The sequence below is a fragment of the Coregonus lavaretus genome (genome assembly GCF_964263955.1).
Source record: "Coregonus lavaretus genome assembly, chromosome: 14".
Classification (NCBI taxonomy): domain Eukaryota; kingdom Metazoa; phylum Chordata; class Actinopteri; order Salmoniformes; family Salmonidae; genus Coregonus; species Coregonus lavaretus.
In genome coordinates, this window is record NC_140001.1 from 29,035,948 (window position 1) to 29,160,739 (window position 124,792).

Genomic DNA, 124,792 nt, shown 5'->3' on the forward strand with positions numbered 1-124,792 from the left:
GAGAACAGTCTATGACTAGGGTGGCTGGAGTCTTTGACAATTTTGAGGGCCTTCCTCTGACACCGCCTGGTATAGAGGTCCTGGATGGCAGGAAGCTTGGCCCCAGTGATGTACTGGGCTGTACGCACTACCCTCTGTAGTGCCTTGCGGTCGGAGGCCAAGCAGTTGCCATACCAGGCGGTGATGCAACCAGTCAGGATGCTCTCGATGGTGCAGCTGTATAATTTTTTGAGGATCTGAGGACCCATGCCGAATCTTTTCAGTCTCCTGAGGGGGAATAGGCTTTGTCGTGCCCTCTTCACGACTGTCTTGGTGTGTTTGGACCATGATAGTTCGTTGGTGATGTGGACACCAAGGAACTTGAAGCTCTCAACCTGTTCCACTACAGCCCCGTCGATGAGAATGGGGGCGTGCTCAGTCCTTATTTTTTTCCTGTAGTCCACAATCATCTCCTTTGTCTTGGTCACGTTGAGGGAGAGGTTGTTATCCTGGCACCACACGGCCAGGTCTCTGACCTCCTCCCTATAGGCTGTCTCATCATTGTTGGTGATCAGGCCTACCACTGTTGTGTCGTCGGCAAACTTAATGATGGTATTGGAGTCGTGCCTGGCCATGCAGTCATGGGTGAACAGGGAGTACAGGAGGGGACTGAGCACGCACCCCTGATGGGCCCCCGTGTTGAGGATCAGTGTGGCAGATGTGTTGTTACCTACCCTTACCACCTGGGGGCGGCCCGTCAGGAAGTCCAGGATCCAGTTGCAGAGGGAGGTGTTTAGTCCCAGGATCCTTAGCTTAGTGATGAGCTTTGAGGGCACTATGGTGTTGAATGCTGAGCTGTAGTCAATGAATAGCATTCTCACGTAGGTGTTCCTCTTGTCCAGGTAGGAAAGGGCAGTGTGGAGTGCAATAGAGATTGCATCATCTGTGGATCTGTTGGGGCGGTATGCAAATTGGAGTGGGTCTAGGGTTTCTGGGATAATGGTGTTGATGTGAGCCATGACCAGCCTTTCAAAGCACTTCATGGCTACAGACGTCAGTGCTACGGGTCGGTAGTTATTTAGGCAGGTTATCTTAGTGTCCTTGGGCACGGGGACTATGGTGGTCTGCTTGACCTTCTTAAAAGTCTTACTCACATCGGCTACGGAGAGCGTGATCACATAGTCATCCGGAACAGCTGGTGCTCTCATGCATGCTTCAGTGTTGCTTGCCTCGAAGCGAGCATAGAAGTGGTTTAGCTCGTCTGGTAGGCTTGTGTCACTGGGAAGCTCGCGGCTGTGCTTCCCTTTGTAGTCTGTAATAGTTTTCAAGCCCTAAAACATCCGACGAGCGTCAGAGCTGGTGTAGTACAAGTACTATACTGAACAAAAAATATAAACGCAACATGCAACAATTTCAAAGATTGTACTGAGTTATAGTTCATATAAGGAAATCAGTTTATTGAAATAAATAAATGAGGCCCAAATCTATGGATTTCATAACTGGGCAAGGGCGCAGCCATGGGTGGGCCTAGTCCCACCCACTGGGGAGCCAGGCCCAGCCTCAGCACCCCCTCAGACGATCCCGGAGGTGAAGAAGCCAGATGTGGAGGTCCTGGGCTGGCGTGGTTACACGTGGTCTGCGGTTGTGAGGCCGGTTGGACGCACTGCCAAATTCTCTAAAACGGCTTATGGTAGAGAAATAAACATTCAATTATCTGGTAACAGCTCTGGTGGACATTCCTGCAGTCAGCATGCCAATTGCACGCTCCCTCGAAACTTGAGACATCTGTGGTATTGTGTTGTGTGACAAAACTGCACATTTAAAGTGGCCTTTTATTTTCCCCAGCACAAGGTGCACCTGTGTAATGATCATGCTGTTTAATCAGCTTCTTGATATGCCACACCTGTCAGGTGGATGGATTATCTTGGCAAAGGAGAAATGCTCACTAACAGGGATGTAAACGAATTTGTGCTCAACATTTGAGAGAAATAAGCTTTTTGTTGACATGGAACATTTATGGGATCTTTTATTTCAGCTCATGAAACATGGGACCAACACATTACATGTTGCGTTTATATTTTTGTTCAGTATATCTCGATTTCGCCTATCAGATAGGATTAAAGGCATAGAAATAGAATGAATCGAACGGGTGTCCCCATTCAAGTCAATTATTTGTCCGTTCTATTCATTATTTTTTTATGCATTTAGTCCTCTCTGATAGGCGAAATCCAGATAGACATAACTTTTGAAAAACTGGGCCAAAACACGACTGACACTAGTCAACCAAAATGGTTGCAACCATCACACTGAATACCTTGTCACTCCAAACCAAGCAGCTGAGAAGAAGCCATTGTGAGGCTTTGAAGTCGGCATTAGTGGCACTTTTTGGTAGATTGCTATATGACAATCAACATCAGTCTACACCTACCCAAGTGATGTTTGTTTCAATTAATTAATGTATTATCAACATTTTTATAATGAAACAAGTTGATAATTTATTATTCAAATCAAATCAAAGTTTATTGGTCACGTACAATACACAGATTTGCAGATGTTATCGCAGGTGCAGCGAATTGCTTGTGTTTCTAGCTCCAACAGTGCAGTAATACCTAGCAATACAAAACAATACACACATAATCCAAAAAGTAAAAAGAAAGAAATTAAGAAATATTAGAAAGAAATTAAGTTGATGCTACAACTGCTAAAACAACATCAGACCCCTACTTTTGCTAAAGTGTGTTTTTAAGTTGTAGTGGGACACTATTTTCTCATTAGAAATACATTAGTGACTTTGTAGAGACCTTAAAATAACACACTCTCTGTTTTCACAATTTTGTTACAATAACCTTGTACTACTAGATCCTCTCCATAACTTGGAAAATGTATTTAAAATGTATCGATACACAATACCCCATAATGACAAAGCGAAAAGCTTTTTTACATAAGTATTCAGACCCTTTGCTATGAGACTCGAAAATGAGTTCAGGTGAATCCTGTTTCCATTGATCATCCTTGAGATGTTTCTACAACTTGATTAGAGTCCACCTGTGGTAAATTCAATTGATTGGACATGATTTGGAAAGGCACACACCTGTCTATATAAGGTCCCACAGTTGACAGTGCATGTCAGAGCAAAAACAAAGCCATGAGGTCGAAGGAATTGTCTGTGGAGCTCTGAGACAGGAGTGTGTCAAGGCACAGATCTGGGGAAGGGTACCAAAACATTTCTACAGCATTGAATGTCCCCAAGAACACAGTGGCCTCCATCATTCTTAAATGGAAGAAGTTTGGAACCACCAAGACTCTTTCTAGAGCAGGCCGCCCGGCCAAACTGAGCAATCAGGGTAGAAGGGTCTTGGTCAGGGAGGTGACCAAGAACCCGATGGTCACTCTGACAGAGCTCCAGAGTTCCTCTGTGGAGATGGGAGAACCTTCCAGAAGGACAACCATCTCTAGAGCACTCCACCAATTAGGCCTTTATGGTAGAGTGGCCAGACGGAAGCCACTCCTCAGTATAAGGCACATGACAGCCCACTTGGAGTTTGCCAAAAGGCACCTAAAGGACTCTCAGACCATGAGAAACAAGATTCTCTGGTCTGATGAAACCAAGATTGAACTCTTTGGCCTGAATGCCAAGCGTCACGTCTGGAGGAAACCAGGCACCGCTCATCACCGGTCAATACCATCCCTACGGTGAAGCATGGTGGTGGCAGCATCATGCTGTGGGGATGTGTTTCAGCGGCAGGGACTGGGAGACTAGTCAGAATCGAGGCAAAGATTAACAGAGCCAAGTACAGAGAGATCCTAGATGAAAACCTGCTCCAGAGCGCTCAGGACCTCAGACTGGGGGCGAAGGGTCACCTTCCAACAGGACAACGACCCTAAGCACACAGCCAAAACAATACAGGAGTGGCTTCGGGACAAGTCTCTGAATGTCCTTGAGTGGCCCAGCCAGAGCCCGGACTTGAACCCGATCTAACGTCTCTGGAGAGACCTGAAAATAGCTGTGCAGCGACGCTCCCCATCCAACCTAACAGAGCATAAGAGGATCTGCAGAGAAGAATGGGAGAAACTCCCCAAATACAGGTGTGCCAAGCTTGTAGCGTCATACCCAAGAAGACGCAAGGCTTTTATCACTGCCAAAGGTGCTTCAACAAAGTACTGAGTAAAGGGTCTGAATACTAAAGTAAATGTAATATTTCCTTTTTTTTGTTTTGTTTATAAATTAGCAAAAATTTATAAAAACCTGTTTTTGCTTTGTCATTATGGGGTATTGTGCGTAGATTGATGAGAAAAACAACAACAATTTAATCAATTTTAGAATAAGGCTGTAACGTAACAATATGTGAAAAAGTCAAGGGGTCTGAATACTTTCCGAATGCACTGTATGTTAGCAGAAGTTCAATAGTATCATAAGGAGACATATACTTGGAATAAGGAGGATGAATGGAGGGAAAAACAGAGGCGGAGGAGGTCGAAGAGAGTGAGGGAGGTAGAGGGTGAGCTTGAATCGGTTGAAGATGGCAGAAAAAAGGATGGAAGTGAATGAGGGCGAATTATCGGAGGTGGTAGATCTGGTGAAGATCTCGGAGCCCGAGGCTTGCACCGATGGTCAGGATAAAGATGAGTCTGTGACGGTAGGACTGAAAGTGGGTAAGCTCTGGCCATCGTCTTTCAGCTCTAAAAGTGGATTTCTAATGGTGTGGGCGTTTAAGCTGTCCCAGTTTATATGATGTCCCACTCTTTTCAATTTCACCATATATTGAAATCTAAAACCTCAAGATCTCTTTGTTCCTGGGTATTACTGATAATGGATTTCCTTAGATAGTGAGGCTTGTTCCTCGAAATAAAATTATCAAGAATATTTTCTAAATCCTTTACAAGTCAAGCGATAATGAGACATAATCCACTGAAAAGGTTTGAGTTGAGTGTTTACACAGGCAGCCCAATTCTGATATATTGTTTCCACTAATTGGTCTTTTGACCAAACACAAAATATCTTTTCAGGTCAGTGCTTTTTCAGAGCTGATCTGATTTGTTAAAATACCATTTAGTGAAAAAAATTGGGCTGCCTGTGTGAAAGCAGCCTTTAAGACTGTGACGTTGGATGAGGGGCAGGGCTTCATCAGATCATGCTAATGATTTATATATACTTGATGACTGATAGGGGGCGCTGTGTTGAAGCCCCCGCGCCTCCATCTTGGCACTCACTCACCAATGTAAAACATATTTTGGAAGCTATAGAAATGCATACTTCTAAATTATAATATGTGAACTAAACATACAAATTAAACATGAAAACATATATAAAAACATTTTCCCTAAAGTATAATTACAAACTACTAATGTTACTGTCCCTCCCCCCCCCAAAAAGAAAGAAATACATGTAATTTTGTACATGAAACATTTAATTTAAATACTGTAGAATTTCATTCATTCTTATGGAGGACTGCGCCTACTAGGGGGACGCTTCAAAGCCTGTCAATGGCCAATACATAGCATCAGCAATCCAGGGATTATATACATAATTGCATCACACTCACGCTCGACTCAGACCAAATTTTAACCCTAATTTTAACCACACTGCTAACCGTTAATTTTTACTTTGTGGCTGTGATAACTAGTGGAAACCCCACAACGAGGGCATCGCTAGGAAACTACGGCACGTGTGGGCGGGTTCACGATTATTTTTTGGGGTGTAACCCTGATGGTACATAAGCAGGTTGAATTACAATTTCTAGGTCTATGTTGCGGTGGGTTCGCTGAGGTGTAATAAGAACGGGTGGGTTACCGTGAGTTTAGTGCATATTATCCTGCATGTGAATTGAGAGTAAATCAGGGCATTAGTTGTGATATGTCAGGCAGTCATCGAATGAGGTGTCACCTGATGCCTACAGTAAGATAGCACACGTCGAAGGCTAAAGCTAGTACTAGCAATATCATTGTGTTTCATAAGGAAATTTAGTTGTCGGGATTGTCTGTAGCCTATTTGGCTTAGACATTTTAGTCGTGCGCCTATTATACATTTCCTGCTATAGGCTTTGTTCATAATATTCAGTATTATCCTACTGATTTATTCTGATATAAAGGTTATGTCTTGTCACATTTAGCTTATTAATTAATGTGTAAATTCGACTAATATTATATGTTAGTAAGTGGCATAATAGCCCATAAAAACGTAATTGAAATTATTGGTGAGAGTTAGACTACTACACTTTAAAATGGAAGTGGGGTCCGAAAAGACATCATCCACCACCAAACTATCCATTCGCCATGGGGTCTTCAAAGAGGAGACTGATATTGCTCTGAAAGCACCCTTATACGTAGATGCTATGTTACCAAAGAAAGTGGAGCACGCGAAAGCAGAAAGAGCCACCTGGGGTCGCCGCCTTGAGTTCGTCCTCGCGTCGGTGGGGTACGCGGTGGGACTTGGGAACGTGTGGCGCTTTCCATACCTCTGCTACAGGAGCGGTGGAGGTAAGCATGTGTATGTGGAAGTATTAAAGCAGAATGCAGGAATATTTTTTCGGTTTGTTTAATTTAGAAACCAGTCTAATTATTGAACCATATTTGGCACATGTCATACATTCTCTTCAGCTGAGCATGGTCACATGAAGTTTGCAATTCTGTATGCAACAACAACAAAAAAAGTTTTATTGCAACATACACAGGATAGGTGCAGTGAAATGTGTTGTTTTACAGGGTCAGCCATAGTAGTATAGAACCCCTGCAGCAAATTAGGATTAAGTGCCTTGCTCAAGGGCACATCAACAGACTTTTCACTTTGTAGGCTCGGGTATTCAAACCAGTGACCTTTCGGTTACTGGACCAACACTCTAACAGCTAGGCTACCTGCCGCCAGTTATGAGCCACCTGTGATGTAGCCTACATAAACTTTATGAGCCACTTGTGATGTATGTGCCTTTTGGTTGAACAATAGCCTCACTAATTAAAAACAGAGAAATGTTTTCACAATGCAATAACAGGGTTGCTTTCAGAATAAAGATAATGTGTTAATTGATGTTGGATGTTTGTTTCTAGATGAAGATGTATGACGTTTTTCTTACTTGCTGATTTAATCTTACTTGCATGCCTTTATAGAATAGGATTGAGCTAAACTAAGCCATATGGATACTGTTTTTAATAAAAAGTTGAAATCCAAGTGGAACTCAATGATTCTGTCTGCCCAATCCTCTGAAATACACCTCAAAGTAAGACTTTCAGGTTGAGATTAACGTTAAGATGTTATGAATATGAATTGGACTTCTTGAAGGAGCCAGGAGCCACAGGTTTTGCATGATTTGTTTAAAGGCCCAATGGAGCAGTTTAAAACAAATCTCAATATCAAATCATTTATGGGCAACAATGAAGTACCTTACTGTGATTTATTTTTTAATTAAAATTGTAAAAAAGAAACATAGCTTCTTAGCAAAGGGCAATTTCACAAGCAAGAATTTTGCTAGGACTGTCTGGGAGTGGTCTGAGTGGGGAGGGGAAAACTGAAAACTAGCTGTTATTGGCAGAGGTTTGGAACTCTTGTTCTTATTGGTATATTAACGAATGAACTGCCAGAGGCAGGCCAAAACTCCATCCCACCAAAACAGGTTGACATTTCAGGCAGTCTTTTAGAACAGCTCTTACACTATAATGATATTATTATCATTTTCACAGTATTATTCAAACCACATAGGTGGAAATATATATAAAACATAGGAAAATCACGTTTTTGACTGCACTGGGCCTTTAATGTTGCATCATCATCATGACTGTATTGCCTTGGCTTACATCTGGCACAGTTGAGATCTAGCTGAGATCTAGGCATGTGTAGAATGACTCAGCAAAACATCAAAGACCTTCCCAAACAACAGACACTGATGATTATGTGTTCTGTTGTATTTCCTCGTTACTAGTTTACTTCCTCTCCTGCTTTGCCACGGACCTCACTGTATAACAGAAATGTGCTAACTTGACAGATACCATCACACTGGTTTGCTCAGGCACTTAGAAGGCACTACATTCATCTGGCATTCATTCACATCTCAAATTTATGTAGCGGACATAAATTGGACTTATGCTCTTGAGGGGGAATTGCCTCTTGGTCTAATGGTCAAGATGTATGTTTCTCCTGTGAGGGACCAGGATTCAGATCCTGTCTGTGACAACTACAATGAGGGGCCTGTAACTCATTCCCTCACCCGAGAGCTTAAAACAAGTATACTGAAGGACATTTCTAGTCCAAGTTTAGGGAAGTAAGACTGTCTGTCTTGGTTTTATTTTAGTAAGACACACCATGTGTTGCCTATTCATCCTCCTTGGTGTTAAGCTAGCTGTCATGGTAATTACCATATATGACTGTTTCCTGGGCTAGCAGTCCAGACCTCTATCCAGTTACTGAAGGAGGGTGGGTCAGCTCTGTAAACAGAGATGCTGTGTTAGTGGTAGTAGTAGACAATGGTTGGTGATGGTGCACTGCATGGGTCGAGTTTCAATTGAATTGAACCAACATTGAGAGTTCATCGTTTCATGTATTTGAGTGCTAGAAAATAAACAGGTGTACATTTGTCAATGCTCTTAAGTTTTTACTCTAATCTGATGTGCTTTCTAACCTGGTCCTTTATGTCTTCTCTAAACCAATGATCACTACTGGGTAGGGCTGGGAATTGCCAGGGACCTCACGATACGATATTATCACGATACTTAGGTGCAGGTATGATTATGTATTGGGATTTTCACGATTCTATATGTATTGAGATTTGATATTGCGACTTGATGTTCCAAACACATTGTTCACTATATATCTGCAGCAGAAAGACGAGAGCATGAGATCAGTCAGGGAAATAAGTGCTGAAAAAATGTTGGCTCACTATTTAAAAATAAAATGGAGAACAAGCTATAGGATGAAAAATACCAGAGTTTTGGCACAAGTATAGCAGACTAGCGCCAGCTAACGCTACCTACAGTAGCAAAAACAAAAATCGATAATTGGAGTCAAATATCAATATTATATCATCCAAACATAATATTGCGATATATAACTATATCGACTCTCCCCTTCCCCCATCACTACTATTGGGTCACTTTTCTAACTAGCACTTGTTGAACAGATCCATGGCACTGCTGTACAGGACACCCCCAGCAGCGCCTGCAAGCCGGAGGGCCCACGAGCTCTGGGGGCCCATGCGGTTGTCATCGATGTCTATTTTTTACATTGTAGAATAATAGTGAAGACATCAAAACTATGAAATAACACATATGGAATCATGTAGTAACCAAAAAAGTGTTAAACAAATCAAAATATATGTTATATTTGAGATTCTTCAAAGTAGCCACCCTTTGCCTTGATGACAGCTTTGCACACTATTGGCATTCTCTCAACCAGATTCATGAGGTAGTCACCTGGAATGCATTTTAATTAACAGGTGTACCTTGTTAAAAGTTAATTTGTGGAATTTCTTTCTTTCTTAATGCGTTTGAGCCAATCAGTTGTGTTGTGACAATTTCAAGAACTTTGAAAGTTTCTTCAAGTGCAGTTGCAAAAACCATCAAGCTCCGATGAAACTGGCTCTCATGAGGACCGCCACAGGAAAGGAAGACCCAGAGTTACCTCTGCTGTAGAGGATAAGTTCATTAGAGTTACCAGCCTCAGAAATTGCAGCCCAAATAAATGCTTCCCAGAGTTAAAGTAACAGACACATCTCAACATCAACTGTTCAGAGGAGACTGCGTGAATCAGGCCTTCATGGTCGAATTGCTGCAAAGAAACCACTACAAAAGGACACCAATAAGAAGAAGAGACTTGCTTGGGCCAAGAAACACGAGCAATGGACATTAGACTGGTGGAAATCTGTCCTTTGGTCTGGAGTCCAAATTAGAGATTTTTGGTTCCAACCGCTGTGTCTTTTGTGAGACGCAGTGTAGGTGAACGGATGATCTCTGCATGTGTAGTTCCCACCGTGAAGCATGGAGGAGGAGGTGTGATGGTGTGGGGGTGCTTTGCTAGTGACACTGTCAGTGATTTATTTTGAATTCAAGGCACACTTAACCAGCATGGTAACCACAGCATTCTGCAGCGATACGCCGTCTCATCTGGTTTGGGCTTAGTGGGACAATCATTTTGTTTTTCAACAGGACAGTGACCCAACATACCGCCACCTCTATTTGACCAAGAAGGAGCGTGATGGAGTGCTGCATCAGATGACCTGGCCTCCGCAATCCCCCGACCTCAACCCAATTGAGATGGTTTGGGATGAGTTGGACTGCAGAGTGAAGGAAAAGCAGCCAACAAGTGCTTAGATATGTGGGAACTCCTTCAAGACTGTTGGAAAAGCATCCCAGGTGAAGCTGGTTGAGAGAATGCCAAGAGTGTGTAAAGCTGTCATCAAGGCAAAGGGTGGCTACTTTGAAGAATCTAAAATCTAAAATATATTTTGATTTGTTTAAAAACTTTTTTGGTTACTAGATGATTCCATATATGTCATTTCATAGTTTTGATGTCTTCACTATTATTCTACAATGTAAAAAATAGTTAAAAATAAAGAAAAACCCTTGAATGAGTAGGTGTGTCCAAACCTTTGACTGATACTGTACATGGAAGTTAAGTGTTTGTTTCTTGGGCCTCAGGCCTTGAAAAATACAAAATTAAACTGATTGAAAGTATAAGGGGCTATCAGTGAACAAATGCTGTGGTCAGGGCTACGACGGCACAAGTGCAATGAGTGGAGCTTACTCAGGTGTTCAAAAGCACATATCAGACCGAGAGCCTAATGCTTCTTAACTAGTTATTGATGAGTTTTAGTTTAGAAAACGATCTCTCCGCAGAAGCAACAGCTACAGGGAAGGTAAAAACAGCTTGATTGCCGTTGCAACATCAGGGAAACTGGGCATAAGATTGGTGCTTCAAGTACAGCAGTTCTGCACCATCTTTAATTGAGCCTCTCACTCCTTAATTACCGGCTTCAGCACATTACGGAAAGAGATGAACTATATACGAAGCTCTGGGGACAGGTCGTCTGGATACTGGACAGCCAATAAATTGTCAGATGCAAACTGATTCTCATCTTTAGCGGACAACTGGTCTTGAGGGCTTGAACAAAAAAAAGTGGTTTGCGATTTTGTTCATACTGGTGAACTGGTGTTTGAGTTGTGTGGTTGCAATATCAACAGTCCGTTATCTCTGGTATACAGTGCATTCAGAAAGTATTCAGACACCTTGACTTCTTCCACATTTTGTTACGTTACAGCCTTATTCTAAAATGGATTACATTGTTTTTTCCCCTTCATCAATCTACTCACAGTACCCCATAATGACAAAGCAAAAACTGGTTTTTAGAAATGTTTGCAAATGTATTAAAAATAAAAAACGGAAATATCACATTTACATACACTACCGTTCAAAAGTTTGGGGTCACTTAGAAATGTCCTTGTTTTCGAAAGAAAAGCAAAATAAAATTATCTTGCTGATTCTCCAGATACTCAACTAGTCTCAAGAAGGCCAGTTTTATTGCTTCTTTAATCAGCACAACAGTTTTCAGCTGTGCTAACATAATTGCAAAAGGGTTTTCTAATGATCAATTAGCCTTTTAAAATGATAAACTTGGATTAGCAAACACAACGTGCCATTGGAACACAGGACTGATGGTTGCTGATAATGGGCCTCTGTACGCCTATGTAGATATTCCATTAAAAATCTGCCGTTTCCAGCTACAATAGCCATTTACAACATTAACAATGTCTACACTGTATTTCTGATCAATTTGATGTTATTTTAATGTCATTTCTAAGTGACCCCAAACTTTTGAATGGTAGTGTAAGTATTCAGACTCTTTACTCAGAACTTTGTTGAAGCACCTTTGGCAGCAATTTACAGCCTCTAGCCTTCTTGGGTATGACGCTACAAGCTTGGCACACCTGTATTTGGGGAGTTTCTCCCATCTTCTCTGCAGATCCTCTCAAGCTCTGTCAGATTGGATGGGGAGCGTCGCTGCACAGCTATTTTCAGGTCTCTCCAGAGATGTTCGATCGGGTTCAAGTCCGGGCTCTGGCTGGGGCTCTCAAGGACATTCAGAGACTTGTCCCGAAGCCACTCCTGCGTTGTCTTGGCTGTGTGCTTAGGGTCGTTGTCCTGTTGGAAGGAGAACCTTCGCCCCAGTCTGAGGTCGTCTCTCTGTACTTTGCTCCGTTCATCTTTCCCTCGATCCTGACTAGTCTCACAGTCCCTGCAACTGAAAAACATCCCCACAGCATGATGCTACCACCACCATGCTTCACCGTAAGGATGGTGCCAGGTTTCCTCCAGACGTGACACTTGGCATTCAGGCCAAAGAGTTCAATCTTGGTTTCGTCAGACCAGAGAATTTTGTTTCTCATGGTCAGAGTCCTTTAGGTGCCTTTTGGCAAACTCCAAGCGGGCTGTCATGTGCCTTTTTTAGTGAGGAGTGGCTTCCGTCCGGCCACTCTACCATAAAGGCCTGATTGGTGGAGGGCTGCAGAGATGGTTGTCCTTCTGGAAGTTTCTCCCATCTCCACAGAGGAACTCTAGAGCTCTGTCACCTCCCTGACCAAGGCCGTTCTCCCCCGATTGCTCAGTTTGGCCAGGCGGCCAGCTCTAGGAAGAATCTTGGTGGTTCCAAACTTCTTCCATTTAAGAATGATGGAGGCCACTGTGTTCTTGGGGACCTTCAATGCTGCAGAAATGTTTTGGTACCCTTCCCCAGATCTGTGCCTCACTACAATCCTGTCTCCGAGCTCTACGGACAATTCCTTCTACCTCATGGCTTGGTTTTTGCTCTGATATGCACTTAACTGTGGGACCTTATATAGACAGGTGTGTGCCTTTCCAAATCTCATAGCAAAGGGTCTGTATACTTATGTAAATAAGGTATTTCAGTGTGTGTTTTTTTTATACATTTGCAAAAACTTCTAAACCTGTTTTCACTTTGTCATTATGGGGTATTGTGTGTAGATTGAGGGAAAACAATCATTTAATCTATTTTAGAATAAGGCTGTAAAGTTACGAAAAGGGAAGGGATCTTAATACTTTCCAAATGCACAGTATCTTGGCATGCATTATTCATGACTAAGTTTAAGTTGTGTGCAGCACAATGGACCTACAGGCCGTAGTGAAAACATTTGCACACAAAAAAGGAGGACTTCAGGAGACCAGGGGAGTCTCTCATGTTGGATATAATTTGATTTAATTGAATTTACCTTGAATATTGCAGCCCATTTGTCTAGGCTATTAGCCAGACAAAATCCGCTGAGTTCAACAAATGAATTTATCCTCAAGCCGACTACTTTTTTTTCCTCATTGTTTGGCAATGTGATGTCATTTTTATATAAAAAAGTGTATAAATAGCAGCTAACTACCATATATAGCTATAGATAGTACACTGCAGAATGAAACAATCCCCAGGAAGCTAGTGTTTTGAGGGTGGACTGACTGTATTATTTGGCATTAATAGACTGGTTTTACGCACAACAACTTTCTATCCAAGCTGGGAGAGAGTGCGAGGACAGCTCATGTCATGCAGGTTAAGGTAGCATATACAGGACAGTTTTATATATATAAAAAACATCTGTTGGTAGCCGATTAGTATGTTGTTGCATCAAACATTTATTTTACATTCCGCAAAGTTTGAATTTCCAACGTACATTATTGCCACCAGCCAGCAATGTGCGACACCGTGTATAGCTTTGTGAAATGTTAGGCTTAACAAACTCCGACCTTGCGGGGGTCCAGAGAAACTGCAAATAAAACAAGTTTAAGTTTAATTTTGAAAACTCCTTGTGTTACTAATCTATTTGGCTCCATATCTCCCTTCGTTTAGGTGCCTTTCTCATTCCTTACTTTCTCATGCTGTTTCTGTGTGGCATCCCCCTGCTCTTCATGGAGTTTGCTATTGGGCAGTACACCCGTCTGGGACCAGTGCATGCTCTAGCCAAAATCTGCCCCTTGTTCAAAGGTGAGTGATATCCACAGGCCTATGGTTCCCAAGGCCTCACACATGTTTAGCCTTTATCCACCATTTTCTGTTGGTTTTAGTCAACCTGGAACAGTCCAGCAAAGAGGCAATGATGATTTAATGAGTGCATATGTACAGTAGGCCTACTTGGCACAGGTAAAGGGATTAACACGTGGAGGCTTAGGTTGCTACTTTGTTCAAAAGGGGAAGGGTTTAATAAACTGTCTGTTATCAGGTTCCGGTGTTACTCGACAATGTAATTTGACTCGAAATTGGCTTTAAACAATAGGCTACATCTTTGTTGACATGTTATCAAATATTTAGACTTTACACATGAATAGCCGATTGGGTTTATACTAAGTGTTCACAGAATAAAATAATAGAAAGATTTATGCAATTAACTGCCACTCATAAGTATTTACACTATACCACCCATGCAATAATTACACACCATTACTTTCACCCTCAAGAGTTCTTCACTAAATAACTTTTTTTCAAAAACAAGGTGTACCCTGTTTAGCTTTCATTTAAGGGCTCCTTCCCACATGTTAGAGACTCCTGCCCATGTGCTACAAGTTATAAAAGGAATGGCCCTTGTACAAACATAGTCCTTTAGAAATAAGATGTTTCTTAAAAGGTGTGCTTGTTCACAGTATTTCAGGTCATCTGTCACAAGTTCAGTTTCATACCTACTGTTCATGGGTAACACTTTATGAGTCATACATAAACTATCCAGTACACATAGTGTATGATGGATTATTTTTAAATGAACTATTTAAAAACGTCTTTATTAGTATGGACAAAGCCAAAATCATTGTTGTAAATTGTTATGGAGGTTTATCACACGTCATCATATGTTATACGTTTTATTTTGTGTTAATGTTGATCTGAAAATATTATTTATGCCACTAGAAATTAAACATTACCAATAATGTACATAGTAATATGTAACAGACCCATCCTTATAGACAAACTAAGGGCTGTGTTGCTAACGTGCAGAGAATTGTGATGGATTGTATCGAGTAATTCTTTAAAGTTTATTTTGGTTAGATTAGCATGGTTTGCATCTGTTATGTTCTGTAGTGAATAATAATAAAAAGTAAAGGAGCTGATACTTTTCATTCATAAAATCATATTCCTTCTCTTAACCTCAGGTTCTTTGTTTTATGTTTCAGGCCCCTCTGAAAAGAACAGGTGCAAATGCTTAGTAATACAGAGTAAAATTCACATTTGTGAGATTTCCAAATGTTTTATCCGTGACAATTAACTGTTGGCCAGTCTTCTTTCCATCCAGTTAAATAGTACACTGACACGATGTTTGCCCATTTTGGCTTCACTTCACAGTGAAAGGCGTGATCCTATGATGTGGGCCTAATTAGTTAAAAAGGAAACCTGTCGTGTGTGTGTGTGTATTTATGCCCAGTTTGGTTTGGTATTATAAGGTGACGTGTTGATAAACAGGAATCCAAGTACACAGGTTAAAAAACATAGAATGAACCTGCCCACTGGGCACAAACTGGTTGAATCAACGTTGTTTCGATGTAATTTGTCAATGTATTGTGACGTGTAATCCACATGGAAAATACATTGGATTTGAAAAAAGTAATTAACTATTTTGAGGGTGAAATTTTAACCACAGGATTATGTCATCATTGTAGTCAAGTTTCTACAAAGACAAACCTTGTATAAAATATGTTGAATTTGTACCTTTAAAACAATGTCAAATCTTCAACGTTATATCCGCTATCAAAAAAAAACTATAGGCTGGGTAGCACCTCCTACTGGAGAATTGATTTGTTTACAGCTACTCTCTGGTCTCACATCCGGGTTTTAACAAGGCCCAGCCATGATATTTTTCACTGACTATTACCAATGTGCTATTTTGAGAATGATTGTTGTGAAATCTCCACATATGAGGTATTGTATGTAGGCCAGTGACCCCAAAAATCAAAGTTCCATCTGTGCCTCTGACAGTCTGCCTTGAATCGAATGTATTAATTATTAATTTGTAGACAAAATGGAATTCATGTCTCCAGCTCAACCAAACATCAATGTTAAAAAATCGGACTAAAATACATCAAACTTTATTTGTTTAAAGTGCATTTAAAGTTTGATTTAGATTTAGTCCTATTTTTTTAACTTTGATTTTTGGTTGACGTGAATCCAACATATCAGTTATTCATTTGTAGACTAACTGGAATTAAAGCCAGACTAAATCAGTGGCACAGATGGAACTATCCAAGCAGAAGATAAATCTCCTTCAAATGTTGATATTTGGTTGCATTGACGACCAAACCCAATAAATAGCCTATTAGCTTATCGACAAGTTAAGAAATTATATGTTAAATTCACATCTCCAACTCAACCAAATATACAAGTTAAAAAATGGGATTAAGCCAGTGACTCCATTAAATGTTAATATTTGTTTGTGTTGTCAACCAAACACAATTCAATATTGTTTTTGTAATACAGTAAATAGCCTAAAGTTAAGGCTATCTTAATGTAACACTCAACCTTAAAATTAGTAACACATCCATGGCCACATTTTGAGTTTACTGTAACTATACATTTCTTCTTATGTAATCATATAAAGCGTACATGTTACATTTTACATTTACATTTTAGTCATTTAGCAGACGCTCTTATCCAGAGCGACTTACAGTTAGTGAATACATATTTTTTTTATACTGGCCCCCCGTGGGAATCGAACCCACAACCCTGGCGTTGCAAACGCCATGCTCTATCAACTGAGCTACATCCCTGCCGGCCATTCCCTCCCCTACCCTGGACGACGCTGGGCCAATTGTGCGCCGCCCATGAGTCTCCCGGTCGCGGCCGGCTTCAACATAGCATGCATAGATTGTTTTAGGTCTGGGGAGATGCACCATGTACTTTTAATGTAATCTCAACTGCGATCCAGATAATTTGGTTCTGCTATTAGATAACACATTAATCTGTTGTATAAATAAACAAAATATCTTACGTTGTATTCCCAGTTGAACCTTGTTGTGCTTTTTAAATGGTTGAAAGCGCATTGATAGATAGTTGGGTGACAACTAAACACAAAATCTGACATAGTTTTTCCATTGGAAATTGGTTGTGCGTCTTAGATGGTTGAAAGCATAGTGATAACACATTGGAAATTCAACTAACTTTTGGCTGTCTTTTTGAGTGGGTTAATATAGGTTGTAATCTCATTTATCAACGTCTCAACCAAATACAGTGGGGGGAAAAAAGTATTTAGTCAGCCACCAATTGTGCAAGTTCTCCCACTTAAAAAGATGAGAGAGGCCTGTAATTTTCATCATAGGTACACGTCAACTATGACAGAGAAATTGAGGAAAAAAAATCCAGAAAATCACATTGTAGGATTTTTTATGAATTTATTTGCAAATTATGGTGGAAAATAAGTATTTGGTCACCTACAAACAAGCAAGATTTCTGGCTCTCACAGACCTGTAACTTCTTCTTTAAGAGGCTCCTCTGTCCTCCACTCGTTACCTGTATTAATGGCACCTGTTTGAACTTGTTATCAGTATAAAAGACACCTGTCCACAACCTCAGTCACACTCCAATGACTGATCCGTGTAAAGGAAAGAATGAATGGGGCCATGTATCGTGAGATTTTGAGTGAAAACCTCCTTCCATCAGCAAGGGCATTGAAGATGAAACGTGGCTTGGTCTTTCAGCATGACAATGATCCCAAACACACCGCCCGGGCAACGAAGGAGTGGCTTCGTAAGAAGCATTTCAAGGTCCTGGAATGGCCTAGCCAGTCTCCAGATCTCAACCCCATAGAAAATCTTTGGAGGGAGTTGAAAGTCCGTGTTGCCCAGCGACAGCCCCAAAACATCACTGCTCTAGAGGAGATCTGCATGGAGGAATGGGCCAAAATACCAGCAACAGTGTGTGAAAACCTTGTGAAGACTTACAGAAAACGTTTGACCTGTGTCATTGCCAACAAAGGGTATATAACAAAGTATTGAGAAACTTTTGTTATTGACCAAATACTTATTTTCCACCATAATTTGCAAATAAATTCATTAATCATCCTACAATGTGATTTTCTGGGGGAAAAAATCCTCATTTTGTCTGTCATAGTTGACGTGTACCTATGATGAAAATTACAGGCCTCTCTCATCTTTTTAAGTGGGAGAACTTGCACAATTGGTGGCTGACTAAATACTTTTTTCCCCCACTGTATTACCCAATTATCCACTTTGAAATGATGTGGTGTGCCCAGTGGGTTGTCCTTAAATTCAGGTCAAGAAGTTGGAATGCAAGTTAATGTTTGATATATCAACAGTACATTTTATGGCATTGGCATCAGTATCATCAATTATTAGAACAATGTCAAAAGAAGTAACAACAATGCAGTGGTTTTCTTCTTAGAGGGTTAAGTGGTTTAAACATGTTGCACGAAGGACCACTTGAAAGCAGTTTGCTGTTTAGGGTGACAATGTACAAACAAATAAGACCAGCCACAAATTGTTTATTAACAGTGAATAATAATTTAGCACAACATTTTCAGATTATACTGTAGTTCCACTTCACTTTAAACTATTTGTCATGATAGAATTTTGCTATGCCTGAAATGTCATGGTACCTTTTCTGATCATTCTGAATTGTTCATGCAGGTTTGAGACAAATTACATTATTCTGTTACCTTGACACATCCAGCATTATGTTATCCAACCTAATCTCTGAATGTGTAATTATAATCATGTTTTTATGAGCTGACATAAACTGTTATGAATGGGCATTACAGGTGCCTTGTTTTCCATATTTCTTACTTGCTTCATGGCAGATCATTGAAGTGGTGTTTTTATGTTCATAGTAGTTATTGTAGGGTGGCTTCTGTCAAAATATCTTTCACACCTCGTTGATTGATGAGGGGTGGGACTTCCGCCATGATTTATGAGGGGGGCGTGTCCAGAGGTAATCAAATTAGGTAATTAAATGGGAGAACCAAGTGGTTTCACCCATGGGGACATATTTGGGAGGTTGGTAATTATGTTAATTAAGACTCTATAAGTTAGAATGAATTAGGTTTGTGTGTGTGTTGTCTGTGATTAATGTCTGTTTATATCATATGACATAATGTCAGGTAGAACTTGACCCGGGAGTTGTGATTTATGACCACAGATGTCAAATCTGGGATTAGGGACTGATTTCTATAGAAGGATATTTGTACTCACAAAAAGATTGTTACACATATTAACATATATAACATTTAAAAAATATTATTAGATTAAATTTGTAAGATCATTGAAGATATCTTGCACATATTAATATAATTATATCCACTGATGCTGCTGACAACAGTTTTCAAGAAGTTACATTGGCCCTGTGTAGCTCAGTTGGTAGAGCATGGCGTTTGCGACGCCAGGGTTGTGGGTTTGATTCCCACGGGGGGCAAGTATGAAACATTTATGCACTCACTAACTGTAAGTCGCTCTGGATAAGAGTGTCTGCTAAATGACTAAAATGTAAAATGGGATGGAAAATGTCTGATGTTCAAAGACCTACACACGGGATACAGTAGATCACCCCCGTTGGTAGTTTGGTAAACTATATTTTCAGAGTAGTTTTCTCCTAACACTGACTATATACAGTATATTACATGACTCTCTTACAGACCTTCTCAAAGGCTCTCAATTTAGCATACGTACCTAATTGTTTGCTGATGGTTGATGGGCCTGAGTGGCGCAGTGGTCTAAGGCACTGCATCGCAGTGCTAACTGTGCCACTAGAGATCCTGGTTCGAATCCAGGCTCTGTCGCAGCCGGCCGCGACCGGGAGACTCATGGGCGGCGCACAATTGGCCCAGCGTCGTCCAGGGTAGGGGAGGGAATGGCCGGCAGGGATGTAGCTCAGTTGATAGAGCATGGCGTTTGCAACGCCAGGGTTGTGGGTTCGATTCCCACGGGGGGCCAGTATAAAAAAAAAAAAAATGTATTCACTAACTGTAAGTCGCTCTGGATAAGAGCGTCAGCTAAATGACTAAAATCTAATGGGCCCCCAAATTGTATTCAAACTGGTTGGGTATATTTAGGACCCAGTGTATTCACACTTAGCCCATTGGGCAATCAACAAGCAGTTGTCTGTACTTCACAGAGCCTCGGAAGTTAACAGAAAAGGAACACAGATGAAATGTTACTTATGAAACTGTTATTTATAAAACTGATATGATATACACATTGTATCAACAAAAAAAAGTTACATAGCGATATAGATTTTCCATCCCCATCACAAGTAAATTAAAATCTTCGCACATACTGTTGTTGCTCATGTGATATCTTGGCCTTGCTTTATCTTGGCCAGGTCGCAGTTGTAAATGAGAACTTGTTCTCAACTGGCTTACCTGGTTAAATAAAGGTTAAATAAAAAAAAATATATATATATATTTTTTTTTATTGCACATATGAAGTTAGGCTATTCTGTTTAACCCTCATACTACCGACTTGGTTCATTTTGTCCCCAGAGGCATATTTGTTTTATCATAGTCCAAAGGTAGTTTATTAAATTCTTCAAATGTGTCATGACTTTGCCAATCAACTCGTTCTTAACAAATATAAATCATTGTTTAGTGTTTCTGTATCAATGTGGACAAAAACAAATTCAAGTCCTTTTGGGGTCATTTTAACACCAACCAAAAACATAATTATGCCTATAATAATTTGATAAATAGGACCTTTATTTGAATCTAGGTTTCTCTGGAGACATATTAAGTTATACGTACCACCGGAGGGGGACCTTTATCGGTGATTTTGACCAGATAGACAGATCATACAGTTGAAGTTTACATACACTTAGGTTGGAGTCATTAAAACTTGTTTTTCAACCACTCCACAAATTTCTTGTTAACAAAATATAGTTTTGGCAAGTCGGTTAGGACATCTACTTTGTGCATGACACAAGTAATCTTTACAACAATTGTTTACAGACAGATTATTTCACTTATAATTCACTGTATCACAATTCCAGTGAGTCAGAAGTTTACATACACTAAGTTGACTGTGCCTTTTAAACAGCTTGGAAAATTCCAGAAAATGATGTCATGGATTTAGAAGCTTTTGATAGGCTAATTGACATCATTTGAGTCAATTGGAGGTGTACCTGTGGATGCATTTCAAGGCCTACCTTTAAACTCAGTGCTTCTTTGCTTGACATCATGGGAAAATCAAAAGAAATCAGCCAAGACCTCAGAGAATACATTGTAGACCTCCACAAGTCTGGTTCATCCTTGGGAGCAATTAAAAAATGCCTGAAGGTACCACGTTCATCTGTACAAACAATAGTACGCAAGTATAAACACCATGGGACCACGCATCCGTCATACCACTCAGGAAGGAGACGCGTTCTGTCTCCTAGATATGAACGTACTTTGGTGCGAAAAGTGCAAATCAATCCCAGAACAACAGCAAAGGACCTTGTGAAGATGCTGGAGGAAACAGGTACAAAAGTATCTATATCCACAGTAAAACAAGTCCTATATCGACATAACCTGAAAGGCCACTCAGCAAGGAAGTAGCCACTGCTCCAAAACCGCCATAAAAAAGCCAGACTACGGTTTGCAACTGCACATGGGGACAAATATTGTACTTTTTGGAGAAATGTCCTCTGGTCTGATGAAACAAAAATATAACTATTTGGCCATAATGACCATCGTTACGTTTGACCCAAGTTAAACAATTTAAAGGCAATGCTACCAAATACTAATTGAGTGTATGTAAACTTCTGACCCACTGGGAATGTGATGAAAGGAATAAAAGCTGAAATAAATCATTCTCTCTACAATTATTCTGACATTTCACATTCTTAAAATAAAGTGATGATCCTAACTGACCTAAGACAGGGAATTGTGAAAAACTGAGTTTAAATGTATTTGGCTAAGGTGTATGTAAACTTCCGACTTCAACTGTAGCTCCCCATGCACTCTCCTAAGATTGTACTTTTCTATACTATGTATCATATGACCGTGTACTAAATCGAAATTCTTACATATACGTCTAGTTCCAGTAAAAACAGCTAATTAAAGTCTGTTAGTACTATGAATAATTGGTAGAACTGTAATACAGAGAAACGCTACCCTTTGAATGTACACATAGTGGTGTATATTCTCAGAAAAATAGTTATTTTACCGGGAAATGTTATATAAATACCAGAATTCCTATAATATCCTCCAATATTCTATATGTGCAACTTGATATGGTATTTGGGTTGCTATAACATTTGGTCTAAAGTGACATTGAGGATTTGAGCATGCTTTTTGAAGCATTCTACTCTACCATTGGCCCTACAACTCCCATTGTTTCACTAGCAGCAATACTAATGCTGACTGAGGGTAAGTAAATAAAGCAAACTAGTTGGTTTTACCACATAAATATGACAGTTAATATTTACTTCAAAATTCTAAAAACTAAATAATACTTCAATCAAATGATGGTAAATCAGCTTTTTAGTACTAATGTGGATTGTAAGGGTTGGTGTGAGGTGTGACCCAGGTGCGGTGCAGGTTAGACAGTAGGCAGAGATTTACATTTTAGTTATTTAGCAGACGCTCTTATGAAACAAGGAACTTTACTGATGGTCCCGAAGCCAGGACACAAAATAACGGACTTTACACGAAAAATAAAGGCGGAACAAATAAGACTCCAAAAAACAGGCAGACAGCCAAAAATACGAAATACTAACTATGACTGAAATAATAAATCAACAGGGAGAACACTTCTCACGTACCTGTCCATACATCATCCACCCCCCTCGTAGCTGGTTTGCTGGAGGCGTAGCACCTCAGCACCCCCTCCAGATCCTGGTTGACGCGCTCCATCTGCCCGTTCGACTGGGGATGGATGCCGGAAGACAAGTTGACGGAGGCGCCGAGGCAGGTGGCGAACGCCTTCCAGAACCTGGAGGCGAACTGAGGGCCCCGATCCGACACCACATCTTGGGGCAGGCCATGGACCCGGAAAACATGCTGCACCACCAACTTAGCCGTCTCCCGGGCCGACGGGAGTTTGGGAAGGGGAATGAAGTGGGCAGCCTTCGAGAACCGGTTCACAACGACCAGGATGACTGTGTATCCATCAGAGGGGGGTAGGGCGGAAATGAAGTCCAGCGAGATGTGGGACCAGGGGCGCTTGGGGATAGGCAGGGGTCGGAGCAGCCCTGCCGCAGGCTGACGTGAGCTCTTTGTGCGCACGCACACCGGGCAAGCAGCCACGAAGGCGCGCGTATCCCCCTCAGCAGATGGTCACCAGAACCTCTTACGCAGGAACTCCAATCTCAGACGCTTTGGTACGTACGTCCTCCCCGATCTGACCAGCCTATCGATTCCCCACGAAACTGGGGCAGCAATCATGGCGTTGGGGACAATGGGATCATCCCTCTCTCCGGTGGGGACACTCCGGAGAGTCCACAATGAAAAACTGGATGTCCTCCCATAGCCCCCCCGCCACCCGGACACGCACGGGAACAGTGCGCCGGGTGATGAAGCCCGACCCCAACCACCAGCCGTCCAGGCCCATCACCGGAACCGGCTCAGAGAGGGATCCCACTGAACCCTTACGGGGAAAAAAAGTCTGGGAGTGTCTGGAGTTGGGGTTTCGGTTCCGGCTCGCTTGCACCCCTCCCGATACTAGCGAGCCCTCCCGTTTCCCGGCTTCTCCGGGCATGATTCGCAGTGGTGACCTGTCTGGCCGCAGTACAGGCAACGTCCCTGGCGCAGATGCCTCTGCCTCTCCATCCTGGACAAGTGCGCCGCACCCAGCTGCATAGCCTCCTCCTGAGGCGTCTCCTCCCTGAATCGGGGGAAAGCCTCCGGGCTGATAGGGGGACACGGAGGCGCGCCTTGCGTCATGCCTCTGTTGTGCGCCCTTTCACGACGCTGATTGTCTACCCGCACCGAGAGGTCAACGAGGCCGTCCAGTCGCCCAGGCAGCTCCCTGAAGGAGAGTTTGTCCTTCATCCCCTATGATAAACCCTGAGCGTAAAGGACGAGCAGGGCGGCAACACCTTGCGTAGCTCCCGGGTGAATAGGTAGCAATCGGAGCACGCCGGAGTTTGGCTCTCCCACTCCGCGGTAGCCCAGGAAAGGGCCCAACCCGTCAACAGAGTGATAATGTAGGCCGCCCTGCTCCGTCGGGAATGAGGAGGGTTGTAGGCTGAATATCAGGGAACACTGGGTGAGGAATTCCCTGCAGCCCTCTGGACGTCCGTCGTACCTCTCCGGAGGTGGTAGGCGGGGTTCCCGCGATGTCGCAGGCGAGACTGGAGACGCGGCTTCCGCTCCGCCGGATACCGGTGCTGGTCGGATGTCCACCCGGCTCTGCACGGCGATCGTCAGCTGGCGGAGATTCTCGTGATCTGCTGCAGGCTGCGGTCGTGCTGGTTCAGCATGGCTCCTTGCGTTTCCAATGCGCTATGATACTGTGCTGCCTCCGCTGGGTCCATAGTGGCTCAGTTTTCTGTAAGGGTTGGTGTGAGGTGCAGGTTAGACAGTAGGCAGTAGGCAGAGATGGTGAAACAAGGAACTTTACTGATGGTCCAAAATAACGGACTTTACACAAAAAAGAAAGGCGGAGCAAATAAGACCCCAAAAACAGGCGGCGCACAATTGGCCCAGCGTCGTCCAGGGTAGGGGAGGGAATGGCCGGCAGGGATGTATCTCAGTTGGTAGAGCATGGCGTTTGCAACGCCAGGGTTGTGGGTTCGATTCCCACGGGGCGCAAGTATGAAAAAATTAAAAAATTAAAAAATGTATGCACTCACTAACTGTAAGTCGCTCTGGATAAGAGCATCTGCTAAATGACAAAAAATGTAAAAAAATAAATAAAATAAAAACGAAATACTAACTATGACTGAAATAATAAATATACAGGGAGAACACTTCTCACGTACCTGTCCATACGTCCCGTGATCAGACACTGATTAGTACTGCTTGGCATAGTGAAACTAGCAGAGAAAATTGAGCAAGGGAACACAGGGAAGTGAGGGCATAAATACACAGGGGACACCAATAGGAAGATGATTAGTCTCGACTGTGAGTGAGGAAGTGCCTAAGGTTGTCGGAGGATGACACCTAGTGGGTCGATCCGGAACTGCGACCCCCTCCTGTAACAGTGGATTGCACTTTGGAAAAAAGCTGCACAATATTTAAGGGAAAATGTATATTTTTGTTTTACAGAATATGCACATTAACTGTAGTTTTGCTAAAATAACAGTCTGTTTTGTTTTTTATTTCAGATATTTATTATTTACGTCTAATGATGTTTTGATAAGAATTAAGTTGATAGTTTACTGTGATTGTTGCTTTTTCCAATAGTTTCTTCTTGGGGTCGAAATGACCCCAGTTGGTAATCCATGTATGTGACATATGTTGGTAGTATGAGGGTTCATTTTATTTGTACATTGTGAAAATGTTTGATAATTTTAGTATTTAAGTTGTATATTACCTTGTTAATGTACTACCACGTATCGCAAGTAGATTTGGAATAAACCCCAAAACATTGTATTTTTTAAATGTCTATCTAGCCAGCTAAGCCATTGAGAATAACAATAGACATTGAGAATAACAATTTAGTTTTTGAAGGTGATGTTAAAGAGTGAAGGTTCATGAATGTCAAAGATTTGTGAACAGGTGGGGGAATTTGAAATAGGTGGGATTAAAATTATATTTGCTAATAACGTTTTGGAAACCACTGTTCACACTATATGGATTGTAAACATGTCCAGACATTGAGAACCATTATATCATTGAGTTGTAACATCAAAGTGTGGGTAAGCAATGTATGACACTAGACTTCTGTAACCTCTTTGCCAATAACAACTCGCTTTCTGTTTTCAAAACAAACTGCAAATACATCCAACATGTTTGTAAAGTCACAAGCTTGATGTAGTCATTGCGTGTCAGGAACATGGGGCCGAAATACTAAACTTTTGGCTACAATGTAATACACTATAAGTGAATTTGTCCAAATACTTATGACATTTTCAAATGGGGATCTATCTAAAGTACATAATGTCTATTCATTTCTAAACTGTAAAATCGATATGTATGAAAATACCCTCAAATAAAAGGTGACATTCTGTATTGTCGCCTCATAAAACGTTTAATCCAAAATGCTGAAGTTTAGAACCAAATTAAAAGTTTTAGCTTCACTTACATAACCAAAACAAACTACAAATGCATCCAACAAGTTTGTAGAGTCACAATGTAGTCATTGCGTGTTAGGAATATAGGCCCAAATACTAAACTTTTGACAAAATGTAATACAATAAAAGTGAATTTGTCCAAATACTTATTTTCACGCTATTCTACATGTATAATCGGTGCGCACTCGGTTCACAAATTATGGCCCGGCACTCTGTTCATAGGTGCTAAGTATACTCGGCCAGCAAATGCTATTGGTGTGTCTGAGCCAAAAAAAAAATCTGATTTTCAGGTGCTCCTAAATTGTATGTTGTGCTCCTGACTTTTTAAAGTTGAGAGCACCAGTGTTACCAATGAATTTTTTTAATTAAGAGCCCTGAACACATGCTACAATCAAAATCCCATATCTACACAACACCCTGAGGCTAAGCGGTTATGATTTTTTCTAAAGAAATGGATTTGACATAATGAACACGTTACTTCATTGTATTGCTTTTACAAAACTAACCCCAATACTAACTATGTTCAGACGGTTAACTGGCATTCTTTTAAAATACTAAATAAGAAATCAAACGTTGTGCTATTTTCCTAAACCATACTTCGAAATAATGCAGTTGAACATTGTAATACCATACTTCATAATGTTATCTTACATTTTTATGTCAATTTTTATGTTAATATTGAACAATCAGATTAACTTCAGAGAGAACCAATTCTCAATATTCACCAGAGACAGTGATTCTAAACTTATAAGAAGTTGTAAACTCTTTATTATTTAGTTTTTTGAATTTTGAAATAAATATAACTTTTGTCATATTTATGTGGTAAAAACTACTGCCATTTAAAGGGGTGGTACACCAACATTTTGAATAAACTTAATTTTATTAACAAAGTGATTCATCCATTGATTCCGAGAGACAATGACCAAAAATATGGCTTAGTTTTCTATATTTACTTACCCTCAGCCAGCATTAGCATCACTGCTAGTGAAACAATGGGAGTGGTAGGGCCAATGGCAAGATACTTCAAAAAGCATGCTCAAATCCTCAACGTTACTTCAGACCAAATTTTATAGCAACCCAAATACCATATAAAGTTGCACATATAGAATATTGGAGGATATTATAGGAATTACCAAGTGTTCATAGCACTAATATACTTTTTATGAGCTGTTTTGACTGGAACTAAACGAATATGTAAGTGTTTTTTGTACACGGTCATATGATACATGGTATAGAAAAGTACAATCTTAGGAGAGTACATGGGGAGTTACAGATATATCTCTGCATATATATAGAACACAGTGGCAGGTCTCTCCAGAGATGTTCGATCGGGTTCAAGTCCGGGCTCTGACTGGGCCACTCAAGGACATTCAGAGACTTGTCCCGAAGCCACTCCTGCGTTGTCTTGGCTGTGTGCTTAGGGTCATTGTCCTGTTGGAAGGTGAACCTTCGCCCCAGTCTGAGGTCCTGAGCGCTCTGGAGCAGGTTTTCATCAAGGATCTCTCTGTACTTTTGTTCCGTTCATCTTTCCCTCGATCCTGACTAGTCTCCCAGTCCCCGCCGCTGAAAAACATCCCCACAGCATGATGCTGCCACCACCATGCTTCACCTCCAGACGTGACGCTTGGCATTCAGGCCAAAGAGTTCAGTCTTGGTTTCATAAGACCAGAGAATCTTGTTTCTCTTGGTCTGAGAGTCCTTTAGGTGCCTTTTGGAAAACTCCAAGTGGGCTGTCATGTGCCTTTTACTGAGGAGTGGCTTCCGTCTGGCCACTCTACCATAAAATCCTGATTGGTGGAGTGCTGCAGGGATGGTTGTCCTTCTGGAAGGTTCTCCCATCTCCCAAGAGGAACTCTGGAGCTCTGTCAGAGTGACAATCGGGTTCTTTGTCACCACCCTGATCAAGGCCCTTCTCCCCCGATTGCTCAGTTTGACCGGGCGGCCAGCTCTAGGACGAGTATAGGTGGTTCCAAACTTCTTCCATTTAAGAATGATGGAGGCCACTGTGTTCTTGGGGACCTTCAATGCTGCAGAAATGTTTTGGTACCCTTCCCCGGATCTGTGCCTCGACACAATCCTGTCTCAGAGCTCTACGGACAATTCCTTCGACCTCATGGCCTGCTCAACTGTGGGACCTTATATAGACAGGTGTGTGCCTTTCCAAATCATGTCCAATCAATTGAATTTACCACATGTGGACTCCAATCAAGTTTTAAAAACATCTCAAGGATGATCAATGGAAACAGGATGCACCTGAGCTCAAATTTGAGTCTCATAGCAAAGGGTCTGAATACTAATGTCAATAATGTATTTCAGTTTTTTTTTTACGTATAAATTAGCAAAAGTTTCTAAACTGATTTCACTTTGTCATTATGGGGTATTGTGTGTGTATATTGATGATGGGAAAAAGTAATTTAATCCATTTTAGAATAAGGCTGTAATGTAACAAAATGTGAAAAAGGGAAGGGGTCTGAATACTTTCCGAATGCACTGTATACTGTATATAGTCAGTGTTCGGGGAAGCTACTCTGAAAATATATAGTTTACCAAACTACCAATTTCTTCACACTGGAAGAAGTTAAGCTACACTAAAGCTAACCTTAAGAAAATGTAATTGACTTAACTAAAGTCAGTTTGAAAAAGTTGTTCACTACATCCAAACTACTTTGTGATAAATTATCATCTAAATCTGAAATGTCTTAGACTACAAATAGCAAGAACAGTTCAATATGGACTCAAATGAAAATTAGGCAGCTCTGATGCCGAAAGATAAAGGACATTTAATTCCTACTTCACACATTTTATTTTAGCAACAAAAAAAGTAGTGTGTAGTTTCAGTTGTTATCTACACCGATACATGGGGGGAAAAGTAATTAACTACTGAAAACACTATCAAGATTTGAATTTAGTTCAACTACCACCAAGCTACTGTAAACTGTATTTAAATTACTAGAATTAGTGTATGGGATGTAAAATAATCCTTAATTCAAGAAAACAGATGTATGGTGGATATAGTTGTGTGAGAGAGATCCTTTGTGACCTTAAATCTGATCTAATAATATTTTTTAATGTAATATGTTCATAGTACTTACAGGTATTTGTGTGTAAACATACCCTTATGCATTTTACATTTTGAGGTAACATTATTAATCAATTCTATGTGAACCCAGACTTTGAGGTTATCAACATTAGTACCATCCGACAACATCCACTTGAACATGTCACCCCCTTTCTCCCCATTTACATCTACCACCCAGACTCACAACCAGGCTACAGCTAGAAGTCCAGACACACCACCCCTTATTTACAAAGGGGTCTAGAGAGGGCCTGTCTTGTCTTAAGGTAACAGCGAATCCACAATGTTTATGCAGATTTAACCCTTCTCGGGGTGAGCTACTGTATCCCGTGAGTGAAAAGACCGTTCAGAAAAGTACCCCAACCTCCCCTATACCAATTTCTCCAACTTTTCACCCCACCTCTGTTGGGATAAGTGGTCTATTCACTTGTAGGTTAACAGGGAGCCCTGTAGGATTAAGACCTGTCAATTGGTCACTGGCAGGACTGAGTTCCTAACATAAGCTTCACTGACCACAATGGGAAAGATGTGATGATGTAGGTCTTTGCGTATCTGACATTTTCCGTCACCAATGTAACTTCTTGAAAACTGTTGTCTGTAGTATCAGTGGATATAATTATATTAATATTAATGAATTAATTATTCATATGTGCAAGAGACCTTCAATGATCTTACACATTTATTCTAATAATATTTTACATGTTACATGTGTTAATATGTGTAAGATAATCTTCTTGTAAGTGCAAACACCCTTCTATAGAAATAGTCTCTAATCACAGATTTCACATCTGCGGTCATAAATCAAGACTCCCGGGTCATGTTCTACCTGACATTACATCATATGATATAAACAGACATCAATCACACACAAACCTAATTCACCCTAATTTATAGAGTCTTAATTAACATAACTAAACCTAATTACCAACCCCCCAAATCAGTCCCCCACAAACCGGATGTTTACAATTATGGTTGAAACCACTTGATAATCTCATTTAATTACCTAATTTGATTACCCCTGGACATGCCCCCCTCATTTTGCTGGACTATGGTAATAGGAACACACATTATCCTGAGAACCGCCTGTGCCTGCTTGTTTAATCAATGATGTGTATTGTATTGAGTGTGATTTCATTAAATAAAACATCTGTCACAAAACCAAATGATTTCAGATGCTTTGTTGATGGCTGAGACCTTGTACAATTTACATTGTAGTGCCTGAATTAATTTCTCAAATTCTTTAGCCCATACTTTTCTGGAAGAGTTGTTTTGATCTACTCCGATACAGTGGGGGCTAAGAGCTGACACGTTAAATTACTGAAGGAGTGAAATGGAGTACATTCTGAACGTATAACAGTAGCCAATTCTAATATTAATTTGGAATCAAATATGGGTGATTCAGCATGTGTTCTTGATATCCACAAATTCACAACATTTGTATCAGAAAAAAACCCTGAAACAAATTCATTTTTGACATATCAAATTAGCTTATAGGATCAGTAGCTCCAAACAAATCCCTTCAAAGTCCTCAGTGTTTTACTTATCACATGAGAGATGAGAGCAAAGTATGTTCTATTTCTAGTGTCAACTGCAGGGCACTGCTTTCCATCTAAGTTAAAGATTTAAAACTTTCTGCCTGGATCTCGTTCCGCAGTCCAGTAGGGACACTGTTAGATAATAAAACTCTCACTATTTAGAGAGTTGAATATGTTTCAAATCATACTGAATAATTCTGATTGGTTAAATCCAAATGCCCTTGAACACCAAATGGCCTCTGACTCTGGTAGTCTGGAAGATTGCACTATTTTTGACTGTGGAATGTGTGGATCTACAGAACACTAGCATTCACCTAATGCTCCCTCAATGTACAAGAGCCCAGCCATCAACAGCCATTGATCATTTTGGGTTTGAATCAATAAGGTATTCTGTCACCTGTTCTAACTGAAGACTTTTTCTCCATAGTTTTTTATCTCCTCAAAGACAGAGATAGTCTACCCGGTCAAAACTTTTGGGTCCGTCCCTTGATTTATCGCTCATTTCAGCCTGGTAATGGCTCTGTGCTAAGCGAGGGCCAAAAGCAGGTAGTTCTTTCTGTATATATATTTTTAATGTATATTACTATACAACACATGGTAACTGATATTTCTGTCATCAGTTCTCCCACTTCTCCCCTGCTCAACCAACCCAATTTTCACTCTGGACTAATGTCCTACAGTATACTTACTTAGTAGTTTATGAATGTATCATCGTAAAATCCTCTACCCCATTCCTCTCCTGACCCAACATTGTATCTTTATCTGTGGGTTGTATTTGTAATGTAATTTGTCATTTTGTAATTCCATAGAGTAATATATAATTTTTCACTTCTGTGGTTGAGCTTGTCATACATTTGATCATACACCAAACTCATAATCTCACATTCTATACAACTATGTTTGATGGTTCATGGTTCTCTCCAGTTTCACAGCAGCTCAAACTGAGCTGACAGTTCTTCCTTTGCAAAATGCTTTATGTCTAAAAACCCTCTGGTTTGGGTGCACATGTTGTATTTTATTTGTTAGACCAAGATTTGCTTTGTTTTATTTATATTTCGAGCGGCCTCACTTGTACTGTATGTTTTGGCTGATTGTCTCCTTGATATCCTGGTGTCCCTGAGATGTGTCTTGTAATTCCTCAGAGGTTGGGGAATTGTGTGTGTGTGTGTGTGTGTGTATGTACATTGGGGGAAAAAAGTATTTAGTCAGCCACCAATTGTGCAAGTTCTCCCACTTAAAAAGATGAGAGAGGCCTGTAATTTTCATCATAGGTACACGTCAACTATGACAGACAAATTGAGAAAAAAAAATCCAGAAAATCACATTGTAGGATTTTTAATGAATTCATTTGCAAATTATGGTGGAAAATAAGTATTTGGCCACCTACAAACAAGCAAGATTTCTGGCTCTCACAGACCTGTAACTTCTTCTTTAAGAGGCTCCTCTGTCCTCCACTCGTTACCTGTATTAATGGCACCTGTTTGAACTTGTTATCAGTATAAAAGACACCTGTCCACAACCTCAAACAGTCACACTCCAAACTCCACTATGGCCAAGACCAAAGGACACCAGAAACAAAATTGTAGACCTGCACCAGGCTGGGAAGACTGAATCTGCAATAGGTAAGCAGCTTGGTTTGAAGAAATCAACTGTGGGAGCAATTATTAGGAAATGGAAGACATACAAGACCACTGATAATCTCCCTCGATCTGAGGCTCCACGCAAGATCTCACCCCGTGGGGTCAAAATGATCACAAGAACGGTGAGCAAAAATCCCAGAACCACACGGGGGGGGGGGGGGGAGAGAGCTGGGACCAAAGTAACAAAGCCTACCATCAGTAACACACTACGCCGCCAGGGACTCAAATCCTGCAGTGCCAGACGTGTCCCCCTGCTTAAGCCAGTACATGTCCAGGCCCGTCTGAAGTTTGCTAGAGTGCATTTGGATGATCCAGAAGAGGATTGGGAGAATGTCATATGGTCAGATGAAACCAAAATATAACTTTTTGGTAAAAACTCAACTCGTCGTGTTTGGAGGACAAAGAATGCTGAGTTGCATCCAAAGAACACCATACCTACTGTGAAGCATGGGGGTGGAAACATCATGCTTTGGGGCTGTTTTTCTGCAAAGGGACCAGGATGACTGATCCGTGTAAAGGAAAGAATGAATGGGGCCATGTATCGTGAGATTTTGAGTGAAAACCTCCTTCCATCAGCAAGGGCATTGAAGATGAAACGTGGCTGGGTCTTTCAGCATGACAATGATCCCAAACACACCGCCCGGGCAACGAAGGAGTGGCTTCGTAAGAATCATTTCAAGGTCCTGGAGTGGCCTAGCCAGTCTCCAGATCTCAACCCCATAGAACATCTTTGGAGGGAGTTGAAAGTCCGTGTTGCCCAGCGACAGCCCCAAAACATCACTGCTCTAGAGGAGATCTGCATGGAGGAATGGGCCAAAATACCAGCAACAGTATGTGAAAACCTTGTGAAGACTTACAGAAAACGTTTGACCTGTGTCATTGCCAACAAAGGGTATATAACAAAGTATTGAGAAACTTTTGTTATTGACCAAATACTTATTTTCCACCATAATTTGCAAATAAATTCATTAAAAATCCTACAATGTGATTTTCTGGATTTTTTTTCTCATTTTGTCTGACATAGTTGACGTGTACCTATGATGAAAATTACAGGCCTCTCATCTTTTTAAGTGGGAGAACTTGCACAATTGGTGGCTGACTAAATACTTTTTTTCTCCACTGTATGTGCATGGATTTATATAGACAAACAAAATCGTCATTTGTTGTGTTTAATGAGCAGAGCTTTGGAAGATTCAGCCTTTTTGCTTCGACATTGAACCTCGATCGCACAAAATAGGCCCTTCATACTTAGTTAATTATTTGAAAATGTAAATGGTGTAAGGTAGTGTCTACTCTTATTACTATGAAATGATTCATGGTGAACCAGTCCTTCGTCAGTCCAGTCCAGTCCAGTTCACCAGTCCTTTCAGACAGAATTGGTCTTCTAAGAAGGCTGACCAAAATCAGAATAATAGTAATAAATTAATCAATCTGAAGGTATGAATTATTTGAGAATAAATTGGAATTGGAGAATAACAAGACAAACACAAGTTATTTATACATTCAACAGACACTATATATACAAAAGTATGTGGACAACCCTTCAAATTAGTGGATTCGGCTATTTCAGCCACACCCGTTGCTGACAGATATATAAAATCTAGCACACAGCCATGCAATCTCCATAGACAAACACTGGCAGTAGAATGGCCTTACAAAAGAGCTCAGTGACTTTCAACGTGGCACCGTCATATGATGCCACCTTTCCAACAAGTCAGTTTGCCCTGCTACAGCTGCCCCGGTCAACTGTAAGTGCTGTTATTGTGAAGTGCGGCAGGTAGCTTAGTGGTTAAGAGCGTTGTGCCAGTAACCGAAAGGTCTCTGGTTCTAATCCCCGAGACGACTAGGTGAAAAATCTGTCGATGTGCCCTTGAGCAAGGCACTTAACCCTAATTGCTCCTGTAAGTCGCTCTGGATAAGAGCGTCTGCTAAATGACTAATTATATTATATTATTAATTATAAGTGGAAACGTCTAGGAGCAACAATGGCTCAGCTGCGAAGTGGTAGGCCACACAAGCTCACAGAACGGGACCGCCGAGTACTGAGGCAACACTCGCTGTTGCAACACTCGCTACGAGTTTCAAACTGCCTCTGGAAGCAATTTCACCACAAGAATGGCTCCATGGCTGAGCAGCAGCACACAAGCTGGAGTGGTGTAAAGCTCGCCGCCATTGTACTCTGGCGCAGTAGAAACGCGTTCTCTGGAGTGATGAATCACGCTTCACCATCTGGCAGTCCGACGGACGAATCTGGTTTTGGTGGATGCCAGGAGAACACTACCTGCCCCAATGCATAGTGCCGCTACAGCATACAATGACATTCTATACGATTCTGTGCTTCCTGCTTGTGGCAACAGTTTGGGGAAGGCCCTTTCCTGTTTCAGCATAACAATGCCCCCGTGCACAAAGCGAGGTCCATACAGAAATGGTTTGACGAGATCGGTGTGGAAGAACTTGACTTGCCTGCATAGAGCCCTGACCTCAACCCCATCGAACACCTTTGGGATGAATTAGAACACCGAATGCGAGCCAGGCCTAATCGCCCAACATCAGTGCCCAACCTCACTAATGCTCTTGTGACTGAATGGAAGCAAGTCCCCGCAGCAATGTTCCAATATCTAGTGGAAAGCCTTCCCAGAAGAGTGGAGGCTGTTATAGCAGCAAAGGGGGGACCAACTCCATATTAATGTCCATGATTTTAGAATGAGATGTTCGATGAGCAGCTGTCCTCATACTTTTGGTCATGTAGTGTATAATAACTCTAATCAAAATATTTGCAAACATAATTAGTGATCATGAAAAGGTAGTAAATAGAATGAAAGACAAGAAGCGAGACCTCAATATATCTGAATTAATATGTGATACACTGTCTGTGAACAGTCTGTCCTTGGCTCTGGTTAGGCCGCATGGAGGTGAACAAAGGAAAGATGGCAGTGTGTCCTCCTTTGTCCTGAGTTGAGGGGTTCCTTGGTGGTGGTTTCTTGCTCCTTTCCTCTGAGTTTGGATGGTCCCTCGTGGGCTGCTCCTTTGGGTTGTAGAGGCTGTGCTCTAAATTGTCTTCTCCTTCTTTCTTTGAAGAAGGTTAGCTTAAATGAAAACTCCTTCTGAGACTGTTTAGTGCATGGGCTCTTCCTTCCCAATTTCTGTACTGGATTACAGGTACTATTCCCTAAATGGTACTTTCCCTAATTTATCAGTTCACCAGTTCTTGCCATTTAAAGGCGAAGGACCAGGCCCTGTGGTCAGCCTACTGAAGATGGAGGTTCTTCTCCCTCATCGAGAAAGGTCCAGCAGGATAAGAGGCTAAAAGGGGGAGACAGCAGAGTCCTTTTGTAGTCCTGTGAGGTCACATGGTATCGTACCTAGGTGTGAAGTGCCACTTTGATGATCCTTTGTCTTAGAGAGAGAGAGAGCGCTTGGAGGAACTCAGTAGTCCATTACATTTCAACATTCTAGACAGACAGTAAAAGTATGTTCAACATATGACATTAAAACGACACATCACTACAATGGCGTATAAAGCATATAAATGCACATAAAAAATGCACTGTTAATTCAATCTGTTGGAACCCGTTCTTCTTAAACACAATCAGATAACCTATGGGCCTATTTTGTTGTTGGGAATGTCAGGTGAAATCACCATGACTTAGCAGTTTTACAGGTGCAGTAGCAGAATCTACACAGGGAAACAAATGGTTAACATTTGAATAATAGGTGTACGAGTAGCATTGCATCAGAAGAGCCTTTGTGTTTCTCAAATCGTAAACCCAGCCAATTTGTTTTCCTTGCTGGCAATATCAGCCCCAAATTTTACTCAGTTATTGCTTGACAAAATAATGATAACAGTAACTGAACATTTGGAGATCAACCCCTGATCCCTTACTTACAATTCACATTATTAATGTAACTTAAATCGCAGTACATAAAATTAAGAAATTCTTCAAATGTTACAATGTTTTGGACCACTCCCACTGAATTCTTCCTCGTCTGCAGTATAGCGGTGCTGGGTTGTTATTGAACACTGTAGATTAAACCCGTTTTGACAGGGAGAATGCAAACTCCATTACGCCACTCTGGGTGTGTTCGGTTGAGCCAATAAATAAGCGGTGTGCAGGGAAAGAGCGAACTCTGGGATGGATGACAAAAGAAGAGAGGATTATGGTGTACCACGTGTAGTAGTTCCAACTGATCCAGGAGATCAGTGGGGTTAGAGTGGGCTCCATCATTGTGTTGACATAGAGGTGTTTTCCAGCCCACCACTCCATATTGTCAGCAGCATTCCATAATTATTTCTCTGCTAACAATGCCAACATATTTTATTTTGTGAGACACCAAACTTGACTTAAGCTTACTCAAGATGGCACCATACTGGATGGCTGCCTTTTTGCAAGCTCCAACTGTCACGCCCTGACCTTAGAGATCCCTTTTATTCTCTATTTGGTTAGGTCAGGGTGTGATTTGGGTGGGCATTCTAGTTTTTCTATTTCTTTGTTGGCCGGGTATGGTTTCCAATCAGAGGCAGCTGTCTATCGTTGTCTCTGATTGGGGATCATACTTAGGCAGCCTTTTTCACACCTTAGTTTGTGGGATCTTGGTTTTGTGTAGGGGCTTTGTAGCCTGCAGTACTTTACGCTTGTGTGTATTTTGTTGTTTGGTCTGTGTTCATTTATTGAATTAAAATGTTCGCCTACCACGCTGCACCTTGGTCCGAGCCGTCAATCCACGAGCGTGACACCAACCCAACTTTGCCATTTATTTTTACTTTATTTTCACTAAATGTATCCGCTATAATTTCTTACAACCGACAAGAACTTTCAACATCAGATCTGCAGTTACGTACCTCAATTCCGACTTCGATTTCGACTCATCTGCCCTGGGCTATTTCTGTAATTCCGACCCAATTTTCGGGCTACCCAAGAGGAAACGCCGGCGTTACAGAGGCAAGAGACATCCTGGAGAGATTAAGGTGAAGGGAAAACCGGCCACCGCATCCCTGCATTTTCTACTGGCCAGTCACTTGATAATAAGTGGACTACAGGAAACGGTGGGGTGAGCACGCCCACATCCACCTCAGATCGCGGATTTGCTACCAATGGGACTCTAGAAACTGCAATATTCTCTGCTTTTCTGAAACATGGCTCTCGGACAAGATGGCTATGCAACTCGATGGATTCTCCACTAACCGTGCGGACAGGACACGTCTCCTTCACCACTAGGAGCGATAAAGCCCTAGACCACTGTTATTCTACCCACAAGCAAGCATACAAGGCCCTCCCTCGTCCGCCATTCGGCAAATCAGATCATGACTCCGTACTCCTGCTTTCTGTTTTACAAGCAGAAGCTCAAACAGGAAGTACCTGTGACTCGTTCCATTGAGAAATGGTCACCAGAATCAGAGGTTATGCTACAGGACTGCTTTGTTAGGGATGATTGGAATATGTTTCGAGACTCCGCAGATACAGTGGCTTGCGAAAGTATTCACCCCCCCTTGGCATTTTTCCTATTTTGTTACCTTACAACCTGGAATTAAAATTGAGGGGGTTTGTATAATTTGATTTACACAACATGCATACCACTTTGAAGATGCAAAATATGTTTTATTGTGAAACAAGAAATAAGACAAAAAAAAACAGAACTTGAGTGTGCATAACTATTCACCCTCCCAAAGTCAATACTTTGTAGAGCCACCTTTTTGGTGTTCTCGGGGTGATGAGAGGTGTTGGGTTTGCACCAGACATAGCGTTTTCCTTGATGGCCAAAAAGCTCAATTTTAGTCTCATCTGACCAGAGCACCTTCTTCCATATGTTTGGGGAGTCTCCCACATGCCTTTTGGCGAACACCAAACGTGTTTGCTTATTTTTTTCTTTAAGCAATGGCTTTTTTCTGGCCACTCTTCTGTAAAGCCCAGCTCTGTGGAGTGTACGGCTTAAAGTGGTCCTATGGACAGATACTCCAATCTCCGCTGTGGAGCTTTGCAGCTCCTTCAGGGTTATCTTTGGTCTCTTTGTTGCCTCTCTGATTAATGCCCTCCTCACAGAAGTGTGATTGACTTGGAGTTACATTGTGTTGTTTAAGTGTTCCCTTTATTTTTTTGAGCAGTGTATATATGTGTGTGTGTGTGTGTGTGTGTGTGTATATACACAGTGCAATGAAAAAGTATTTGCCCCCTTTCTAATTTTCTCTACTTTTGCATATTTGTGATACTGAATGTTATCAGATCTTCAACCAAAACCTAATATTAGATAAAGGGAACATAGTGAACAAATAATACAACAATTACATATTTATTTCATAAACAAAGTTATGCAACACCCAATTCCCCTGTGTTTAAAAGTAATTGCCCCCTTACACTCAATAACTGGTTGTGCCACCTTTAGCTGCAATGACTCCAACCAAATGCTTCCTGTAGTTGTTGATCAGTCTCTCACGTCGCTGTGGACAAATTTTGTCCCACTCTTCCATGCAGAACTGCTTTAACTCAGTGACGTGTGGGTTTTCAAGCATGAACTGCTCGTTTCTTGTCCTGCCACAACATCTCAATTGGGATTAGGTCTGGACTTTGACTACGCCATTCCAAAACTTCCAATTTGTTGCTTTTTAGCAATTTCCATGTAGACTTGATTGTGTGTTTTGGATCATTGTCTTGCTGCATGACCCAGCTGCGCTTCAGCTTCATCTCACAGATGGATGGTCTGACATTCTCCTGTATAATTCTCTGATACAGAGCAGAATTCATGGTTCCTTCTATTAAGGCAAGTCGTCCAGGTCCTGAGGCAGCAAAGCATCCCCAAACCATCACACCACCACCACCATGCTTGACCTTTGGTATGATGTTCTTACTGTGGAATGCAGTGTTTGGTTTTCGCCAGGCATAATGGGACCCATCTCGTCCAAAAAGTTGACTCAAGTTTGCCAAAAATCACCTGGATGATCATCAAGACTCTTGGAAGAACGTTCTATGGACAGATGATTCAAAAGTCTAACTTTTTGGACGACATGGTTCCAGTAATGCCTGGCGAAAACCAAACTCTGCATTCCACAGTAAGAACATCATACCAAAGGTCAAGCATGGTGGTGGTGGTGTGATGGTTTGGGGATGCTTTGCTGCCTCAGGACCTGGACGACTTGCCTTAATAGAAGGAACACACAACACACAATCAAGTCTACATGAAAATTGCTAAAAAGCAACAAATTGGAAGTTTTCGAATGGCCTAGTCAAAGTCCAGACCTAATCCCAATTGAGATGTTGTGGCAGGACTTGAAACGAGCAGTTAATGCTTGAAAACCCACACATCACTGAGTTAAAGCAGTTCTGCATGGAAGAGTGGGCCAAAATTCGTCCACAGCGACGTGAGAGACTGATCAACAACTACAGGAAGCATTTGGTTGGAGTCATTGCAGCTAAAGGTGGCACAACCAGTTATTGAGTGTAAGGGGGCAATTACTTTTTCACACAGGGGAATTGGGTGTTGCATAACTTTGTTTATGAAATAAATGAAAAAAATATGTAATTGTTGTGTTATTTGTTCACTTATGTTCCCTTTATCTAATATTAGGTTTTGGTTGAAGATCTGATAACATTCAGTATCACAAATAAGCAAAAGTAGAGAAAATTAGAAAGGGGGCAAATACTTTTTCATAGCACTGTGTATATATATATATATATATATATATATATATATATATATACAGTGGGGAGAACAAGTATTTGATACACTGCCGATTTTGCAGGTTTTCCTACTTACAAAGCATGTAGAGGTCTGTACTTTTTTATCATAGGTACACTTCAACTGTGAGAGACGGAATCGAAAACAAAAATCCAGAAAATCACATTGTTTGATTTTTAAGTAATTAATTTGCATTTCATTGCATGACATAAGTATTTGATCACCTACCAACCAGTAAGAATTCCGGTTCTCACAGACCTGTTAGTTTTTCTTTAAGAAGCCCTCCTGTTCACCACTCATTACCTGTATTAACTGCACCTGTTTCAACTCGTTACCTGTATAAAAGACACCTGTCCACACACTCAATCAAACAGACTCCAACCTCTCCACAATGGCCAAGACCAGAGAGCTGTGTAAGGACATCAGGGATAAAATTGTAGACCTGCACAAGGCTGGGATGGGCTACAGGACAATAGGCAAGCAGCTTGGTGAGAAGGCAACAACTGGAAGAAAATGGAAGAAGTTCAAGATGACGGTCAATCACCCTCGGTCTGGGGCTCCATGCGAGATATCACCTCGTGGGGCATCAATGATCATGAGGAAGGTGAGGGATCAGCCCAGAACTACACGGCAGGACCTGGTCAATGACCTGAAGAGAGCTGGGACCACAGTCTCAAAGAAAACCATTAGTAATACACTACGCCGTCATGGATTAAAATCCTGCAGCGCACGCAAGGTCCCCCTGCTCAAGCCAGCGCATGTCCAGGCCCATCTGAAGTTTGCCAATGACCATCTGGATGATCCAGAGGAGGAATGGGAGAAGGTCATGTGGTCTGATGAGACAAAAATTGAGCTTTTTGGTCTAAACTCCACTCGCCATGTTTGGAGGAAGAAGAAGGATGAGTACAACCCCAAGAACACCATCCCAACCGTGAAGCATGGAGGTGGAAACATCATTCTTTGGGATGCTTTTCTGCAAAGGGGACAGGACGACTGCACCGTATTGAGGGGAGGATGGATGGGGCCATGTATCGCGAGATCTTGGCCAACAACCTCCTTCCCTCAGTAAGAGCATTGAAGATGGGTTGTGGCTGGGTCTTCCAGCATGACAACGACCCGAAACACACAGCCAGGGCAACTAAGGAGTGGCTCCGTAAGAAGCATCTCAAGGTCCTGGAGTGGCCTAGCCAGTCTCCAGACCTGAACCCAATAGAAAATCTTTGGAGGGAGCTGAAAGTCTGTATTGCCCAGCAACAGCCCCGAAACCTGAAGGATCTGGAGAAGGTCTGTATGGAGGAGTGGGCCAAAATCCCTGCTGCAGTGTGCAAACCTGGTCAAGACCTACAGGAAACGTATGATCTCTGTAATTGCAAACAAAGGTTTCTGTACCAAATATTAAGTTCTGCTTTTCTGATGTATCAAATACTTATGTCATGCAATAAAATGCAAATTAATTACTTAAAAATCATACAATGTGATTTTCTTGATTTTTGTTTTAGATTCCGTCTCTCACAGTTGAAGTGTACCTATGATAAAAATTACAGACCTCTACATGCTTTGTAAGTAGGAAAACCTGCAAAATCGGCAGTGTATCAAATACTTGTTCTCCCCACTGTGTATATATATATATATATATATATATATATATATATATATATATATATATATATATATATATATATATATATATATATATATATATATATATATATATATATAGTCCTCTTGTTGAAGGACTGTGTTGCAAATTAAATCCCAACTCAATATATCCACAGATGCCAGAAGGCCTGGACAGGATGTCCACATATGACTCTTCTTCAGTTCCCACAAAATAGAGTGGAATTATTCTAAGTTAGGAACTGCTGGCCTATTTAGTTGTGACCCTGTTATGGCCAATGTTGCGTTCCCTTCCCACCTCTGGTTTTTATTGTTTTGAATGGGTCCTGTTACTGAACCTTTCAAAAAAAACATATTTGAGAAAGCTCTAAGGCAGGGGTGTCACTCATTCCATGTAGGGCTTAGTGTCTGCTGTTTTTTGGGGGTTTTCCTTTCAGTTAAGACCTAGACAACCAGGTGAGGGGAGTTCTTTACTAATTAGTGACCTCAATTAATAAAGTACAAGGGAGGAGCAAAAACCCGCAGACACTCAGCCCGCCGTGTAATAAATTTGTAACATGCTCTAAGGACTTATTGTTCTTGACCTTTGGCTTTCCTGGAAAGTGTTTGTTGGATTGCACACTCAGCGGGTCGGTAACAACCGGATGCTTCCGGTTTTAAGGGGAAATGGAAAAGAGCGCCTGTGACGTGACTTCAGCTTTTGGGAGACACTCCATCTTAACTCCTCCTCCACATTTACTGGATTGGTTGAACAGTGCAGAAGAGAACCTCCCCCGACAAAAAAGATAGAAACGCCGCTCAGGCATTTATTTTACGCCTGCTACATTAGGTTAGTTGAATTGTAGCCACATGCATGTCTAAAACCCTACCATAGCAGCTATTCATCTTTCTTGGAACCTCACACATGCTGGCTGGATGAATTTATCCTAGTACTACACTTTAACTGGAAGTGTACCTTCTTTGTCCAGTATCTTAAAAAATTAATTGTCCAGCGCTAATTGTTAATGGGAGCACTACCATTGTTTACCCAGGCCTACCTTTACAGATCCACATACAGTTCAGTACACTGCCGATGGAGGCCCATATACAAGAGACACCAGAGGAGAAAGTAGCTACTGCTGCTTGGCCATCACCACTGTAAGGTATCTTACTTTGTCCCCTTTGCCCTCCCTGTCGCTCTACAGGTGTGGGCATTGCCACAGTTGTCATCTCCTTTGTGCTCTGCACCTACTACAACGTTCTCATGAGCTGGGCGCTCTACTACTTCTTCAACTCATTCCGAGCCAACCTTCCCTGGCAGTCCTGCAACAACACCTGGAATGCTGTGGGTAACTGCTCCAGCGGTTTCCCTGGAAACGCCACCCACCTGCAATCAGCCAGTCAGCAGTACTTTGAGTAAGCACCGTCCAACTGGGCACAAACTGGTTGAATTGACATTGTTTCAATGTAATTTGTCAACGTATTGTGACGTGGAATCTGTTTAAAATACATTTGATTTGCAAAAAGTAATCAACGTTAACTGTTGTTTTGAGGGTGAAATTTCAACCACAGGATTAGGTCCTAATGGTAACCAATTTTCAACATTGACAAACCTTGTATTAAATATGTTGAATTTGTACCTTTGAAACAACGTCATATCTTCAAATGTATATCCACTATAAAAATAAAAAAACATTAGGCTGTGCAGCACCTCCTACTGAAGAGTTTATCTACAGCTATTAATTTGGTCGCCCATCTATGGTTTTAACCAAGCCCAGCCATGCTTAGCTTTTATATTTGTCACTGACTACTACCAATGTGCTATTGTGAGAATGATTATTGAGAGAACTCTTAATAACTAAATATATTCACTGTTGCTATCAAAGTCATTTCAGAACGGTAGGTTTAACAGAGCAAATGAAATGTTACCATACTTTATAATTCATATCACCAATTATATTATTTAGGCCTATATAGAATTTGCAAAGTCATCAGCAGCTATTGTTCAACTAAAAATAAACAATAAATATAGGCCTACGGTTTCAAGCTTTTGTTGATTTGAAATGTAATCTTCAAGTTAATCATTAATACGTCTTCATCTCAACCAACAATCTAAGTTAAAGAATAGGACTAAATCAAATCAAACTTTATTTAAAGTGCATTTAAAGGTTGATTTAGATTTTATCCTATTCTTAAACATCGATTTTTTGGTTGAGATGGAGACGTGATCCAACATATAAATTATTAATTTATAGACAAACTGGATATTGAATTGTGTTTAGTTGTCAACGCAACCAAATATCAACATTTGAAGGAGATGTATTTTCTGCTTGGATAGTTCCATCTGTGCCACTGAGTTAGTCTGGCTTTAATTCCAGTAAATCTAATTAAATCTAACTTTAAATGCACTTTAAATAACGTTTGATTTAATTTAGTCCTGTTCTTTAACTTGGATTATTGGTTGAGATGGAGACGTGAATCCAACATATAATTATTAACTTATAGACAAACTGGAATTTGTTGACAACCAAACACATTTCAATATCACTTTTGCCATACAGTAAATAGCCTATTAACTTGTTAACAAATTACATGTTGGATTTACATCTCCAACTAAACCAAAATTAAAAGTTAAAGAATAGGATTAAACCAGTGGCTGAGATGAAACTTTTCAAGCATTAGATATTCTTTAAATGTTAACATTTGGATTCATTGTCAACCAAACACAATTCAATAATATTTTTGTAATACAGTAAATATCCTAAAGTTAGGGCTAGCTTACAAACGAATGTAACAGTAGTTATTCAACCTTTAAATGAGTAACACATCCATGGCCACATTTTGAGGTTAGCCTAATGTAACTATAAATGTATATTTTATGTGATCATAGAAAGCGTGCATGTTCAAGATAGCATGCAAAGATAGCAGAATCTTGAACAGCATTGATCACTTGCACTATGTACTTTTAATTTAATTTCAACTGAAATCCAGGTCATTTGGTTGTGATAGTAGATGAAGCACAGTTATAACACATTGAGTTGTTGTATTAATACAAAATATCTGACTATATTGTATTCCCATTTGAACTTTGTTGTGCTTTTAAATGGTTGAAAGCGCAATGATAACACATTTAGATGATCACTAAACCAAAAATCAGACATTGTTTTTCCATTGGAATTTGGTTGTACTTTTAGATGGTTGAAAGCAGTAATAGCACATTGGGAATTCAACAAACTTCTGGCTGTCTTTTTGAGTTGGTTAATAAAGGTTGAACTCTCATTGGGAATCTTCATTTAATAAAATGTTTATTGACGTAGTGGTAGGGCATGAAAGTCGAGGGCATGGGTAGGGCTCAGGACTCTTGGTGTTATTGTTATAGCTTGTTTTATCGCAGAGGGTTTGTACTCTCTTTGGATAATCATATGGTGAGAAAAGTAATGAAAACCCCAAGCTGGATGTTAATTGAAGCAGGAGGACAGATTACTGTAAAGTCAGGGCTTTTGTGTTATTGAATGATAACAGTATGATAAGCTATGAAGGTTTCTTTAGCTTTGTTTCCCATCCTGACCCTTCCTTCCTCTCTCAGTCACAGGCTTCTGGAGATAACCAATGGTATTGAGGAGGCAGGAGGACTACGCTGGGAGCTGTTTGGCATCCTCATCCTGGCCTGGGTCATTGTCTACTTATGCATCTTCAAAGGCGTCAAATCCACTGGCAAGGTCAGAGTGCATTCTCTTCCCTCACAACAGCAGCTAGTTATTGTTAGTCCTCCTTAGAGCAGTACACTCTTTAAAAAAAAATGCTTTCTAGAACCTAAAAGGGTTCTTCGGCTGTTCCCATAGGATAACCCTTTGAATAACCCTTGTTGCTTCCAGGTAGAAGCATTTTGTTTCCAAGTAGAACCCTTTTGGGTTCCATATAGAACCCTTTCCACAGAGGGTGGACATCAAAAGTATGTGGACACCTGCTCGTTGAACTTCTTATTCCAAAATCATGGGCATTATGGAGTTGGTCCCCCCTTTGCTACTATAACCACCTCCACTCTTCTGGGAAGGCTTTCCACTAGACGTTGGAACATTGCTGCGGGGACTTGCTTCCATTCAGAGTCGGCATTCCAATTAATCCCAAAGGTGTTAGATGGGGTTGAGGTCAGGGCTCTGTGTAGGCTAGTAAAGTTCTTCCACACCGATCTCAACAAACCTTTTCTGGACCTCGCTTGTCATTGTTGAAACAGGAAAGGGCCTTCCCCAAACTGTTGCCACAACGTTGGAAGCACAGAATCGACTAGAATGTCATTGTATGCTGTAGCGTTAAGATTTCCCTTCACTGGAACTAAGGGGCCTAGCCTGAACCATGAAAAACAGCCCCAGACCATTATTCCTCCACCAAACTTTACAGTTGGCACTATGCATTGGCGCAGGTAGCATTCTCCTGGCATCCACCAAACCCAGATTCGTCCATCGGACTGCCAGATGTTGAAGCGTGATTCATCACTCCAGAGAACACGTTTCCTCTGCTCCAGAGTCCAATGGCGGCGAGCTTTACACCACTCCAGCCGACGCTTGGCATTGCGCATGGTGATCTTAGGCTTGTGTGCGGCTGCTCGGCCATGGAAACCCATTTCGTGAAGCTCCCAATGAAAAGTTATTGTGCTGACATTGCTTCCAAAGGCAGTTTGGAACTCGGTAGTGAGTGTTGCAACCGAAGACAGATGATTTTTACGCACCTAAGCACTCAGCGGTCTAGATCTGTGAGCTTGTGTGGCCTACCACTTCGCGGCTGAGCCGTTGTTGCTCCTAGACGTTTCCCCTTCACAATAACAGCACTTACAGTTGACCGGGGCAGTTCTAGCAGGGCAGAAATTTGACGAACTGACTTGTTGGAAAGGTGGCATCCTATGACGGTGCCACGTTGAAAGTCAGCTCTTCTGTGAGGCCATTCTACTGCCAATGTTTGTCTATGAAGATTGCATGGCTGTGTGCTCAATTTTATGCAACTGGCGTGACTGAAATGGCAGGTAGCTTAGTGGGTGGCAGGTAGCTTAGTGGGTAAGAGCGTTGTGCCAGTAACCGAAAGGTCGCTGGTTCTAATCCCCGGGCCGACTAGGTGAAAAATCTGTCGATGTGCCCTTAAGCAAGGCACTTAACCCTAAATGCTCCTGTAAGTCGCTCTGGATAAGAGCGTCTGCTAAATGACTAAAATGTAAATGAAATAGCCAAATCCACTAATTTGAAAGGGTGTCCACATACTTTTGTATATATAGTGTAGCTCTGACAAACATTCATATTCCACAAGGCATGCAACTAAAGGTCTCTTCAAAGTCCCTAAAGCTTTAAAAAACGAATAAAACAGCACATCACAGCACAACGCCTCTGACCTAAATAGCTGTAGCATCTCCTTCCCGAACACATCGGGTGTTTGGGTTAAAGTTATAGATAAGATGTGCCCTTGGCATCAGGATATCATGGCCTACTCAAAGAAAGCAATTGTAAGCAAAGCCTCAGTAGAGTAAGGACATCCTGCTTCATATGATCTGCTTAGCAAAGTTTTATTGAAGTGTATGAAAGTGTATTCTTATTTTGTGTGTGACTGGTGGATGCTGCTGGGTGTGAGTGTGGTGCAAAATGGAAATACAAAACACGTTTATGAGAACGTGAGGAAACTCCTTAATAGAACCGGAGGAAACTCCATAAGAGAACCGGAGGAAACTCCATAAGAGAACCGGAGGAAACTCCATAAGAGAACCGGAGGAAACTCCATAAGAGAACCAGAGGAAACTCCATAAGAGAACCAAAGGCTACGCGCACTATACCTTACCTACCTCTTTACGGGCGGTAGACTGCAAACCATTACACTTTACCTCAGTTAACCCTTTATGGGCAGTAGACTGTAACACAGCAAATGTTTGGTTTAGTTCATTTCTATGCACAAGACAGGGCGAAGGACGTAAGTGAACCCCATCTGATGATATGATGACTCTGTTTAATTTATTGAACGGAGTGGAGTGATGGATCTCTAAAAAGTTCACGTATGTAGCTAAGGAGAAGGATTAAATTGAAACTTAAGCTGCAGAAAACTACAACACGGTTGCTGAGGTGAAGGATTAAATTGAAGCCTTAGTGGGGAGGAAACTCCATCTGTAGCTCATTGCAATGAGCAGGGTGTGAAAGACTTCATAGAAGCACCAATCTGATGATGACTGTTCAATTTATTGAACATAGTGGAGTGATGGATCTCTTAAAAAGTCCACATACACTACCGGTCAAAAGTTTCAGAACACCTACTCATTCAAGGGTTCTTCTTTATTTTTACTATTTTCTATGCAATAACACATATGGAATCATGTAGTAACCAAAAATATTTTATATTTGAGATTCTTCAAGTAGCCACCCTTTGCCTTGATGACAGCTTTGCACACTCTTGGCATTCTCTCAACCAGCTTCATGAGGTAGTCACCTGGAATGCATTTAAATTAACAGGTGTGCCTTCTTAAAAGTTAATTTGTGGAATTTCTTTCCTTAATGCGTTTGAGCCAATCAGTTGTGTTGTGACAAGGTAGGGGGGGTATACAGAAGATAGCCCTATATGGTAAAAGACAAGTCCATATTATGGCAAGAACAGCTGAAATAAGCAAAAAGAAATGACAGTCCATCATTACTTTAAGACATGAAGGTCAGTCAATACGGAAAATTTCAAGGACTTTCAAAGTTTCTTCAAGTGCAGTCGCAAAAAAACATCAAGCGCTATGGGCCCCGTGTAGCTCAGTTTGTAGAGCATGGCGCTTGCAACGCCAGGGTTGTGGGTTCGATTCCCACGGGGGGCCAGTATGATTTTGTTTTTTAAAATAAAAAATGAATGCACTCACTAACTGTAAGTCGCTCTGTATAAGAGCGTCTGCTAAATGTCTAAAATTTAAAATGTAAATGATGAAACTGACTCTCATGAGGACCGCCACAGGAATGGAAGACCCAGAGTTACCTCTGCTGCAGAGGATACGTTCATTAGAGTTACCAGCCTCAGAAATTGCAGCCCAAATAAATGCTTCACAGAGTTCAAGTAACAGACACATCTCAACATCAAATGTTCAGAGGAGACTGCGTGAATCAGGCCTTCATGGTCGAATTGCTGCAAAGAAACCACTACTAAAGGACACCAATAAGAAGAAGAGACTTGCTTGGGCCAAGAAACATGAGCAATGGACATTAGACCGGTGGAAATTTGGAGATTTTTGGTTCCAACCGCAGTGTCTTTGTGAGACGCGGTGTGGGGGAACGGATGATCTCCGCATGTTTATTTCCCACTGTAAAGCATGGAGGAGGAGGTGTTATGGTATGGGGGTGCTTTGCTGGTGACACTGTCTGTGATTTATTTAGAATTCAAGGCACACTTAACCAGCATGGCTACCACTGCATTCTGCAGTGATACGCCATCCCATCAGGTTTGGGCTTAGTGGGACTATCATTTGTTTTTCAACAGGACAATGACCAAACACACCTGCAGGCTGTGTAAGGGCTATTTGATGAAGAAGAAGAGTGATTTGTTTAACACTTTTTTTGGTTACTACATGATTCCATATGTGTTATTTCATAGTTCTGATGTCTTCACTATTATTCTACAATGTAGAAAAAGTAAAAATAAAGAAAAACCTTTGAATGAGTAGGTGTTCTAAAACTTTTTACCGGTAGTGTATGTAGCTAAAATGAAGGATTAAATTGAAACTTTAGCTGGAGGAATCTCCTACAAGGTTGGTGAGGTGAGGTGAAGGATTGAATTGAAGCCTTAGCGGGGAGGAATCTCCATCTGTAGCTCATTTTTGAGCTGAATGGCATGGTTGCTAGGGTGAAAACTGTGGAGGAATTGGTGCATTTACATTATTTTCTATTACTTCTGTATGAGAAGACATAAATAGTCCTCAGTAACATCCATAGCCGCGGGAAGTAGGGGTGCTGAGGGTGCTGCAGCACCCCCTGATAAATCATAATGTATTTTTTCCACAACATTAGTGCACTGGGGCTTTATTACTCCTGTATGAGAAGACATAAATAGTCGTAAGCAGCGCGGGGAGAACAAATCCCCCCCCCCCAAAATGATGTAGTTCTGTACCTGTATATTAATGTTATGTATAATGTCATTTTATGTAGTTCTCTCCTTCAGCTGTAATTGTCTATTAATGTTATGTATTATGTCATCTTATATGTGTTGTGTGGAAGAGTAGCTGCAGCTTGGTTGTAGCTAATGGGGATCCTAATAAAATACCAAATAAATACAATACATTTAAACTAATAATATACTTACTGATTTTTTCTTCTCACTCTCTGTGCTTTAGGTTGTTTATTTCACAGCCACGTTCCCATACTTCATTCTGTTCGCCTTGCTCATCAACAATGTCCAGCTTCCCGGGGCCAAGAATGGGATGCGCTACTTCCTGAAGCCTAACTGGAGCAAGCTGCTTGAAGTTCAGGTCTGACATACTGTAGGAGAGGATCAATGAGGATTAAGGGGCGGTTTCCCAGACACAGATTAAGCCTACACTCTTATAAAAAAGGGTTATTCGGCTGTCCCCATAGGAGAACCCTTTTTGATTCCAGGTAGAGCCCTTTTTGGTTCCAGGTAGAACTCTTTTGGGTTCCATGTCGAGCCCTCTGTGGAAAGGGTTCTACATGGAACCAAAAAGGGTTCTTCAAAGGGTTCTCCTATGGGGACAGCCGAAGAACCCTTTTAGGTTCTAGATAGCACCTTTTTTTTCTAAGAGTGTAGTCTTGGACAAAAAATTATCTCCATTGAAAAAGCATTTTAGTCCAGGATTAGGTTTAATCTGTTCCTGGGAAACCACCTAGAAGTGTATTTGTGTTCTTGTTTTACAGAATGAGTAAAGAAGTTGTGTCCCTCTCTCACCTTTATCCACTCACCTCTGCCTTACTGCAGGTGTGGGTTAACGCTGCAGCCCAGGTATTCAACTCCATTGGAATAGGATTTGGCTCCATGATCTCCATGGCCAGTTACAACAAGTTCAACAACAACATCCTTAGGTTAGACATGCAGTCTCCTATACCAACCACTACAGTACCACTTTGTCTTTGCCATGATTGTCTGCAGATCCACAGTGTAAGTCTATAGTTCAAAAATAATAACTACCTCTCAGTAGTGGTGCGTGGCTAAAATCACTGGGGAAGCCAAGCTAGGGAAAAAAAAGCCATATTACAACCTATGTGTTGTAATAATTTTGTTGTTTGCTCTATAATCTGTCTTGCCACCGTGATATATAGGCCTAGGCTGAAACAATAAGAAGACACAATGGCAAAATAAATTCAACCACACCTTTGTTTCATCACAAAACCGTAGAGCAACATCCGTCCGGTGGAGTCCACAAAACAACCATATTGCATGTAGCAAATAACAAAGCATATTGCATGTAACAAATAGTTACGTGACCTGCAGCATGGTCAATCAAGTTAATGTTTCAGTAATTTTTGGACTACTAAACAACTATTGATTTAAAACACCGGAGCATTACCGCAAGTCGCAAAGAAAACAGGAGCTGCCTCAACTATTCCAGCACCATTTAGTCTAATACAGTGACAACTAAAAGATTCCAAAAACAATTTAGTCCATTCAATGTAAGCTAAATATCATGTGGCTGTCCATGGCACTGATTTGTGTGTGTGTGCGTAAGTAGAGAAAACATGTTGACTCAACCAACTTGTAGAGAAACGCCATGTCATCCTCCTCTCTCATGTTGCTGAAACGGTCTATGACTCTGTCATACAGTACACACTTTTAGTTTCTGTTGTCCTAAGCTACCTGGCTAAAATGCTTGCTCGCTAGCCTAGCTTCCTTTCATGACAACAATTATCCAGCTAGTTAACATTAGCCTACTACATCTAGCTACATATTGAACTTCCATCCTCTCAAGCCAGAGGCACAATGTATGAATTTAAGGTTGGATCAGAATCGCTGTTATAATCTTTGGCCAGTACGGAGAATTAAGTAAAACCACAAGTCCAAATCCCTATCTCCATCCATGGCTAATTTAGTAAAGGGCCAATTTTACCTAGCTAACTAACCACCGGAGGACAACAACACAATGTGATGCATCAATGTACGTTTTTTTTCTGTCAAATTACGTTTGGCTTGATGTGATGTGATTGGTGTGAAGCCAAATCCAAACTGGCTTCACTTGACACTTTTTTTATTTTTTTGGTGCGCCAGGACCATTTACAGTTGAGCTCACTCAGTTTAGCTCAACACTGATTGGCTATTATTGTATTAAAAAAAATATCAATGGAGGCCAAATGCTCGCTGGCTTCCCTTTCATTCAATGCTGTGGGCGGCAACAATATCATACTATTTTTGACCAGACGGCATCAGAAAAATGGGCTACACATACAGAGACGGGATCTGTTTCGCTCGCTCGGATGCTTTCACCGGTGAGATACATTCAGCCTCTTGTGAATTGAGGGAAAATTATGAAACGCAGAGAGACGAAAGATACATAATTTTATTTTTATTTTATATATATTTTTTTGTCGATTGTTGGGGGAAGCCTGATTTCCCTTGGCAACCATTAATACATCCCACTGCTGCCTCTCATGGTGACTAAGAGCAGTTAACTGTGTTTTCTCAATAAGGCCCACCATGTTTTGTACATCAACAGATCCGTCAATACATTCCCGATTTGTAACCTTAAAGATTTACCGAACTGTGCCATTGTACACTGTACTGCTGTTTCCCATGATTGGTATCAATAAATGTAAACACAAAAGATCCCTGTTTGAGCATGTAAAGTTATCAAGACTAAAACTCCTCCATACATTCTTCTAAGGGAGGCACTGCTGCTCCTCCTTTTAAAATGCATATCTAGTTCAAATCAGTGTTATTCTTTCTTATTTCTGTGAGAATAGCTAAATAGACATAGCATGTGCGACGAGGACGTTGTTTTGTGGACTAAAATGGTATTTCAGAATTGAGAAAACTATTAGCTTTGACGAAGGCGTAAAGCCTCAGTGGAACTGGTTGCTACACAAGTGCTTGGCTATTCCTCAGAAGCAACCAACCATGTTGCTTGTCCCTGGCCAGTTACTGTAGTTACTCACCACAGACTGTACTTCAAACCAAATGGCTAGTTTTAGCCCTCAGAGCTAAGTGTTCTCCTTAGTGATCCACTTAACTATGAGAAATCCCATCAGTCTGACTGTTGTGTTTGTTTTCTTGTCCTCCCCTAGGGACACGTTGATTGTCTCTTTAGCTAACTCAGCCACCAGTATCCTGGCTGGCTTTGTGATATTCTCAGCCATCGGCTACATGGCTCATATCCACAACCTCCCAGTGGACAACATCGCCACAGATGGTAAGTACTTCCTGTTTAAGTGGGACTTCTTTGATTGCTGTTCATCCATCTACTTCAGTGGAGGCTGCTCACAGGAGGAAGGGGAGGACCATCTTCCTCAGTGAATTTCATAAAAATAAATTTAAAACATAAAAAAAGTTATCATTTTTAGATAAAACTATACTAAATATAATCACATGTCACCAAATAATTGACTAAAACACACTATTTTGCAAAGAAGGTCTGCAGTAGCCTCCACAGCACTATTTAGGGTATCATCATGGTGTAGCCGGAGGACAGATAGCTTCCGTCATCCTCTGGGTACATTGACTTCAATACAAAACCTAGGAAGCTCATGGTTCTCACCCCCTTCCATAGACTTACACAGTAATTATGACAACTTCCGGAGGACGTCCTCCAACCTATCAGAGCTCTTTCAGCATGAACTGACATGTTGTCCACCCAATCAAAGGATCAGAGAATGAATCTAGTACTGAAAGCATAAGCTACAGCTAGCTAGCACGGCAGTGCATAAAATGTGGTGAGTAGTTGACTCAAAGAGAGAGAAAGACAATAGTTGAACAGTTTTGAACCAATTAATTTCTTCCAAAATAAAGGACAAGCAAGGGAGAAATAGAGGGAGAGAGGTGTGTCCAAACTTTTGACTGGTACTGTATATACAGTTGAAGTCGGAAGTTTACATACACTTAGGTTGGAGTCATTAAAACTTGTTTTTCAACCACTCCACACATTTCTTGATAACAAACTATAGTTTTGGCAAGTCGGTTAGGACATCTACTTTGTGCATGTCATTTTTCCAACAATTGTTTACAGACAGATTATTTCACTTATAATTCACTGTATCACAATTCCAATGGGTCAGAAGTTTACATACACTAAGTTGACTGTGCCTTTAAACAGCTTGGAAAATTCCAGAAAATGATGTCGTGGCTTTAGAAGCTTCTGATAGGCTAATTGACATCATTTGAGTCAATTGGCGGTGCACCTGTGGATGTATTTCAAGGCCTACCTTCAAACTCAGTGCCTCTTTGCTTGACATCATGGGAAAATCTAAGGAAATCAGCCAAGACCTCAGAAAAAAAGTCTGGTTCATCCTTGGGAGAAATTTCAAAATGTCTGAAGGGACCACGTTTATCTGTACAAACAATAGTACGCAAGTATAAACACCATGGGACCACGCAGCCGTCATACCACTCAGGAAGGAGACACGTTCTGTCTCCTAGAGATGAACGTACTTTGATGCGAAAAGTGCAAATCAATCCCAGAACAACAGCAAAGGACCTTGTGAAGATGCTGGAGGAAACAGGTACAAAAGTATCTATATCCACAGTAAAACGAGTCCTATATTGACATAACCTGAAAGGCCGCTCAGCAAGGAAGAAGCCACTGCTCCAAAACCGCCATAAAAAAGCCAGACTACGGTTTGCAACTACACATGGGGACAAAGATCTTACTTTTTGGAGAAATGTCCTCTGGTCTGATGAAACAAAAATAGAACTGTTTGGCCGTAATGACCATCGTTATGTTTGGAGGAAAAAGGGGGTTGCTTGCAAGCCGAAGAACACCATCCCAATTGTGAAGCACGGGGGTGGCAGCATCAAACTGTGGGGGTGCTTTACTGCAGGAGGGACTGGTGCACTTCACAAAATAGATGGCATCATGAGGAAGGAAAATGATGTGGATATATTGAAGCAACATCTCAAGACATCAGTCAGGAAGTTAAAGCTTGGCCGCAAATGGGTCTTCCAAATGGACAATGACCCCAAGCATACTTCCAAAGTTGTGGCAAAATGGCTTAAGGACAACAAAGTCAAGGTATTGGAGTGGCCATCACAAAGCCCTGACCTCAATCCTATAGAAAATGTGTGGGCAGAACTGAAAAGGCGTGTGCCAGCAAGGAGGCCTACAAACTTGGCTCAGTTACACCAGCTCTGTCAGGAGGAATGGGCCAAAATTCACCCAACTTATTGTGGGAAGCTTGTGAAAGGCTACCCGAAACGTTTGACCCAAGTTAAACAATTTATACCAAATACTAATTGAGTGTATGTAAACTTCTGACCCACTGGGAATGTGATGAAATAAATAAAAGCTGAAATAAATAATTCTCTCTACTATTATTCTGACATTTCACATTCTTCAAAGAAAGTGGTGATGCTAACTGACCTAAGACAGGGAATTTTTACTAGGATTAAATGTCAGGAATTGTGAAAAACTGAGTTTAAATGTATTTGGCTAAGGTATATGTAAACTTCCGACTTCAACTGTGTGTGGTATGTATGTATGTATGTATGTGTGTGTGTATGTATATATATATATATATATATATACAGTGGGGAGAACAAGTATTTGATACACTGCCGATTTTGCAGGTTTTCCTACTTACAAAGCATGTAGAGGTCTGTCATTTTTATCATAGATACACTTCAACTGTGAGAGACGGAATATAAAACAAAAATCCAGAAAATCACATTGTATGATTTTTAAGTAATTAATTTGCATTTTATTGCATGACATAAGTATTTGATACATCAGAAAAGCAGAACTTAATATTTGGTCCAGAAACCTTTGTTTGCAATTACAGAGATCATACGTTTCCTGTAGGTCTTGACCAGGTTTGCACACACTTCAGCAGGGATTTTGGCCCACTCCTCCATACAGACCTTCTCCAGATCCTTCAGGTTTCGGGGCTGTCGCTGGGCAATACGGACTTTCAGCTCCCTCCAAAGATAACTTATTTTAAAAAATTATAAAAAATAAATAACGGAAAAGTGGTGCGTGCATATGTATTCACCACCTTTGCTATGAAGCCCCTAAATAAGATCTGGTGCAACCAATTACCTTCAGAAGTCACATAATTAGTTAAATAAAGTCCACCTGTGTGCAATCTAAGTGTCACATGATATGTCACATGTTCTCAGTATGTATACACCTGTTCTGAAAGGCCCAGAGTCTGCAACACCACTAAGCAAGGGGCACCACCAAGAAAGTTGCACCATGAAGACCAAGGAGCTCTCCAAACAGGTCAGGGACAAAGTTGTGGAGATGTACAGATCAGGGTTGGGTTATAAGAAAATATCCGAAACTTTGAACATCCCACGGAGCACCATTAAATCCATTATTAAAAAATGGAAAGAATATGGCACCACAACAAACCTGCCAAGAGAGGGCCACCCACCAAAACTCACGGACCAGGCAAGGAGGGCATTAATCAGAGAGGCAACAAAGAGACCAAACATAACCCTGAAGGAGCTGCAAAGTTCCACAGCGGAGAATGGACTATCTGTCCATAGGACCACTTTAAGCCGTACACTCCACAGAGCTGGGCTTTACAGAAGAGTGGCCAGAAAAAAGCCATTGCTTACAGAAAAAAAAAAAACATGTTTGGTGTTCGCCAAAAGGCATGTGGGAGACTCCCCAAACATATGGAAGAAGGTACTCTGGTCAGATGAGACTAAAATTGAGCTTTTTGGCCATCAAGGAAAACGCTATGTCTGGCACAAACCCAACACCTCTCATCACCCCGAGAACACCATCCCCACAGTGAAGCATTTTTATGATGAAAAAAAGCACAAAAAAAATAAATAAAATTAACTGAAAAAAGAAAAAAAAAGACTAATTAATAAAAAGAAAACAGAATACTAAATAAGTTTTAAAAATACATAAAGAAAGGAAATAAACAAAAAATTGTAAAGTGGTTATACCACTGGCTATAAGGTGAATGCACCTATTTGTAAGTCGCTCTGGATATGAGCGTCTGCTAAATGACATAAATGTAAATGTGGTGGCAGCATCATGCTCTGGGGATATTTTTCATCGGCAGGGACTAGGAAACAGGTTAGAATTGAAGGAAATGATGGATGGCGCTAAATAGAGGGAAATTCTTCAGGGAAACCGGTTTCAGTCTTCCAGAGATTTGAGACTGGGACGGAGGTTCACCTTCCAGCAGGACAATGACCCTAAGCATACTGCTAAAGCAACACTCGAGTGGGGGGGGGGGGGGGTGAATAGTTATGCACGCTCAAGTTTTCCGTTTTTTTGTCTCATTTCTTGTTTGTTTCACCCCAAAAAATATTTTGCATCTTCAAAGGTAGGCATGTTGTGTAAATTAAATTATACAAACCCCCCCAAAATCAATTTTAATTATAGGTTGTAAGGCAACAAAATAGGAAAAATGCCAAGTGGGGGTGAATACTTTCCCAAGCCACTGTATTTGGGCTGCAATTTCTGAGGCTGGTAACTCTAATGAACTTATCAATGCAGCAGAGGTAACTCTGGGTCTTCCTTTCCTGTGGCAGTCCTCATGAGAGCCAGTTTCATCACAGCGCTTGATGGTTTTTGCGACTGCACTTGAAAAAACGTTCAAAGTTCTTGAAATTTTCCGGATTGACTGACCTTCATGTCTTAAAGTAATCATGGACTGTCATTTCTCTTTGCTTATTTGAGCTGTTCTTGCCATAATATGGACTTGGTCTTTTACCAAATAGGGCTATCTTCTCTTTACCACCCCTACCTTGTCACAACGCAACTGATTTGGCTCAAAAGCATTAAGAAGGAAAGAAATTCCAACAATTAACTTTTAACAAGGCACACCTGTTAATTGAAATGCATTCCAGGTGACTAGCTCATGAAGCTGGTTGAGAGAATGCCAAGAGTGTGAAAAGCTGTCATCAAGGCAAAGGGTGGCTACTTTGAAGAATCTCAAATGTAAAATATATTTCAGTTTGTTTAACACTTTTGGTTACTACATGATTCCATATGTGTTATTTCATAGTTTTGATGTATTCACTATTATTCTACAATGTAGAAAATAGTACAAAATAAAGAAAAACCCTAGAATGAGTAGGTGTGTCCAAACTTTTCACTTGTACTGTATATACATATATTTATATATATAAACAGTGCATTTGGAAATTATTCAGATCCCTTGTCTTTTTCCACAATTTGTTACGTTACAGCTTTATTCTAAAATTGATTAAATGTTTTTTTCCCTGATCAATCTACACAATACCCCAAAATGACAAAGCGAAAACAGTTTTTTAGAAATTGAAGCCCCTTTGGCAGCGATTACAGCCTCGAGTCTTCTTGGGTATGACGCTACAAGCTTGGCACACCTGTATTTGGGGAGTTTGTCCCATTCTTCTCTGCAGATCCTCTCAATCTCTTTCAGGTTGAATGGAGAGCGTCGCTGCTCAGCTATTTTCAGGTCTCTCCAGAGATGTTTGATCGGGTTCAAGTCCGGGCTCTGGCTGGGCCACTCAAGGACATTCAGAGACTTGTCCCGAAGCCACTCCTGCGTTGTCTTGGCTGTGTGCTTAGGGTCGTTGTCCTATTGGAAGGTGAACCTTCATCCCAGTCTGAGGTCCTGAGCACTCTGTGGCAGGTTTTCATCAAGGATCTCTCTGTACTTGGCTCTGTTCATCTTTCCCTCGATCCTGACTAGTCTCCCAGTCCCTACCGCTGAAAAACATCACCACAGCATGATGCTGCCACCACCATGCTTCACCGTAGGGATAGTGCCAGGTTTCCTCCAGACGTGACACTTGGCATTCAGGCCAAAGAGTTCAATCGGTTTCATCAGACCAGAGAATCTTGGTTCTCATGGTCTGAGAGTCCTTTAGGTACCTTTTGGCAAACACCAAGCGGGCTGTCATGTGCCTTTTTATTGAGGAGTGGCTTCCGTCTGGCCACCCTACCATAAAGGCCTGATTGGTGGAGTGCTGCAAAGACGGTTGTCCTTCTGGAATGTTCTCCCATCTCCACAGAGGAACTCTGGAGCTCTGTCAGAGTGACCACCGGGCGGCCAGCTCTAGGAAGAGTCTTGGTGGTTCCAAACTTCTTCAATTTAAGTATGATGGAGGCCACTGTGTTCTTGGGGACCTTCAATGCTGCAGAAGTTTTTTGGTACCCTTCACCATATCTGTGCCACGACACAATCCTGTCTCGGAGCTCTACGGACAATTCCTTCGACCTCATGGCTTGGTTTTTGCTCTGACATGCACTGTTAACTGTGGGATCTTATATAGAGAGGTGTGTGCCTTTCCAAATCATGTCCAATCAATTTAATTTACCACAGGTGGATTCCAATCAAGATGTAGAAACATCTCAAGGATGATCAATGGAAACAGGATGCACATTAGCTCAATTTCGAGTCTCATAGCAAAGGGTCTGAATACTTACGTAAATAAGGTATTTGTTTTTTATTTTCAATCAATTTGCAAACATTTCTAAAAACCTGCTTTCGCTTTGTCATTATGGGGTATTGTGTGTAGATTGATGAGGAAAAATGTGTATTCTTCAATTTAAGAATAAGGCTGTAACGTAACAAAATGTGGAAAAAGTGAAGGGTTCTGAATATTTTCCAAATGCACCGTAGAGAGGTAGATATATCTATTTGAAATGAATTGTGAATTAAACTTGGATTCGCTTAAGGTGAACTTCAGGTGAAACAGCAACACATGTGATTGTTCACACAGTGTAATTAGGACCTTTTGGAGAAAGTATAGTAGGGATTAACCAGTGTGCCTGCCAGACTCTGCTCAGGCTTGGCTCAGTCCCACATATGATCTCAGATACCGGCTTTGAAACACACAAGTGTGTCTCACTGCTGACTGACTGTTCTACACCGACTGACATCTGGTGGATGGCAATTCAAGAGCTTGGGACTATTAGGTTCTATCTGCAAAAAGAGGATTTTGAGATAATTGGCTTTTAAAGTTCCAAACCCTCACTGGTTTGAATGATGTCAGCAATTTTTGATCTTGTATTCTTTTGAACGTAACAACATACATTGGGCTATTTAGAGTACAATATAGGTAAAGAACATTGAATAGAACAAGGCTATGTCAACAACTTAATTTTGAAAAAAATGCAGAGAACCTTATAGTCCCAAGCTCTCAAATTATTGACTAGATAGTTTGTTCTGTGAGTGTGAGGTAATGGTGGTATACAGTCAGATGATAGTAATGGTGAGGTGTTCAGGACATTCTATATGATATGGCTCTGTTTCATTCCCTTCATGAATGTATGAAGAGCACTTCTGTGCTCTAACGTCTTTTGTTAGGTCAAATTACTGATGTGGTGAACTGCATGAATTATTGAAGTATTTTGAGGGTGGAAAAGGTGGCCCATGTACCTTGTTTTTTTATTGAATGCTTTGACTTCCTTGTTTAGGTTGAGAATAACCACTGGTGTCATTTATCTGTAAAATGTTCTCAACAAAGTACCATTCTATGGTATGTGTCTGTGCCACAGGTCCTGGCTTGGTGTTTGTGGTGTATCCAGAGGTCTTCTCCACTATGCCTCTGCCCCAGTTGTGGGCTCCTCTGTTCTTCTTCATGCTTCTCTGCCTGGGACTGGACAGCCAGGTTAGACACACACACAACATTGTAGCTCATGAACAATTACAATTCCTTTTTAATTTTATTTAGATTGATGGTAGGAGAGAGTGAGACAGAGGAGGGAAGAAAGGAAGTGTAGAAATGCCGGACCAGGGAATTGAACCCTGACCGCATGTGTACTCTGGAGTTGGGCGGCAGGTAGCTTAGTGGGTAAGAGCGCTGTGCCAGTAACCCGAAAGGTCGCTGGTTCTAATCCCTGAGCCGACTAGGTGAAAAATCTGTCGATGTGCCCTTAAGCAAGGCACTTAACCCTAATTGCTCCTGTAAGTTGCTCTGGATAAGAGTGTCTGCTAAATGACTAAAATGTAAAATGAGTTGGCAGTGTTACCACTCAACCAAACTCTGGTACAGGCTGTGCTTGTGCATTTTATTGTTTTGTTTTTTATAGCAAATATAGAACAGAATCCACAGGAAGCAATTCCACCTCTAAGCTAAATGGTTAGTAAGTTCATAGTTGAAATCCTGTAACAATGCCAGAGAGGGAGAGAGATATCAATGGACATTTGCTGTATTTACATTACCCAAAAACAGTCCCCAGTCTCAAACCCAGATCTCAGTGTAAATGTCCACTGTGCTGTACTGTGCCCTGCAGTTTGCCATGGTGGAGGTGGCGGTGACGTCCATAATAGACAGCTTCGGCCATAAGGTGCTGCGTGTCCTGAAGAGACAGGAGCTCATCGTTCTGGCCGTCTGTGTTATGGGCTTCCTTCTAGGCATTCCTCACATCACTAAGGTAAGGTAATCCTGTCAGATATAATTACTATTCATGGGGTAACCCCCACCCCTCCTTCTCTGACATAGACTGTATGCTCATGTTTGGACCTGTTTACAGTGGCTTCGGAAAGTATTCAGACCCCTTTACTTTTTCCACATTTTGTTACGTTACAGCCTTATTCTAAAATTGATTAAATAGTTTTTTTCCCTCATCAATCTACACACAATACCCCATAATGACAATGCAAAAACAGGTTTTTAGAAAGTTTTGCAAATGTATTACAATTAAAAAAACAATAATTACAGCGATTACAGCATCGAGTCTTCTTGGGTACGCTACAAGCTTGTCACACCTGTATTTGGGGAGTTTCTCCCATTCTTCTCTGCAGGTCCTCTCAAGCTATGTCAGGTTGGATGGGGAGTGTTGCTGCACAGCTATTTTCAGGGGTCTCCAGAGCTGTTCGATGGGGTTCAAGTCCAGGCTCTGGCTGGGCCACTCAAGGACATTCAGAGACTTGTCCCGAAGCCACTCCTGCGTTGTCTTGGCTGTGTGCTTAGGGTTGTTGTCCTGTTGGAAGGTGAACCATCGCCCCAGTCTGAGGTCCTGAACGTTCTGGAGCAGGTTTTCATCAAGGATCTTTCTGTACTTTGCTCCGTTCATCTTTCCTCGATCCTGACTAGTCTCCCAGTCTCTGCCGCTGGAAAACATCCCCACAGCATGATGCTGCCACCACCATGCTTCATCGTAGGGATGGTGCCAGGTATCCTCCAGATGTGACGCTTGGCATTCAGGCCAAAGAGTTCAATCTTGGTTTCATCAGACCAGAGAATCTTGTTTTTCATGGTCTGAGAGTCCTTTAGGTGCCTTTTGGCAAACTCCAAGCGGGCTGTCATGTGCCTTTTACTGAGGAGTGGCTTCTGTCTGGCCACTCTACCATAAAGGCCTGATTGGTGGAGTGCTGCAGAGATGGTTGTCCTACTGGAAGTTTCCCATCTCCACAGAGGAGCTCTAGAGCTCTGTCACCTACCTGACCAAGGCCCTTCTCCACCGATTGCTCAGTTTGGCCAGGCGGCCAGCTCTAGGAAGAGTCTTGGTGGTTCCAAACTTTCTTCCATTTAAGAATGATGGAGGCCACTGTGTTCATGGGGACCTTCAATGCTGCAGAAATGTTTTGCTACCCTTCCCCAGATCTGTGCCTCAACACAATCCTGTCTCATAGCTCTACGGACAATTCCTTCGACCTCATGGCTTGGTTTTTGCTCTGACTGTCAACTGTGGGACCTTATATAGACAGGTGTGTGCCTTTTCAAATCATGTCCAATCAATTGAATTTACCACAGGTGGACTGCAATCAAGTTGTAGAAACATCTTAAGGATGATCAATGGAAACAGGATGCACCTGAGCTCAATTTTGAGTCTCATAGCAAAGGGTCTGAATACTTATGTAAATAAGGTATTTCTGTTTATTATTTTTAATATATTTGCTAAAATAAAAAATAAAGCTATTTTCGATTTTCATTATGGGGTATTGTGTGTAGATTGCTGAGGAAATGTTTTTATTTAATTATGGGGTATTGTGTGTAGATTGCTGAGGAAATGTTTTTATTTAAACCATTTTAGAATAAAGCTGTAACGTAACAAAATGTGGAAAAAGTGAAGGGGTCTGAATACTTTCCAAAGGCACTGTATTTTAGTTTTTTTCTGTATGCGACTAAAACGACTCCCTCTCTCTCCACAGGGGGGCATCTATGTGTTCCAGTTGATGGACCACTACACTGCTGTGGTGTCGCTCATGTTCCTGTCCTTCTTTGAAGTAATCGCTGTCTGCTGGGTTTTTGGTAATACCCAGCACCTTCTCTACCCTTATGATGATATTCAACAGCCTGGAAATGACTTTGGTCTTACAGTAATTGATTACATGTAACATCCTGATTATGAGTGAGATCTTACAGGACTTTGTTTATTTATACAAGAAAATTACACTATATATACAAAAGTATGTGGACACCCCTTCAAATTAGTGGATTCGGCTATTTCAGCCAGACCCGTTGCTGACCGGTGTATAAATTCAAGCACACAGCCATGCAATCTTCATAGACAAACATTGGCAGTAGAATGGCCTTACTGAAGAGCTGTGAGCAGTGACTTTCAACGTGGCACCGTCATAGGATGCCAACTTTCCAACTAGTCAGTTTGTCAAATTTCTGCCCTGCTAGAGCTGCCCCGGTCAACTGTAAGTGCTGTTATTGTGAAGTGGAAACGTCTAGGAGCAACAACGGCTCAGCCGCAAAGTGGGAGAACACACAAGCTCACAGAACAGGACCGCCGAGTGCTGAAGTGTGTAAAAATCATCTGTCCTCTGTTGCAACACTCACTACCGAGTTCCAAACTGCCTCTGTAAGCAACGTCAGCACAATAACTGTTCGTTGGGAGCTTCACAAAATGGGTTTCCAAGGCCGAGCAGCCGCACACAAGCCTAAGATAATGCGCAATGCCAAGCGTCGGCTGGAGTGGTGTAAAGTTTGCCGGCATTGGACTCTGGAGCAGTGGCAACACGTTCTCTGGAGTGATGAATCACGCTACACCATCTGGCAGTCCGACGGACAAATCTGGGTTTGTCGGATGCCAGGAGAACGCTACCTGCCCCAATGCATAGTACCAACTGTAAAGTTTGGTGGAGGAGGAATAATGGTCTGGGGCTGTTTTTCATGGTTCGGGCTAGGCCCCTTAGTTCCAGTGAAGGGAAATCTTAACGCAAAAGCATACAATGACATTCTAGACGATTGTGGCAACTCCCTGCAGCAATGTTCCAACAACTAGTGGAAAGCCTTCCCAGAAGAGTGGAGGCTGTTATAGCAGCAAAGGGGGTACCAACTCCATATTAATGCCCATGATTTTGGAATGAGATGTTCGACGAACAGGTGTCCACATACTTTTGTTCATGTAGTGTACACTTTGCTCTACAAACAGTATGTATGTCTGAGTTAATTTAAGGATTTAATGCAATGTGTTTTTGCAGGACTGCGGCGGATGACCATCATGATCAAGAGAATGTTGGGAAAGGCTCCCAACATCTATTTCCGCTCCTGCTGGATGATCTTCTCCCCTGTGCTGGTCCTGGTGAGTGCTATGGCTGACTGATGTATTTATGATGAGGAGGAGTACAATTAGCATAATTATGATGGTGATGAGGATTTGATGTGTTTTCTAGTTGTTGTGTTTTACTTTTTGTAGTCGTTATAGTAGTGATAGTCGTAAGGCCAGTGTGAAAAAAATATAATGTATGCACTCACTAACTGTAAGTCGCTCTGGATAAGAGCGTCTGCTAAATGACTAAAATGTAAATGTTTCATCCAAGCCTAACCTGCTCCATGTGAGTTAGAGTGAGATTGTTTGCCTCTCCTATCCTCCCCTGCAGTGCATTTTGATCTCCAGCATCGTCCAATACACGCCAGCTCGCTATGGGAAGTCATACACATACCCTGTCTGGGCAGAGGTGGTGGGCTGGGGAATCTCCCTGGTCTCCATAGTGTGGATCCCCCTGGGAGCCCTGCAAGAGATCTGCAGAAATAAGGGCTCACTGCTGCAGGTGATCATTCTTTCAGTAAACCAAAACAAACACACATACTGATACTTACATAGGTATAGCTCACAGATACTGTTGTAGCATCATGCATACATACTCTACTTATATACTAGTACTCATTCAGTGAGGGGAAAAAAGTATTTGATCCCCTGCTGATTTTGTACGTTTGCCCACTGACAAAGACATGATCAGTCTATAATTTTAATGGTAGGTTTATTTGAACATTGAGAGACAGAATAACAACAACAAAATCCAGAAAAACGCATGTCAAACATTTTATACATTGATTTGCAATTTAATTTATAACATTTTTGACATGCGTTTTTCTGGATTTTGTTGTTGTTATACTTACAAGCCCTTAACCAACAATGCCGTTTTAAGAAAAAAGTGTTAAGTAAAAAATAGATAAGTAAAAAATAACAAATAATTAAAGAGTAGCAGTAAAATATAATAGTAGGGAGGCTATATACAGGGGGTCAATGTGCGGGGGCACCGGTTAGTTGAGGTAATTGAGGTAATATGTACATGTGGGTAGAGTTAAAGTGACTATGCATAGATAATTAACAGAGAGTAGCAGCAGCGTAAACGAGGGGGTGGGGTGGGGTGGGGTGGGGGGGACAATGCAAATAGTCCGGGTAGCCATGATTAGCTGTTCAGGAGTCTTATGGCTTGGGGGTAGAAGCTGTTCAGAAGCCTTTTGGACCTAGACTTGGCGCAGAGAGAACAGTCTATGACTAGGGTGGCTGGAGTCTTTGACAATTTTTAGGGCCTTCCTCTGACACTGCCTGGTATAGAGGTCCTGGATGGCAGAAAGGTAGTATGATATGTTACATTTTGTATGGTATGTCCAAAGCACATTTTGTTTGATATGTTACGAATTACAATTCGTATTATATGTTACGAATTTGCAAAATGTACAGTATGTTATGAATTTGCAAAACGTTACTATACAGTGAGGGAAAAAAGTATTTGATCCCCTGCTGATTTTGTACGTTTGCCCACTGACAAAGAAATGATCAGTCTATAATTTTAATGGTAGGTTTATTTGTAGCCCATTCCAGCCTTGTGTAGGTCTACAATCTTGTCCCTGACATCCTTGGAGAGCTCTTTGGTCTTGGCCATGGTGGAGAGTTTGGAATCTGATTGATTGATTGCTTCTGTGGACAGGTGTCTTTTATACAGGTAACAAACTGAGATTACGAGCACTCCCTTTAAGAGTGTGCTCCTAATCTCAGCTCGTCACCTGTATAAAAGACACCTGGGAGCCAGAAATCTTTCTGATTGAGAGGGGGTCAAATACTTATTTCCCTCATTAAAATGCAAATCAATTTATAACAATTTTGACATGCGTTTTTCTGGATTTTTGTTGTTGTTATTCTGTCTCTCACTGTTCAAATAAACCTACTATTAAAATTATAGACTGATCATTTCTTTGTCAGTGGGCAAACGTACAAAATCACCAGGGGATCAAATACTTTTTTCCCTCACTGTATGTTACGAATTTGCTAAATGTATAATATGTCACAAATTCTAGCTAGTTGGCTAACGTTAGCTAGGCTAGGGGTTAGGGTTAAGTTTAGGAGTTAGGTTAAAGGGTTAAGATAAGGTTTAGCTAACATGCTAATCAGTTGCAAAGTCATTGAAAAGTTGCAAATTAGATGTTCGCGTTATATGCTAACCCGTCCACCCCAACCAACCACCCTACTTTTGCCTTAAGTAACTATCTGTCTTATGTAACCATACATATCATATCATACTCATTTGAGTGTCCTGGATTTACATTTACTATGTTACGTCTAGTCTATGAGACCAGGCTGCGCACGCACACACAAACACACAAGCACACATACACACACACTATACTGATACTGTACGTTTTATCCCACATGGCAGTCATATAAATAACAAAAGTGCAGTCTGGGCATCAGCAGACACCATAAGAAATTAAACTATTTATGTGATTCTGAACCTCTTCTTCTATATATTCTCTGTGCCCCCAGAGAATAAAAACAGCTGTGACTCCTACAATAGAGTTGGATCCTGTCAACCATCTGCCAGAGGAGCAGAGAGAAGACATACCGGAGTCTGTGTCCTTGTTTATCATCACTCCTCTGTAAACATAGCCACCGTGTCTCAGTGCGGACATGCGTGAGTCAGTGTGACTGTGTGAGTGCTCTATTAGGATGGGGAGGTGTGGGTTGTTAGGTAGTTTACCGTTTTTTTAAACATATTGTACCCTTGTCCCTCTGGTAATCTCTTCAACCAACTCCACTCCCCCCTGGACTTAACATATTTTGTCTCCCAATTTGATTTTGAATTCCATGGCCACAAGGGTCCAGATAGATCTTTGACTGAGTAACTCTTTGAACCAACATTGCCATCTTGTGGCCGTTTCAAACATTTTATTCAGACGGTGAGGTTCATTTGCGGCTCATGTGAATATTGAATGATTAACTGAACAACGACCAGGCTAGTCTAATATAGGAAAATGCATATGATATGTATTCCTCTCCTAGAGAGATAATATGCAATTTGCCTTTTTACTGATAACTGTAAGGAGGGTAACCACTGCAGTGTTGCCATGACCAGTGGTGTAAAGTACTTAAGTAAAAACACTTAAAAATACTACTTAAGTAGGTTTTGGGGGTATCTGTGCTTTACTTTACTATTTATATTTTTGACAACTTTTACTTCACTACATTCCTAAAGAAAATGATGTACTTTTTACTCCATACATTTTCCCTAACACCCAAAAGTACTTGTTACATTTTGAATACTTAGCAAGACAGGAAAATTGTCTAATTCACACACTTATCAAGAAAACATCCCTGGTCATCCCTACTGCCTCTGATCTGGCGAACTCACTAAACACATGCTTTGTTTGTAAATTATGTCTGAGTGTTGAAGCGTGCCCCTGGCTAGCCGTAAATTAAAAAAACAAGAAAATGGTGCTGTCTGGTTTGCTTAATATAAGGAATTTGAAATTATTTATACTTTTACTTTAGCTTTTGATACTTAAATATATTTTAGCAATTACATTTACTTTTGATACTTAAGTATATATAAAAAAAACTTTTAGACTTTTACTCAAGTAGGTTTTTACTGGGTGACTTTCACTTTTACTTGAGTCATTTTCTATTAAGGTATCTTTACTTTTACTCAAGTATGATAATTGTGTACTTTTTTCACCAGTGGCCATGACATCCGGTAGTGGGGAAAGTCCAGGGTTCTGTCATCATTCATCTGCTTTATTACACTTGAATGGACATGATATCGTTGAAGTTTTAAGGGTTCTGGTTGGAGTTTTCTATTCGACTTGCTCTGCCACAGTCTGGGCCTCTGTCATGTGTCATGTTTGTTTGCAACAATAACAATTGGAGCTTAACTTTACCAGGAGTGCCTTTTGACATTAAAAGATCCAATGACATTGGAAGTGACATTGGACTATACGACAGAATTTACAATGGGGTGTCTTTTGAGGGGTCACATAAATATATAGATGGGTGGGTTGTTTAGCAACTAAACCAATGCATGCGCAACTGTGGAACAAAACAGTCGGGTTGGCTTAGAATCAAAGTATTGTTGACAACATGTAAACTATATTTCCTCTCCAAATCTTTATTGAAAACATAAATACATTTGCACAATGAGCACTTGTTGTCTCTCAAATACATTGTTACAGTTGTTGGTTAGCTAGCTAGCTAATTTGAGCCATATTAGCATAGACGTGACAAGAGTAAAAACACCTCAAAACAAGACATGGTATCAATAACAATACACAATGAGCTAAAACAAGCCACCTGTGATTCCACACATGGCAGCTTCTTGTCATTGTTTCTAGCTATCTGACCGTCCAGAATCATAACAACACACAGACTTCTGCCCCATCGACGCGTGTGCATAATTTGTGATGGTCAGCTAACCCGTCTATAAGATCAATTTGGTATAGTGATTAAGTGATTTTTTTTTGTTGCATGATTAATATTTGATGAAGATACCCCCCAAAAATAGAATATATATCATAGAGATTATCACCAACCCATGTTGAGGATAATTTAAAAACACACAAAATAGATAATTTAGTGCTGTGTTTACTCTCTTTTGATATAAAACAAGATCCTATTCACATTTAGCTGTTAAGAGTTTATTTTGTGACTGTTTGTTTGACAAACGGCATTTCGTTTTCACAAATTGTCAGAAATTACCATGTGTACATTTCTACCATTGCACAAACCACAATAGCAGGTTAAAAAGATAATCAAATCAAATCAAATCAAATGTTATTGGTCACATGCGCCGAATACAACAGGTGCAGACATTACAGTGAAATGCTTACTTACAGCCCTTAACCAACAGTGCATTTATTTTAAACAAAAAAAGTAAAAAATAAAACAACAAAAAAAGTGTTGAGAAAAAAAAGAGCAGAAGTAAAATAAAGTGACAGTAGGGAGGCTATATATACAGGGGGGTACCGTTGCAGAGTCAATGTGCGGGGGCACCGGCTAGTTGAGGTAGTTGAGGTAATATGTACATGTGGGTAGAGTTAAAGTGACTATGCATAAATACTTAACAGAGTAGCAGCAGCGTAAAAAGGATGGGGTGGGGGGGCAGTGCAAATAGTCCGGGTAGCCATGATTAGCTGTTCAGGAGTCTTATGGCTTGGGGGTAGAAGCTGTTGAGAAGTCTTTTGGACCTAGACTTGGCACTCCGGTACCGCTTGCCGTGCGGTAGCAGAGAGAACAGTCTATGACTAGGGTGGCTGGAGTCTTTGACAATTTTGAGGGCCTTCCTCTGACACCGCCTGGTATAGAGGTCCTGGATGGCAGGAAGCTTTGCCCCAGTGATGTACTGGGCCGTACGCACTACCCTCTGTAGTGCCTTGCGGTCGGAGGCCAAGCAGTTGCCATACCAGGCGGTGATGCAACCAGTCAGGATGCTCTCGATGGTGCAGCTGTAGAATTTTTTGAGGATCTGAGGACCCATGCCAAATCTTTTCAGTCTCCTGAGGGGGAATAGGCTTTGTCGTGCCCTCTTCACGACTGTCTTGGTGTGTTTGGACCATGATAGTTCGTTGGTGATGTGGACACCAAGGAACTTGAAGCTCTCAACCTGTTCCACTACAGCCCCTTCGATGAGAATGGGGGCGTGCTCAGTCCTCTTTTTTTTCCTGTAGTCCACAATCATCTCCTTTGTCTTGGTCACGTTGAGGGAGAGGTTGTTGTCCTGGCACCACACGGCCAGATCTCTGACCTCCTCCCTATAGGCTGTCTCATCGTTGTCGGTGATCAGGCCTACCACTGTTGTGTCGTCGGCAAACTTAATGATGGTGTTGGAGTCGTGCCTGGCCATGCAGTCATGGGTGAACAGAGAGTACAGGAGGGGACTGAGCACGCACCCCTGAGGGGCCCCCGTGTTGAGGATCAGTGTGGCAGATGTGTTGTTACCTACCCTTACCACCTGGGGGCGGCCCGTCAGGAAGTCCAGGATCCAGTTGCAGAGGGCAATGTAATCATGCCCAGAGCAATGTATTTTTTCTAAACACATGGCTCTGATCATGCCTAATACACTTTTGTTATGCTATACAGTTGTATGGTTTGTTTTGTCATTTTGAATGTGCTGTAAAAAATATTAACATGTCACATTGCTTCTCTGTTGTCCTTGCAATGGGAGGATGGCTCTCATGTAACATGTTAACACTAAGTTATTATATAAAATTCTTGCAACCAATAGAATGTTATTTATATGGGGGATACAATCTTCCCAGCTCTGCAGATTTTGCTGCGAAGAGACAATCATTAGATCATTTGTTTTGGTACTGTCCATTTGTAGCTTGTTTTTGGACACAGGTCCAGGAATGGCTAAAGGATTGCAATATTTACCTGGAGCTAACCCTGTAGATAGCATTACTGGGTGATCTGAAAAGTCATAGTCAATTGATCAATAATATAATAATACTTTTAGCAAAAATGTTTATTTTCAATTTACAATCTGTATAAACAATGAGAATAGAAAGGTTCAGAACTTTTATAAAACATCACAGTACAGTTGAAAAATATATGGCAAATAGAAATCCAATATGGATGGTGTTAAGAGATAGATGGGTGGTGTTGAATGGAGTTGAAGGATGGGACTAATAACAACTAACAACAACCAATAACAACAAGATACAGTGGGGAAAAAAAGTATTTAGTCAGCCACCAATTGTGCAAGTTCTCCCACTTAAAAAGATGAGAGAGGCCTGTAATTTTCATCATAGGTACACGTCAACTATGATAGACAAAATGAGAAAAACATTTCCAGAAAATCACATTGTAGGATTTTTCATGAATTTATTTGCAAATGATGGTGGAAAATAAGTATTTGGTCAATAACAAAAGTTTCTCAATACTTTGTTATATACCCTTTGTTGGCAATGACACAGGTCAAACGTTTTCTGTAAGTCTTCACAAGGTTTTCACACACTGTTGCTGGTATTTTGGCCCATTCCTCCATGCAGATCTCCTCTAGAGCAGTGATGTTTTGGGGCTGTCGCTGGGCAACACAGACTTTCAACTCCCTCCAAAGATTTTCTATGGGGTTGAGATCTGGAGACTGGCTAGGCCACTCCAGGACCTTGAAATGCTTCTTACGAAGCCACTCCTTCGTTGCCCGGGCGGTGTGTTTGGGATCATTGTCATGCTGAAAGACCCAGCCACGTTTCATCTTCAATGCCCTTGCTGATGGAAGGAGGGTTTCACTCAAAATCTCACGATACATGGCCCCATTCATTCTTTCCTTTACACGGATCAGTCGTCCTGGTCCCTTTGCAGAAAAACAGCCCCAAAGCATGATGTTTCCACCCCCATGCTTCACAGTAGGTATGGTGTTCTTTGGATGCAACTCAGCATTCTTTGTCCTCCAAACACGACGAGTTGAGTTTTTACCAAAAAGTTATATTTTGGTTTCATCTGACCATATGACATTCTCCCAATCCTCTTCTGGATCATCCAAATGCACTTCAGACGGGCCTGGACATGTACTGGCTTAAGCAGGGGGACACGTCTCGCACTGGAGGATTTGAGTCCCTGGCGGCGTAGTGTGTTACTGATGGTAGGCTTTGTTACTTTGGTCCCAGCTCTCTGCAGGTCATTCACTAGGTCCCCCCGTGTGGTTCTGGGATTTTTGCTCACCGTTCTTGTGATCATTTTGACCCCACGGGGTGAGATCTTGCGTGGAGCCCCAGATCGAGGGAGATTATCAGTGGTCTTGTATGTCTTCCATTTCCTAATAATTGCTCCCACAGTTGATTTCTTCAAACCAAGCTGCTTACCTATTGCAGATTCAGTCTTCCCAGCCTGGTGCAGGTCTACAATTTGGTTTCTGGTGTCCTTTGACAGCTCTTTGGTCTTGGCCATAGTGGAGTTTGGAGTGTGACTGTTTGAGGTTGTGGACAGGTGTCTTTTATACTGATAACAAGTTCAAGCAGGTGCCATTAATACAGGTAACGAGTGGAGGACAGAGGAGCCTCTTAAAGAAGAAGTTACAGGTCTGTGAGAGCCTGAAATCTTGCTTGTTTGTAGGTGACCAAATACTTATTTTTCACCATAATTTGCAAATAAATTCATTAAAAATCCTACAATGTGATCTTCTGGGGAAAAAAAATGCTCAATTTGTCTGTCGTAGTTGACGTGTACCTATGATGAAAATTACAGGCCTCTCTCATCTTTTTAAGTGGGAGAACTTGCACAATTGGTGGCTGACTAAATACTTTTTTTCCCCACTGTATATACACACACACACATACATATACATACATACATATACAGTGAGGGAAAAAAGTATTTGATCCCCTGCTGATTTTGTACGTTTGTCCACTGACAAAGACATGATCAGTCTATAATTTTAATGGTAGGTTTATTTGAATAGTGAGAGACAGAATAACAACAAAAACATCCAGAAAAACGCATGTCAAAAATGTTATAAATTGATTTGCATTTTAATGAGGGAAATAAGTATTTGACCCCTCTGCAAAACATGACTTAGTACTTGGTGGCAAAACCCTTGTTGGCAATCACAGAGGTCAGATGTTTCTTGTAGTTGGCCACCAGGTTTGCACACATCTCAGGAGGGATTTTGTCCCACTCCTCTTTGCAGATCTTCTCCAAGTCATTAAGGTTTCGAGGCTGACGTTTGGCAACTCGAACCTTCAGCTCCCTCCACAGATTTTCTATGGGATTAAGGTCTGGAGACTGGCTAGGCCAGTCCAGGACCTTAATGTGTTGCCTTGGCCGTGTGTTTTGAGTCATTGTCATGCTGGAATACCCATCCACGACCCATTTTCAATGCCCTGGCTGAGGGAAGGAGGTTCTCACCCAAGATTTGACGGTACATGGCCCCGTCCATCGTCCCTTTGATGCTGTGAAGTTGTCCTGTCCCCTTAGCAGAAAAACACCCCCAAAGCATAATGTTTCCACCTCCATGTTTGACGGTGGGGATGGTGTTCTTGGGGTCATAGGCAGCATTGTTGATGCCAAAGAGCTCCATTTTGGTCTCATCTGACCACAACACTTTCACCCAGTTCTCCTCTGAATCATTCAGATGTTAATTGGCAAACTTCAGACGGGCATGTATATGTGCTTTCTTGAGCAGGGGGACCTTGCAGGCGCTGCAGGATTTCAGTCCTTCACGGCGTAGTGTGTTACCAATTGTTTTCTTGGTGACTATGGTCCCAGCTGCCTTGAGATCATTGACAGGATCCTCCCGTGGAGTTCTTGGCTGATTCCTCACTGTTCTCATGATCATTGCAACTCCACGAGGTGAGATATTGCATGGAGCCCCAGGCCGAGGGAGATTGACAGTTCTTTTGTGTTTCTTCCATTTGCGAATAATCGCACCAACTGTTGTCACCTTCTCACCAAGCTGCTTTGCGGTGGTCTTGTAGCCCATTCCAACCTTGTGTAGGTCTACAATCTTGTCCCTGACATCCTTGGAGAGCTCTTTGGTCTTGGCCATGGTGGAGAGTTTGGAATCTGATTGATTGATTGCTTCTGTGGACAGGTGTCTTTTATACAGATAACAAGCTGAGATTAGGAGCACTCCCTTTAAGAGTGTGCTCCTAATCTCAACTCGTTACCTGTATAAAAGACACCTGGGAGCCAGAAATCTTTCTGATTGAGAGGGGGTCAAATACTTTTTTCCCTCATTAAAATGCAAATCAATTTATAACAGTTTTGACATGCGTTTTTCTGGAATTTTTTGTTATTCTGTCTCTCTCATTGTTCAAATAAACCTACTATTAAAATTATAGACTGATCATTTCTTTGTCAGTGGGCAAACGTACAAAATCAGCAGGGGATCAAATACTTTTTTCCCTCACTGTATATCCACGGGGACTTGCTTCCATTCAGCCACGAGCATTAGTGAGGTCGGGCACTGATGTTGGGCGATTAGGCCTGGCTCGCAGTCGCGTTCCAATTCATCCCAAAGTTGTTCGATGGGGTTGAGGTCAGGGCTCTGTGCAGGCCAGTCAATTTCTTCCGCACCAATCTCGACAAACCATTTCTGTATGGACCTCGCTTTGTGCACGGGGGCATTGTCATGCTGAAACAGCAAAGGGCCTTCCCCAAACTGTTGACACAAAGTTGGAAGCACAGAGTCATCTAGAATGACATTGTATGCTGTAGTGTTAAGATTTCCCTTCACTGGAACTAAGAGGCCTAGCCCGAACCATGAAAGACAGCCCCAGACCATTATTCCTCCTCAACCAAACTTTACAGTTGGCGCTATGCATTCGGGCATCTCTCCTAGCACATCCGCCAAATCCAGATTAGTCCGTCGGACTGTCAGATGGTGATGTGTGATTCATCACTCCAGAGAACGCGTTTCCACTGCTCCAGAGTCCAATGGCGGTGAGCTTTACACCACTCCAGCCGACGCTTGGCATTGCGCATGGTGATCTTAGGCTTGTGTGTGGCTGCTCGAACAGGTATTTTGCTGATGTTGCTTACAGAGGCAGCTTGGAACTCGGTAGTGAGTGTTACATCCGAGGACAGATTATTTTTACACGCAAGGCGCTTCAGCACTCAGCTGTCCTGTTCAGTGAGCTTGTGTGGCCTACCACTTCGCAGCTGAGCCGTTGTTGCTCCTAGACGTTTCCACTTCACAATAAGAGCACTTACAGTTGACCGGGGCAGCTCTAGCAGGGCAGAAATTTGATGAACTGACTATGATGGTGCCACGTTGAAAGTAACTGAAGTCTTCAGTAAGGTTATTCTACTGCCAATGTTTGTCTATGGAGATTGCATGGCTGTGTGCTTGATTTTTATACACCTGTCAGCAATGGGTGTGGCTGAAATGGCCGAATCCACTAATTTGAAGGGGTGTCCACATACTTTTAAAACATATACAAAAATATATATTGTATTTGATTGTTGACAGCCGGTAGATGCTATGTTTATATTGTAGAAGGTGATCCATTTAGGTAGTGACGCATTTAAGTTGATCATGTTGTGAAATGGAAGTTGTTTTCTGTTGGTGATTTAAACATGTCCAACAAAAATATATGATATATTTTATGCCTTAATTAAGGGGGAAGGTGTTACAGGTTTAGGTTTTTCCATAAATTTTTTGAGGTTGGAGGTTTTACCACGTTAGCGCGTAGGGCGCACCGATTGGTGTCACCTCGTTAGTCAGTATGTCTTACACCTGTGCTGGTTGCCATCTCGTTAGTGGGAAGGTGTTTCACCTGTGCTGGCCCAGGTGCTATTTAAGAGTGACTGGCCCAGTGCTCTTGAGAGATGTGGAGGGTTAACTTCTTTAGTTGGCGCTCCCGATTTGATTTCTAGACAAACAATACTTTATCTGATCTTCCCTTTTTTTTTTTTTTTGCTCCACCTTTTTGGTTTGCTTCCTGTCTTTAAGTTTGGTGTGGGCTTTTCTTTTGTTTGCCTCTTGGGCAAATTTAGTGGGTGGTCATGGTGAGTGTCTTTTTAGGTTCCAGTTGTTGTTGCTAGTCAACTTTCAGTGGACACCCCAATGATTGTCTTTCAGAACCCCTCCTAAAACCCCACCTGTTTTGTTTTGGTTGTTGTCAGTGACTCTGTTAGTTCCCCCTTCTGTTTGAGTGACTTTGTTTTTTTTTGCTGGGGAATGTAACAGTTTACTTTCTCTCTGAATGGTTTTCTTTATAGATCAGGATTTCACCAGAATTCCATGTTCCTTACACTCTAGTAATGGCGTCGCATCAGAGATTAGTAGACAATGTTGAAAACATGAATCTTTCTGTTATATTGGCCACTCAAATAAATAGTTTAGTCTGACAATTGCAGGGTTGCTGCTGCTTATTCTTATTAGTTCTCATGTACCTTACATTTAGGTCAAATATTAACTTTTTTTTTGGTTTGTATCAAGCAAAATGGTTTATGGAATGACAAACACACGGTTTCTGCATTAACGCTGATGCTTTTTAATGTGATGCTAGAAATGTTTATGCTTTTGAGCTAGCAACTGTCTCTCGTGTTGATTTATCTGTTTCTTTCTTACTGTTATTTTTTTAAATCTGGAAAGTTGAAAAATAACTTGATTCATAATACTGCTGTTTATTGCATAGTGGTATTTGTGCCAATAAAGAACATTATTGACAAATAGGCTTGGTTTTTATGAGCCCTGTCAATTCCTCAATATGTCCGTTCTGAAGAACATAACACTAGATTGCAGCATAGTACAGACAGGAACATGCAGCTCAGGCCAAGGGGTTGTTGCCACCAAGGCCAGTACAAATGTATATGATTCACCTTTACAAGCCAGTTAAAACGTATGTTATTCAAATTTGGAAAATTAATCATTTTGAAGTTTTTTTAGTTGTGGTATTCTGAAACTCACTCAAGCAGTGTGTCACTCGTATGCAGGTGATAACCAGCTACCAGCAAGTGTTAATATACTCAAATGTCTAGCTGTAATTCTAGTATAGCATACCTCGGAAACTAGTGGAACATTCTTCCACACTTTAGACCTATACTGTACTATAGTTATGATTGGGCATGCAAAACAATGTATCTCGCTAACTGCTGGCAGTTATGCACTCACCAAATCTTATGTTTAATTTAATTAAGCACAAATCCATTTTCATTTGAGACATTTTTATTGCACACTGCAGAAATTCCATAGGGACAGATCTGTGCATGCATGGGAGAGGAGAGTGGGAGTCAGAGGCTATTTGAATGCAGTGCCTTTGGAGGGTGTTAAGTCAATTAGCCTCTCACAATGGAGCAGTCAGCAGGGTCTGTACCAAAGGCCTGTACTGTGATCGATATCCTCTTCCTGCCCCCTTCATAACAGAAATGTATCGCGGTCACTACTGCTGGTGGGGCTGCTAGATCAATAACCATAGACTTTTGCAGCCCATGGGTCAGTAATTGAATGGGCAGCGGTGTATGTGGGTCTTTCTGGGTGGTGTGATGGGAGGAGGATGTTTGTAGACGATGGGCCGCTGGTAAGAGTGGAGAGGCATTTCGGATAAAAAATAATTAACTAGCACACTGGTATTATTGAATACTTCACAAACTATTAAGACCTAATGGAGCTATTTTCTCCAAAATGTCCATTTGGGTCAATAGAGCTTCATCAGAGTGGAGAGGAAGGCAGGCAGAGCGTGGTGGATCGGTTCCAGGCCTTCACTGACCCCTGCAATGCCTGTGGAAACAAACATTCGCTCTAGAGGCAGGGGGTAGGACCGAGGGGCAAAGTCATTAGACAAAAAAGCCGAGCACATTTGCTCTCCCCACATTTTGTTTTTTTGTGGACTTTACTATAGTATTCACTGTAGTGTTTTTGCAGATTAAAGTAGTATACTGTAGTATTTACTGTCTTGTTTTTGTGGACATTACTGTAGTACCCTCAAATTAAAATCTGGACCTCGAAGCCAGTTCCACTGCTTTTTTTCATTCTTCCCCTGTAATCAGGGACTGGTTTAGACCTGGAACACCAGGTGACCTGGAACACCAGCTGGGTGCAATGAATTATCAGGTAGAATAGAAAACAGCAGTAGTCTGGACCTCGTAGGGCACACGCATCAAACTCATTCCACAGAGGGCCGAGTGTCTACGGGTTTTCGCTCCACCCTTGTACTTGATTGATGAATTAAGGTCACTAATTAGTAAGGATCTCCCCTCACCTGGTTGTCTAGGTCTTAATTGACAGGAAAAACCAAAAACCCGCAGACACTCGGCCCTCCGTGGATTGAGTTTGACACCCCTGTCGTAGGGTAAGATTTGAATACCCTGCTGTAGTATTTACTATAGATGTAGGATCTTAATTTGATCCTACATTTTGTAGTGTATTTGAGGTTTAAAAAGGCTTCTAAAGTTTGTAATTAAGAAAAAGAGTTCTAAACCTCTGCCAATAACAGCTAGTATTCAGTTTTCCCTTCCCCACTCAGACCACTCCAAAACAGTCCTAGCTAAATTCTTGCTTGAGAAATTGTTCTTTGATAAGAAGCTATATTTGTTTATTTTTGACTAGTTATTTAAACACATTTTTCTTCAATCAGCATCTCTAGCGTGGAACCCTGGATTATCGGCATATTCAACAGCGTTTAAGAAATATATTACCTTCAACAGTGTTATCTTGTGATCAAGCCATCAATGTTATGTGATTATTGGTGTCGTAAAAATGTTAGCTAACGGGTTAGCAATTAGCAAGTTTGACATTTTAGTGGAAATACTACTATCTGCTTTTTGATAGGCGGTTTAGCAAAAAAATATGTCCCGTATTATCGGCATACGGCCCCCAGTTATTGGCCACCTTACTATTTTGTTCAATTACAAGATATATCCGTTTAATTTTGTTCAAAAAAGAGACACCAACAACGTACCTGAAGTGTTTACTAGATAGTTGATTAGTTGGCTAGCCTTCCGGGAAAAAATTATGACTTGCCTGTCAACTTTTCATTGCGTAGCCCGGTGCGCCCTCCTGTGGACTCTTAAAAAATGGTTATTCACCAACATATTCAGTGTTGTAACCAAATAATGTCTCATCATTTGTTTTACAGATTAATCTTATGTTTTGAGAAAGTAGATAACAGCTGAATACTAAAATATGAGTATTAATAATTTACATCAAATAAAACTTTAATTTCAGTAATGTGCATTGACATAAACAATGAAAACACTGTTGGAGTTTGTGTTGCAGAGATGCACTTGGAAAGTAAAGGAACAAATACACAAGATGGGTTCGATAAATATATATATTTTAGACATTTATTTTTTTGTACAAATAAATAATTTAATATGAACACAAACAAAACAAACAACTAAATCTCGACCTCCATCCCTATATTGTCACAAAAATCACAATAAAAATCCAGCTCTACCGCTACCTCTTGATCCCACTGCACACACCTGCAGTGGAACCAGTGCTGGCAGAAGTCACAGCACACTCATGGCACCTTGGATCCACACTCCTGAGGGGAGCTTGCAGGCGGATCATGCTCCCCGCAGCGAGCACAGCAGGTAGTGTCTTCTTTTATAAAAAATAAAATAATAATAAAAATTGATTTAATATGGTTTTGCAAAATGGAGAAGTTCTTCAACAACAATAGTAATTGATACAACTGAGAGGGAGAAAAACAGATTATGAAGTACGTGAGAGTAGTGCCATGGGTGGCGTGACAGACATGACCGGTGGAGCTTTTCTCTTCCTTTTCTGTGCTGCAGTTTTAGAAAAAGTATTGTTAGACAGAGCATGTTTCATCAAAACCCTTAACTTTTTTACATCAATACCTCTGGAGGAAGCTGCAGAGGTTTTGGAGGAGGTGGAGATGACTTGAGGGCTGGTGCTATGGACTGTAGATATGTAAAGATATATATTTATTTTTACATTGCTGTTTTATAAAACAGATAACAGTCATTTTTTTGTAATTTAACATGTGTTTACCTGTGGAGGTGGTTGTATTCAAAGTGCAGGGGGCAGGGACACCAGACGAGGCTGCTATGGTGGTGTGACCAGGGGAGACGGAGGAGGCAGTTGGTCCAGAGGAGGCCGTGTTGGTGGTGACAGACAGGGTGGGTGGTGTGCATCGTGGTGGTGGTGGACAAAACCGCCGACGATGGCTTTGAGGAGCTGGTGTTTGTAATGGTGGGGTTGAGGGGCCGACGATGGTGTGGCCGGGAGAGTAGGCACGTAGCCTTCTTCTGCAGCTCCGGCTGCTCCTACAGGTGTTGCACACTGGGAGGCACTGGCAGTGGTGATGCAGCTGTCAGGAGTGGTTCCAGCAGGGGGTCCAGCAGAGGCGATGGCGTCAATGGTCACATCCATGGTGGATCCGTGGTGGAAGACAAAGAAGTATAACCCCTTCCCTTAGTGCCGCTGCGAGCACCTCTGGGTCCATGTGGCTCTTGTGCCCATCGAAGAGGAGAAAGAGAGGGTGCTCCTTCACTGCATGCTTAATGAAGTGCTGAAACCACTTCCTGAACAGGTCCCCATCAATGTAGCCACTGTTTGACCGTCCATACAAGGCTGGGGGGGGGGGGGGGGGGGGGGGGGGGGGGGGCCTTCCCAGTGTGTAGTGGCCACCGGGGAAACACTTCGGGTAGATGATAAATGGGGGGACATCCTCCCCAGCTGCGTTGAAGCAGACTCATCGCAGTTATAGATTTGTCTGGGTTTCTCCCTCAACCCACTCTCCTCCAAGTGCTTCTCATAAGAAGTGAAGAAGGTGTCCATCATCGGACGTGTGGCACACTCAGCTCTCCCCCTGTTCAGGGTGTCCGGCCTCCTCATGCTCAGGTTCTTGTGCCTCCTCCTGAACATTTCCCACCACCTCTTCCCCAGTGGTGGGATTGTTTCCCCTGGGTGCCGAAACCTACAATAGAAGAGAATATGTAATTGTCCATCCAGGATGAAAATGTTTGTTTCGATTTCTGGCTCCCAGGTGTCTTTTTATACAGGTAACGAGCTGAGATTAGGAGCACACTCTTAAAGGGAGTGCTCCTAATCTCAGCTTGTTACCTGTATAAAAGACACCTGTCCACAGAAGCAATCAATCAATCAGATTCCAAACTCTCCACCATGGCCAAGACCAAAGAGCTCTCCAAGGATGTCAGGGACAAGATTGTAGACCTACACATGGCTGGAATGGGCTACAAGACCATCGCCAAGCAGCTTGGTGAGAAGGTGACAACAGCCCCTCGGCCTGGGGCTCCATGCAAGATCTCACCTCGTGGAGTTGCAATGATCATGAGAACAGTGAGGAATCAGCCCAGAACTACACGGGAGGATCTTGTCAATGATCTCAAGGCAGCTGGGACCATAGTCACCAAGAAAACAATTGGTAACACACTACGCTGTGAAGGACTGAAATCCTGCAGCGCCCGCAAGGTCCCCCTGCTCAAGAAAGCACATATACAGGCCCGTCTGAAGTTTGCTAATGAACATCTGAATGATTCAGAGGAGAACTGGGTGAAAGTGTTGTGGTCAGATGAGACCAAAATGGAGCTCTTTGGCATCAACTCAACTCGCTGTGTTTGGAGGAGGAGGAATGCTGCCTATGACCCCAAGAACACCATCCCCACCGTTAAACATGGAGGTGGAAACATTATGCTTTGGGGGTGTTTTTCTGCTAAGGGGACAGGACAACTTCACCGCATCAAAGGGACGATGGACAGGGCCATGTACTGTCAAATCTTGGGTGAGAACCTCCTTCCCTCAGCCAGGGCATTGAAAATGGGTCGTGGATGGGTATTCCAGCATGACAATGACCCAAGGCAACAAAGGAGTGGCTCAAAAAGAAGCACATTAAGGTCCTGGAGTGGCCTAGCCAGTCTCCAGACCTTAATCCCATAGAAAATCTGTGGAGGGAGCTGAAGGTTCGAGTTACTAAACGTCAGCCTCGAAACCTTAATGACTTGGAGAAGATCTGCAAAGAGGAGTGGGACAAAATCCCTCCTGAGATATGTGCAAACCTGGTGGCCAACTACAAGAAATGTCTGACATCTGTGATTGCCAACAAGGGTTTTGCCACCAAGTACTAAGTCATGTTTTGCAAAGGGGTCAAATACTTATTTCCCTCATTAAAATGCAAATCAATTTATAACATTTTTTACATTTGTTTTTCTGGATTTTTTTGTTGTTATTCTGTCTCACTGTTCAAATAAACCTACCATTAAAATTATAGACTGATCATGTCTTTGTCAGTGGGCAAACGTACAACATCAGCAGGGGATCAAATACTTTTTTCCTTCACTGTAAACACATAGAACACCAAACACCTGCGTATTTTGATGGCGTATTTCATCAGCCTCTGTCTGGTAAAGGGGAACCCATGGCTGGCCCAGTAGATACAGTACTGCACCAGAGCATTTAAGCAATGTGGGTGGTCCACTGCGACAACCATGGGTCACCCGGCCGCTCAGCCTGTCCGCCAGGGTCTGCCGAGGTACACCATGCACCTTGGTAGATAAGAAAATAAAACTGTTACTAGCAGATAAAATTCACATACACGTGGTAATCTTCTAAAAACAAAAGATGCCTAACCTTGGCAGCCTGGCGGATAGCCATCCCTGCCCCGCAGTCCTCCATGGCATGGAACATGTCCACCTCACTCCACTGCTTCCTCTTGACTTTCTCCATGCTGTGGTGGTAAATACATGTAGCTAAATAACTTGGCATACTATATACATTTTAGAAAGATAACTCAATCTAAATATGTATAAACACTTACATTTCAAAGCTAAGGCATTGAAACGTGATGAAAGTTTTCACAATAACTGAAAGTGTACCCACGTTTTTTGTTTGATGTTATCTGTAATGAAAATTTGTGTCCCAATTAGTTTAATATTGATGCATACATTGTAACATTAGACTAAATACTGCCTATATGTAGCCGCTGTAAGATTAAACATAGCCAACAGTGATAGGTGTTAAAAAGTTAATGGTTCAAAGTTCAAAATTAATTTTTGCAGATTGTGTAAAACGCCCCCGTCAAAGGATTCCAATTCTGAAAAGGTCAAGCTTGACAACATTCAGCTGTTTTCGTGATATGTATTATCTAATGCTTACAATTTCTTTCCTTTTTGCTTACTTAGCAGTTCTATCAACATTTAGCAACTAAGCTAGCAACATTATAAAGTCTGTTAGCTATATTTCAGAGGTAAAAAGTTGGATATTAAATGAGGTGTGGTCTGTCGCACAGTTAATTTTACAATATGCAGCATGTTCCACAAAATGTGTACATATATAACTTTTTTGAAAATGCTAAAAACCTAATTTAACTTACATAAATTGCACTGAAAATCGGTGGTCAGCTAGCTAGAAGGGTGTCGTTAGTCGCAAAACTTACCGTTATTTTCCAGTCCATTTAAATGTTGAGCTCGAGATTCTCTGATTTAGTCCTCCAACCGTTAGAGAGTGTCTGAAGTTAGGGGGTGTCCGATGTTGGGGGGAAAATTAGCTATAGTTTAAGTTGCATAGATTCACTCCAATAATAGTGTTTAACAATTATTACAGATAATTGTATGTGTGGGGTGCAGAGATGAGGTATTCATTCAAAAGTCCCTCAATCGAGCAGTGAATTTCAAACACAGTGTCAACCACAAAGACCAGGGAAGTTTTCCAATGCACCGCAAATAATGGCTTTGGTAAAGTTATTGTCAGGTGTTGCTGTAGGTAGGTGTGGTGTGGAATCAGGCGCAGGACGCAGAAGTTAAGTCCAACAAAGACCTTTAGTAGATCACACAAAATATAATCCAAAACAGCCCGGAGGCGAGAAAAGCGCACACAGGCGTAAACAAACGGGCGCACTAAACATGTGCGTAATCCTCTCCTAAAGAAACAAGGAGGTAAGCTACAAATAGCGCACCGAAACGGGTAGCGCAGCAACACGACAACGGGAACAATTACACACAACACCTAAACTCACAACAAGGAACTAAATAGGGTGCTTAATGAGACATAACACAAAACAGGTGTGACAAACAAACAAAACCAATCAAACATGAAACATATAACGGTGGCAGCTAGTACTCCGGAGACGACGACCGCCGAAACCTGCCCGAACAAGGAGGAGGGGCCGCCTCGGCCGAAACCGTGACAGTACCCCCCCCTTGACGCGCGGCTCCAGCCGTGCGCCGCCCCCGGCCTCGGGGACGACCAGGAGGACGCGGAGCAGGGCGCGTAGGATGACCACGATGGAATTCGGTCAGCAGGGACGGGTCCAGAATGTCCCTCCTCGGCACCCAGCACCGCTCCTCCGGGCCGTACCCCTCCCACTCCACGAGATATTGGAGACCCCCCATCCGGCGTCTCGAATCTAGGATGGTCCGAACAGTGTACGCCGGAGCCCCCTCGATGTCCAACGGGGGCGGAGGAGTCTCTTCTATCTCAAAGTCCTGGAGTGGACCAGCTACCACCGGCCTGAGGAGAGACACATGGAATGAGGGGTTAATATTCTTGTAATCAATGGGCAGTTGTAACCTGTAACACACCTCGTTCAATCTCCTCAGGACTTTAAAAGGCCCCACAAACCGCCGACCCAGCTTCCGGCAGGGCAGGCGGAGGGGCAGGTTTCTGGTTGAGAGCCAGACTCGATCTCCAGGTGCGTACACTGGCCCCTCACTGCGGTGGAGGTCGGCGCTCGTCTTCTGTCGACGGATGGCTCGCTGCAGATGGACGTGTGCAGCGTTCCACGTCTCCTCCGAGCGCCGCACCCACTCATCCACAGCAGGGGCCTCGATCTGGCTCTCATGCCAAGGTGCCAGAACCGGCTGGTACCCTAACACACACTGGAAAGGGGTTAGTTTAGTGGAGGAGTGGCGGAGAGAGTTCTGTGCCATCTCGGCCCAGGGCACATATCTCGCCCACTCCTCCGGCCGGCCCTGACAATATGACCTCAGAAACCTACCCACATCCTGGTTGACTCGTTCGACCTGCCCATTACTCTCCGGGTGGTAACCCGAGGTAAGGCTCACCGAAACCCCCAACCGTTCCATAAAGGCTCTCCAGACTCTGGAGGTAAACTGGGGGCCTCGATCAGACACTATATCCTCGGGTACCCCGTAATGCCGGAAGACGTGAGTAAATAGAGCCTCAGCGGTCTGTAGGGCAGTAGGAAGACCCGGCATGGGAAGGAGACGACAGGCCTTCGAGAACCGATCCACAACGACCAGGATGGTGGTATTCCCTTGTGAGGAGGGAAGGTCGGTAACAAAATCCACCGAGAGGTGAGACCAGGGTCGTTGTGGAACGGGCAGGGGTTGTAATTTTCCCCTGGGCAAGTGTCTGGGCGCCTTACACTGGGCACACACTGAGCAGGAGGAGACATAAATCCTCACATCCCTGGCTAACGTTGGCCACCAGTACTTTGTACTAAGGCAGTGCACTGTCCGGCCAATACCTGGATGTCCAGAGGAGGGTGACGTGTGAGCCCAATAAATCAGCCGATCCCGGACCTCGAGCGGGACGTACGTCCGACCCACCGGACACTGTGGAGGGCTAGGGTCGGTGCGTAATGCCCGCTCGATCTCCGCATCGACTTCCCATACCACCGGTGCAACCAGACAAGACTCCGGTAGTATGGGAGTGGGTTCCACGCACCTCTCCTCCGTGTCATACCGCCGAGACAGGGCATCTGCCTTCCCGTTCTGGGACCCAGGGATGTAAGTGATCTTGAACACAAACCGGGCGAGAAACATAGTCCATCGAGCCTGGCGAGGATTCAGTCTCCTAGCTGCCCGAATGTATTCCAGGTTACGGTGGTCAGTCAGAATGAGGAAAGGGTGTTGAGCCCCCTCAAGCCAATGCCTCCACACCTTTAGGGCCTGTACTACGGCTAACAGCTCCCTGTCCCCTACGTCATAATTCCGCTCCGCCGGACTGAGCTTTTTAGAATAAAAAGCACAGGGGCGGAGTTTAGGTGGTGTGCCGGACCGTTGTGAAAGAACTGCCCCGATACCGGCCTCAGACGCGTCTACCTCTACTTGGAAGGGTAAAGTGGGATCCGGGTGCGCCAGCACTGGAGCCGAGGTAAACAGGTCCTTCAGTCTCCCAAAAGCCCTGTCCGCCTCAGCCGACCACCGCAAGCGCACAGGACCCCCCTTCAGAAGAGACGTAATGGGAGCTGCCACCTGTCCAAAACCCCGGATAAACCTCCGGTAGTAATTTGCAAAACCCAAGAACCGCTGCACCTCTTTAACCGTAGTTGGGGTTTGCCAATTACGCACGGCAGACACACGGTCAACCTCTATTCTCACCCCTGACGCAGACAACTGGTAACCCAAAAAGGAGACTGACTCCTGAAAGAACAGACATTTCTCGGCTTTGACATACAGGTCATGCTCCAACAATCTCCTCAATACCCTGCGCACCAGGGCTACATGCTCGGCCCGAGTAGAACTGTATACTAGAATATCATCTATGTACACCACTACTCCCTGCGCCTGCATGTCCCGGAAAATCTCATCTACGAAAGATTGGAAGACTGATGGAGCATTCATTAAACCATATGGCATGACGAGATACTCGTAATGGCCGGAGGTAGTACTAAATGCTGTCTTCCACTCATCGCCCTCCCTAATGCGCACCAAGTTATATGCGCTCCTGAGGTCCAATTTTGTGAAGAACCGTGCCCCGTGTAAAGACTCCGTCATGGTCGCAATCAGCGGGAGTGGATAACTATATTTCACAGTCACCTGATTGAGACCGCGGTAATCAATACACGGACGCAAACCTCCATCCTTTTTCTTCACAAAAAAGAAGCTTGAGGACGCGGGAGAAGTGGAGGGCCGTATGTATCCCTGTCTCAGAGACTCGGCAATGTATGTCTCCATTGCCCCTTTCTCCTCCTGTGACAAAGGATACACATGGCTCCGCGGGAGCGCAGCTCCTGCCTGGAGGTCTATCGCACAATCCCCCTGTCTATGAGGCGGCAACCGTGCCGCTCTTGTCTTACTAAACACGAGTACCAAATCCTCATACTCAGGCGGAATGTGCAGTGCTGGCATCTGGTTCGGACTCTCCACCGAGGTCGCCCCTACGGAAACACCCAGACATAGCCCCTCACACTGAGCAGACCACCCTTTAAGAGCCTTCTCTCGCCACGAAATCGTAGGATCATGGGTAATCAACCAGGGAAGCCCCAGTACCACCGGATACGCAGGAGAGTCGATCAGATAGAGTTGAATCGTCTCCTCATGACCCCCCTGCGTCTTCATCCTAAGTGGCGCCGTGACCTCCCTAATCAACCCAGATCCTAACGGACGACTATCTAGGGCATGTACAGGGAACGGCTTATCAACCGGAAGGAGGGGAATCCCTAACTCAACACAGAATTTACGATCTACAAAATTCCCAGCTGCGCCTGAATCGACTAGCGCCTTATGCTGGGAACGAGGTGCAACCTGTGGAAAACAAACAGGTATAGTTATGTGTACGACAGAAAGCTCTGGGTAAGTAGGGCGCCTACTCACCTGGGAGGACTCCCCAATGTGTGACCTGCCGTCTCCCTCACCAGGGGACCCTCCCCAGCACCTAGCCGCGGTGTGCCCTCCGCGGCCACAGTTGGTGCAGGAGACCGCCCCCCTTGGGCTCCTTCTTCTCCCCCCTCTAGCGCCAGCACCTCCGAGCTCCATCGGGCTCGGCTCGGAGGCGCTGGAGGGTGGAATGGGCGACCCCCACCTGGGACGTCCGCGGGTCGCGAGCAGGGTGTCCAGCCGAATGGCCATGTCCACCAACTGGTCAAATGATAGTGTAGTATCCCTGCACGCTAACTCTCTGCGGACGTCCTCCCGGAGGCTGCATCTAAAGTGGTCTATGAGGGCCCGCTCATTCCACCCTGCATCTGCCGCTAGAGTCCGGAACTCCAGCGCAAACTCTTGAGCGCTCCTCATCCCCTGTCGGAGGTAGAATAGACGCTCCCCCGCCGCCTTCCCTTCTGGTGGATGGTCGAAGACCGCACGGAAGCGGCGGGAGAACTCCGCATAGGTGACAGTGGCGGCGTCTATTCTCCTCCATTCGGCGTTGGCCCACTCCAACGCCTTGCCGGTGAGACAGGAGATGAGGGCGGAAACGCTCTCGTGTCCCGAGGGCGCCGGGTGTACGGTGGCAAGGTAGAGTTCCACCTGTAACAGGAACCCCTGACACCCGGCAGCGGTGCCGTCGTACGCCCTCGGGAGCGAGAGCCGAATCCCACTGGGTTCCGGTTGTTGGACGGGCGGGCTGACCGATGGTGATGGTGCGGTAGGTGGAGGTGTGGGTACATCGCTGGTCTCCCAACGATGGAGAATGTTCATCACCCGGTCCAGGGCGTGCCCGATCTGGTTAATCCGATCGTCTTGACCACGGAGACGCTCCTCCATGATGTCGGTGGGTGCTCCTGCTGATTCCATGCGAAGGTGTGTAATTCTGTCAGGTGTTGCTGTAGGTAGGTGTGGTGTGGAATCAGGCGCAGGACGCAGAAGTTAAGTCCAACAAAGACCTTTAGTAGATCACACAAAATATAATCCAAAACAGCCCGGAGGCGAGAAAAGCGCACACAGGCGTAAACAAACGGGCGCACTAAACATGTGCGTAATCCTCTCCTAAAGAAACAAGGAGGTAAGCTACAAATAGCGCACCGAAACGGGTAGCGCAGCAACACGACAACGGGAACAATTACACACAACACCTAAACTCACAACAAGGAACTAAATAGGGTGCTTAATGAGACATAACACAAAACAGGTGTGACAAACAGACAAAACCAATCAAACATGAAACATAGAACGGTGGCAGCTAGTACTCCGGAGACGACGACCGCCGAAACCTGCCCGAACAAGGAGGAGGGGCCGCCTCGGCCGAAACCGTGACAGTTATTAATTACACTTTGGAAGGTGTATCAATACACCCAGTAACTACAAAGATACAGGCGTCCTTTCTAACTCAGTTGCCGGAGAGGAAGGAAACCGCTAAAGGATTTCACCATGGTGACTTTAAAACAGTCAAGAGTTTAATGGCTGTGATAAGAGAAAACTGAGGATAGATCAACAACATTGCAGTTACTCCACAATACTAACCTAATTGACAGAGTGAAAAGTAGGAAGCCTGTGCAGAATAAAAATATTCCAAAACATGTGTCCTGTTTGCAACAAGGCACTAAAGTAATAATGTAAAAAATGTCCTGAATATGTTTGGGGCAAACCCAATACAACACATTATTGAGCACCAAGCTCAATTTTTCCAAGCATAGTGGTGGCTGCATCATGTTATGGGTATGCTTGTAATCGTTAAGGACTGGAATTATTCAGGATAAAAAAGAAATGTAATGGAGCTAAGCAGGCAAAATCCTAAAGGAAAACCTGGTTCAGTCTGCTTTCCACCAGATACTGGGAGATGAAGGCACCTTTTGGCAGTGGCCGAGTTACAGTTTTGACAGTGAATGTCAGAGCAAAAACCAAGCCATGAGGTCGAAGGAATTGTCCGTAGAGCTCCGAGACAGGATTGTGTCGAGGCACAGATCTGGGGAAGGGTACCAAAACATTTCTGCAGCATTGAAGGTCCCCAAGAACACAGTGGCCTCCATCATTCTTAAATGGAAGAAGTTTGGAACCACCAAGACTCTTCCTAGAGCTGGCCGCCCGGTCAAACTGAGCAATCGGGGAAGAAGGGCCTTGGTCAGGGAGGTGACCAAGAACCCGATGGTCACTCTGACAGAGCTCCAGAGTTCCTTTGTGGAGATGATAGAACCTTCCAGAAGGACAACCACTACACCAATCAAGCCTTTATGGTAGTGGTCAGACGGAAGCCACTCCTTAGTAAAAGGTAAATGACAGCCCGCTTGGAGTTTGCCAAAAGGCACCTAAAGGACTCTCAGACCATGAGAAACAAGATTCTCTGGTCTGATGAAACCAAGATTGAACTCTCTGACCTGAATGCCAAGCGTCACGTCTGGAGGAAACCTGGCACCATCCCTATGGTGAAGCATGGTGGTGGCAGCATCATGCTGTGGGGATGTTTTTCAACGGCATGGACTGGGAGACTAGTCAGGATCAAGGGAAATATGAACAGACCACAGAGAGGTAGTACAGAGAGATCCTGCTCCAGAGCGCTCAGGTCCTCAGACTGGGGTGACGGTTCACCTTCCAACAGGACAACAACACTAAGCACACAGCCAAGACAACGCAGGAGTGGCTTCAGGACAAGTCTCTGAATGTCCTTGAGTGGCCCAGCCAGAGCCCGAACTTGAACATGATCGAACATCTCTGGAGAGACCTGAAAATAGCTGTGCAGCGACGCTCCCCATCCAACCTGACAGAGCTTGAGAGGATCTGCAGAGAAGAATGGGAGAATCTCCCCAAATACAGGTGTGCCAAGCTTGTAGCGTCATACCCAAGAAGACTCGAGGCTGTAATCGCTGCCAAAGGTACTTCAACAAAGTACTGAGTAAAGGGTCTGAATATTTATGTAAATGTAATATTTCAGATTTTTATAAATTTGCACACACAAAAAAACAACCTGTTTTTGCTTTGTCATTATGGGGTATTGTGTGTAGATTGATGAGGGGGGGGGGACAATTTAATCCATTTTAGAATAAGGCTGTAACGTAACAAAATGTGGAAAAAGTAAAGGGGTCTGAATACTTTCCGAATGCACTGTATGTAAGTCTGAGACAATAAGAAGACACAGTGGAAGAATAAAATCAACCACACCTTTGTTTCATCACAAAACCGGAGAGCAACCTCTGTCCGGTGAAGTCCACAAAGCATATTGCATGTAGCAAATAACAAAGCATGTTGCATGTAACAAATAGTTACATGACCTGCAGCATGGTCAAGCAAGTTAATGTTTCCGAAATTTTCAGACTACTAAAAAACAATTTATTTAGAACCACAGAGAGTTACCGCAAGTCACAAAGAAAACAGGAGCTGCCTCCACAATTCCAGCACCATTTCAACTTCAACATTTCAACATCATCAAACCACCTATGCTTCATCTACAGTGACAACTAAAAGATACCAAAAACAATTTAGTCCAATCAACGTCAGCTACACTGAACAAAAATATAAACGCAACATGTAAAGTGTTGGTCCCATGATTCATGAGCTGAAATAAAAGATCCCAGAAATGTTCTATACGCACAAAAAACGTAGTTCTCTCAAATGTTGTCCACAAATGTGTTAACATCCCTGTTAGTGAGCATTTATTATTTTACAAGATAATCCATCCACCTGACAGATGTGGCATATCAAGAAGCTGATTAAACAGCATCATCATTACACAGCTGCACTTTGTGCTGGGGACAATAAAAGGCCGGTCTAAAATGTGCAGTTTTGTCACACAACACAATGCCACAGATGTCTCAAGTTTCGAGGGAGCGTGCAATTGGCATGCTGACTGCAGGAATGTCCACCAGAGCTGTTGCCAGATAATTTAATTTTCATTTCTCTACCATCTGATGAAACCTCCCTGGGGAGGACGATGAGCACGCAGATGAGCTTCCCTGAGACGGTTTCTGACAGTTTGTGCAGAAATTATTTGGTTGTGCAAACCCACAGTTTCATCAGCTGTCCCGGTGGCTGGTCTCAGACCGCCTGCAGGTGAATAAGCCAGATGTGGAGGTCCTGGGCTGGCATGGTTACACGTGGTCGTTTTAGAGAATTTGGCAGTACGTCTAACCGGCCTCACAACCGCAGACCACGTGTAACCATGCCAGCATAAAGTTATTCTGTTAGGTTTTTTGTATTTGTATTTATTACGGATCCCCATTAGCGGCTGTCAAGGCTGCAGCTACTCTTCCTGGGGTCTGTAATGATGTCATGTCATAGTATTGTGTGGACCAGGGAAGAGTTAGGGGATAATTTACTTGGTTCCATTGAGTCTACATTCCTTATGTCAAAGGAGATTAGTTATGTTTAGGATAGCATGATTGATGGACAGAATACTGACTTGGGGCAAAGGGTAATAACATCAGAGAAAGGGAGTGCCTATGATGGTTGCCAGATGTATGTGAAAGGAAGGATAACCAAGAGTATAAAAGCTGTGAGATTTGTGTATGTGGGCAGTTCAAATGACAAAGGGCAGAGCTATGTCCGTTTGTTAGATGAACCCACGGGCTCGTGATCAATAAATACTTGGTATAAAATCTCCACAGAATGTCTAAGTAAATTCTTACATCTTGAACTTCTCAATACCAGAAAGTCATCATAACAGTGTCCAATCACAATTTGCATACAATAAAACAATACATAACACAACACATTATGATGTGATGATCCAGAATTGTTCTAAAATCATACTTCAACAATAATGGAAGTAGCTCTGAAAACATTGCTGCAATGTTCTGCTAATATTGATGTGTAATGTAACATTATTATATGAAGTTGCCAAACTTTTAAAGAAATGACATTTCAATCTTATTACATCATTATATTTTATTAGGGTATTGTCCAAACATAGCTTTTTAAATAATGGTAATCAAGTAGATTTGAACCTGCAATCTGCAAGCCCTGTAGGCTGCTTAGTCTGCTGCACCACCAGGATCCTAATGTTTCTAAGGGATTTCCCTTTGTACTGAAATGAAATCCTTAAATTATGGCTGGGCACAAACTTCCATTCAGCGTCTATTACACATTTGATTCAACCAGTGTGTGCCCAGTGGATATGTCTTCGTACATATGCATATCTACAGTTGAAGTCGGAAGTTTACATACACTTAGGTTGGAGTTATTAAAACTTGTTTTTCAACCACTCCACAAATGTCTTGTTAACAAGCTATACATTTGGCAAGTCAGTTAGGACATCTACTTTGTGCATGACACAAGTAATTTTTCCAACAATTGTTTAGTGACAGATTATTTCACTTATAATTCACTGTATCACAATTCCAGTGGGTCAGAAGTTTACATACACTAAGTTGACTGTGCCTTTAAACAGCTTGGAAAATTCCAGGAAATTAAATTTGAGTCAATTGGAGGTGTACCTGTGGATGTATTTCAAGGCCTACCTTCAAACTCAGTGCCTCTTTGCTTGACATCATGGGAAAATGAAAAGAAATCAGCCAAGACTTCAGAAAAAAAATTGTAGACCTCCACAAGTCTGGTTCATCCTTGGGAGCAATTTCCAAACGCCTGAAGGTACCACGTTCATCTGTACACAAACAATAGTACGCAAGTATAAACACCATGGGACCACGCAGCCATCATACCGCTCAGGAAGGAGACGCGTTCTGTCTCCTAGAGAGGAACGTACTTTGGTGCGAAAAGTGCAAATCAATCCCAGAACAACAGCAAAGGACCTTGTGAAGATGCTGGAGGAAGCAGGTACAAAAGTATCTATATCCACAGTAAAACGAGTCCTATATCGACATAACCTGAATGGCCGATCAGCAAGGAAGAAGCCACTACTCCAAAACCGTCATAAAAAAGCCAGACTACGGTTTGCAACTGCACATGGGGACAAAGATCTTACTTTTTGGAGAAATGTCCTCTGGTCTGATGAAACAAAAAATAGAACTGTTTGGAGGAAAAAGGTGGTGCCTTGCAAGCCGAAGAACACCATCCCAGCCGTGAAGCACGGGGGTGGCAGCATCATGCTGTGGGGGTGCTTTGTTGCAGGAGGGACTGGTGCACTTCACAAAATAGATGGCATCATGAGGAAGGAAAATTATGTGGATATATTGAAGCAACATCTCAAGACATCAGTCAGGAAGTTAAAGCTTGGTCGCAAATGATTCTTCCAAATGGACAATGACCCCAAGCATACTTCCAAAGTTGTGGAAAAATGGCTTAAGGACAACAAAGTCAAGGTATTGGAGTGGCCATCACAATGCTCTGACCTCAATCCTATAGAACATTTGTGGGCAGAACTGAAAAAGTGTGTGCGAGCAAGGAGGCCTACAAACCTGACTCAGTTACACCAGCTCTGTCAGGAGGAATGGGCCAAAATTCACCCAACTTATTGTGGGAAGCTTGTGGAAGGCTACCCGAAACATTTGACCCAAGTTAAACAATTTAAAGGAAATGCTACCAAATACTAATTGAGTGTATGTAAACTTCTGACCCACTGGGAATGTGATGAAAGAAATAAAAGCTGAAATAAATAATTCTCTCTACTATTATTCTGACATTTCACATTCTTAAAATAAAGTGGTGATCCTAACTGTCCTAAAACAGGGAATTTTTCCTAGGATTAAATGTCAGGAATTGTGAAAAACTGAGTTTAAATGTATTTGGCTAAGGTGTATGTAAACTTCCAACTTCAACTGTATATACACCTCACCGCAATCTGCCAGGCAATAATTTAACACGATTTCTGAAATCAAGGTTGTATGTAAAATAGGACCACAACCTGGAAGTCAGAGTAAAGGTGTAAACAGCTTTATATTTGTGTTGGTCCCATCCCAGTGGGGCAGTGGATTAATTACAGGGATAAGACTTCAAAGCTCCCAGGCTCAATCCCTGCTTGTGACTATCAACAAAATATGGTGAAACTGTTTGTACAAGGAATGTCTAATAAATTGTCAAGCTTAAAAATATTTAAAATAACTCAAGCATAGATAAACCTTTTCTAATTTGGCACACAGAAACTAGAGGCCATGACTAACTTGGTCAAAAATAATGGCACCGATTGGCCTATAGGTAGTGCTGTTATAATCAGTGTCACATATCATATCTGCCACCCCGTTTCACCTAGAGACATTAAACTTTGTATGTACGTGTCTTTCCTCATGCTGAACACATTTGCCTCAAGGACCCATAAGGTCCATCAGGATAGATTTTCCTCCATCTTGACATTTTGGAAAACCTTTGAAAAAGGTATTCTAATGAACCATAAGTGTAGGCCCATGGTACATGTCTTAACATAGTTTTGATGCAAGCTAAGAGATTGGTTAAGAGATTGCTGAGTTATTGATAAATCAGGAATTTAGATTTTACGTGTCCACCTAAATTCTTTGTAAATCCACTTCACAATGGCCTATCAACTTGGTGTTTTGGGGGGGGGGGGGGTCATCAAAAAATTGCCATAATGAACCATGTTAAGTTTGGCATTGATATCTTAAAATATAAAGACACTATTAACAATTCACTTTTTGACTATAAAGCGAGTGCTTAAAATAATCATTTAAAAAAATATTCTCATGGACTAAAAGTCAGATTCTCTCCAAATTTGGTCTTTGGACTCATCACAATAGTCCCTAAAGAGTTTGAGAAAATAATGTAAGATGCATTCTACTATAGCAGTAGATGCATATTAGCAAAAATACTTTTTTCTCATGCACCATAGGACCAAATGACACCAATGGTACATGTCTTAACTTAGTTTCAGGAAAGTGAAGGGAATGAATGATCAAAAGATGGCTGAATTATTGACAAATCAGTAAATCAGATTTTAAGTATTCATTTAAACCAACTTAACCTTTTACTGCGGTGGGCTAAATCAGGGTCACATAGTGTTTCTTGGTAGTCTTAAACAAATCTACTTTGAAATCAAACTATACACCTCACACATGGTTATGGGCTTTAAAAAAAGATATTGAGTTGAAATGTATTCCATTTTCAGTTTGCGTACCAATATTACACTTTATATACATCACAGAAGACTGAATTATAACAAAACTGTTTGACATAGAAACACTGGATTTTATGATGTTATTAAAAATATTAATATTCCACACGAGGCTATTAGGTAATTTGACTGCAGGAAAGGGCTACAACTTGCTCACCCTGTTCATTGCTGTTTACAGCTATATTTGCTACATGGATTGTTGTACAACTAACGTCCTCAACAGTAAGATAACACGATCACTTGAAAGAAACCTCTATGGACTATTCATAACTTAATTTTATCATTCTGGGAACATAGGAATAACATTCTAAGAACGTTGAGGGAATGTTTTGTGCTACCTGATACAAACATTGTAAGAATGTCATCACAACTGGACAGAATTTGTGTTTTGGGAACCTATCTCTAGTAATGTAGCCAAACTGTTCCCACAACCTAATTAAATGTTCTGGGAACCTTTAAAGAAATCAGAACGGCTGTTCTGTCAACATTCTTGCAACATCAAATGAATGTTTTGTGCACCCTGATACAAATATTATCTGAATGTCAGCACATCTGGACAGTTTTAGTGTTTTGGGAACCCATCTCTTGCCATGTCCCCACAATGTTACCACAACCTAAATACATGTGTTAGGAACTATTAAAGAACATAAAACAAATTGTTCTGGGAATGTTTTTTGCACCCTAAAACAAACGTATAATAATCTGCACAACTGGACTGTTTTTGTGTTTTGGCAAGATACTGTATTTTTTGATGCCCCCACAATGTTCCCACCAGACTTTTCCCACAAACAATGTTCCCTCAAATTTTTTAGACACTGAGCAAATGTCAGGTCTGCTGAGCGCAATCTTAAAGTTGTGAAAATTCTGTGCAACTTCCAGCGCGCATTTACTGTGAACACTGAGGTTGTACCCACCTTAAGTGAGTTTTAACAGTGGCCAAGTAGGCTACTGTGGCTCTTTGATCATAATGTACAGTAGGCCTACCAGAGTGGCCTACCATCAAAAACAATGGAGAACATGCATCCCATAACATTTTAACATGGAAATAGCTGTTCTATAATTCAGCCTACAGTAGTAGCCAATGTGTGGTGCTCAATGTAGGCCTACATTCCATGAGACTTTTGAAAAACACATGCAGGGCTTGACATTAACCTGTTAACTTGTCCTTCAGACAAGGAGGTGACTGAAAATGTTTTTGTGTTGTTTAATGCAAGAAGCCACTTTACAAAATAAAATGCATTATTATTCCCATACCATTATTACAGAGAATCAGACAAACTATGATACCCTCTGCCTATTGGCTACTTAGCTTATTGAAGCCTGTCTCAAAATACAACACTGCCCCTTTAAGACAAAAAAAGCTCTTTACCTGACTTGCTTTTCAAAGACATCTAGAAATGTACACATTTTGTGCTCTTGTAGGAAGCAATCACTCCCCTATTGCTGACTACAAATTATATATAACTGGGTTAATAACTCACTAACTAGCAAAGGATATGAACAAAATGTGCACACGTGGCTACATGCAGCTCTTGCTTTGATCATAACAAGCTCATCTACTCATGACCACAGCTGTGAACACAGTCCAGTTCAAAGTAAATGGCACAGATCCATATATGGCAATGGTCGATTTGCATATAGGCCTACTGCAGCTCTGATTGGTTATGCCTCAACGGTCTGTGTAGAGTATGGGCTGAGTCATGCGCAATAGAATCCTAATCCAATGCGTTCTGCCTACAACAAAATCTCTTGCATAGCTTGCTTTGTTTCTGTATGTTGTATTGAAAGTAGATAATATTGTGTTGATTCAATCACAATTGCCACAGTAAAGGGAAACGTTGATAGTGTTAACTGAGAAAACTCTAGAAAGTTGAGTGAAGTTCAATCTCCTGCTTCTCTCCGTGGGCTGATATTTCTTCTGCACTCTGTGCCGCAGTCCCGGAGGAGCTGCCCGGCAGTCTCTGGCTACTGCGAGCCCGCACCCAGCTTAGAGGGAACATTGCCACAACCTAATGAAACAGACTGTGTTCTGGGAACGTTCTTGCAACGTCAGGCGAATGTTTTGTAGAAACATTGTATAATCATCAGCACAACTGTACAGTTTTTGTTTGCTGGGTCTGCTCTTTTCTATAACCTGTATGTGACCCATTATTTCAAAAAAAATTCTTAGGGGGTAGATCAGCTTTAATATTGCAGATAGATTTTGTCTTCCATCAATGTAATTGTCCGCATCATTTACAATCCCCCATATATATACACTGCTCAAAAAAATAAAGGGAACACTTAAACAACACAATGTAACTCCAAGTCAATCACACTTCTGTGAAATCAAACTGTCCACTTAGGAAGCAACACTGATTGACAATAAATTTCACATGCTGTTGTGCAAATGGAATAGACAACAGGTGGAAATTATAGGCAATTAGCAAGACACCCCCAAAAAAGGACTGGTTTTGCAGGTGGTGACCACAGACCACTTCTCAGTTCCTATGCTTCCTGGCTGATGTTTTGGTCACTTTTGAATGCTGGCGGTACTTTCACTCTAGTGGTAGCATGAGACGGAGTCTACAACCCACACAAGTGGCTCAGGTAGTGCAGCTCATCCAGGATGGCACATCAATGCGAGCTGTGGCAAGAAGGTTTGCTGTGTCTGTCAGCGTAGTGTCCAGAGCATGGAGGCGCTACCAGGAGACAGGCCAGTACATCAGGAGACGTGGAGGAGGCCGTAGGAGGGCAACAACCCAGCAGCAGGACTGCTACCTCCGCCTTTGTGCAAGGAGGAGCAGGAGGAGCACTGCCAGAGCCCTGCAAAATGACCTCCAGCAGGCCACAAATGTGCATGTGTCTGCTCAAACGGTCAGAAACAGACTCCATGAGGGTGGTATGAGGGCCCGACGTCCACAGGTGGGGGTTGTGCTTACAGCCCAACACCGTGCAGGACGTTTGGCATTTGCCAGAGAACACCAAGATTGGCAAATTCGCCACTGGCGCCCTGTGCTCTTCACAGATGAAAGCAGGTTCACACTGAGCACATGTGACAGACGTGACAGAGTCTGGAGACGCCGTGGAGAACGTTCTGCTGCCTGCAACATCCTCCAGCATGACCGGTTTGGCGGTGGGTCAGTCATGGTGTGGGGTGGCATTTCTTTGGGGGGCCGCACAGCCCTCCATGTGCTCGCCAGAGGTAGCCTGACTGCCATTAGGTACCGAGATGAGATCCTCAGACCCCTTGTGAGACCATATGCTGGTGCGGTTGGCCCTGGGTTCCTCCTAATGTAAGACAATGCTAGACCTCATGTGGCTGGAGTGTGTCAGCAGTTCCTGCAAGAGGAAGGCATTGATGCTATGGACTGGCCCGCCCGTTCCCCAGACCTGAATTCAATTGAGCACATCTGGGACATCATGTCTCGCTCCATCCACCAACGCCACGTTGCACCACAGACTGTCCAGGAGTTGGCGGATGCTTTAGTCCAGGTCTGGGAGGAGATCCCTCAGGAGACCATCCGCCACCTCATCAGGTGCATGCCCAGGCGTTGTAGGGAGGCCACACACACTACTGAGCCTCATTTTGACTTGTTTTAAGGACATTACATCAAAGTTGGATCAGCCTGTAGTGTGGTTTTCCACTTTAATTTTGAGGGTGACTCCAAATCCAGACCTCCATGGGTTGATAAATTTGATTTCCATTGATAATTTTTGTGTGATTTTGTTGTCAGCACATTCAACTATGTAAAGAAAAAAGTATTTAATAAGATTATTTCATTCATTCAGATCTAGGATGTGTTATTTTAGTGTTCCCTTTATTTTTTGAGCAGTGTGTATATATATATATATATATATATACAGTGAGGGGAAAAAGTATTTGATCCAAAACATGACTTAGTACTTGGTGGCAAAACCCTTGTTGGCAATCACAGAGGTCAGACGTTTCTTGTAGTTGGCCACCAGGTTTGCACACATCTCAGGAGGGATTTTGTCCCACTCCTCTTTGCAGATCTTCTCCAAGTCATTAAGGTTTCGAGGCTGACGTTTGGCAACTCGAACCTTCAGCTCCCTCCACAGATTTTCTATGGGATTAAGGTCTGGAGACTGGCTAGGCCACTCCAGGACCTTAATGTGCTTCTTCTTGAGCCACTCCTTTGTTGCCTTGGCCGTGTGTTTTGGGTCATTGTCATGCTGGAATACCTATCCACGACCCATTTTCAATGCCCTGGCTGAGGGAAGGAGGTTCTCACCCAAGATTTGACGGTACATGGCCCTGTCCATCGTCCCTTTGATGCGGTGAAGCTCTCCTGTCCCCTTAGCAGAAAAACACCCCCAAAGCATGTTTCCACCTCCATGTTTGACGGTGGGGATGGTGTTCTTTGGGTCATAGGCAGCATTCCTCCTCCTCCAAACACGGTGAGTTGAGTTGATGCCAAAGAGCTCCATTTTGGTCTCATGGTGTTGTTCATTGGCAAACTTCAGACGTGCAAATATACAGTGGGGAAAAAAAGTATTTAGTCAGCCACCAATTGTGCAAGTTCTCCCACTTAAAAAGATGAGAGAGGCCTGTAATTCTCATCATAGGTACACGTCAACTATGACAGACAAAATGAGAAAACAAATCCAGAAAATCACATTGTAGGATTTTTAATGAATTTATTTGCAAATTATGGTGGAAAATAAGTATTTGGTCAATAACAAAATAACACATCCTAGATCTGAATGAATGAAATAATCTTATTAAATACTTTTTTCTTTACATAGTTGAATGTGCTGACAACAAAATCACACAAAAATTATCAATGGAAATCAAATTTATCAACCCATGGAGGTCTGGATTTGGAGTCACCCTCAAAATTAAAGTGGAAAACCACACTACAGGCTGATCCAACTTTGATGTAATGTCCTTAAAACAAGTCAAAATGAGGCTCAGTAGTGTGTGTGGCCTCCCTACAACGCCTGGGCATGCTCCTGATGAGGTGGCGGATGGTCTCCTGAGGGATCTCCTCCCAGACCTGGACTAAAGCATCCGCCAACTCCTGGACATTCTGTGGTGCAACGTGGCGTTGGTGGATGGAGCGAGACATGATGTCCCAGATGTGCTCAATTGAATTCAGGTCTGGGGAACGGGCGGGCCAGTCCATAGCATCAATGCCTTCCTCTTGCAGGAACTGCTGACACACTCCAGCCACATGAGGTCTAGCATTGTCTTGCATTAGGAGGAACCCAGGGCCAACCGCACCAGCATATGGTCTCACAAGGGGCCTGAGGATCTCATCTCGGTACCTAATGGCAGTCAGGCTACCTCTGGCGAGCACATGGAGGGCTGTGCGGCCCCCCAAAGAAATGCCACCCCACACCATGACTGACCCACCGCCAAACCGGTCATGCTGGAGGATGTTGCAGGCAGCAGAACGTTCTCCACGGCGTCTCCAGACTCTGTCATGTCTGTCACATGTGCTCAGTGTGAACCTGCTTTCATCTGTGAAGAGCACAGGGCGCCAGTGGCGAATTTGCCAATCTTGGTGTTCTCTGGCAAATGCCAAACGTCCTGCACGGTGTTGGGCTGGAAGCACAACCCTCACCTGTGGACGTCGGGCCCTCATACCACCCTCATGGAGTCTGTTTCTGACCGTTTGAGCAGACACATGCACATTTGTGGCCTGCTGGAGGTCATTTTGCAGGGCTCTGGCAGTGCTCCTCCTGCTCCTCCTTGCACAAAGGCGGAGGTAGCAGTCCTGCTGCTGGGTTGTTGCCCTCCTACGGCCTCCTCCACGTCTCCTGATGTACTGGCCTGTCTCCTGGTAGCGCCTCCATGCTCTGGACACTACGCTGACAGACACAGCAAACCTTCTTGCCACAGCTCGCATTGATGTGCCATCCTGGATGAGCTGCACTACCTGAGCCACTTGTGTGGGTTGTAGACTCCGTCTCATGCTACCACTAGAGTGAAAGCACCGCCAGCATTCAAAAGTGACCAAAACATCAGCCAGGAAGCATAGGAACTGAGAAGTGGTCTGTGGTCACCACCTGCAAAACCAGTCCTTTATTGGGGGTGTCTTGCTAATTGCCTATAATTTCCACCTGTTGTCTATTCCATTTGCACAACAGCATGTGAAATGTATTGTCAATCAGTGTTGCTTCCTAAGTGGACAGTTTGATTTCACAGAAGTGTGATTGACTTGGAGTAACATTGTGTTGTTTAAGTGTTCCCTTTATTTTTTTGAGCAGTGTATATGTGTATGTATGTGTGTGTGTATGTGTATATATGTATATGTGTGTGTATATATATATATATATATATTTGCGAGAAAAAAAAACATATGGGGGATTGGAAGTGATGCAGACAATTACATTGATGGAAGTTACAATCTATCTGCAATATTAAAGCTGATCTACCCCCTATATATATAGGCGGGTGCACGCACATCAGGTGCGTGTCTTGAACATACAGCATCTCACCCTAGATATCTCCCTGGACTACAGTAGCAGGGAGATTTCTGAGGTCCGGATTTGATGTATATAGAAACTGTCCTATTACAGAGAATATCCTAGCTCCGTATATGAAATTAAGGACATGCGTATCTGGAGCATGTCTACTCCTTATATCTAATAAAATGTCAAATATCTGGAAATATATAGATAAATACATCCCCTGATATTGACTCTTTTCACCCAGTTGCCTACAACACAAATGCACATGTACAAATGGAACACTAGAGTCAAAGCTAATAAACGTTGTCTTCAAGACAACATAAAATAAATTGGGGGGGACAAAAGTTCGCTTGCTACCTACTCATTCTCTTTGTTCCCTCCTTCATCCTTCCATCAAACCAAGCTAGATGATTCCTGCAAAAAAAGAGAATCAATAATTGAAAAAGGCAGTTGAGAATCTCTTTCTCACAAATACAAATGTTCCTTAATAACATACTTCATAGTATGATATAGCTCTCAGCTATACATGTAATTACTGATGACATGACACTCAAATATGGTGGTGTACAAAACCACTAAAATAACACCCTTGTATGAAAGATTTTTGTATTACGTAGGCTGCAATATTAAATTATCCCTTTATACAGGCTAACAGTAAAATTAAATATAGAAGAGGCCATTGACAGCTAATAACAGAATCTAAAAATAGCTTGGGCGAAATAGCACGCTAGGTAGTTAGCGGTTCGCATAAATAACAAATCGCATACAATATAACAGGTTAAAGTACATATAATTGGCGTCTCATATGTACACATAAAATACAAATAATGTGAGACTTTGTTTGTTCAAACAAAACCATTAGGAGCTAAAACATTCATATTCTAAATAAAAATCATTGTGGCCGCCATTTTGTCTCACAGACTTGCATACAAAACTATCCAGCTTGCCTGGCTTCATTCACTTTGAATGGAAAAAATCGTTTCAATTTTCACTCGGTCATAACACTTGAACAATACGTATAAATGACACAAACTCATCACGGTTATGTTGAACATGTTATCTGAAGATTTCAAAGATGAAAATATTTGTATATATATTACAAATCTGTAAAACAGGATAAATGAATGACACAGGGCAGTTAGCTTGCTTCTTTTGGAAATTACGTTGTTGCGATGTGTTGAGGAGGTAAGGAAGATTACCAAATGTGGTTGTTAAGATATTACCTTCAGGTTAAGTTGACACCAGTGGCGGTCGGTGACGTTTAAAATGAGGGAGGATGATAATTTTTTTCATGAGCATGGCCTTATTTCTATTACATCATATTGGATGACTATCATTCATATTCCATTCACCCAGCTCAACATAACGTTGATCGGTTTAGGCTACTACATGATACTCAAATTTTCCACATACCCATCGTTGCCTATGAAAGAAAGTTTACAACGTAGGTGCACAGGTTGGGAGAAAAATGTGAGTAATCAAGGTGACAGACATTGACACATTCAATACCGCCTTGCACATTCTTGCCTGCATCTAGCTGATCTAGGGTGTAATCATTAGTCCAACAGTTGCAAGCGAGAGTTTCTATTGTACAAATTCAGGTTTCTTGATCCCCGTTTCGTTCCGTTTGCTTCCGTTTAAAAAACATTTTTCAACAGAATCGGCAGAAGGAATACACCCCTGATCACACGCAAACAGTTAACTTTCATAGCAGCCACATACAAACAGCATGATCATTTTGCTTGTTGTATAATTCCTTCTTGCATCTACTCGCTCTTCTCCTCTCACCCTTTCCCTTCACTTGTGAACTTCAGTGCACAACACATCAGCTTTCTGTCAGCAGGCGAAAAAACCTTTCCAAGCCAAACCTTCATATCATAACCGTTAACTGCTAACCACAGCCTACATTGTTGTCACCATATTAGCTAATGTCATAGTCAACATAGCTACTAGAATTAACATGTTACTAAACCCGTTATAGTCATGCAGTGTTCAGTCAGCAAACAGTTGAGCAGTTACACTGGCGGGCCCCGGTGGCAATATATTAATAAAACCAAAAGCTTACCTTGTCTTTGAAGAGTTCCAGTGTTGGATAACCATAGCCAGCTAGCTAACATAGCACCCCTCTCTGTTTGAGTAGGCTAAACAAGCTAGCTGCATTTGCTAGCTAAGTGAAAGTGAAAAAAATACAACGAAATGTATCTCTCTCTCTCACGCTTCTCCTTAATTTTGTAAGAAATGAATTTGTTCAAAACTGTTCAACTATTGTCTTTCTCTATTTGACTCAACTACTCACCTCATTTTATGCACTGTGCAGTGCTACTGTTAGCTAGCTGTAGTTTATGCTTTCAGTACTAGATTCATTCTTTGATAATTTGATTGGCTGGACAACATGTCAGTCATGCTGCAATAGCTCTGATAGGTTGGAGAATGTCCTCTGGAAGTTGTCATAATTACTGTGTAAGTCTATGGAAGGGGTGAGAACCATGAGCCTCCTAGGTTTTGTATTGAAGTCAATGTACCCAGAGGAGGATGGAAACTAGCTGTCTTCCTCTACCTTACCTGTCACCCTAGACCCACTCCAATTTGCTTACTGCCCCAATAGATCCACAGACGATGCAATCGCCATCACACTGCACACTGCCCTATCCCATCTGGACAAGAGGAATACCTATGTAAGAATGCTGTTCATTGACTATAGCTCAGCATTCAACACCATAGTACCCTCCAAGCTCATCATTAAGTTCGAGGCCCTGGGTCTGAACCCCGCCCTGTGCAACTGGGTCCTGGACTTCCTGACGGGCCGCCCTCAGGTGGTGAAGGTAGGAAACAACATCTCCACTTCGCTGATCCTCAACACTGGGGCCCCACAAGGGTGCGTGCTCAGCCCCCTCCTGTACTCCCTGTTCACCCATGACTGCGTGGCCAAGCACGCCTCCGACTCAATCATCAAGTTTGCAGACGACACAACAGTAGTAGGCTTGATTACCAACAATGACGAGACCGCCTACAGGGAGGAGGTGAGGGCTCTGGGAGTGTGGTGCCAGGAAAATAACCTCTCACTCAACATTAACAAAACAAAGGAGATTATCGTGGACTTCAGGAAACAGCAGAGGGTGCACCCCCCTATCCTCATCGACGGGACCGCAGTGGAGAAGGTGGAAAGCTTCAAGTTTCTTGGCGTACACATCACCGACAAACTGAAATGGTCCACCCATGCAGACAGTGTGGTGAAGAAGGCGCAACAGAGCCTCTTCAACCTCAGGAGGCTGAAGTAATTCGGCTTAGCACCTAAAACCCTCACAAACTTTTACAGATGCACAATTGAGAGCATCCTGTCGGGCTGTATCACCGCCTGGTACGACAACTGCACCGCCCGCAACCACAGGGCTCTCCAGAGAGTGGTGGGGTCTGTCGAACGCATTACCAGGGGCAAACTACCCGCCCTCCAAGACACATACAGCACCCGATGTCACAGGAAGGCCAAAAAGATAATCAAGGACATCAACCACCCGAGCCACTGCCGTTCACCCCACTATCATCCAGAAGGCGCGGTCAGTACAGGCACATCAAAGCTGGGACCGAGAGAATGAAAAACAGCTTCTATCTCAAGGCCATCAGACTGTTAAATAGCCATCACTAGCACATTAGAGGCTGCTGCTGCCTATTGAAATCACTGGCCACTTTAAGAAATGGAACACTAGTCACTTTAATAATATCTTGCACTACTCATATCATATGTATATACTGCATTCTATTCTATAATATTCTACTGTATCTTAGTCCATGCCGCTCTGTCATTGCTTGTCCATATATGTATATATTCTTAAATCCCATTCCTTACTAGTTTTGTGTGTTTTAGGTACAGTGGGGAGAACAAGTATTTGATACACTGCCGATTTTGCAGGTTTTCCTACTTACAAAGCATGTAGAGGTCTGTAATTTTTATCATAGGTACACTTCAACTGTGAGAGACGGAATCTAAAACAAAAATCCAGAAAATCACATTGTATGATTTTTAAGTAATTAATTTGCATTTTATTGCATGACATAAGTATTTGATCACCTACCAACCAGTAAGAATTCCAGCTCTCACAGACCTGTTCGTTTTTCTTTAAGAAGCCCTCCTGTTCTCCACTCATTACCTGTATTAACTGCACCTGTTTGAACTCGTTACCTGTATAAAAGACACCTGTCCACACACTCAATCAAACAGATTCCAACCTCTCCACAATGGCCAAGACCAGAGAGCTGTGTAAGGACATCAGGGATAAAATTGTAGACCTGCGCAAGGCTGGGGTGGGCTACAGGACAATAGGCAAGCAGCTTGGTGAGAAGGCAACAACTGTTGGCGCAATTATTAGAAAATGGAAGAAGTTCAAGATGACGGTCAATCACCCTCGGTCTGGGGCTCCATGCAAGATCTCACCTCGTGGGGCATCAATGATCATGAGGAAGGTGAGGGATCAGCCCAGAACTACACAGCAGGACCTGGTCAATGACCTGAAGAGAGCTGGGACCACAGTCTCAAAGAAAACCATTAGTAACACACTATGCCGTCATGGATTAAAACCCTGCAGCGCACGCAAGGTCCCCCTGCTCAAGCCAGCGCATGTCCAGGCCCCTCTGAAGTTTGCCAATGACCATCTGGATGATCCAGAGGAGGAATGGGAGAAGGTCATGTGGTCTGATGAGACAAAAATAGAGCTTTTTGGTCTAACCTCCACTCGCCGTGTTTGGAGGAAGAAGAAGGATGAGTACAACCCCAAGAACACCATCCCAACCGTGAAGCATGGAGGTGGAAACATCATTCTTTGGGGATGCTTTTCTGCAAAGGGGACAGGACAACTGCACCGTATTGAGGGGAGGATGGATGGGGCCATGTATTGCGAGATCTTGGCCAACAACCTCCTTCCCTCAGTAAGAGCATTGAAGATGGGTCGTGGCTGGGTCTTCCAGCATGACAACGACCCGAAACACACAGCCTAAGGAGTGGCTCCGTAAGAAGCATCTCAAGGTCCTGGAGTGGCCTAGCCAGTCTCTAGACCTGAACCCAATAAAAAATCTCTGGAGGGAGCTGAAAGTCCGTCTTGCCCAGCGACAGCCCCGAAACCTGAAGGATCTGGAGAAGGTCTGTATGGAGGAGTGTGCCAAAATCCCTGCTGCAGTGTGTGCAAACCTGGTCAAGACCTACAGGAAACGTATGATCTCTGTAATTGCAAACAAAGGTTTCTGTACCAAATATTAAGTTCTGCTTTTCTAATGTATCAAATACTTATGTCATGCAATAAAATGCAAATTAATTACTTAAAAATCATACATTGTGATTTTCTGGATTTTTGTTTTAGATTCCGTCTCTCACAGTTAAAGTGTACCTATGATAACAATTACAGACCTCTACATGCTTTGTAAGTAGGAAAACCTGCAAAATCGGCAGTGTATCAAATACTTGTTCTCCCCACTGTATATGTTGTGAAATTGTTAGATATTACTTGTTAGATATTACTGCACTGTCAGAGCTAGAAGCACAAGCATTTCGCTACACCCGCTATAACATCTGCTAAACACGTGTATGTGACAAATACAATTTGATTTGATTTGATTTGACAATGGTGCTACCTTACAGAGTGCTGTTGAGGCTACTGCAGACCATTGCAAAACAGTGTGTTTTAATCAATTATTTGGTGACATGTCAATATATTTAGTATAGTTTTATCTAAAAATTATATTTTTATGTTTCACCCAAAAAATTGTCTATAGGCTTAAGTGGCAAATGCTCAAACCTGTCCATTTTTTATATACTTAAACAGCTGCAAATGTCACACAAAAAAAGGTAAACAATAAGCTTATAGCAAATGCAGCATATGGCATACATTTTTCACATGCAAATAGCACTTTTCGGTAAAGCGCAAAGCATGCCATTTCATGAGAGCAGCATTTATTTTTCAACTCGAAGCAATGAGCCCAATCCTTCATGACAAAAAAAAATAATAAACAACAGGGTAGGCTAAAAAGTCCTTGGTTTTTGGGTTATGCTCAGGTAAAACAACAACCTATATTTCCAAGTCCTATTCTTGAAGATGAAGGGGTATTAAATTAATTTGAATGACTGGAAATCTGACAGACTTTGGTTTTTAATGTAAAGATATAGCCTAATCGTATTATTATCTGTAGTAGAAAGCAATGGGTTAGAACAGGGGTGTCAAACTCATTCCACGGAGGGACGAGTGTCTGCAGGTTTTTGGTTTTTCCTTTCAATTAAGACCTAGACAACCAGGTGAGGGGAGTTCCTTTCTAATTAGTGACCTTAATTCATCGATCAAGTACAAGGGTGGAGCGAAAACCCTCACACACTCGGCCCTCTGTGGAATGGGTTAGAAGAATCCCTAAATAACCAACCCATAAAGTAAAATGCAACATCCAATTATGGCCAGCTATGTAAACTCTAACATTTATTTATCCTGCAATAGATGTTGTTCAATTGGTAATATTCATTTTTGTCTTCTTGTAATGCCTCTTAAAGGGAAAGTAATCTAAAAGTAATCAGATTACGTTACTGAGTGTGGGTAATCCAAAAGATTACATTACTGATTACAATTTTGGACAGGTAACTGTAATGGATTACATTTAGAAAGTAACCTACCCAACCCTGGTAACCTAGTGGTTAAGAGCATTGGGCCAGTAACCAAAAGATTGCTGGTTTGTATCCCTGAGCCCACTAGGTGAAAAGTCTGTTGAAGTCCCCTTGAGAGTCTGCTAAATAACAAAAATGTAATGTGCCTGTTGATAAGAAAAGGAAACCTTTTTCAAATGTTTATTTAATTCAAAGTCTTGACACAAAACCTGGGGGGAGCAGAGAGCATTAAATGCTGTTTGTCTGAATACCAGTTCTCCCTCGCTCTCGCTCTCTTTTCTCCAAACATGTTTTCATCCTATGTTGTGATAGGCTAACCTACATTTTATTACAGTGGCAATGGCGGATCAGTGTTTAGAGTCAGGGGTATGACGGGAGGGCAGATGAGAGGGGCTGAAACAGGGAGATCTACATGTAGTTATCATGTCCTTCTCCATTCCTCCATCTTCTTAACAGGCTTGGTCTTTAAATAACACATCCCTGCAGGAACATGTTGAAACCTTGGTACTGTAGATAGAAACACATCTGAGAAATGATAGCTCTCTCCAAGGATGATGTTTATGGCTGATACAATCTTCCCAGGGTTTTCTCTGCTCAAGTGTTGTTGTCTTACTGTGGGACATTAACATTCACCATGTGAGCTGTACCTCTGAGACCTGGGTTGAGTCCCAAATTGCACCCTATTCCCTATACTGAAGTGCACTATTTCTGACCAGGGCCCATAAGCACTATGTGCACTGTGCAGGGAATAGGCTGCATTTGGGACGCAGCCCCTGAAACATCTCTCTGTACTCCCACCCTGAGCACCCTAAACAGCAAGACCCATCTGGACTACATTAGACAGCCAGTCCTTCTCAGGTTCATACACCGGACACAAGATCTCAGAGCACTCATAGAACAATGATGATGAAACTAGACAACATCATACTGTACGCTGCCTGTGCCCTTTTTCCCCCCTATGAGAGTGAACCCAATGAGGGTAAATTTAGCAGCGAGGGCTACAGGACAGTGTCTGCAGTGCCCAGGAAATGGGGCTACTGACCGTAACATCACACTCAATGTCAGACAATGCAGACGAGATACCAAAGAAAATGATATAAGCTTGGATTCACAAACAGCCCTACTATACTCTTCATACTGTATAAACCCTTTTTCACCAAGTAAAATCAATGCCTGATCTTTGGTCTGTTGATTGCCCGAGTGTTATAGCTACAGATTATAGTCGAGCGCTTAGGATAATCTCATTATTAATTCATAACCCTGCTAATTAAATCTGCATGTCCCTTTAATAATGCAGGGTCTATTTTTCATAGTTTTCAGAGAGAGCCTTGTGAATTATTGATGTTAACAGCCTTCACCAGGTCTAATAAATGTAGGTTGCTATTTCATTTTAGCCCTTCGCCTCCTGCGCCAGTCATGACATACTCACTGTCAACTGCCTAGTTTAACTGCTAGTTCATAACCTGATCATGACCTGGTCATAGAGGCATATTTATGTGTATTGTAGTTTGCTTCTAGATTCAGTTTAGCATTAACAGGTTGCTTGATTGACTGTCATTTCATTAACGTTGTTATGTTGCAGTCATCTGCCTTTAAGGACTGTGTTAACGAATCAAATTTGACATTGCTTCCACCTTGCAGGGACTGGCTATTTATCCCAGAACCACAGAACTACAGATGCCCTCTAACAGTTGATGTTGATTAAGATAAATAATTGAATGCAACTAAACTCATGAGCTTTTGTTTGTGCTTCAGGAGATAAGAGCAGCTTAGCAGAGTTGACATGTATATACTACATCCCTGCAGTCCCTGTTTACATGTATATCCTACTACCAGTCACTTTTTATGTATAAACCTACCTCAGCCACTCCAGTACCCCTGCACATTGAAAAAGGTACCTGCACTGACCTGCATATACATGCATTCTCTTTTCATCAACCTATTTCGTACTTATTGTGTTTTTTAAATTATATTTGATATTATTATCTATATAATTATTGCTATCACTGCATTGTTGGGAAAGAGCACTCAAGGCAAGAATTTCACTGTAATGTATTTACACCTGTATCCTGTGCATGTGGCAAATTAACTTTGAAACTTGAAACTTGAGAGCTGTGCTCAAGGTATTCTACTCTGCAGCCTCCACAGCCTTCCTTAATGGAATGCTATAAAAGGGATTGCATCTGGGATAATCTGTCACTGTTACTCAATGCATATCACTCAGTTAGTCTGCTTGTTCATGCAAAGAAGTAGAGATTATTATCAACCTACAGGTATGGAGAAAGAGAGCAACACAAATGGAAAGTGAAAACCCCTAAATGTGTCTTACAAGCCTGGCTAACTGGGATGGCATACATCAGGACACAGTTGTAGACCGCTCAGCTATGTGTTGTGCTCATAAGTGCCTGAGGATACTTTCTAAATCAACTAGCCCCTTGACTCCAAGTTTTGATGCACTATAAAGACCATTTCATCATGACACACAGGATTTGGCATTGTCCTCATCAAAAACATCAAACATTTCCTCTCCAGGTTACTTCAGTTCACTTTAAACCTCTTAGGTCATGTCACAAGACTAGCAGCAGCAGCAGCAGTGTGCCTCTCTTTCTCTCTATAGCTCTGCTTCTTTCTCTGTTTACATCAGCCATTACTGGTGTGTAGAGTGGCATAGTTCTGTTTGACAGTAATCTGAGGACTAACTCAGTGCTCCTCAGACAATATTGTGATGGTGATACATGTGTATGTATGTTGGTTCATTGTGTTCTCTCAGTCCGCCCCTCTCTGTACCCCTGCAGGGGGCAGTGTCAAGGTGAAAGTGATGAGAAGCTCTAATATGCAGTCACCAGGGGAAAATTGGCTTTTATATTTTGCACTTGCCTTGTTAGGACTCAGATGCCCGGTCCACTAATGATGCTTAATATTCAACAGTGGATGCGTTCCAAATGGCACCCTATTCCCGTTATAGTGCACTACTTTTGAAAGAGCATGTTGTTACGCATGGACTACTGACCTCTCACACCCAAGCGCTGGAGGGTGGAAGAAAGGGTTTAAACTGGGAATATGGTGGTGGCATTATGTCAACAAATGTATTCACATGTGACCACTCTGTACACACTCTCATGAAACTGTTTTTCTTAGGAAAATATGTACTACATTTTGAAGTCATTAATATAGGCTAGTTGTAATTGTGCCACCAAAGGAATTGCAGAGGATCAAAAGCATTTCATAGAGGTAAACTATTATTGTCCTGATGGTTGCACAACAGTGTCATCAGTGCAATGCCATTCCCCAAAAGTCAAATCACACTGAAGCTGACAACCAGATGATTGAGTTTTTTCCGCTATTCTGCTTGTTTTGAATCAATGCATGCTATTCTGGGAGAGGAAGGAACTAGTGGAAATAAGATATCTGATGAACGAATGCAACCCATCTCAGTATTCTATACAAGGTTACGACATCCTCTCTAGGCAACGCTGAAGGCAAAACATGGTGAAACAGTTTCCTCTAGAGACTTTTATCTTCTTTCCTCTGACTCATTACAACTCATAGTGTCCATGCCAAATGGCACCTTGTTCCATATATAGGGAATAGGATGCCATTTGGGACAAAACCATAGACATCATTATACATCCACATCCTGTTAGACCTGACTGGAGGTTAGCTAGTACACAGCAGGTCCCAGTGAGGGACACTGATTGGCCCCGAAGGAAACAGGCCAACAGACACATGGCGATACAGATAATCAATAAACATGACACATGATTATGTAAATCACTTTGTGACAACTGCTGATGTAAAAAAATATTTTTTATATTGATTGAATTTGATTGATTATCAGCTGGAACTGACAAGAGCATTGATCAGTTTCAACAACATCATCATGGAGAATGAGAAAAGAAAGCTTCATTAATTCAGGACATTAGTTTATGGACAGTGAGTGGCATCAGCAGAGTTGTCCGAAAATTCTGCACTGCTTCAATGTGATTTCATTGTGGCATATCCATAACCTTGTATTCCAAATATCAAACGAATTATGAATTATGGAGGGATAATTTTTCTCATGTGAAAAGATAAGTTCTTAATGGTCTCTGTAATCTCTTGATATGCCTGTGCTTACTGTATTTTCTGGACTTTAATGTAGTTTATTATATTGTATGAAATGTATTGTGACAAGTAACTTAATTTTGCTGATGTCTGCGTCAGTTTTTTTTTGCTGGATGAGTGTACGTGGGAAGAGAAGGGGGGTTATGGATAGGAAATTACAGTCTTACAGCCATGGGCTCCTGGAATCCATTAGAAGATTGCACCTCTTGGATCCCCATTTTAAATCATTCCTGTCAGTCTGACGACACGGATAGCCGGGAGACCCACACCCACACTGTGTGTGTGTGTGTTTCTTATTTTTAATAAGGAAACAGCACATATTCAATTAAAACATCTCTGTAGACCTTCCAGCATGTTCACTGCCACCACATTCCACTCTATATACTATATTTATCTCTCTCGCTCTCTCTCTCTGCTATCCTTTAATACAGGGGAATAGTGTGACTGATGTACAAAGAGGCATCAATACTGACTGTTATTCTCCTCTCCCCCTCTCAGACAGAATACCGCAACTACTGTACTGGTTATAGGAATAGACAATGGAGTGAGAGGTGAAAGTGATATATAAATAAGTGCTTTATAGAATATGATGCTAGGAATGGATTCCAGAACACAACTTAGTGATGTCAAAGGGCAGAGGATATGGTGTTCGGATGACAATGACAAGGTGTTGTTTTGGGAAAGCATTACAAGGACACATGTTGCTGTCTCTCTGTTCCAACCACTGTCAGTAGAAGGGTTCTTGTGTGTGGAAGGCCAAACTTGTTTAACAGTACCCTGTTTGTTAGGTAGAGACTCCTGGGAGTAATATTTATGTGATGTTGTAAGTAACTTGTCCAAGGAGAGACGTAGCTTTGAAGTTTTTATGCAAATCATGAACACATTTCATAAGAGGAGGTAGAGTTACTGAGATGGTATTGTTACTACAGCACTGGAGGCTACAGTGGAGTTCCCACGAGGACCATAGTACATTTACATTAACTGTATCTCACGTGATGATTGATACAGGTTTAACACTTCAAAACATACATTAAGAACAGACACAATGGCTCCTTGACAATGGTGCTTTTGAAAGGTATAATTACAAATGGGGACAGATTTTTGCTCTATTTCACTGCTTACAATGAGAATAGGGTAAATGGGTTGGTTTTGAGTTTCATTCCATGAGAGCTACCATTTAGAGGAGAGCTACCATTAAGAGGATGGTTGTTCATATCAATATCAGGTCTCTCGCACCTTGCATGCGATGTTGACATCTAAGCCAGAGGACTATTTCTCATGATAAGAAATGACCAACAGCAGCCCAGTGTTCTGGTGTAATATGGTCATAGAACCTTGGCGTGACCCTGGACAACACCCTGTCGTTCTCTGCTAACATCAAAGCGGTGACCCGATCCTGCAGGTTCATGCTCTACAACATTCGCAGAGTACGACCCTACCTTACACAGAAAGCGGCACAGGTCCTAATCCAGGCACTTGTCATCTCCCATCTGGATTACTGCAACTCGCTGTTGGCCGGGCTCCCTGCCTGTGCCATTAAACCCCTACAACTTATCCAAAACGCTGCAGCCCGTCTGGTGTTTGACCTTCCCAAGTTCTCTCATGTCACCCCGCTCCTCCGCACAATCCACTGGCTTCCAGTTGAGGCTCGCATCTACTACAAGACCATGGTGCTTGCCTATAGAGCTGTGAGGGGAACGGCACCTCCTTACCTTCAGGCTCTGATCAGACCCTACACCCAAACGAGGGCACTACGTTCATCCACCTCTGGCCTGCTAGCTCCCCTACCACTACGGAAGCACAGTTCCCGCTCAGCCCAGTCAAAGCTATTTGCTGCTCTGGCACCCCAATGATGGAACAAGTTCCCCCCACGACGCCAGGACAGCGGAGTCACTGACCACCTTCCGGAGACACTTGAAACCCTACCTCTTTAAGGAATACCTGGAATAGTATAAAGTAATCCTTCTACCTCCCCCACCCCCCCATAAAAAAAAAGAAGAAAAAAAGTGGTTGTCCCACTGGCTATCATAAGTTGAATGCACCAATTTTAAGTCGCTCTGGATAAGAGCGTCTGCTAAATTATGTAAATGTAAATGTCATATGAAATGTCCCACTTGGCACAAACTGGTTGAATCAACGTTGTTTCAATGTAATATGTCAATGTATTGTGATGTGGAATCTACATGGAAAATACATTGGATTTGAAAAAGTAAACCGTTGTTTTGAGGGTGAAATTTCATCCACAAGATTATGTCATCATGGTAACCAAATTTCAACATAGATAAACCTTGTATAAGATATGTTGAATTTGTACCTTTAAAACTAAAAAAATTGCTGGGCAGCACCTACTGGAAGTTGAAATATATACAGCTACAGTACCTTTTGGTTTCCTATCCAGGGTTTTAACCAAGCCCAGCCCAGCTTAGATATGATATTTTTCACTGGTTATTACCAATGTGCTATCGCGAGAATTATTGTTTACAGATCTCCGCTTAAAAACGAAATAGATTCACTGTTGCTATCGAAGTCATTCCAATGGATAGGTTTAACAGAGCAAATGAAATGTGACCATAATTTATCACTCATATTATCAATGATGCTATTTAGGCCTACAGTATATAGCATTTGCAAAGTCATCAACAGCTATTGTTGTTTCAATTCAACCCAGGATTCAACAAAAAATTGGCAATACATAGGCTTAGGGTTTCAAGCTCTGGTTGATTTAAAATGTAATCAAACTTAAAATAGTTTTATTTGATTTACTCCTATTCTTTAACTCAGATTTATGGTTGAGATGGAGACGTGAAACCAACATATTAAAGCCAGATTATTAAAGCCAGACTAAGTCAGTGGCACAGATATAATTATCCAAGCAGAAGATACATCTCTTTCAAATGTAGATATTTGGTTGCGTTGACAACCAAACACAATTCAATATCATTAAATATTATTAGATTTGAAATCAACCAGAGCTTGAAACCATAGGCCTATTGTATTGTCTATTTTTTGTTGAATTCTGGGTTGAATTCAAACAATTGCTGTTGATGACTTTGCAAATGCTATATAGGCTTAAATAGCATCATTGATGATTGATAAAGTATGGTCACATTTCATTTGCTCAGTTAAACCTACCCTTTGGAATGATAGCAACAGTGAATCTATTTAGTTTTTATTTGTAGATCTCTCAACAATCATTCTCACGATAGCACATTGGTAATAGTCAGTGACTAATATCATAGCAGGGCTTGGTTAAAACCTTGGATGGGAGACCAAGAGGTAGCTGTAGATAGATCAATTCTCCAGTAGGAGGTGCTGCCCAGCCTAAAGTTATTTTTTTTAGTGGATATAGCGTTGAAATTCTGACATTGTTTTAAAGGTACAAATTCAACATATTCTATACAAGGTTTGTATTAAATATGTTGGTTACCATGATGACATAATCCTGTGGTTGATACTTCACCCTCAAAACAACAGTTTACGTTGATAACCTTTTTCAAATCCAATGTATTTTCCACGTAGATTCCTATGTTGAAATTTGGTTACCATGATGAGATAATCCTGTGGTTGATACTTCACCCTTAAAACAACAGTTTACATTGATGACTTTTTTCAAATACAGTGTAATTTCCGCTTAGGTTCCACATCACAATACGTTGACAAATTACGTTGAAACAACATTGATTCAACCAGTTTTTGCCCATTTGTCTACAAGTTAACAAATTATATGTTGGATTCAAGTCTCCAATTCAACCAAAAATAAAAGTTAAAGAATGGGATTAAGGCAGTAGCTCAGATGGAACTATCCAAGCAGTAGATAGGCCTACATCTTCTTCAAATGTTTATATTTGTTTGCGTTGTCAACCAAACACAATTCAATATTAATTTTGTAATACTAAAGTTAAGGCTAGCTTACAAACTAATGTAACATTCAAACTTAAAATGAGTATCACATCCTTGGCCACGTTTTGATTTTACTGTAACTACACTGCTCAAAAAAATAAAGGGAACACTTAAACAACACAATGTAACTCCAAGTCAATCACACTTCTGTGAAATCAAACTGTCCACTTAGGAAGCAACACTGATTGACAATACATTTCACATGCTGTTGTGCAAATGGAATAGACAACAGGTGGAAATTATAGGCAATTAGCAAGACACCCCTAATAAAGAAGTGGTTCTGCAGGTGGTGACCACAGACCACTTCTCAGTTCCTATGCTTCCTGGCTGATGTTTTGGTCACTTTTGAATGCTGGCGATGCTTTCACTCTAGTGGTAGCATGAGACGGAGTCTACAACCCACACAAGTGGCTCAGGTAGTGCAGCTCATCCAGGGTGGCACATCAATGCGAGGTATGGCAAGAAGGTTTGCTGTGTCTGTCAGCGTAGTGTCCAGAGCATGGAGGCGCTACCAGGAGACAGGCCAGTACATCAGGAGACGTGGAGGAGGCCGTAGGAGGGCAACAACCCAGCAGCAGGACCGCTACCTCCGCCTTTGTGCAAAGAGGAGCAGGAGGAGCACTGCCAGAGCCCTGCAAAATGACCTCCAGCAGGCCACAAATGTGCATGTGTCTGCTCAAACGGTCAGAAACAGACTCCATGAGGGTGGTATGAGGGCCCGACGTCCACAGGTGGGGGTTGTGCTTACAGCCCAACACCGTGCAGGACGTTTGGCATTTGCCAGAGAACACCAAGATTGGCAAATTCGCCACTGGCGCCCTGTGCTCTTCACAGATGAAAGCAGGTTCACACTGAGCACATGTGACAGACGTGACAGAGTCATGAGACGCCGTGGAGAACGTTCTGCTGCCTGCAACATCCTCCAGCATGACCGGTTTGGCGGTGGGTCAGTCATGGTGTGGGGTGGCATTTCTTTGGGGGGCCGCACAGCCCTCCATGTGCTTGCCAGAGGTAGCCTGACTGCCATTAGGTACCGAGATGAGATCCTCAGACCCCTTGTGAGACCATATGCTGGTGCGGTTGGACCTGGGTTCCTCCTAATGCAAGACAATGCTAGACCTCATGTGGCTGGAGTGTGTCAGCAGTTCCTGCAAGAGGAAGGCATTGATGCTATGGACTGGCCCGCCCGTTCCCCAGACCTGAATCCAATTGAGCACATCTGGGACATCATGTCTCGCTCCATCCACCAACGCCACGTTGCACCACAGACTGTCCAGGAGTTGGCGGATGCTTTAGTCCAGGTCTGGGAGGAGAACCCTCAGGAGACCATCCGCCACCTCATCAGGAGCATGCCCAGGCGTTGTAGGGAGGTCATACAGGCACGTGGAGGCCACACACACTACTGAGCCTCATTTTGACATGTTTTAAGGACATTACATCAAAGTTGGATCAGCCTGTAGTGTGGTTTTCCACTTTAATTTTGAGGGTGACTCCAAATCCAGACCTCCATGGGTTGATAAATTTGATTTCCATTGATAATTTTTGTGTGATTTTGTTGTCAGCACATTCAACTATGTAAAGAAAAAAGTATTTAATAAGATTATTTCATTCATTCAGATCTAGGATGTGTTGTTTAAGTGTTCCCTTTATTTTTTTGAGCAGTGTATAAATGTCTTCTTATGTTATCATATAAAGTGTGCATGTTCAAGATAGCATGCATAGGTCGTCGTAGGTCTGTGGAGATCTTCACAATTGCTGTGCAGAATCTCGAACGGCATTGATCACTTGCACCATGTACTTGTAATCTCAACTGCAATCCAGGCCATTTGTGTCTGCTATTAGATGAAGCACAGGGATAACACATTAATATGTTGTATAAATAAAGATATATCTGACATTATATTCCCATTTGAATTTGGTTGTGGTTTTAGTTGGTTGAAAGCATAGTGACAACACATTGGAAATTCAACTATCTTTTGGCTGGATTTTTGAGTGGGTGAATATAGGTTGTAATCTCATTGATCAACGTCTCAACCAAATATGACCCAATTATCCCCGTTGAAATGACGTGGTGTGCCCAGAGGGATGTGTTTATTGTTCTAAAGTTATCTGATGACAGATGAAGTGTCCTTTCTCTTTCCCATAGCGAAGCAGAAAGTCATGCTGTATGTAGAGAGTTACAGCATGGCTGTAGCCTTAGATTTCCCCTGAGACCTGTGTTTACAGGATAAAAGCAGAGTTGGGTTCTTGATGGCAACCGCTCAATGAATACTAATGAGATATAAAATCATACATTTTCCCCTGGCAGAGTTTGACATTGGTTTTTTTATTGGCCTTCAAGGCCTGTAATTTGTATTGTGTTTGAGCAGTGGAAAATGTGTCAAACATTATGCCATACAAATAGAGTATGAATGTGTCTTTCAAGTAAAATATGATCATTAATTCATTATATCCTTTATACTTAAAATAATATGAGTTATGAAGTTGTATATTCTCTTTAGTTTCACATCATCACAAACAGCAGAACGTTGCCAAGACATCATATGTCCACGAAAGGAGAGGAGAAGAAAAAACAGTATGCATGACTCAACCTTTAGAAATCCATGTGATCCAATGAAAATGCCATGAACTGTTCAACAAGTTTTCTTGTACGTGCCCTGACGTGTATAATACAAATGCATTATTCCACATGTGTGGACCTTGATTCAAATACTTTTGAATAATGAAAAGGATCTCTGACAACTGACCTGGCTCCTTATATCTGGCCAGACAGCCCTCTCCCAATGGCTCTATATGACATCATCCATAAAGAAGAGGGGTTCTGGGAGAGGACAACAGACACAGACCCCTCATTTCATTGTGGGCCTGCATCCCAAATGGCACTATTCCCTATAAAATGCACTACTTTGGCAAGGGCCCATAGGGTAGTGCTCTATATGAAATATGGTGCAATTTGGGTCATCTCCTGTAAAGTGATGTGTACATGCACCTCTTAAACTGACAGAATGGCATTTCACAACTTTTTGCAGATCAACCAAGGTTTACAGTATGTGACCTGTGCTGTTGATGGCTAAAAAGTTTACAGAAAGAAACTTTACCTTTGGCATATCAAACAAGCAATAACATACACGCAAGATGCTGTGTGGTCTTTTTACTCCTGAGTCCCAGAGGCTTTTGCCATACAGTAGATCAAATCAAATCAAATTGTATTTGTCACATGCGCCGAATACAGCAGGTGTAGACCTTACCATGAAATGATTACTTACAAGCCCTTAACCAACAATGCAAAATAAGAGTTAAGAAAAAATGTTTACTAAATAAACTAAAGTAAAAAATAAAAGAGCAACAATAAAATAACGATAACAAGGGGTACCGGTACCGAGTCAATGTGCAGGGGTACACGTTAGATGAGACAGAGGCATGACCCTGCCTGCTTCAGCATGAGTAGTCTAACTGGGACTCAGTGGCCAGGTCAAGCCACCAAGTAGGTTGATCCCAGTCTTCCCGGTCACCACGGAGCTAGGTGACGTTATTAATGGGAGGGGACAGTGCCAGGGGCCACTGTGCAGGGAGAAACCATCGTCCCCCTGCATACCCAGAGATGATGATGATGCTGCTGCTTGGAATGTGCACTGTCATGTCTGTTATGTAGTGTCAGCAGACTGGCTGCTCCTTGTAGATGGATGAATAATAATGCAATGTGTTGACTGTTGACGTGTTGGGAAGTGGATTGCTCCTTAAGTTCGATTTCAACAATGTCATCGACCACAGCTGGTCTTGGGTAAACTATTCAACTACAGATACATTTTTACTACATAATGTCGATGTGTCGATTACATGGACCACTGATCATATTTCTATTAGAGAAGTGAGATTTCAATGTCTAATCCAAGTGAAAATGTTTAGAGATATTTTTTGGACCATAGAATATTCGTACTTTGCATTACTCAGCTCAGCTCTGATTAACAAGCAGGTTTGCTTACACAAGCTATTTGTTTTCATATCCATGTGTTGTGGATTACTCATTTGCGTGGAGTTTCTGCTTATCTGGTCTTATTGGCTAAGGGGGTACTTCATTAGACTAGTGTGTGTGTATGTGTGTGTGTGTGAATGAGTGTATGGAGTACATATTGTATGTGAGAGAGAGTGGGTGCATGCTGGCCTTTAAAGGTCTGCTTAATGCTGTTGCTGTGCTATTGATTGCAATGTCATCATTTGCAGGGGGACAGTGATCAAACTGTGATCAGAGAGAGTGTTTTATACGTGAGGAAGATTTGTTTGTGGGCAGAGCTATGATGGCTCTAGCCACTAAGTTAAGAGATCCTTGTGAGTGCCAGTTAAGGATGCAGCAGCTGGACTTGGATTTGAGAAGGCTGAGGCAAGGATTGTATGTTGCTCTGTCTAGGCTTCTGCAAATGAGATGAGCAGCAGTCCAATATATCCAATCTATAGTCAGGGCCATAGGGCTGAAATGGTAGTTATGGAGACAGGTGAAAAAGAGTAGAATCAAGAGAGGTAAACATTTGAACATTGTGGTCCAAGTCAGTTAAAAGTTTGGACACACCTACTCATTCAAGGGTTTTTCTTTATTTTTACTATTTTCTACATTGTAGAATAATAGTGAAGACATCAAAACTATGAAATAGCACATATGGAATCATGTAGTAACCAAAAAAGTGTTAAACAAATCAAAATATATTTTATATTTCAGATTATTCAAAGTAGCCACCCTTTGCCTTGAGGACAGCTTTGCACACTATTGGCATTCTCTCAACCAGCTTCATGAGGTGGTCACCTGGAATACATTTCAATTATTAGGTGTGCCTTCTTAAAAGTTCATTTGTGGAATTTCTTTCCTTCTTAATGCGTTTGAGCCAATCCGTTGTGTTGTGACAAGGTAGGGGTGGTATACAGAAGATAGCCCTATTTGGTAAAATACCTAGTCCATATTATGGCAAGAACAGCTCAAATAAGCAAAGAGAAATGACAGTCCATCATTACTTTAAGACATGAAGTCAGTCAATACGGAATATTTCAAAAACGTTGAAAGTTTCTTCAAGTGCAGTCGCAAAAACCATCAAGCACTATGATGAAACTGACTCTCAATGGGACCGCCACAGGGAAGGAAGAACCAGAGTTACCTCTGCTGCAGAGGATAAGTTCATTAGAGTTAACTGCACCTCAGATTGCAGCCCAAATAAATGCTTCACAGAGTTCAAGTCACAGACACATCTCAATATCAACTTTTCAGAGGAGACTGCGTGAATCAGGGCTTCATGGTCTTGCTGCAAAGAAAGCACTACTAAAGGACACCAATAAGAAGAAAAGACTTGCTTGGGCCAAGAAACACGAGCAATGGACATTAGACCGGTGGAAATCTGTCCAAATTTGAGATTTTTGGTTCCAACCGCCGTGTCTTTGTGAGACACAGAGTAGGTGAACGGATGATCTCTGCATGTGTGGTTCCCACCGTGAAGCATGGAGGAGGAGGTGTGATGGTGTGGGGGTGCTTTGCTGGTGACACTGTCTGTGATTCATTTAGAATTCAAGGCACACTTAACCAGCATGGCTACCACAGCATTCTGCAGCGATACGCCATCCCATCTGGTTTGCGCTTAGTGGGACTATCATTTGTTTTCCAACAGGACAAAGACCCAAAACACACCTCCAGGCTGTGTAAGGGCTATTTGACCAAGGAGAGTGATGGAGTGCTGCATCAGATGACCTTGCCACAATCCCCCGACCTCAACCCAATTGAGATGGTTTGGGATGAGTTGGACTGCAGAGTGAAGGAAAAGCAGCCAACAAGTGCTCAGCATTTGTGGGAACTCCTTCAAGACTGTTAGAAAAGCATTCCTCATGAAGCTGGTTGAGAGAATGCCAAGAGTGTGCAAAGCTGTCATCAAGGCAAAGGATGGCTACTTTGAAGAATCTCAAATATAAAATATATTTGGATTTGTTTAACACTTTTTGGGTTACTACATGATTCCATATGTGTTATTTCATAGTTGTGATGTATTCACTATTATTCTACAATGTAGAAAATAGTAAAAATAAAGAAAAACCCTTGAATGAATAGGTGTGTCCAAGCTTTTGACTGGTACTGTATGTTTTCATGAAAACAGAATGAGATGTATGATGTTTTGGTGTATTGCTCTGTTGTGACATAACATAGCAGAAGCTAAGCTGTCATCATGTCAAGGTGACCATTACTTGCCCTGCCCCACATAATTAATTCTAGACATGAACCATACATAAATACTGAAGGATAAAAAAATAAATGTATGGTGTAAGATATGGTTTATAATATATGGAACAGAAAAAGTAGTTATTGCAAAACGCACAGTGAAATGCACAGTCACTGCGCCCTTAGTCTTTTCTGCTGTGTCTCTTTAAATACAGTAGGCAGTGCTATCGGCCTGCGTGGAGCGCAGAACTCGGTTACCGCTGTTGTTACCGCAGGGCTGTTTGACAGGCGGTCTGGACACGGAAGGAATAGACAGGTCGTCTCACCGCGACACGCTGGCTGCATCATACCGGCTTTGACCCAAATAGATGACAGCGGTGTATGGAAAGGATAGTCTCCCGCCTGCCGTGTTCAACATAATTTGGTTTGCTTCAAGGACCATATTCCGCCTTCTTCTCTCCTTGTAAATAAACGTGTGGCAGCTTCCAATGAATGCTTTATTGAACTGGACCAAGATTGGTTTGTAACGGGATTGAGAAACTCACTGACAGAGGACAGACGCATGGACGTTAAGGTGAATTCATAAATTAGTTACCCTATCTCAACATTTAGACTACCACTGGATCTATTATCTTGATATTGTGAGGAATTTTCACAGAGCGGGGACCAAGATTGTGCATGAGAGCTGTTATCAGACCAATTCTTATTTCAGAGTTATATCTTTCTGTTACCCGTGCATTAGGTTCAACCAAAGATTACCGAATATGCGGTAATGGATTGTATTCAACTCTCCTTTGGATGTCTCTCTCATGACTCCTATTTGAGGTAGGTTACAGACCTTATCATCTTTTATTTAGTTCAACGAAAGTTGTCAAACATTGATTTAAAAAATGTTTTACCAGATATAGAATTTTACTAGACTATTATGGCCATTTTCTATAAACAGATTTCTATTGTAGGATTTAACATCGACCAGCAGATTTCTACTGGATAACGGATGTTTCTATTAGCTGGTTTCTACTGTATAGCATCTGAGACATTGATAAGTGCCCCATCACAATTGTTTTGACATTTAGACAGTGTAGTGTAATTTTTGCAAACCCAGCAAACCCCCTCTCCCCTTGGATCTTTATGTATGCTGGGCCACTGGGCCACTGACATGAATTTAAGTCAAACAAATATCTGAATGTAGCCTACAATAGCCTTTAGTTTATTAAAAGTATACCATTATTTTTTAAGCCTACTAACGGTGGTGGTGGTGAGAGACCATTACCACTGATAATGGTGGAGAGAGTCATTGCCATTGAGCTCAAAATTTCAACAGACATTTCAAGATTTCCCAGAGGGCCTATTAATGGGCCTACCATTACCACCACACCAGACCAGGATGCCTGTTCTATTTATACCAACAGACTCTCATATACAGTTCCTTCAGAAAGTATTCACACCCCTTGACTTTTTCCACATTTTGTTGGGTTACAGCCTGAATCTACAATGGATTACATTTAGATGTTGTGTCACTGGCCTACACACAATACCCCATAATGTTAAAGTGGAATTATGTCTTTAGGATTTTTTACAAATTAATTTAAAATGAAAAGCTGAAATGTCTTGAGTCCGTAAGTATAGAGGCCCTTTGTTATGGCAAGCCTAAATAAGTTCAGGAGTAAAAATGTGCTTAACAAGTCAAATAATAAGTTGCTTGGACTAATAGTGTTTAACATGAATTTTGAATGACTACCTCATCTCTGTACCCCACACATACAATTATCTGTAAGGTCCCTCAGTTGAGCAGTGAATTTCAAATACAGATTCAACCACAAAGACCAGGGAGGTTTTCCAATGCCTCATAAAGAAGGGCACCTATTGGTAGATGGGTTAAAAAAAAAAAAGCAGACATTGAATATCCCTTTGAGGATGGTGAAGTTATGAATTACACTTTGGATGGTGTATCAATACGCGTAGTCACTACAAAGATACAGGCATCCTTCCTAACTCAGTTGCCGGAGAGGAAGGAAAACGCTCAGGGATTTCACCATGAGGCCAATGGTGACTTTAAAACAATTACAGAGTTTAATGGCAGTGATAGGAGAAAACTGACAATGGATCAACAACATTGTAGTTACTCAACAATACTAACCTAAATGACAGAGTGGAAAGAAGGAAGCCTGTACAGAATAAAAATATTCCAAAACATGCATCTTGTTTGCAATAATAGGCAATAAAGTAAAACTGCAAAGAAAGGAACTTTATATCCTGATTGGAAAGCGTTATGTTTGGGCCAAATCCAACACAACAGATCACTGAGTACCACTCTTCATATTTTCAAGCATAGTGGTGGCTGCTTGTCATTGGCAAGGACTAGGGATTTTTTTTGGGGGGGG

At 42.2% G+C, this 124,792-nt stretch overlaps 1 protein-coding gene across 1 annotated transcript; it reads left to right on the forward strand.

The window, feature by feature from the left end:
* Nucleotides 1-5,693: 5,693 nt before the first annotated feature.
* LOC311141102 (sodium- and chloride-dependent GABA transporter ine) lies at nucleotides 5,694-66,773 on the forward strand (the record flags this gene model as incomplete). The annotated part of the gene is made up of 13 exons (XM_084176369.1): nucleotides 5,694-6,456; nucleotides 13,806-13,940; nucleotides 42,817-43,027; nucleotides 45,198-45,330; nucleotides 49,938-50,072; nucleotides 50,537-50,640; nucleotides 52,834-52,958; nucleotides 60,210-60,322; nucleotides 60,948-61,088; nucleotides 62,809-62,908; nucleotides 64,090-64,190; nucleotides 64,489-64,659; nucleotides 66,657-66,773. Exons 1-13 carry the CDS (start codon nucleotides 6,201-6,203, stop codon nucleotides 66,771-66,773), a joined length of 1,842 nt encoding a protein of 613 aa, XP_084032495.1. The 5' UTR covers nucleotides 5,694-6,200.
* Nucleotides 66,774-124,792: the final 58,019 nt, after the last annotated feature.